This window comes from Aquarana catesbeiana, linkage group LG12 (assembly GCF_042186555.1).
Source record: "Aquarana catesbeiana isolate 2022-GZ linkage group LG12, ASM4218655v1, whole genome shotgun sequence".
NCBI lineage: Eukaryota > Metazoa > Chordata > Amphibia > Anura > Ranidae > Aquarana > Aquarana catesbeiana.
Genome location: NC_133335.1, coordinates 186,539,949 through 186,684,127, shown reverse-complemented (window position 1 = coordinate 186,684,127; position 144,179 = coordinate 186,539,949). Strand labels below are relative to the sequence as shown.

Genomic DNA, 144,179 nt, shown 5'->3' with positions numbered 1-144,179 from the left:
TTTCTGGGATTTTTTTTTAGAGATTATTAAGTTATTTGGGAGATAACATGCTTTGTAAATGTTAGGCACATTCGCACTGTAAAAATGTCTATTATAATAAAAGTATAGTTTTCTTGAGCCATTCCGTTTTGATGTCGTCATTGGCATACAGATGTCATCAGTGCTGGATTACCAAATGGGCAGAGTAGGCACTGACCAACCCATAGGCCCTATGCCATTTAACCGCTTCAGTACCCGCCCATAGTCAAATGACGGTGGGATCTCCCATCCTGGGTGGCTGTCATATGACGTCCTGGGCTTCCCGGCCGTCTAGGGGGCGAGCGTGCGCCGCCGCGTTGCTCGGGATCCGGTGCCTGTGCCCGGCGGCCGCGATGTCCGGCGGGCACCCGCGATTGCCCGTTAACCAAGCAGGACCGTGGATCTGTGTGTGTAAACACACACAGATCCACGTCCTGTCAGGTGAGAGGAGACTGATCTGTGTTCCCAGTACAGAGGAACACCGATCAGTCTCCTCCCCTTGTGAATCTCCTCCCCCTACAGTTAGAATCACTCCCCTAGGAAACACATTTATCCCCTCGTCTCCCCCTAGTGGTTAACCCCTTCCCTGCCTGTCACATTTATACAGTAATCAATGCAATTTTATAGCATTGATCGCTGTATAAATGTGAATGGTCCTAAAAATGTGTCAAAAGTGTCCGATGTGTCCACCATAATGTCGCAGTCACGAAAAAAAAAAAATCACAGATCGCCGCTATTACTAGTAAAATAAATAAATAAAACAATTTTAATGCCATAAATCTATCCCGTATTTTGTAGACGCTATAACTTTTGCGCAAACCAATCAATATACGCTTATTGCGATTTTTTTTTTTTTTTTTTTTTTTTAAATTGGGATATTTATTATAGCAAAAAGTAAAAAATATTGTGTTTTTTTTTCAAAATTGTCGCTCTTCTTTTGTTTATAGCGCAAAAAATAAAAACCGCAGAGGTGATCAAATACCACCAAAAGAAAGCTCTATTTGTGGGGAAGAAAGGACCTCAATTTTGTTTGGGTACAATGTTGCATGACGGCGCAATTGTCGCTTAAAGTGCAACAGCGCTGAAAACTAAAAATTGGTCTGGGAAGGAAGGGGGTGAAAATGCCCTGTATTGAACCGGTTAATCACTTCCCGCCCGGCCTATAGCAGAATGACGGCCGGGTGGTGGTTCAGTTATCCTGACGGGGCGTCATTTGACGCCCTGCAGGATAACAACCACCGCGCTCCCGTGGGGGCGCACATCACGGCGATTGGTGGCGCGGTGTGTCAGTCTGACACACCGATATACCGATCTCGGGAAAGAGCCTCCGGCGGAGGCTCTTTACCACATGATCAGCCGTGTCCAATTACAGCTGATCACGATGTAAACAGCAAAAGCCATTGAATGGCTTTTCCTCACTCGTGTCTGACAGACGCGAGTAGAGGAGAACCGATCGGCTGCTCTCCTGACAGAGGGGGTCTGCGCTGATTGTTTATCAGCACAGCCCTCACCCTCAGATGCCCACACTAGACCACCAGGGAAGCCCCCAGGACCACCGGGGAAGCCCCAAGCATGTGGATGGCCAGGTACATCCCCCATGGCCATCCACATGTGAAAAAATATGCCCAAAATATGCCAATCAGTGCCCACAAATGGGACTGGCACTGACTGGCACCTCTGTGGCACATTACAAAACAAGGATGCCCAGCAATGCCTCCCATCAGTATCTTCAGTGCCAACCATCAGTGCCCATCCAAGCCCATCAGTGCCCACCTATCAGTACCCATCAGTGCCGCCTATGAGTGCCCATCAGTGCCGCCTTATCAATGCCCGTCAGTACAGCCATATCAGTGCCCTTCAGTGAAGAAGAAAACGTACTTATTTACAAAAAAATAACAGAAACAAAGAAAAACTTGTTTTTTTTTCCCAAATTTTCGGTCTTTTTTTTATTTGTTGCGCAAAAAATAAAAATTGCAGGGGTAATTAAATACCACCAAAAGAAAGTTCTATTTGTGGAAACAAAATGATAAAAAATTTGTTTGGGTACAGTGTAGCATGACCGTGCAATTGTCATTCAAATTGCGACAGCGCTGAAAGCTGAAAATTGGCCTGGGCAGGAAGGTGTCTAAATGCCTGGTAAAGAAGTGGTTAAGGGCCCTGTGACAATAGATCAAAATAATATTGATTTGATTTTAAAAGAAAACTACAATTTCTTAAATTGTTTGCAAAAGATAGAATAAATCAACTCAAAGAAACTAAAACTTTACATCCTGAATTAATGTAGTGTACCCAATAACAACTTAAAGTACATAAGCCAAAGGCATCACGTTCACATTACAGTTTGTCTCTTAAAAGCTCATCTTTTTTCAGCTGTCAGTTTGTAAAAACGTTTGGTGCAACCTACAGTACATAAGTGTAGTGATGGTCATACTCATCTATTGGCTGTTGTGTATATGACTGGTGTATAGCTGATTTTCGTGTGCTCCCCTTAACCAAAACCCATTCCACTACTTGCCTTACCTTACTTATTAAAATGATCACCACATACCTTCTGGATTAAATGTACATCCGGCCCCTTTACTAACAAATAACAATTTTTATAAAAATAAACTCAATTTAAAGAGGGAGTCCACCTAAATCCACCTAAAAAAAAAAAAAAATATATTAAAAGCCAGCAGCTACAAATACTGCAGCTGCTGACTTTTAATAAATGGCCACTTACCTGTCCCAGGGTCCAGCGATGTTGGCAGCCGACGCCGATAACCCGCTCGATTCTCGGCAGCTGCCGCCGCCATCCTGGGTGAGGGAATCAGGAAGTGAAGCGTTGCGGCTTCACTTCCTGGTTCCCTACTGCGCATGCGTGAGTCACGCTGCGCATCGTAACTGGTCCCCCGCTATCTCCTGGGACCTGTGTGTTTCCCAGGAGACAGCGCGGAGGGACAGGAAGAGGCATAGACTCCCGTGGGAGTCTATGCCGGAAGTGGATGCAAATACCTGTCTTAGACAGGTATCTGCACCCCCCTCCCCCCTGATAGGTGCCAAATGTGACACCGGAGGGGGGGAGGGTTCCGAAAAGCGGAAGTTCCATTTTTGTGTGGAACTCCGCTTTAAGTATATATAACCATAATATATTATATATATATATATATATATATAAACACTTATAATAAACCCCAACTTTTTTAAACTCCTGCTCTGTCTGAGGTTCGTAAAGGAAGGTATATCTACCGCATCGGCTGCAACACCACCACCACAGTATCCTTGGCCCCTAGCCGTGATCCCACTAGCACAGGGACGAATCATTGCCAACTTCATACCACTGCAGCCCGATGACCGGTAGCCCATTATTTCCAGCTAGGGAAGGTACCATACAGAGATAGGTCCAACCCTCCCCACACCATATCCTGTTTACCTTCCACCATTCCAACCTACACGAACCAGAGACCCATGCCACAGACTCCCACTGGTGACCACCTTACCCGTGGGAGGCCCGCTGCAGCCCATCCTGGAGCCCCAGGAACCACATGTCAATCCTGACGGCTGACAAATGTACCCCATCGGCCCTTAAGTACAGATAGATAGATATACTTTATTGTCATTGTATACATACAACAACATTTTTTCGGATACTCTTTACAGCAGCAATAAAACATTTCTCAAGAAAACCACACATACATACTCCTAGCACATGCCCACATATCTATTAAAATATATCAAGATCTAAAATGTTATTTAAAAATAAATAAATAAAAGAATGTTAAAATTCTACATAAGATTCCTAAAACACTGTACCTGATGGGATTATGGACAATACGGCCCTAGGAAAAAACTATGCTTTAAGCGATTAGTGTGCGTTTTAAGTGTTCTATATCTTTTTCCTGATGGCAATGGGACAAACACACTGTAACCTGGGTGGGTTGGATCAAAACTAATAGCTTTTGCCCGCTTTTTTAATCGGCTGGCATATGCTGTGTCCAAATTTGGTAGATCTGTTCCTATGATCCGCTGTGCTGTTTTCACCACACGAGACAGGCACTTCTTATCCTCCGCCCTGCAGCTGGCATACCACACTACAGGGCAGTGGAGAAGAATACTCTCAATGGTACAGTGATAGAAATTGACCAGAAGCCTTAAAGGCAATCCAGCCTGCTTCAGTCTCCGAAGGAAAAACAGTCTCTGCTGTGCTTTTTTCACTAGAAAAAAAGTATTTTGAGACCATGACAACTCCCTTGTAATATGTACTACCAAAAATTTAATAGTGTCCACTAGGGATGAGCTTCGAGTTCGAGTCGAACTCATGTTCGACTTGAACATTGGCTGTTCGCAAGTTCACCGAACAGCGAACAATTTGGGGTGTTCGCGGCAAATTCGAATGCCGCGGAACACCCTTTAAAAGTCTATGGGAGAAATCAAAAGTGCTAATTTTAAAGGCTAATATGCAAGTTATTGTCATAAAAAGTGTTTGGGGACCTGGGTCCTGCCCCAGGGGACATGGATCAATGCAAAAAAAAGTTTTAAAAACGGCCGTTTTTTCAGGAGCAGTGATTTTAATAATGCTTAAAGTCAATCAATAAAAGTGTAATATCCCTTTAAATTTCGTACCTGGGGGGTGTCTATAGTGTGCCTGTAAAGGGGCGCATGTTTCCTGTGTTTAGAACAGTCTGACAGCAAAATGACATTTTGAAGGAAAAAACTCATTTAAAACTACTCGCGGCTATTGCATTGCCGACAATACACATAGAAGTTCATTGATAAAAACGGCATGGGAATTCCCCAAAGGGGAACCCCGAACCAAAATTAAAAAAAAAAAGACGTGGGAGTCCCCCTAAATTCCATACCAGGCCCTTCAGGTCTGGTATGGATATTAAGGGGAACCCCGGCCAAAATTTAAAAAAAAAATGACGTGGGGTTCCCCCTAAATTCCATACCAGACCCTTCAGGTCTGGTATGGATTTTAAGGGGAACCCCGCGCCAAAAAAAAAAAAAAAACGGCGTGGGGTCCCCCCAAAAATCCATACCAGACCCTTATCCGAGCACGCAACCTGGCAGGCCGCAGGAAAAGAGGGGGGGACAAGAGTGCGGCCCCCCTCCCTCCTGAACCGTACCAGGCCACATGCCCTCAACATTGGGAGGGTGCTTTGGGGTAGCCCCCCAAAACACCTTGTCCCCATGTTGATGAGGACAAGGGCCTCATCCCCACAACCCTGGCCGGTGGTTGTGGGGGTCTGCGGGCGGAGGGCTTATCGGAATCTGGAAGCCCCCTTTAACAAGGTGACCCCCAGATCCCGGCCCCCCCCCTGTGTGAAATGGTAAGGGGGTACATAAGTACCCCTACCATTTCACGAAAAAAGTGTCAAAAATGTTAAAAATGACAAGAGACAGTTTTTGACAATTCCTTTATTTAAATGCTTCTTCTTTCTTCTATCTTCCTTCATCTTCTGGTTCTTCTGGTTCTTCTGGCTCTTCTGGTTCTTCCTCCGGCGTTCTCGTCCAGCATCTCCTCCGCGGCGTCTTCTATCTTCTTCTCCTCGGCCGCTCCGCACCCATGGCATGGGGGGGAGGCTCCCGCTCTTCTCTTCTTCTTTTCTTCTCTTCTTCTCTTCTTCTTTTCTTCTTTTCTTCTCCGGGCCGCTCCGCAATCCATGCTGGCATGGAGGGAGGCTCCCGCTGTGTGACGGCGCTCCTCGTCTGACAGTTCTTAAATAACGGGGGGCGGGGCCACCCGGTGACCCCGCCCCCCTCTGACGCACGGTGACTTGACGGGACTTCCCTGTGACGTCACGGGGAATGCCACAGGGAAGTCCCGTCAAGTCACCGTGCGTCAGAGGGGGGCGGGGTCACCGGGTGGCCCCCCCCCCCGTTATTTAAGAACTGTCAGACGAGGAGCGCCGTCACACAGCGGGAGCCTCCCTCCATGCCAGCATGGATTGCGGAGCGGCCCGGAGAAGAAAATGAAGAAGAGAAGAAAAGAAGAAGAGAAGAGCGGGAGCCTCCCCCCATGCCATGGGTGCGGAGCGGCCCGAGGAGAAGAAGACAGAAGACGCCGCGGAGGAGATGCTGGACGAGAACGCCGGAGGAAGAACCAGAAGAGCCAGAAGAACCAGAAGATGAAGGAAGATCGAAGAAAGAAGAAGCATTTAAATAAAGGAATTGTCAAAAACTGTCTCTTGTCATTTTTAACATTTTTGACACTTTCTTCGTGAAATGGTAGGGGTACTTATGTACCCCCTTACCATTTCACACAGGGGGGGGGCCGGGATCTGGGGGTCACCTTGTTAAAGGGGGCTTCCAGATTCCGATAAGCCCTCCGCCCGCAGACCCCCACAACCACCGGCCAGGGTTGTGGGGATGAGGCCCTTGTCCTCATCAACATGGGGACAAGGTGCTTTGGGGGGCTACCCCAAAGCACCCTCCCAATGTTGAGGGCATGTGGCCTGGTACGGTTCAGGAGGGAGGGGGGGCCGCACTCTCGTCCCCCCCTCTTTTCCTGCGGCCTGCCAGGTTGCGTGCTCGGATAAGGGTATGGTATGGATTTTTGGGGGGACCCCACGCCGTTTTTTTTTTTGGCCGGGGTTCCCCTTAATATCCATACCAGACCTGAAGGGCCTGGTATGGAATTTAGGAGGACTCCCACGTCTTTTTTTTTTTTAATTTTGGTTCGGGGTTCCCCTTTGGGGAATTCCCATGCCGTTTTTATCAATGAACTTCTATGTGTATTGTCGGCAATGCAATAGCCGCGAGTAGTTTTAAATGAGTTTTTTCCTTCAAAATGTCATTTTGCTGTCAGACTGTTCTAAACACAGGAAACATGCGCCCCTTTACAGGCATACTATAGACACCCCCCAGGTACGAAATTTAAAGGGATATTACACTTTTATTGTTTGACTTTAAGCATTATTAAAATCACTGCCCCTTAAAAAACGGCCGTTTTTAAAACTTTTTTTTGCATTGATCCATGTCCCCTGGGGCAGGACCCAGGTCCCCAAACACTTTTTATGACAATAACTTTCATATAAGCCTTTAAAATTAGCACTTTTGATTATTCATGTTCGTGTCCCATAGACTTTAACGGTGTTCGCATGTTCGAACGAACCTTTTTCCTGTTCGCATGTTCTGGTGCGAACCGAACAGGGGGGTGTTCGGCTCATCCCTAGTGTCCACCCTTTCCACCTCCTCACCACCTATATGAACCGGGCAATGATTGATCTTTCTTGATCTCCTATAATCCACTATTATTTCTTTAGTTTTTGCCGTATTGAGTATTAAAATAATTTTCTCTACACTACTCAACCAAATGTTGAATTTCCTGCCTATAAGCATCATTATCTTGTATGAGTCCCACTAAAGTGGTGTCATCCGCAAACTTCACTATAGTGTAAGACGCATGAATGGGAGTACAGTCATGCGTGAACAATGTAAACAAGGCCGGACTTAACACACATCCCTGTGGTACCCCTGTATTCAAAATAATAGTGTTAGACATCTGATCTCCTATTCTCACCATTTGTGGCCTGTTTGTTAGAAAATCCATAATCCATGAGCGCAGCAATGGACATAGGCCCAAAGCTTTTAACTTTTTCACTAATTTGTCAGGGACTACTGTGTTAAATGCAGAGCTAAAATCAATGAATACCATCCTAACATATGTGTTTGGGTGCTCAAGATGTGTCAAGGCAGCATGCAATGCAATAGCAATTGCATCATCTGTGCATCTATTTGCACGATAGGCAAACTGATACTTATCCAGATCAACAGGAATGCTTGCCTTAAGATGTGACAATACGAGCCTCTCAAAACATTTCATGATGATAGGAGTTAGGGCAACTGGGCGATAATCATTTAAGCATGATACCGCTGATTTTTTAGGTATTGGGACAATAGTAGTAGATTTAAAACAAGAAGGTACTGCAGCCTGCTTTAATGACAAATTAAAAATATCAGTAAAAACACCTGCTAACTGGTCTGCACATCCCCTCAGTATATGGCCTGACAGTGACACCCCGTCTGGTCCTGCTGCCTTTCTGATGTCAATCTTCCTCAAATTTGACCTGACCCCATGTATTTTTAATACCAATAAATGGTCATCCTCAACTAGTTCTTTACTATAGGTTTCACATCTCATATTTTGGCCCTCAAAGCGAGCAAAAAATTGGTTTAAGGTGTCAGGGAACACTTTACAAACCTGTGTATTGCTAGATTTAAAATCTACCATTGTTTTAATCCCCTACCACATGCTGCAAGAATTTTGATTTTCAAAATAAGATTCAATGCACTGTTTATATGTACGCTTAGCCTCCTTAATGCCTTTCTTTAATTCATTCCGAGCTTTCCTATAAGCCATAGGGTCGCCCGATCTAAAGGCCACATCCCTTGCTCTAAGCTGCGCCCTTACTTTACCATCCAACCAAGGCTTTTGATTTGGGAACACCTTAATAGTTTTTGTAACTAGGAACATCTCCATACAAAAGCGGATATAAGCTAGAACAGATGAAGCATATTCCTCTAATAGGGCGTACACACGGTCGGTCTTTGTTCGGACATTCCGACAACAAAATCCTAGGATTTTTTCCGACGGATGTTGGCTCAAACTTGTTTTGTCTACACACAGTCGCACAAAGTTGTCGGAAAATCCGATTGTTCTAAACGCGGTGACGTAAAACACGTACGTCGGGACTATAAACGGGGCAGTGGCCAATAGCTTTCATCTCTTTATTTATTCTGAGCATGCGTGGCATTTTGTCCGTCGGATTTGTGTACACACGATCGGAATTTCCGACAACGGATTTTGTTGTCGTAAAAATTATATCTCTTGCTCTCCAACTTTGTGTGTCGGAAAATCCGATGGAAAATGTCCGATAGAGCCCACACACGGTCGGAATTTCCGACAACACGCTCCGATCTGACATTTTCCATCGGAAAATCCGACCGTGTGTACGGGGCATAAGTCTGCATCAAGTGCAAATACATTCCAATCAGTTAATTCAAAGCACTCTTGCAGGAGTGAATTTGACTCCTCACTCCAAATCTGTATGATTTTAATATCTGGTTTTGTTCTGCAAACAAGAGGCTTATAACATGGGATCATCATTAAAGAGGTATGATCTGATAGACCAAGATGTGGCAACAAAGTAGCTTACTATGCACTGGAAACATTTGTATATACCTGATCTAAAATATTGTTCTCCCTTGTTGGAAAGTGCACATTCTTATAAAATTTAGGAAGAACCATTTCTAGCTCCACATGGTTAAAATTGCCAGCCACAATCACAACCCCCTCTGGATGTGCATTCAGTTGAATGTTGATAGCAGAGGCGTCACCAGGGGGTGGCTATTGGGGCTACAGCCCCGAGCCTGGGGCTAATAGCCCCGAGTCTCTTGTCCCGGTCCTAGAATGCAGGGGACAGGGGCGGACTGAGCCGTGGTAGCGCTGGCTCTGGCTCCAGCTCCGCCCCCCCTCTACTCTTGGTCACTGGTTACTATAGCCGCCTAGCGGCTAGCAACCAGTGACGTCACTGCCCACTGTGCCCACACTGCCCGGCATTCAAAGCGGAGGAGGATTGCACTTCCTCCTCCTCCTCCGCGCTAGTGCTCATGCCATTTCTGGACTGGAGCCGCCCAGTCCTATCCCAGCGCGCTGTGACAGGAAGAGGAAGAAGGCGGCAAGCACAATTTGGCCGCTGTGCGACATCGGTGCTCGGGCGGGCGGCTCTCCTCTGGCTGCCTCACGCACCAGCACGACGGCTGAGCTGCTGCTGCAGGACCTGGACACAGGTAGGTCAGTCAGTGTGTGTATGGCAGGGACCAGGTCAGTGTATGTAGGTCAGTGTGTGTGGGTCAGGTAGGTCAGTGTATGTAGGTCAGTGTGGGTCAGGTAGGTCAGTGTATGTAGGTCAGGTAGGTCAGTGTACGTCAGGTATTTCAGTGTGTGTGGGTCAGTGTATGTCAGGTAGGTCATTGTAGGTAGGTCAGTGTGGGTGGGTCAGGTAGGTCAGTGCACGTAGGTCAGTGTGGGTCAGGTAGGTCAGTGTAGGTCAGTGTATGTAGGTCAGTATATGTCACGTAGGTAGGTCAGTGTGTGTGGGTCAGGTAGATCGGTGTATGTCAGGTAGGTCAATGTATGTAGGTCAGTGTATGTAGGTCAGTGTGGGTGGGTCAGTGTGGGTCAGGTAGGTCATTGTATGTAGGTCTGTGTATGTCAGTGTGGGTGGGTCAGTGTATGTCAGGTAGGTCAGTGTATGTAGGTCAGTGTGGGTCAGGTAGGTCAGTGTGGGTGGGTCAGTGTATGTAGGTCAGTGTGGGTCAGTGTGGGTGGGTCAGGTAGGTCAGTGTATGTCAGGTAGGTAGGTCAGTGTGTGTAGGTCAGTGTGGGTCAGTGTGGGTGGGTCAGTGTATGTAGGTCAGTGTGGGTGGGTCAGGTAGGTCAGTGTATGTCAGGTAGGTCAGTGTATGTTAGGTAGGTCAGTGTGTGTGTCAGGTAGGTCAGTGTATGTAGGTCAGTGTGTGTAGGTCAGTGTGTGAGTCAGGTAGGTCAGTGTATGTCAGGTAGGTCATTGTATGTAGGTCAGTGTATGTAGGTCAGTGTGGGTCAGGTAGGTCGGTGTATGTCAGGTAGGTCAGTGTGTGTATGTCAGGTAGGTCAGTGTATGTGAGGTAGGTCAGTGTATGTAGGTCAGTGTGGGTCAGGTAGGTCAGTGTGTGTATGGCAGGTAGGTCAGTGTATGTGAGGTAGGTCAGTGTATGTAGGTCAGTGTGTGTGGGTCAGGTAGGTCAGTGTGTGTGGTTCAGGTAGGTCAGTGTGTGTAGGTCAGTGTGGGTCAGGTAGGTCAGTGTGTGTGGGTCAGGTAGGTCAGTGTATGTCAGGTAGGTCAGTGTGGGTCAGTGTATGTAGGTCAGGTAGGTCAGTGTATGTAGGTCAGTGTATGTCAGGTAGGTAGGTCAGTGTGTGTATGTCAGGTACGTCAGTGTGTGTGTGAGTTAGGTCAGTGTATGTAAGTCAGTGTATGTCAGGTATAGGGATGAGCCGAACACCCCCCGGTTCGGTTCGCACCAGAACCCGCGAACGGACCGAAAGTTCGCACGAACGTTAGAACCCCATTGACGTCTATGGGACTCGAACGTTCGAAATCAAAAGTGCTCATTTTAAAGGCTAATTTGCATGGTATTGTCCTAAAAAGGGTTTGGGGACCCGGGTCCTACCCCAGGGGACATGTATCAATGCAAAAAAAACTTTTAAAAATGGCCGTTTTTTCGGGAGCAGTGATTTTAATGATGCTTAAAGTAAAAAAAAAAAAAGTGAAATATTCCTTTAAATATCGTACCTGGGGGGTGTCTATAGTATGCCTGTAAAGTGACGCATGTTTCCCATGTTTAGAACAGTCCCTGCACCAAATGTCATTTTTAAAGGAAAAAATCTCATTTAAAACTGCTTGCGGGTTTAATGTCATGTCGGGTCATGGCAATATGGATGAAAATCAGTGAGACAAACGGCATGGGTACCCCCCAGTCCATTACCAGGCCCTTTGGGTCTTGTATGGATATTAAGGGGAACCCCGCACCCAAATTAAAATAAGGAAAGGTGTGGGGCCACCAGGCCCTATATACTCTGAACAGCAGTATACAGGCGGTGCAAACAAGACCGGGACTGTAGGTTTGTTGTTAAGTAGAATCTGTTTGTAATTTTGAACTTTTTTAACGTGTTTAGCTCCAGCCAAAAAATCTTTTCTAAGCTTTTTGGAAAACATAGGGAAGGGTTATCACCCCTGTGACATTTGTTTTGCTGTCTTTCCTCCTCTTCAGAAGATTTCACCTCACTTTTTTGTCCCAATGAAAAATGTTTTTTGAAAATTTGGGTTTTTTTGTGGAACAAGGATTGGAAAGCATCAGTGGAAAGGAGAAATTGTTTTCCCATATTAACTCTTACAGGAGAGAATTTCCCTTCCTAGGGGTAGATTTCATCTCACTTCCTGTTGTCTCCTTCCGTTTGCAAGTAGGAGTCGTTTGTAAGTTAGATGTTTGAAAGTAGGGTCCTGCCCTATATACTCAGCAGAAATTTGGGCCTTAGGTGTTGCTGTGGCCACAACACTGTAAGCCCTCACAGGGCCCTGCTGTGAAATATTAGATCAAGAATTGTAATTACATGCCCCTGTTGAACAGGAGCTGAAAAATTAGGCCTTAGGCACTGGTGCTGGTGCCACAACACTGCAACCCCTCACAGACACTCTAGTTGGAACGCAGGAACGAGCCCTGCTGCAAAGTATTGCATCAAAAATTGTAATTACACGCCCCTGTTAGACAGGGGCAGAAAAATTGGGCCTTAGGCACTGGTGCTGGTGCCACAACACTGCAACCCCTCACAGACACTCTAGTTGGAACGCAGGAACGAGCCCTGCTGCAAAGTATTGCATCAAAAATTGTAATTACACGCCCCTGTTAGACAGGGGCAGAAAAATTGGGCCTTAGGCACTGGTGCTGGTGCCACAACACTGCAACCCCTCACAGACACTCTAGTTGGAATGCAGGAACGAGCCCTGCTGCAAAGTATTACATCAAAAATTGTAATTACACGCCCCTGTTAAACAGGGGCTGAAAAATTGTGCCTTAGGCACTGGTGGTGGCGCCCAGAACCAAAAATGTTCTTACAAGCTATCAGCGTGATGATTGAGGAGGAAGAAGATAATTACTCAGGGATAGTCACTCAGCATCAGCATAGGCAGTCTTTGAAGGGATCTGAGATTTCAAAAAAAATTATTCGGTTACATCAGCATCAGGTGCTTGGTAGCTGGTGGTGATCCAAGACTCATTCATTTTTATGAAGGTCAGCCGATCGACCGAGTCGGTGGACAGACGCACCCTGTGATCGGTTACCACGCCTCCAGCAGCACTGAATGTGCGTTCCGAAAGAACGCTGGATGCAGGACAGGCCAGTAGCTCAATTGCATACTGTGCAAGCTCTGGCCAGTGATCCATCCTCAAGACCCAGTAACCCAGAGGATTTTCGGTGGGAAAGGTGTCCAAGTCTGATCTTGCCCCTAGGTATTCCTGCACCATGTAAAACAGACGCTGGCGATGGTTGCTGGAACCGATCATACCTTGGGGCTGCGGACCAAAAAATTGTCTGAACGCATCGGTCAGACGGCCACCTTCTCCACCGCTCCTTCTTTGACTGACCGAAGCCTCAGCAACACGTTGTCCAGAAACAGGAGTTTGTAACCTCCCAGTCTCTGGGAACGCGTTGCACAGACCTTTCTGCAAGGCCTCCCGAAGATGTTTCATCCTCTGCTCCCTCTGCGATGGCAAGATAAGGTCCGCAACCTTACCCTTGTAACGTGGATCAAGGAGGGTTGCCAGCCAGTATTGTTCCTTCTCCTTGATACCACGAATACGAGGATCCTTACGCAGGCTTTGCAGGATCAGGGAGGCCATGCAGCGTAGGTTTGCTGAGGCATTCGGTCCGGAGTCCTCTGGGTCACTAAGAACGACATGGTCCGCAGCCACCTCCTCCCAGCCACGTACAAGTCCATGTGTTTCTTGGGACTGATCCCTTAAAGACTGCTGCTGATGCTGAGTGCCAGGCTCCACCTCCATACTGACACAATCTTCCTCCTCCTCCTCCTCCTCTTCCTCCTCGTCCTCTTCCTGTGTGATCGGAGGGCACGCAGGAACACTGTCTGGATAAAGGGGGCCTTGAGAGCTAAGGAAGTCCTCCTCTTCCTGCCTCTGTTCTGCCTCAAGTGCCCTGTCCATTATTCCACGCAGCGTGTGCTCCAACAGGTGGACAAGGGGGACAGTGTCACTGATGCATGCACTGTCACTGCTCACCATCCTCGTGGCCTCCTCGAATGGTGACAGGACAGTGCATGCATCCCTGATCATGGCCCACTGGCGTGGGGAAAAAAAACCAAGCTCCCCTGACCCTGTCCTGGTGCCATAGTCGCACAGGTACTCATTGATGGCCCTCTGCTGCGTGTGCAGCCGCTGCAGCATGGCCAACGTTGAGTTCCACCTGGTGGGCATGTCACAGATTAGGCGGTTCTTGGGCAGGTTAAACTCCTTTTGGAGGTCCGTCAGCCGAGCACTGGCATTATATGACCGGCGGAAATGCACACAGACTTTCCTGGCCTGCCTCAGGACATCCTGTAAGCCCGGGTACCTGCCCAAGAACCGCTGCACCACCAAGTTAAGGACGTGAGCCAAACAGGGCACATGGGTCATTTGTCCCTGTCGGAGGGCAGAGAGGAGGTTGGTGCCATTGTCGCAAACCACCATTCCTGCCTTAAGTTGGCGTGGCGTCAACCACCTCTGAACCTGCCCCTGCAGAGCTGACAGAACCTCTGCCCCAGTGTGGCTCCTGTCCCCCAAGCACACCAGCTCAAGCACCACATGGCATCTTTTGGCCTGCGTACTTGCGTAGCCCCTTGAACGCCTACGGAGCACCGCTGGTTCCGAGGAAGAGGCCATGGAGGAAGAAGAAGAGGAGGGGGTGGAGGAGAGAGGTGTGTCACAATCAGCATTTTGGAGGCGTGGTGGCGGAACAACCTCCAACACTACTGCACCTTGTCCTGCATCCTTCCCAGCTGCCAGCAGAGTCACCCAATGTGCCGTGAAACTTAGGTAACGTCCCTGTCCATGCCTGCTGGACCATGAGTCAGCGGTAATATGCACCTTACCGCTGACCGCCCTGTCCAGCGAGGCATGGACATTGCCTTCCACATGCCGGTAGAGAGCCGGAATCGCCTTCCGTGAGAAAAAGTGGCGTTTGGGTACCTGCCACTGAGGAACCGCACATTCCACAAACTCACGGAAGGGGGCAGAGTCTACCAACTGAAAAGGCAGCAGTTGAAGTGCTAGCAATTTTGCCAAGCTAGCATTCAACCGCTGGGCATGTGGGTGGCTGGGAGCAAACTTCTTTCGGCGGTGCAGCAGCTGGGGCAGGGAAATTTGCCTGGTACAATCTGACGTCGGTGTACCAAAAGCAGATTGCCCACAAGTACTTGGCTGTGACACACCTAATTCTACACCTTCATTCCTCTCACTGCAGGTCTCAGAGAGGACTGAAGGTCTAGTGGGGTTGGAAATCTCAGCTGATGAGGAGCAAGGAGAGATCCTCTTTGTTCTTTGGTGTGGGTCTTTTAGATACGCTTGCCAACGAACTGCATGGCAGGTCAACATATGTCTGGTCAAGCATGTGGTACCCAAGCGGGAGATGTTTTGGCCACGCGAGATACGCTTGAGACATATGTTGCAAATAGCAGCGGTGCGATCTGATGCACTCGTCTCAAAAAAGGCCCACACCAAAGAACTTTTTGAATAACGCGCAGAGACTGCAGCGCCCTGCAAATGTGGAGCTTTGGGGTGTGATGCAGTCAATGTGCTGCCCTTAGGCTGGCCCCTGGAGGGCATCCTGCCTCGTTGGTGATGTGCCGCCGCCGCCTCCTCCTCCTCCTCCTCCTCCTCCTCCTCCTCTCTCCTATCAGGCACCCACGTTGAGTCAGTGACCTCATCATCCCCTCCCTCCTCATCACTGGAGCAAACCTGGCAGTATGCTGCAGCAGGGGGAGCATGACTGCCAGATTGCTGTCCTTCTTGGGCACCCCCTCTGTCCGTGCTCATGTTACTGCCTTCATCGAGCTCAGTATCGTCATCAGAGCCTTCCAAACGCTGGGCATCCTCCTGGAGCATGTACCCAACACTGTGGTCAAACAGTTCGAGGGAATCCTCATGAGGACATGGTGGAGCTAGGGAAGGAGTCACTGATGACATTGAGCTGAGGGAAGAGGCCGCTGCTTTGCCAGACAAAGCACCCTGGGCATGGGTGAGAGAGGATGAGGAGGATGAGGACGGCTTGGTCATCCACTCGACCAAGTCTTCCGCATGTTGCGGCTCAACACGGCCAGCTGCCGAAAAAAAGGCCAAGCGTGTCCCATGGCCACGTGCTGATGAGGATGCACCGTCTCCACGACCAGCACTAGACACAGAGCCTGCTTGCCCTCTCTTATTGGCTTGTGACTGTCTGCCTCTCCTTCTTGGCCTTCCAGACATACTAATGGCCTGTAGCTGCACTAAGCTGGGATAGAACACCTGTAATTTTCTTCAGGTAGCTTTATATACTGTAACCAGACAAGCCTGCCTGTCAGTAGGAAGATAACAGGAACGGATCTAGCTGAACACTGTGAGCAGGACGCACTGTACTAAATGTAAATAGTCTAGCTGCCTGACCGTGGTACTAATAGGATCAAATAGAACACCTGTAATTTTCTTCAGGTAGCTTTATATACTGTAACCAGACAAGCCTGCCTGTCAGTAGGAAGATAACAGGAACGGATCTAGCTGTACACTGTGAGCAGGACGCACTGTACTAAATGTAAATAGTCTAGCTGCCTGACCGTGGTACTAATAGGATCAAATAGAACACCTGTAATTTTCTTCAGGTAGCTTTATATACTGTAACCAGACAAGCCTGCCTGTCAGTAGGAAGATAACAGGAACGGATCTAGCTGAACACTGTGAGCAGGACGCACTGTACTAAATGTAAATAGTCTAGCTGCCTGACCGTGGTACTAATAGGATCAAATAGAACACCTGTAATTTTCTTCAGGTAGCTTTATATACTGTAACCAGACAAGCCTGCCTGTCAGTAGGAAGATAACAGGAACGGATCTAGCTGAACACTGTGAGCAGGACGCACTGCACTAAATGTAAATAGTCTAGAAGATAACAGGAACGGATCTAGCTGAACACTGTGAGCAGGACGCACTGCACTAAATGTAAATAGTCTAGAAGATAACAGGAACGGATCTAGCTGAACACTGTGAGCAGGACGCACTGCAATAAATGTAAATAGTCTAGAAGATAACAGGAACGGATCTAGCTGAACACTGTGAGCAGGACGCACTGCACTAAATGTAAATAGTCTAGAAGATAACAGGAACGGATCTAGCTGAACACTGTGAGCAGGACGCACTGCACTAAATGTAAATAGCAGGAACGGATCTAGCTGAACACTGTGAGCAGGACGCACTGCACTAAATGTAAATAGTCTAGAAGATAACAGGAACGGATCTAGCTGAACACTGTGAGCAGGACGCACTGCACTAAATGTAAATAGTCTAGAAGATAACAGGAACGGATCTAGCTGAACACTGTGAGCAGGACGCACTGCACTAAATGTAAATAGCAGGAACGGATCTAGCTGAACACTGTGAGCAGGACGCACTGCACTAAATGTAAATAGCAGGAACGGATCTAGCTGAACACTGTGAGCAGGACGCACTGCACTAAATGTAAATAGCAGGAACGGATCTAGCTGAACACTGTGAGCAGGACGCACTGCACTAAATGTAAATAACAGGAACGGATCTAGCTGAACACTGTGAGCAGGACGCACTGCACTAAATGTAAATAGCAGGAACGGATCTAGCTGAACACTGTGAGCAGGACGCACTGCACTAAATGTAAATAGCAGGAACGGATCTAGCTGAACACTGGGAGCAGGACGCACTGCACTAAATGTAAATTGCAGGAACGGATCTAGCTGAACACTGTGAGCAGGACGCACTGCACTAAATGTAAATAGTCTAGAAGATAACAGGAACGGATCTAGCTGAACACTGTGAGCAGGACGCACTGCACTAAATGTAAATAGCAGGAACGGATCTAGCTGAACACTGTGAGCAGGACGCACTGCATTAAATGTAAATAGTCTAGATAGAAGATAACAGGAACGGATCTAGCTAAACTGAATACAGTGTATATATATATATGCAACACCTGGGATGCATATATATACACAATACACTGTAAGTGCAGCTAACTGACTGACTGTTCTGCCTAATCTATCTAACTCAAATCAAATGACACTGTCTCTCTCTCTCTCTCTATCTCTCAGCACACCGGAACACACACTACACAGGGCCGCCATGCAGGCGGCCTTATATAGTGTGGGGTGTGTACTAAATCCCCTGAGCCATAATTGGCCAAAGCCACCCTGGCTTTGGCCAATTACAGCTCTCTCTACTGACGGCGCTGTGATTGGCCAAGCATGCGGGTCATAGTGCATGCTTGGCCAATCATCAGCCAGCAATGCACTGCGATGCCGCAGTGAATTATGGGCCGTGACGCGCCACACGAATTTAGCGCGAACGGCCCATATCGTTCGCAATTCGGCGAACGGGCGAACAGCCGATGTTCGAGTCGAACATGGGTTCGACTCGAACACGAAGCTCATCCCTAGTCAGGTAGGTAGGTCAGTGTGTGTATGTCAGGTAGGTCAGTGTGGGTGGGTCAGTGTATGTAGGTCAGTGTAGGTCAGGTAGGTCAGTTTATGTCAGGTAGGTAGGTCAGTGTATGTAGGTGTGTGTGTGTGTGTCAGGTAGGTCAGTGTGTGTATGGCAGGTACCAGGTCAGTGTGTGTGGGTCATGTAGGTCAGTGTGGGTCAGGTAGGTCAGTGTATGTCGGGTAGGTCAGTGTATGTAGGTCAGTGTGGGTCAGGTAGGTCAGTGTGGGTGGGTCAGTGTATGTAGGTCAGTGTATGTCAGGTAGGTCATTGTATGTAGGTCAGTGCATGTAGGTCAGTATGGGTGGGTCAGTGTATGTAGGTCAGTGTATGTCAGTGTATGTAGGTCAGTGTGTGTATGTCAGGTAGGTCAGTGTATGTCAGGTAGGTAGGTCAGTGTGTGTGGGTCAGGTAGGTCAGTGTATGTCAGGTAGGTCAATGTATGTAGGTCAGTGTGGGTGGGTCAGTGTATGTCGGTCAGAGTGGGTCAGTGTATGTAGGTCAGGTAGGTCAGTGTGGGTGGGTCAGGTAGGTCAGTGTATGTAGGTCAGTGTATGTCAGGTAGGTAGGTCAGTGTATGTAGGTCAGTGTGTGTGTAGGTCAGTGTGGGTCAGGTAGGTCAGTGTATGTAGGTCAGGTAGGTCAGTGTGGGTCAGGTAGGTGAGTGTATGTTAGGTAGGTCAGTGTGTATCAGGTAGGTCGGTGTATGTCAGGTAGGTCAGTGTATGTCAGGTAGGTCAGTGTGGGTCAGGTAGGTCAGTGTAGGTCAGGTGGGTCAGGTAGGTCAGTGTGTGTATGTCAGGTAGGTCAGTGTGTTTGTCAGGTAGGTCAGAGTATGTAGGTCAGTGTGGGTCAGGTAGGTCAGTGTTTGTATGGCAGGTACCAGGTCAGTGTGTGGGTCAGGTAGGTCAGTGTATGTAGGTCAGTGTGTGTGGGTCAGGTAGGTCAGTGTATGTAGGTCAGTGTACGTCAGGTATTTCAGTGTGTGTGGGTCAGGTAGGTCAGTGTGTGTGGGTCAGGTAGGTCAGTGTGTGTGGGTCAGGTAGGTCAGTGTATGTAGGTCAGGTAGGTCAGTGTATGTCAGGTAGGTCAGTGTGTATCAGATAGGTCGGTGTATGTCAGTGTAGGTCAGGTAGGTCAGTGTTTGTATGGCAGGTACCAGGTCAGTGTGTGTGTGGGTCAGGTAGGTCAGTGTATGTAGGTCAGTGTGTGTGGGTCAGGTAGGTCAGTGTGTGTGGGTCAGGTAGGTCAGTGTGTGTGGGTCAGGTAGGTCAGTGTGGGTCAGGTAGGTCAGTGTATGTAGGTCAGTGTACTTCAGGTATTTCAGTGTGTGTGGGTCAGGTAGGTCAGTGTGGGTCAGTGTATGTAGGTCAGGTAGGTCAGTGTGGGTGGGTCAGGTAGGTCAGTGTGGGTCAGTGTGGGTCAGTGTATGTAGGTCAGGTAGGTCAGTGTGGGTGGGTCAGGTAGGTCAGTGTATGTCAGGTAGGTCAGTGTATGTAGGTCAGTGTATGTAGATCAGGTAGGTCAGTGTGGGTGGGTCAGGTAGGTCAGTGTATGTAGGTCAGTGTATGTCAGGTAGGTAGGTCAGTGTGTGTATGTCAGGTAGGTCAGTGTGTGTGTCAGGTAGGTCAGTGTATGTAGGTCAGTGTGTGTAGGTCAGTGTGGGTCAGGTAGGTCAGTGTATGTAGGTCAGGTAGGTCAGTGTATGTAGGTAAGTGTGGGTCAGGTAGGTGAGTGTGTATCAGGTAGGTCAGTGTGTATCAGGTAGGTCGGTGTATGTCAGGTAGGTCAGTGTGGGTCGGGTAGGTCAGTGTAGGTCAGGTGGGTCAGGTAGGTCAGTGTGTTTGTCAGGTAGGTCAGAGTATGTAGGTCAGTGTGGGTCAGGTAGGTCAGTGTTTGTATGGCAGGTACCAGGTCAGTGTGTGTGTGGGTCAGGTAGGTCAGTGCGTGTGGGTCAGTGTATGTAGGTCAGGTAGGTCAGTGTATGTAGGTCAGTGTATGTCAGGTAGGTAGGTCAGTGTGTGTGTGAGTTAGGTCAGTGTATGTAGGTCAGTGTATGTCAGGTAGGTAGGACAGTGTGTGTATGTCAGGTACGTCAGTGTGTGTGTCAGGTAGGTCAGTGTGGGTGGGTCAGTGTATGTAGGTCAGGTAGGTCAGTTTATGTCAGGTAGGTAGGTCAGTGTATGTAGGTGTGTGTGTGTCAGGTAGGTCAGTGTATGTGAGGTAGGTCAGTGTATGTAGGTCAGTGTGGGTCAGGTAGGTCAGTGTGTGTATGGCAGGTACCAGGTCAGTGTGTGTGGGTCATGTAGGTCAGTGTGGGTCAGGTAGGTCAGTGTATGTCAGGTAGGTCAGTGTATGTAGGTCAGTGTGGGTCAGGTAGGTCAGTGTGGGTGGGTCAGTGTATGTAGGTCAGTGTATGTCAGGTAGGTCATTGTATGTAGGTCAGTGTATGTAGGTCAGTATGGGTGGGTCAGTGTGGGTCAGGTAGGTCAGTGTATGTCAGTGTATGTAGGTCAGTGTGTGTATGTCAGGTAGGTCAGTGTGTGTGGGTCAGGTAGGTCAGTGTATGTCAGGTAGGTCAATGTATGTAGGTCAGTGTGGGTGGGTCAGTGTATGTCAGGTAGGTCAGTGTATGTAGGTCAGAGTGGGTCAGTGTATGTAGGTCAGTGTATGTAGGTCAGGTAGGTCAGTGTGGGTGGGTCAGGTAGGTCAGTGTATGTAGGTCAGTGTATGTCAGGTAGGTAGGTCAGTGTGTGTATGTCAGGTAGGTCAGTGTGTGTAGGTCAGTGTGGGTCAGGTAGGTCAGTGTATGTAGGTCAGGTAGGTCAGTGTGGGTCAGGTAGGTCAGTGTGTATCAGGTAGGTCAGTGTGTATCAGGTAGGTCGGTGTATGTCAGGTAGGTCAGTGTATGTCAGGTAGGTCAGTGTGGGTCAGGTAGGTCAGTGTAGGTCAGGTGGGTCAGGTAGGTCAGTGTGTGTATGTCAGGTAGGTCAGTGTGTTTGTCAGGTAGGTCAGAGTATGTAGGTCAGTGTGGGTCAGGAAGGTCAGTGTTTGTATGGCAGGTACCAGGTCAGTGTGTGGGTCAGGTAGGTCAGTGTATGTAGATCAGTGTGTGTGGGTCAGGTAGGTCAGTGTATGTAGGTCAGTGTACGTCAGGTATTTCAATGTGTGTGGGTCAGTGTATGTAGGTCAGGTAGGTCAGTGTATGTCAGGTAGGTCAGTGTGTATCAGATAGGTCGGTGTATGTCAGGTAGGTCAGTGTAGGTCAGGTAGGTCAGTGTGTGTATGTCAGGTAGGTCAGTGTTTGTATGGCAGGTACCAGGTCAGTGTGTGTGTGGGTCAGGTAGGTCAGTGTATGTAGGTCAGTGTGTGTGGGTCAGGTAGGTCAGTGTGTGTGGGTCAGGTAGGTCAGTGTGGGTCAGGTAGGTCAGTGTATGTAGGTCAGTGTACTTCAGGTATTTCAGTGTGTGTGGGTCAGGTAGGTCAGTGTGGGTCAGTGTATGTAGGTCAGGTAGGTCAGTGTGGGTGGGTCAGGTAGGTCAGTGTGGGTCAGGTAGGTCAGTGTATGTAGGTCAGTGTATGTCAGGTATTTCGGTGTGTGTGGGTCAGTGTATGTAGGTCAGGTAGGTCAGTGTGGGTGGGTCAGGTAGGTCAGTGTATGTAGGTCAGTGTATGTAGGTCAGGTAGGTCAGTGTGGGTGGGTCAGGTAGGTCAGTGTATGTAGGTCAGTGTATGTCAGGTAGGTAGGTCAGTGTGTGTATGTCAGGTAGGTCAGTGTGTGTATGTCAGGTAGGTCAGTGTATGTAGGTCAGTGTGTGTAGGTCAGTGTGGGTCAGGTAGGTCAGTGTATGTAGGTCAGGTAGGTCAGTGTATGTAGGTAAGTGTGGGTCAGGTAGGTGAGTGTGTATCAGGTAGGTGAGTGTGTATCAGGTAGGTCGGTGTATGTCAGGTAGGTCAGTGTGGGTCGGGTAGGTCAGTGTAGGTCAGGTGGGTCAGGTAGGTCAGTGTGTTTGTCAGGTAGGTCAGAGTATGTAGGTCAGTGTGGGTCAGGTAGGTCAGTGTTTGTATGGCAGGTACCAGGTCAGTGTGTGTGTGGGTCAGGTAGGTCAGTGCGTGTGGGTCAGTGTATGTAGGTCAGGTAGGTCAGTGTATGTAGGTCAGTGTATGTCAGGTAGGTAGGTCAGTGTGTGTATGTCAGGTACGTCAGTGTGTGTGTGAGTTAGGTCAGTGTATGTAGGTCAGTGTATGTCAGGTAGGTAGGTCAGTGTATGTATGTCAGGTACGTCAGTGTGTGTGTCAGGTAGGTCAGTGTGGGTGGGTCAGTGTATGTAGGTCAGGTAGGTCAGTTTATGTCAGGTAGGTAGGTCAGTGTATGTAGGTGTGTGTGTGTGTCAGGTAGGTCAGTGTATGTGAGGTAGGTCAGTGTATGTAGGTCAGTGTGGGTCAGGTAGGTCAGTGTGTGTATGGCAGGTACCAGGTCAGTGTGTGTGGGTCATGTAGGTCAGTGTGGGTCAGGTAGGTCAGTGTATGTCAGGTAGGTCAGTGTATGTAGGTCAGTGTGGGTCAGGTAGGTCAGTGTGGGTGGGTCAGTGTATGTAGGTCAGTGTATGTCAGGTAGGTCATTGTATGTAGGTCAGTGTATGTAGGTCAGTATGGGTGGGTCAGTGTGGGTCAGGTAGGTCAGTGTATGTCAGTGTATGTAGGTCAGTGTGTGTATGTCAGGTAGGTCAGTGTATGTCAGGTAGGTAGGTCAGTGTGTGTGGGTCAGGTAGGTCAGTGTATGTCAGGTAGGTCAATGTATGTAGGTCAGTGTGGGTGGGTCAGTGTATGTCAGGTAGGTCAGTGTATGTAGGTCAGAGTGGGTCAGTGTATGTAGGTCAGTGTATGTAGGTCAGGTAGGTCAGTGTGGGTGGGTCAGGTAGGTCAGTGTATGTAGGTCAGTGTATGTCAGGTAGGTAGGTCAGTGTGTGTATGTCAGGTAGGTCAGTGTATGTAGGTCAGTGTGTGTAGGTCAGTGTGGGTCAGGTAGGTCAGTGTATGTAGGTCAGGTAGGTCAGTGTGGGTCAGGTAGGTCAGTGTGTATCAGGTAGGTCGGTGTATGTCAGGTAGGTCGGTGTATGTCAGGTAGGTCAGTGTGGGTCAGGTAGGTCAGTGTAGGTCAGGTGGGTCAGGTAGGTCAGTGTGTGTATGTCAGGTAGGTCAGTGTGTTTGTCAGGTAGGTCAGAGTATGTAGGTCAGTGTGGGTCAGGTAGGTCAGTGTTTGTATGGCAGGTACCAGGTCAGTGTGTGGGTCAGGTAGGTCAGTGTATGTAGATCAGTGTGTGTGGGTCAGGTAGGTCAGTGTATGTAGGTCAGTGTACGTCAGGTATTTCAATGTGTGTGGGTCAGTGTATGTAGGTCAGGTAGGTCAGTGTATGTCAGGTAGGTCAGTGTGGGTCAGGTAGGTGAGTGTATGTCAGGTAGGTCAGTGTGTATCAGATAGGTCAGTGTAGGTCAGGTAGGTCAGTGTGTGTATGTCAGGTAGGTCAGTGTTTGTATGGCAGGTACCAGGTCAGTGTGTGTGTGGGTCAGGTAGGTCAGTGTATGTAGGTCAGTGTGTGTGGGTCAGGTAGGTCAGTGTGTGTGGGTCAGGTAGGTCAGTGTGGGTCAGGTAGGTCAGTGTGGGTCAGGTAGGTCAGTGTATGTAGGTCAGTGTACTTCAGGTATTTCAGTGTGTGTGGGTCAGGTAGGTCAGTGTGGGTCAGTGTATGTAGGTCAGGTAGGTCAGTGTGGGTGGGTCAGGTAGGTCAGTGTGGGTCAGGTAGGTCAGTGTATGTAGGTCAGTGTATGTCAGGTATTTCGGTGTGTGTGGGTCAGTGTGGGTCAGTGTATGTAGGTCAGGTAGGTCAGTGTGGGTGGGTCAGGTAGGTCAGTGTATGTAGGTCAGTGTATGTAGGTCAGGTAGGTCAGTGTGGGTGGGTCAGGTAGGTCAGTGTATGTAGGTCAGTGTATGTCAGGTAGGTAGGTCAGTGTGTGTATGTCAGGTAGGTCAGTGTGTGTGTCAGGTAGGTCAGTGTATGTAGGTCAGTGTGTGTAGGTCAGTGTGGGTCAGGTAGGTCAGTGTATGTAGGTCAGGTAGGTCAGTGTATGTAGGTAAGTGTGGGTCAGGTAGGTGAGTGTGTATCAGGTAGGTCAGTGTGTATCAGGTAGGTCGGTGTATGTCAGGTAGGTCAGTGTGGGTCGGGTAGGTCAGTGTAGGTCAGGTGGGTCAGGTAGGTCAGTGTGTGTATGTCAGGTAGGTCAGTGTGTTTGTCAGGTAGGTCAGAGTATGTAGGTCAGTGTGGGTCAGGTAGGTCAGTGTTTGTATGGCAGGTACCAGGTCAGTGTGTGTGTGGGTCAGGTAGGTCAGTGCGTGTGGGTCAGTGTATGTAGGTCAGTGTGTGTGGGTCAGGTAGGTCAGTGTGGGTCAGGTAGGTCAGTGTATGTAGGTCAGTGTACGTCAGGTATTTCAGTGTGTGTGGGTCAGGTAGGTCAGTGTATGTAGGTCAGGTAGGTCAGTGTATGTCAGGTAGGTCAGTGTATGTAGGTCAGTGTGGGTCAGGTAGGTGAGTGTATGTCAGGTAGGTCAGTGTGTATCAGGTAGGTCGGTGTATGTCAGGTCAGTGTATGTCAGGTAGGTCAGTGTAGATCAGGTAGGTCAGGTAGGTCAGTGTGTGTATGTCAGGTAGGTCAGTGTATGTAGGTCAGTGTGTGTGGGTCAGGTAGGTCAGTGTGTGTGGGTCAGGTAGGTCAGTGTGGGTCAGGTAGGTCAGTGTATGAAGGTCAATGTACGTCAGGTATTTCAGTGTGTGTGGGTCAGGTAGGTCAGTGTAGGTCAGTGTGGGTCAGTGTATGTAGATCAGGTAGGTCAGGGTGGGTCAGGTAGGTCAGTGTATGTAGGTCAGTGTATGTCAGGTATTTCGGTGTGTGTGGGTCAGTGTGGGTCAGTGTATGTAGGTCAGGTAGGTCAGTGTGGGTGGGTCAGGTAGGTCAGTGTATGTCAGGTAGGTCAGTGTATGTAGGTCAGTGTATGTCAGGTAGGTAGGTCAGTGTGTGTGGGTCAGGTAGGTCAGTGTAGGTCAGTGTGTGTGGGTCAGTGTATGTAGGTCAGTGTGGGTCAGGTAGGTCAGTGTATGTAGGTCAGTGTACGTCAGGTATTTCAGTGTGTGGGTCAGGTAGGTCAGTGTATGTCAGGTAGGTCAGTGTATGTCAGGTAGGTGAGTGTATGTAGGTCAGTGTGGGTCAGTGTATGTCAGTGTGGGTCAGTGTATGTCAGGTAGGTCAGTGTATGTAGGTCAGTGTGGGTCAGGTAGGTGAGTGCATGTCAGGTAGGTCAGTGTGTATCAGGTAGGTCGGTGTATGTCAGGTAGGTCAGTGTATGTAGGTCAGTGTATGTCAGGTAGGTAGGTCAGTGTGTGTATGTCAGGTAGGTCAGTGTGGGTCAGGTAGGTCAAGTGGGTCAGGTAGGTCAGTGTGTGTATGTCAGGTAGGTCAGTGTGTTTGTCAGGTAGGTCAGAGTATGTAGGTCAGTGTTTGTATGGCAGGTACCAGGTCAGTGTGTGTGGGTCAGGTAGGTCAGTGTGTGTGGGTCAGTGTATGTAGGTCAGTGTGTGTGGGTCAGGTAGGTCAGTGTAGGTCAGTGTGTGTGGGTCAGGTAGGTCAGTGTGGGTCAGGTAGGTCAGTGTACGTCAGGTATTTCAGTGTGTGTGGGTCAGGTAGGTCAGTGTGGGTCAGTGTATGTAGGTCAGGTAGGTCAGTGTGGGTGGGTCAGGTAGGTCAGTGTATGTAGGTCAGGTAGGTCAGTGGGGGTGGGTCAGGTAGGTCAGTGTGGGTCAGGTAGGTCAGTGTATGTAGGTCAGTGTACGTCAGGTATTTCAGTGTGTGTGGGTCAGGTAGGTCAGTGTGTGTGGGTCAGGTGGGTCAGGTAGGTCAGTTTGGGTCAGTGTATGTAGGTCAGGTAGGTCAGTGTGGGTGGGTCAGGTAGGTCAGTGTATGTAGGTCAGTGTATGTCAGGTAGGTAGGTCAGTGTAGGTCAGTGTGTGTGGGTCAGTGTATGTGGGTCAGGTAGGTCAGTGTATGTAGGTCAGTGTACGTCAGGTATTTCAGTGTGTGTGGGTCAGGTAGGTCAGTGTGTGTGGGTCAGTGTATGTCAGGTAGGTCAGTGTATGTAGGTCAGTGTATGTCAGGTAGGTCAGTGTATGTAGGTCAGTGTATGTCAGGTAGGTAGGTCAGTGTATGTGGGTCAGGTAGGTCAGTGTATGTCAGTGTGGGTGGGTCAGTGTATGTAGCTCAGGTAGGTCAGTGTAGGTCAGTGTGGGTCAGGTAGGTCAGTGTTTGTAGGTCAGTGTGGGTGGGTCAGGTAGGTCAGTGTGGGTGGGTCAGGTAGGTCAGTGTATGTCAGGTAGGTCAGTGTAGGTAGGTCAGTGTGTGTCAGGTAGGTCAGTGTATGTCAGGTAGGTCATTTTATGTAGGTCAGTGTGGGACAGTGTATGTAGGTCAGGTAGGTCAGTGTATGTCAGGTAGGTTAGTGTTTGTAGGTCAGTGTGGGTCAGGTAGGTCAGTGTGGGTGGGTCAGGTAGGTCAGTGTGGGTGGGTCAGGTAGGTCAGTGTATGTAGGTTAGTGTGGGTGGGTCAGGTAGGTCAGTGTATGTCAGGTAGGTCAGTGTATGTAGGTCAGTGTATGTCAGGTAGGTCAGTGTGTGTGGGTCAGTGTATGTAGGTCAGTGTGGGTCAGGTAGGTCAGTGTAATTCAGGTACGTCAGTGTGTGTGGGTCAGGTAGGTCAGTGTGGGTCAGGTAGGTCAGTGTGTATAGGTCAGTGTATGTCAGGTAGGTAGGTCAGTGTGGGTGGGTCAGTGTATGTCAGTGTATGTCAGTGTGGGTCAGGTAGGTCATTGTATGTAGGTCAGTGTGTGTCAGGTAGGTCATTGTATGTAGGTCAGTGTATGTGGGTCAGGTAGGTCAGTGTATGTCAGGTAGGTCAGTGTGTGTAGGTCAGTGTATGTCAGGTAGGTAGGTCAGTGTAGGTCAGTGTATGTAGGTTGGGTGGGTCATGTGGGTCAGGTAGGTCATTGTATGTAGGCCAGTGTATGTAGGTCAGTGTGTGTATGTCAGGTAGGTCAGTGTGTGTAGGTCAGTGTATGTAGGTCAGGTAGGTCAGTGTATGTCAGGTAGGTCAGTGTGTGTGGGTCAGGTAGGTCAGTGTATGTAGGTCAGTGTATGTCAGGTAGGTAGGTTAGTGTATGTGGGTCAGGTAGGTCAATGTATGTCAGTGTGGGTGGGTCAGTGTATGTAGCTCAGGTAGGTCAGTGTGGGTCAGTGTGGGTGGGTCAGGTAGGTCAGTGTGGGTGGGTCAGGTAGGTCAGTGTATGTCAGGTAGGTCAGTGTATGTAGGTTAGTGTGGGTGGGTCAGGTAGGTCAGTGTGTGTCAGGTAGGTCAGTGTATGTCAGGTAGGTCAGTGTATGTCAGGTAGGTCATTGTATGTAGGTCAGTGTGGGACAGTGTATGTAGGTCAGGTAGGTCAGTGTGGGTCAGTGTATGTCAGGTAGGTCAGTGTTTGTAGGTCAGTGTGGGTGGGTCAGGTAGGTCAGTGTATGTAGGTTAGTGTGGGTGGGTCAGGTAGGTCAGTGTATGTCAGGTAGGTCAGTGTATGTCAGGTAGGTCAGTGTGTCTATGGCAGGTACCAGGTCAGTGTGTGTGGGTCAGTGTATGTAGGTCAGTGTGGGTCAGGTAGGTCAGTGTAATTCAGGTACGTCAGTGTGTGTGGGTCAGTGTGTGTGGGTCAGGTAGGTGAGTGTGGGTCAGGTAGGTCAGTGTGTATAGGTCACTGTATGTCAGGTAGGTAGGTCAGTGTGGGTGGGTCAGTGTATGTCAGTGTGGGTCAGGTAGGTCATTGTATGTAGGTCAGGTAGGTCAGTGTGTGTCAGGTAGGTCATTGTATGTAGGTCAGTGTATGTGGGTCAGGTAGGTCAGTGTATGTCAGGTAGGTCAGTGTGTGTAGGTCAGTGTATGTCAGGTAGGTAGGTCAGTGTAGGTCAGTGTATGTAGGTTGGGTGGGTCATGTGGGTCAGGTAGGTCATTGTATGTAGGTCAGTGTATGTCAGGTAGGCCAGTGTATGTAGGTCAGTGTGTGTATGTCAGGTAGGTAGGTCAGTGTGGGTCAGGTAGGTCAGTGTATGTAGGTCAGTGTGTGTCAGGTAGGTAGGTCAGTTTAGTGGTCAGCATTGATGGGCACTGGTAAGCCAGGCAGCAACCAGCAAGTCAGCCTACCCCCGCCACACAACCCCTCCGCCCAACCAAAAAAACCCAGCGCCACTAGAGCCCCCCCCCCCCGTGCCGGCCTTGGACTTTGAGCTGAAGCCCCTGGTCTTTTTGCCACCTAGCAACGCCCCTGGTTGATAGCATCATATAATTCCTCCAGAGCCAGCTTAGAATTAACCTGTGGAGGTATGTACACAGCCACAATTATAACATTAGTAAATTCTCTTGGTATTAAAAAAGGTCTACATTTTAGCATAAGATATTCCAAATCAGGTGAACAGTATGTCCCGACATTATTGATAGTTGTACTCCAGTTATTGTTGACATATACACACAGACCACCTCCTTTAGTCTTTCCAGAGTCCGCAGTCCTATCCGCTCGATAGACAGAGCAGCCTGCCAGCTCAATGACCTCATCAGGTATAGAACCATCCAGCCAGGTCTCTGTGAGGACAGTCACACAGCTATTTCATTTGTGTGTAATAAACCACAGCCTGAGTTCATCCATCTTGTTTAAAAGAGATCGGCAATTACTAAGAAAAAGACTTGGCAACACAGGTCTATATGGGCGAGCTTCCAGTCTTAATCTTATACCTGCTCTCTTACCCCGTTTCTGTTTCCTGTACCTCCGTTTCCTCCTGTGTCTCCCAAGTAGGGATGAGCCGAACACCCCCCTGTTCGGTTCGCACCAGAACATGCGAACAGGAAAAAAGTTTCTTCGAACACGCGAACACCGTTAAAGTCTATGGGACACGAACATGAATAATCAAAAGTGCTAATTTTAAAGGCTAATATGCAAGTTATTGTCATAAAAAGTGTTTGGGGACCTGGGTCCTGCCCCAGGGGACATGGATCAATGCAAAAAAAAGTTTTAAAAACGGCCGTTTTTTCAGGAGCAGTGATTTTAATAATGCTTAAAGTCAAACAATAAAAGTGTAATATCCCTTTAAATTTCGTACCTGGGGGGTGTCTATAGTATGCCTGTAAAGGGGCGCATGTTTCCTGTGTTTAGAACAGTCTGACAGCAAAATGACATTTTGAAGGAAAAAAACTCATTTAAAACTACCCGCGGCTATTGCATTGCCGACAATACACATAGAAGTTCATTGATAAAAACGGCATGGGAATTCCCCAAAGGGGAACCCCGAACCAAAATTTAAAAAAAAATGACGTGGGAGTTCCCCTAAATTCCATACCAGGCCCTTCAGGTCTGGTATGGATATTAAGGGGAACCCCGGCCAAAATTAAAAAAAAAAATGACGTGGGAGTTCCCCTAAATTCCATACCAGGCCCTTCAGGTCTGGTATGGATATTAAGGGGAACCCCGGCCAAAATTAAAAAAAAAAAATGACGTGGGGTTCCCCCTAAATTCCATACCAGACCCTTCAGGTCTGGTATGGATTTTAAGGGGAACCCCGCGCCAAAAAATAAAAAATAAAAAACGGCGTGGGGTCCCCCCAAAAATCCATACCAGACCCTTATCCGAGCACGCAACCTGGCAGGCCGCAGGAAAAGAGGGGGGGACGAGAGTGCGGCCCCCCCCCTCCTGAACCGTACCAGGCCACATGCCCTCAACATTGGGAGGGTGCTTTGGGGTAGCCCCCCAAAACACCTTGTCCCCATGTTGATGAGGACAAGGGCCTCATCCCCACAACCCTGGCCGGTGGTTGTGGGGGTCTGCGGGTGGGGGGGCTTATCGGAATCTGGAAGCCCCCTTTAACAAGGGGACCCCCAGATCCCGGCCCCCCCCCTGTGTGAAATGGTAAGGGGGTACAAAAGTACCCCTACCATTTCACTAAAAAACTGTCAAAAATGTTAAAAATGACAAGAGACAGTTTTTGACAATTCCTTTATTTAAATACTTCTTCTTTCTTCTATCTTCCTTCATCTTCTGGTTCTTCTGGTTCTTCTGGCTCTTCTGGCTCTTCTGGCTCTTCTGGTTCTTCCTCCGGCGTTCTCGTCCAGCATCTCCTCCGCGGCGTCTTCTATCTTCTCCTCGGGCCGCTCCGCACCCATGGCATGGGGGGAGGCTCCCGCTCTTCTCTTCTTCTTCATCTTCTTCTCTTTTTCTCTTCTTCATTTTCTTCTCCGGGCCGCTCCGCATCCATGCTGGCATGAAGGGAGGCTCCCGCTGTGTGACGGCGCTCCTCGTCTGACAGTTCTTAAATAATGGGGGGCGGGGCCACCCGGTGACCCCGCCCCCCTCTGACGCACGGGACATGACGGGACTTCCCTGTGGCATTCCCCGTGACGTCACAGGGAAGTCCCGTCAAGTCACCGTGCGTCAGAGGGGGGCGGGGTCACCGGGTGGCCCCGCCCCCCGTTATTTAAGAACTGTCAGACGAGGAGCGCCGTCACACAGCGGGAGCCTCCCTTCATGCCAGCATGGATGCGGAGCGGCCCGGAGAAGAAAATGAAGAAGAGAAGAAGAGAAAAAGAGAAGAAGATGAAGAAGAAGAGAAGAGCGGGAGCCTCCCCCCATGCCATGGGTGCGGAGCGGCCGAGGAGAAGAAGATAGAAGACGCCGCGGAGGAGATGCTGGACGAGAACGCCGGAGGAAGAACCAGAAGAGCCAGAAGAACCAGAAGATGAAGGAAGATAGAAGAAAGAAGAAGTATTTAAATAAAGGAATTGTCAAAAACTGTCTCTTGTCATTTTTAACATTTTTGACAGTTTTTTAGTGAAATGGTAGGGGTACTTTTGTACCCCCTTACCATTTCACACAGGGGGGGGGCCGGGATCTGGGGGTCCCCTTGTTAAAGGGGGCTTCCAGATTCCGATAAGCCCCCCGCCCGCAGACCCCCACAACCACCGGCCAGGGTTGTGGGGATGAGGCCCTTGTCCTCATCAACATGGGGACAAGGTGTTTTGGGGGCTACCCCAAAGCACCCTCCCAATGTTGAGGGCATGTGGCCTGGTACGGTTCAGGAGGAGGGGGGGGCCCCACTCTCGTCCCCCCCTCTTTTCCTGCGGCCTGCCAGGTTGCGTGCTCGGATAAGGGTCTGGTATGGATTTTTGGGGGGAACCCACGCCGTTTTTTTTTTTTTTTGGCGCGGGGTTCCCCTTAAAATCCATACCAGACCTGAAGGGTCTGGTATGGAATTTAGGGGGAACCCCACGTCATTTTTTTTTTTTTTAATTTTGGCCGGGGTTCCCCTTAATATCCATACCAGACCTGAAGGGCCTGGTATGGAATTTAGGGGGACTCCCACGTCATTTTTTTTTTTTAATTGTGTTTCGGGGTTCCCTTTTGGGGAATTCCCATGCCGTTTTTATCAATGAACTTCTATGTGTATTGTCGGCAATGCAATAGCCGCGGGTAGTTTTAAATGAGTTTTTTCCTTCAAAATGTCATTTTGCTGTCAGACTGTTCTAAACACAGGAAACATGCGCCCCTTTACAGGCATACTATAGACACCCCCCAGGTACGAAATTTAAAGGGATATTACACTTTTATTGTTTGACTTTAAGCATTATTAAAATCACTGCTCCTGAAAAAACGGCCGTTTTTAAAACTTTTTTTGCATTGATCCATGTCCCCTGCGGCAGGACCTGGGTCCCCAAACACTTTTTATGACAATAACTTGCATATTAGCCTTTAAAATTAGCACTTTTGATTTCTCCCATAGACTTTTAAAGGGTGTTCCGCGGCATTCGAATTTGCCGCGAACACCCCAAATTGTTCGCTGTTCGGCGAACTTGCGAACAGCCAATGTTCGAGTCGAACATGAGTTCGACTCGAACTCGAAGCTCATCCCTACTCCCAAGAAAAACATCAGCACCTCCAACAGTTCCTTTGGATGCTTTAACGGCAGCCTCAGCACACTCAGCTAAGCATGAGCTCTCCAGGGGAAGTTTTAGTGTGTTTCACCTCCACTGCTTAGCTTGCTTGCTTTTCCTCCAGTGCTTTTCTTGTTTTCCTGTCAGCTCTGCAGCAGCTGCCATGGCATCGATTGCAGTCTCAGCACACTTCCCAAAGTGCTGAATCTCTGGCAAAGCTCCTAGCAGGGCATATAGTGGGGCAGGACATGAAACCCAAGGCACTAAAGCGTAGTCCTGGCCTTCTATAGTACACACAGCATTTTCCTGCCTACAGCAAATAGCCAGCAGCTCCTCTCGCTCATAGCAAACAGTCATCCTCTCACACTGCTGTACAGAGCACCCAGCCGCTGCATCTGCATGCGCCGCCGTGTCAGACCGATGTCCTGTTCCAACTCGAAATGGTGGACCACCAATCCACCATTGCGAACCACAAATGTGGCCACAGCCTTGTTAACCTATCTGTTAACCTGTTTATCCTGGTCTTGTTGATTCGCTCAACAGACCGGGCACCCCTCCAATTTGCTCTGCCAATCATATCTGACCACACCACCACTGTCTCCGGAAATGCTAACCTTAAACGTAAGAAATCCCATTTGACATCCCGAATAAGATCCCTCAAGGCCCTGATACTCAAATCATTACCCCCTATGTGCAACAACAGCACATCCAGGGGCCTATCCAGCCTCGCGTACCGCTGCACTTCAGGAAGTAAGCGGGCCCACAGCATGCCCGGAATCCCAATCCACCGCACCGAAGCTTCCTCCCTTGGGAAACCCAACTGCCTTCCTTCCCGTCTGACCAAGGCCCTTCTTGCTCCACAATAGACGTATGAGAGCCCCATCATCCATATCAGGCACACCGGGCCTGAAAGACAGAAAGACACAAAGGGAAACAGATACACACACACCAATCTTCATTCATACCACCCCATTATTAACATACCACACCACATAAAGACATTACAAAACAACACCAGACAGGACCCATCTACCCGGGCTTCACCCCCAGACCCTTCCCCATAACCCTTCAAAGTAAATGAGGGCGAACATAGAGTCGGAATCGTTGAGATTCCCAGCGACCAATCCGTTGCAAGATCTGGTCACTGACACCCCACTTTGCCGCCTCCGTAGCCGCCCCAATCCTAAATGAATGAGATGAGTAGCTGCAAGGGGAGAAACCCCCTGCCACTAAACACTTCCTGAACACAGACACAAATTTAATATCGCGACAACTGCGATCCATTGTCATGTACCAGAAGAGAAACCCCACCGGAAGGCCGTATTCCTAACCACTCCCGGATAACCCTTACCGGGCATAACTCCAGCCCAGTCACCGCACCCAACACCACCTTAGCCCCTTTACCCAACTGATCGGTTTTTGATCTAGGGATGATCAACGTAATCGAATTGTCCGCTACTGATACATCCGACAGTGCCAGACCTCCAACCACCGACTTCGAGGGGCTCACCAATTCACCCACCCTCAAGGCCCCAAAAAAGGCCAACACGAAAGCTGTCCTTAACAGCTGTGCTTCAAATGAAGAAAAACAAACCTGGGGCAGATTAGTCACCAAGTTAGTTAACAACCCCAATGACACTGGCCTCCTGGAAATCGGCTTACTTCGCCCCCGTCTGTAACCCCTCAAAGCCTTCCGCACTATAAATGCCTTCCTGACATCCTCCACCCCATTCAGCTGGAACATAAACGCAAGGCCCGACATCTTCCTATTAACCACAGCAACCGACACCCCTTCTTCGCAATTCTTACCCAGCAAATACAAAAGTACCTGAAGCCTTTCCTCTTTGTTGCAACAACCGCCGACATCACTCACAACTCTAGCCATTCCTGCCATACCCACTCATACCCTCGCCACGTAGCGTCTGCTACTGAGCGCCGCACCAAAGCCATCACGGTATCAAGACGAGTTCCCACATGTACCTGGGGCACGGGACTCCCAGCAGCTCCGCTCCCAGCGCCAATTGACGGAACCCCTCCCACTGTAAACGAGAAAGCGCATGAGCCACCTCATTCTCCACCGCATGGATGTGTACAGCAGACACACAAATATTCAATCGTAAACATATTAACACCAGATGTCGCAGCAGGCGCACCACTGGCAAAGAAGAAGCCGACAGGGAATTGATGGCCTGTACCACACCTAAGTCATCGCAATGAAAATGAAACCTCCGGTTGGTGAATTCCATGCCCCACAGTTCCAACGCAAGCACTATTGGAAACAACTCCAACAGCATGAGGTTACGCACTAGCGCCGACCCCGCCAACTCCACCGGCTACCGGTCCGCTCACCATTTCCCATTGAAATAAGCAGCATATCCTACCGACCCCGCCGCATCCGTGAACAACACCAGCCCAGCCACCTGAACCACAGGCCCCAACCAAAAAGACCTACCATTACACTGCTCTAAGAAGGAATCCCAAACCTGCAGATCCGCCCGATGCTCCTGACTTAACCGAATGAAATGATGTGGCGCCTTGACTCCCTCAGTCGCGGCTGCCATGCAAAGTTCAGTTTTCCCAGTAAGGACTGCAGCTCCTTCAGCTGAACCTTATACCGCCTAGCCTCCGCAGCCACAGTCGATTGAAGATCCTCCAGCTTATCACTAGGTAACCTGCACTCCATCAGTGTAGTATTAATTATGATACCCAAAAACTTCAGGACTGTGGTTGAGCCCTCCGTTTTTTCTCCAGCCAGGGGAACCCCAAAAACCTGAAAGACATGTTGCAACATGGCCAACAAAATGGAACAAGCCCGCTCTCTCGGCGGACCTATCACCAAGAAATCGTGCAGATAGTGCAAGACTGAACTAGGGTCAGACAAGTCCTTGATGACCCATTCCAGGAAGGTACTGAACAACTCAAAGTACGAGCAAGAGATAGCGCAACCCATAGGAAGGCACCTGTCCACGAAAAACTGACTGTCAGGAAAAGCCCTCTTGCAAATATCTCAGCAAACTGAAGTTTAAAGGAATGCCTGTGCACAGAAGCGCCATCTGGCACTCGCACGCAATAGCGCGAACGGGCGTACGCGCATGCGCAATAGCGGCGTACAGGCGCGCGTGGGCGCACGCCCCCTGTGACAGCACTTGGCGCCAAAGAGGCCATTTAAAGAGGACTGTTCCACTGCTGCCTTGCTGTCCGGTCTACAGCGTTCCTGAAGACCCCTTGTGCCCTGTTACTTGCATTTGCTACCTGATACCTGTTGGACTGTTCCTGACTACTCTGTTTGCTGCCTGCCCTGATCCTGGCTTTTGGACTTTGACTACTCTGTTTTCTGCCTGCCCTGATCTCAGCTTTTGGACTTTGACTATTCTCCCGGATTTATCTTCTGTACCTGATCTGCCCACCTGTGTTTGACCCGGCTTGCCTGTACCCTGCTGTCTACATCCTGCTGCTGGACTACAAGACACCTCCCTGCTGTCTACATCCTGCTGGACTACAAGACACCTCCCAGCTGTCTATATCCTGCTGCTGGACTACAAGACACCTCCCTGCTGTATACATCCTGCTGCTGGACTACAGGACACCTCCCAGCTGACTACCCGATTCAGCTCTCTGCTCCAGCCTTCCAGTCAGGCACTTGTGCCCCTTCGCACTCTCGAGCCCCTGTCATCACTACCAGGGGTTCCCGAGTCGGAGGTATACGAGAGGCCGTTCCCTGCATTCTGGGCTCCACCTACCAGGTACGTGACACTGACCCTCCCAGCAACAACTCAACAAAACGCACACTATCCGGATGAACCGGCAATAGGAAGAGGGGCACTCATGGCCAAGACCAACTCAATGTCGGTCTTGGCCATGAGTGCCCCTCTTCTGAATTTCTGTACCCACTGCTTTGTCAAACGAAGTGTAAGACACCATACAGCGCGCCGGATCAATCGCATCTTTTATTTTGGATGAGACAAATGATGAATCAGGCGGAATTGATTCGGCACCACGCCCAACGGGGAAACCACTAAGTCCTCCACCGGCGCCCCCTCAAACGGGTCCACCATCCTCCCCAACTCAACCTCCTTATGCAACTTACCTCCCATCACCTCCGGATGTTCGTACACTGATCTAAGATTAGGAGAAACACGGGGGACCCTATCCAACGTGCTCGGAGTGGTGAAACCATCCCTAAAACCCACCCACAACGTCCAGGCAGCCCCCCTGTTAGGGTACCTATTTGGATACGGCGCCATTTTTTCCACCCTCACCAGAGTCCTCCATTTTTCTAGCGTCGGCCGCTTTCTTACTTTTCTGGAAGCACTTAGACCACGGGTGGGCACCTCCACATCCCGAACACTCATGTCAGAAGCAGCAGGCTCCCCCGAACTTGCAGGTTCGCTCATTGAACTGCCAACAGAACCCCTTGCGCTCAACAGCCAATGGTGACAAGGTGTTGGCACCCCCCGGCCCCGCTATGAAAGGGCGGCGGCACCACCCTGGCTTGCGTCATGAGCTTCATCCACAGCCCAATATCTTTTTGATCCCACCGCAACGACGGCAGAAAAGCCTTCCGCCGCCGGAACTGCTCGTAGTACCTAAGCCAAGCCACCCCCCCATAAACCCTTTGCCTCACTGATGAAATCCAGGTAACAGAACAGCCCTGAAACAATTGTCCGGAGCCTTCTCCCCAATGACGCTCACTAAAATGTGAAACGCCTGCGACCAATTCGCAAACGTTCTAGGGATCAGCCGATAACGCAGTTTCTCCTCTTCTTCCTTTTTGCTCACGTCCGGCTTAATCTTGTAAGTTTAAACTTTTCCAGCAGAAGGAGCGAGAAGATCTCTATGTACTCCCCTTTCTAGATCCTCTCCCTAACCTCTGTTTTTAGATGGGAACCAAGGGGGCCCTCATAGCAAACGTAAACCTCACACCGTTCTGCATCCGCCAGCCACACTCCGTCTACCATCGACACCCCTGGCGTCCCTGTACTCCTACCCACCCGCGAAGACAACGACACCGTCGCAGGAACCCGATCCTTTGATGACTCCACTGTTAATGGCGACGCCCCTGTCACCACCGCAGTATGCGACGGAACCGCCACCACCGCCTGCGGAGGCGTGGGCAACACCACTTCCGGCGATGGCGAAACCGCCATCCCCGACAATGGTGGTGGAGGTGACCCCACCACTGGGAGGACACCAGACAGTGCCGTAGCGCCCCCCCGGCCCACCCCCCGCTGTCCATGCTGCAACCGGGAGAGCAGAACCCCAGGCATGGCTGTTCCAGGACCCCTAAACGCTAAGAGCGCAGCCAGCAAATGCTGTACAAGCATGTCACCGGCACCCATACCCTGGAAGCCCCCTTGCGGCACTCCCATAGTCCCCACAGGCCCAGCCCCTGCAGCCAAAACAGGCGCCGGACCACCCCCCACCAACATCCCAGCGGGGGAGCTAACCAGACCCCCCACCAATAACCCAGAAGGGTAACTAACAAGGGGAGGGTGGGACACAGACATAACAGGCACATTGACAGGAACAGACAGATACCAACAAAGCCTGGGGAATGCCCAGGAAAAAATCCAAGCCTACTTACCACCAGCTTACAGACAACCAAATTAACCTGTCTAACAGTATGCGTTAAAAACAGGGGTTTAGTCCGCACGTCATTGATGAATCAATGGCTTGACTTAATTTTCTGTAAAGGGAAGTTGTGGGGCGCTGGCTCTCTTAAGTGTTTTCAGCAGGTCTAATGCAGTATAGAGGAAGTGATGATCTCTTACACCATTACGTTTTTTTTTAGTCAAGTCTTAAGCAATATAGAGGAAATAATTATCCTTAAGCACCTCTCCTAGGAGTGGTGGCTTGAAGGAAGGACTCTTCGCTTGAATAGGATCTTGCTGTGCAAGGAGGAACGCACTAGAGCAGATCTTACAAGGTCCAGATTTTTAAATATTATTCTGACTCTTGCAGCATGAAAAGCCAGTGTTCTTGGGACATTCAAAGGGCCCCCCATCATCAGGGATTTGTATTGTTGCATGAAGTGTGTGCTGGATGCCTGTAGTCATCCTGAGGGATAATTAGTATGCTCCCTTCACATGCCCATTACTTACCATACTAATACTCTCTCAGGATCCTTCCAACTGTATCAGTCCATTACACACTTCATTTAAAAGTACCAAGTCTGATTGTAATATTTGCTAAAAATTGATATAAATCCAACATGGACATGAACTAAATGTGGCTTCTCCAGAGACCAATTAGGACTGTATATTGAACAACATCAAAGAGGTATAGATGAATACACAAGGACATTCTTATTTGACCAGTAGGACTCCTAAGACTATTTTTTGCCCTCACACTGGGAGAGTATGGTTCCTGAAGGTGGAAGGAGTGGATGCTCATCCTGAAAACCAGGACCCCTGCAGGGGTTTACTGCCCAAACCTGGCCAGCATGACAGCATACCTCCTGGAGGGGGAGGGATGAGGACATCTTGTGTGGTCATCTGCTCAAAAGAAACTCAGCTCTGAGCCTGGGATAAGAATGAACTTTATGATCCTTTGGGTCAAGATGTCTTCCACAAAGGATCAAGGACTTGATTTGCTGGGACCCTTCACAGGGTGGGTCTCAGGCTAGACAAGGGCCTTGGGGTGTGTTAGAGATTTGGTGAGGATGGATGACTGTTAGGCGACGAAAGGGGTCTTGTCTTGTCTATCACCTCATTCCCTTTTCCCCAACTCCTTATTTGTAACTGTAATGTATTTACACCCCTATTTGTAAATAAACCAAAAACTTATTTTAAGACCTAGTCATCCTTCATTAGAATCGAGACACCCCCAAACAAACAGAGCATTTTTTACACTGATAAAGGGGACCCTCTGAACCCCTGAAACACAGAGGCTTTTATAATACAAGCATCTGGATAAAATTAAACTTGGACTTTATACGTTCTGCTTTTTGTGTTTTGCACATTACACACCCTTACCTCAATATATATGACTTGATGACAGAAGTGAATTCGTTATCCAAGCTGCTGGCATCTATGTAGCTAGAGAAATGCCATACTGAAAAGGAAATTTAACAAACTCCTTGCAGGTATAACCCACTATCAATCTGCAGCAGATGTAGTCAATCTTCACACATGTGTCCAGTCCTCAGTCTGCCATCCTCAGCTGAATATAAATGGACTTAAAGCGTAACTCCACTTTTGTTGAGAAAAAAACATTCCCCTCTGGGTGATCTATGTACATTGTAAGGATTATAACAAACTTTGTTGCTGATTCCTACCTTTTGTTATTCTGCAGAAATCACTGTTTGTTCCTCTGTGCCCCTGTGCTAAGTGAGTCTAATGGGAGTGGTTTCATAATTAGCAACCACCTGCTGCTGCTTTAGGGCTCTAATGAGAAAAACTGCATCCCTTTTGACGTGTTCCTATTGGGAGTATCTCACTAAAAATGAGATTTTTGTTGCAGGGGATGCCGGAAATCTGACTTGTATCTTAGTGCAGACTTCTGGGAAAATCAGTGAGCCCATCACACAAGCAGGAAATGCTTTTTCTAGGGGGTGTTCTGTACACATTATATTAAATAAAGTGATCTCGCGCATACAACATAATCACTAAAAAAACACTGCGATGGGATGTATACACTAAAAATGAAAAAGTGTCTCCTAAAGGAGTATATAAGTGAAAAAACAGCAAAAAGAGTGATGCAATAAAGTGACAGTGTGCAGAAATTACAATCAAGTGTCCAAAATGCATAAATAACTGAAAAAATGAGGAATAAATGTGCAAAATAGCTAAAAGTGTCAGAGTAGTTCCTCCAAAAACGTGAAATAATGATACATCATATATCCACAAATCATAGAAATGTGAGTAAATCCCCCCCCAAAAAAATATAAATAAATTATGTTGATAGATAATGCTACATAGTCCTCTGAGTAAGTGAGTGAAAAAATAGCTTATGCCGTCTTCACAGCCTGCAGGTATCAATAAACGTATTAAAAAGGAGAAGTGTCCATATATATTTCTGGATGTTTTATGAATGGCTTCTTTATGTTAAAGTCTCCCAGAACTCTCACCTTAATAAAAGAAATAAATAGCATTCAAATAGGACCAGAGATCTCCACTATCATCCATAAGTAGGTGGATCCTCCGGTATTCCTCCAATGGGTAAAATAATCAGTTCGATTATCCCAGTGGATTCAAAGGAATTGCCTCAGTGAGATATGGGGGATCGTTTCTCTCCAGATTTAACAGCAGTTCCTCCTCTTTTGATCTTAGTAACAGTCTTATGCCCCGTACACACGGTCGGATTTTTCGACGGAAAATGTGTGATAGGACCTTGTTGTCGGAAATTCCGACCGTGTGTAGGCTCCATCACACATTTTCCATCGGATTTTCCGACACACAGGCTATAAAATTTTCCAACAACAAAATCGTGTGTACACAAATCCAACGCACAAAGTGCCACGCATGCTCAGAATAAATAAAGAGATGAAAGCTATTGGCTACTGCCCCGTTTATAGTCCCGACGTACGTGTTTTACGTCACCGCGTTCAGAATGATCGGATTTTCAGACAACTTTGTGTGACCGTGTGTATGCAAGACAAGTTTAAGCCAACATCTGTCGGAAAAAATCCTAGGATTTTGTTGTCGGAATGTCCGATCAATGTCCGACCGTGTGTACGGGGCATTAGTCTTGATGGATGACCCTTTGGAAAGATGGTGACTATTGCTTTCCACTGTTCTCCACTCAAAAGATAAGGGACTATTATCTCATAATGTCCACAGTGTTCCCTTTCTGTCTGTTTCCAAGTCAATCGCAATTTACAGTCCACATTCTTTCCTCTGTGGAAACGCTACCTCAAACATTGCCGAATCTTGCTCGCTAGTGACAGGACAGCTGAGGAGTAACATTTTATGATTCCATAGAGGTTGGCAGGAAGTCTCTGAGTGATCCCGGTGATTTGTTACTAACCTTTTATTCGCTATTTTTTTCGCCATGAAAGTGGAGTTACCCTTTGAGGGCATGAGAGGGAGACATTGGATTTTCCGATCTTTTTTTTGAGGTTTATGTCAGGACATAAACTGACTTGGGTGTGCGTTAACATTTGTTAACTCCTAGACAGTCAGGATCCGTCTGATAGACGGACAGGTGGATTTAGACTGAACGCCCATATGAAAGGGCCCTTATTCATACAAAACAGCCATTTCAGAGTCTACATATGCTGCTCAGTTAGTTTTCAATATATAGTTCACTCACATGCAGTTTAGTTCCTAAAACCACTAGACATGCTTTTAACTAAAACATTATAAGCTATAGAACATATTAGACGAAAAGGAACAAGTTTTGTAGAACATTGCACTGAAGTTTGTATAGGGAGAATATTGCCAGAGTCTTACCTCTCAAAAACTTCTCTTGCGCACTGAGATCGACTAAACCAAACTCAGAGCATAAAGAGGTAGGTTTGTAAAGGCTGTTTTATCACTTTTATTACTGTCTTACAAAACATTCCTAAACAAAATGGCGGCTGGCTGTGAGACTAGTCCTGAAGCCTCCTGGGATATGAGTCGAGATCCCAGGTGATTGTGGACGTGGTGGAGAAAGGGGGGCTGGCCAGGATGACATCCTCAAAAAAAGGTAATCGCTTCATGAAAAAAAAAAAAAAACTGCAATTTCTGACCAGGCTGGGGGGAGGATGGGAAGGATGAAACTCAAATTTTTGGGTGAAGGTCCACCTTAACAGCTTTTTTACAGCACTTACTTTGCATTGAAGCAGATACACAGAACTGCAGTTCTTTTACTTAGCATGACTTTTGAAGTTAGTTCATTTTTCTGGATAGCCTCCACCCAGGAGAACCACATAATATTCTGGGAAATACAGCTAACTTAACTGTGATCCCTCAAGATGATAAAAGATTGACTCACGCTCACATGGTGGGTGTATTTCACTTTCATTACTGTTCACTAAAAGATCTTACTCAAGAACTAGCGACTATTTTTATAAAGTCACTACCCCTCTTTCTGATCAGATATGATTTTCTATTGACTAGAGAATTAGGAGAAAAGACAGGCCGTTGCTATATGGCAAGGGAAAACAAATCCATTTACTCTAACGCCGGCCATACATGGATCCAAATTCGGACAGTTTGGTAGGGACGGCTGGCATTTTGATCCATGTATGAGTAGGCTGATTGTACCCAAGTCAATCCATCGACTGCTTTTTGGATTTCGTACACTTGATTACTGCCGGAGGCTATAGCCGCTAGCAATATTCATTGTGTTTTGCCGGTCGGCAAAACACAATAGCGCTACAGGAGGGATTCCCCCATCAACATTGACTGTATTGATAAGGGAATTGGGCTGTTTACTTTCCTTCCACCCATGGGGGAAGAAAAGATAATCAAATCATCTATGGGCTGCTTAACTCTTCCCATAGGGCCTGTGTCAATGGTCTTCTGTTCTCTTTATTGGATTCAAAACCTGCTTGAAGCAGGTCAAGTGCAAGTCAGGAAGAGGACATCTGCTGGTCAGAAGAAGGACAACTGTAGGTCAAATATACCTGTCAGTGTATTCTCAATAATCTCAGCAGGATCTGGAACTGATGAAAAATTGATGCTATCAACTGAAGCCCAAAGCCTGTTGACACAATTCCTTATATACAATTATTGTATTTCCAATCAAAGATTATTTGTAGCTGATATCAAGGTATGGTTTGTATTGTATTCCGGCTTTGACCAATGTACGTATGCATATTTCATACCTGTGGGATCACTGCGGAGGCTGGAAATCACTGTAGACTTTGCTGCTACTATATTGATGATTACCACAGTTTTCCAAGTCCTGTGCCAAGTGGCTGCCCTACCATAGTAACCACGGGTGGGTGCCCTTTCAGCAAGGGCCTCATTCAGAGTATGCGTCTCATTTTTCTCAATGAATGCAAAACGCTCTGTGATTCGAGGAGAAAGAGAGGTGGGGCAGTAATGTAATGATGGCCATGTTATTATTTCTCTTAGCACAAGTTTCCTTTAGGAAATGGTATCCAGCCAAGTAATATAAAATCCTCCAATTTGTAATTAAATATAAAATGTGATCAAGCTGTATGTATATATAATTTCCCTACAGAAGCTATAGGTACTGTACATTTGTATATGTATGAGTAGCTCTGACTGGAATGTCCCCAGACAACCTGCTGTTGTGACTATGAGACTTCAGTAATTATGGTACTTATCCAGCATTAGGCAACCCCAATATGTGTGTACAGCAGTAAAAAAAAAGGAGGAAAAAACCTCACCCAGATGTTTTGCATACTGAAGACAATATAAGAACACACAACAACAATGTTGGATACAAGTATACCAAAGACTGACTGATACACGGAGATACAACGAGCACGATGTCAAGTAAGTGTGTATATATATGGGTGTGTGTATCTGGTGGCAGCCTACTGAATGTTGTAGGAATGAATAAGTGACTGGCAGAGCAATATAAATAATTATACTATTTAAAAAAAAAAAAAAAAAAATCTAATAAATTATATAGCTAAATATTATGAAGCTGTAAATACTGAAAATGCTAACAATATTACAATCCTCTGTTAAAGTGGAGGGCCACCCTGAAAAAAAAAAATTTCACCAAAAATCCTAAAAAAATGTAAAAAAAAAATTTGAAAAAAAAAAATTTAAACTTACCTGAACCCTTGTTGCTAGGCAGTCTTCCTAATCTGCCTCTTCCTATTCCGCGGCGTGTCCTGTTCCTCGGTGAGCGGCCCCGTGGTCTTCTGGGAACTGTGTTCCCAGAAAACCACGGGGCCATTCAGAGCGCCGCGCAGCTTGCGCATGCGCAGTAGGAAACTGGCAGTGAAGCCGCAAGGCTCCACTGCCTGTTTCCCTTAGTTAGGATGGCGGTGCCGGGACCCGAGAGCCGAGGGACGGGTCGGCCTCGGGCAGCCGACATCGCGGGCACCCAGGACAGGTCAGTGTTTGTAGCTGCTGACTTAAAAAAAAAGTTTCGCTGGCCGGAATCCTGCTTTAAATTTTGCAAAACATCATCGATTGAACTATCAAAAAGACATTTATGCTGAGTCTTAGCCCAGGGGTATGTATTGATGGCAAGATGTAATTGTTACCATAAAAGTTTGCTGGATGAGAATAAGTTAATGGCACCCTGTCTATAGGGTACAGGGGAGTATCAACATATCAAAGTTCATGTTCTAGATATCCTTAATGTATTTATGAATCTCTGATCACTTGATAAGCAGATCTGATACATGGTCTAAGCTAAGGCATGGTATGTGGATCCTTGGGTACCCCAAATCCCTACAGACATCACTTATACAAAAAAAGACTATTAAATGATTTTGATTTTTTTCAGACAATAGCCTGTTGCAGTGTAAAAAAGTAATGCTGATGATGTCATGTGTCCTTTGTACCTAGACTAGTGCAGTGTTAAGGTGGATCTTCTCCCTCAATTTGATGTAGCCTCCTCTCCATCCCTCTTTCCCTCCATTGTGCAAATAGGGCTTCTTTACTTTCTTTTATTAAAAAAAACCTCTAGCCTGCCCCTATGCATATCACTTGCCTAGGCAAATTTTGCCCGCAGTGCCTCCTGGGATAAGTACATCACATATCCCAGGAGGCATAGTCCTTCACTGAGAAAGGAGGAGGAAGGCGTACCTAGGGGATTGTCTTCGGAAGAGCCGCCAGCTGAACCTGGAAGAGTCTGCAGTTTCCCGATTATGTAACGCAAGAAGATGGCGGAGCGAGACCGAGTGGGGGGCAGAAGAAAATAGGATATTAGCAGGACAATGCTAAATCCGCTGGGTGGGTGAGTATCCTAACTGTGTAGGACCAGCAACCAGGGGTTAAAAAATATGTGGAGGTGGGTAAAGTTCCGCTTTAAAGTGATATTAAATCTAAACCCAAAAATGAAATATATTGCAGCTTGCCAATCATGAGATGTGGTGGTTTGCTTTTTTTTTAGGAATTTTTGTTTCTGTTTTCACCTGGTGATCTGGCCAGTAATACACCTCCTGTAATTAGAGCACCCCCCACTCTGGATGAAGGAGCACAGGAGGTACATTTGGACAGCAGCATTGTCAGTCTGGGGGGAGGGGAGTGTTAGATGGACTAGAAGATTCAAATGCAACAAATTGAAGCCAAACACCAGCTAACACTTTATAAGCAGTTACAGCAAATAGTTTATTTTTCTGTTTGGGATAAATAGAAGCTGACCATTGTAAGCACCCCTGCCACTGGCAAATGGTTTGTCTCATCCTTGTAACTGATACATCTGCAAGAGAGCTTGTTCTTTTGAAAAACAACAGACTAATGCCGCGTACACACGGACTTTTCTGCTACAAAAGTCCGACAGCCCGTCCGACAGACTTTCGACGGACTTTTGGCGGACTTGCGGCAGACTTTCTAACGAACGGATTTGCCTACATATGATCACACAAAAGTCCGACGGATTCGTACGTGATAACGTACACGGGACTAAAATAAGGAAGTTCATAGTCAGTAGCCAATAGCTGTCCTAGCGTGGATTTTTCTCCGTCGGACTAGCACACAGACGAGCGGATTTCTGGGTCCGGCGGAGTTACGACGTAAAGATTTGAAGCAAGTTTCAAATCTAAAGTCCGTCAGATTTGCGGCTGGAAAAGTCCGCTGAAAGTCCGGGGAAGCCCACACACGATCGGATTGTCAGCCGGCTTTAGTCCGTCGATGTCCGTCAGACTTTTGTAGACGAAAAGTCCGACCGTGTGTACGCGACATTACTGGCTGGGTCACCAGATGAAAACAGAGGAAAGAAAGCCTAAAAAAGAAAACAAATACAGTCATCACATCTATTCCGCTTAAAGATTACAGGCTTATCTGTTTATGTGCTCTTATTTATGGATGAAAGAAAAATTGTTGTGCGGTCATCACACAGATAAGGTCTTTTGAGCATTGGATACTCATATAGTATATTGTTAAAAATTCAGAGTGGAGAGTACCTTGGATCACCTACACATTCCACTCATCTTAGCACAGAGGAAACCTGTACTGAGGGAAGATGTACAGTAGGTGCCACTGCTGACCTTTCTTCCTGAGTAGGGATGAGCTGAACACCCCCCCCGGTTCGGTTCGCACCAGAACCTGCGAACAGACAAAAAATGTGTGCGAACACCATTAAAGTCTATGGGACACGAACATGAAAAATCAAAAGTGTTAGTTTGAAAGGCTTATATGCAAAGTTATTTCCATAAAAAGTGTATGGGGACCAGGGTACTACCCCAGGGGACATGTATCAATGCAAAAAAAAGGAATTTACTGGCCCCTTTTCTTTCTTTTAAACCTATTCCAAATTAACATTTTAGTTGTTTTTTTTTTCTGTATAAATCCTCAGAGGAACATTTAACCTTCAATAAGTGGTCATTCAGACAATAGGCGAGATTAAATTTCCAAATAAAAAGACTTGCAGCAAAAAAGCACTTTTTATTACAGGGGATGATGGTTAGAGCTTCTGTCATATGTTGCCATGCTGTATACTTTCCAAAAAGGGATATTCTCCTCACCTCCTTTGTGGTCAGTTGCAGGACGTGATAAAAAAATCTCCTACGTGGGGACAAAGGTTTTACCATTTATCCATTCTGTACAATTTTAAGCTCTGCCTAATATGGCACTTTCATACAAAGTTAATTTACATATACAAAAATTCTCACGAGTCTGCTGTAAATATAATGTACTGCTCTGATTGCACTGTGAAAACTAGGCCATAGAATTTATAAAGGCCACCACACCTTGCTTGCTTGAAGGTGCCAAATACAGTAAACTTTTGCCCAACCTACTCTAATGAATCTGACTATGCAAATTAGGAGTTGTTCAGTTTTCTATAATAATAATGCAATGACAGCGAAACCTATGCATTTCAAAACAGTGCATGCATTTTCATAAATGTGTTTTTATTTGGTTGTAACATAAAATAATCTTTGTTTCAGATCTATTGGTGACCAATACTGACTTCAGCAAAGTCAGAAATGCCACAGCTCACAAAACCCTGGACTACGACACCAGAGATATGGTGCTCAGAAGGGGACAACCATTTACAATGGCTCTTACATTCAACAGACAAATAACTTCTAGAGATAAGCTGAAAATAATTGTGGAAACAGGTAATATGATTTTCTAAAGTGACCATTCTGTTAATTCCCAAGAAGCAGATGCAGAATACACATAGGCAATGATTTGAGCAGAATAAACTGGGGGTATAATATCATCATTATTATTAGTAGTAGTATTATACAGGATTTATATAGCGCCAACAGTTTACGCAGCGCTTTACAATATAAAAGGGAGACAATACAGTTATAATACAATAAAATAGAAGAGGATCAAGAGGGCCCTGCTCAGAAGAGCTTACAATCTAATAATTATGAAAGAGGTTGTGGAGGTAGGTGAGTGGTGCCGTGTATTAACAGAAAATCGTGGTGTTGCTAGGAGAAAAATAAACATTTTATTAATGTATGATATAGAATACAGCCTATGCATTTCAGGAGACTTGGGGCCTTTGGTAGGGTATATGGAGCCTGCAAAGACTACTGCGGATGCAACAGACAAGCATTGTTTGACGATTTTAACCGTTTATGGCTGGCTTCATAGTTTCATGTAACTATTCCTACCACATCAAATGTCAAAAAACTTACATGCAGACAGGTGCAGGTCAAAGCAAATAGGCTGCCAATAGCAAGCATAGTGATGCTTCCCTATCCACCCCTGTGTTTGGTCAAGAGATTTGTAATGTCACATGACGGAATGCAGTGGGAGCATTCAAACATGTGAATGGGACCGTCATCAGCAGATCTCTATTTTGTAGGGGAGGTAATCAGCGTTGCCAACCCCCCCAAGTGAAATTTACTGGCAAGATGCCTAAAAATTACAAACGACACCAATTTTTTACTGGCACTTCAAAAAAGTACCTAAAATGGCTGTTTTCAGTGCTAAACTGTGCAACTTTTAGTATTTAAACTATAAACATGTAGCTAGAGCTATTAGCAATGTGTTTAAGTTAAACAAAAGTCAAAAAAATAATTTCTCTATTTACATAAAGGTAACAGTGCAAGGGAGAACTATGCGGACCCTGATGTAAAGGACGATGTCACAGATCATGATCTAAGGGGGAACTCTGATGTAAGGGGAGCTCTGCGCTCCCATTTACATCAGAGTTCCCACTTATATCAGGGTCTGCAGCATTGTCCTTTACATCAGGGTCCTCAGAGTTCTCCCTTGCACTAAAGAGGAAATCCTGCAGACTCTGATGTAAAGGGGAACATTGGGAACTCTAATGAGAGGGGGGGGGGACTCTGGTGACCAGAGATTACCTTCCGCAGAGTGAATACATTAAGGTAAGGGGGGGGGGGGGGCTGTTACTGATATAAGGGTTAACCTTTATTTCAGTGCCCCCCCCCCCTCCTTACATCAGTGACCCCTCTTTAGACTGACCTCCTCTCAGGTGCACCGTGCAGGGCAACAGGGCTCAGTCAGGCAACTCCAGCTTGGCGGCTCTGGTTTTATCTGATAGTCTCCGCTACACAGTCCACACATGTCTGACTTCTCTTGTGATCCCCAATCTGGCGGCGCTCCCACTCTTGACTCCTCTCCAGACTCCCCCTCAGAGACTGCAGACATGATAAAAGATGAAATGGTCAGAGATTGTAGACATGATACAGGAGATGGTCAGAGACTGCAGACAGGATACAGGAGATGGTCATGCAGACAGGATACAGGATGGTCATATATACTGTACTGCATTTTGTATTTTTTTTATTTAGGGTTGGTTTACACTAGCTCTTGCCATTCCACAGTGGATCGCTTTTCAGAGGATGTTTGAAAGGCAGTAGAGAGGTGACATGTTTATTGCTCACTGCCTGTTTGAACCCTGTAAATCCTGCGCCACCATGCCGCGTGGCCCCATTCACTGAACTGGGTGACGTTTGGCAGCGGTACTGCCAGCTGAATGTGATGTGGGGTATAATGTTTGCTGCGGCATGTATACAACCCTGTCTAGCCTCTGTTGCAGTTTTACCGCCGCCCCTGTGAACAAGACAATTCCTTACAGAGTTCAGTGCGTTTGTTAAGAAAAAAAAGGCAGCATGCTGAACTTTTCTTTTTTTTTTACTGCAAGGGTGTGAACAAGGCTTATTGAAATGCATTGTTTTTTCTCACACATGGGATCATATTGCAGACTCCTGAGGGTTTATGGACATGAATGGTTTGCGGTGCAAATATGCTGCAGCATAAAATCACAGTTTACAGGAGTACAGCCGCATACGCATACAGCTATTCATTTCTATAGCCGGCTGTCTGTGCATGCTGTCTGTGACTTCCCAGGCTCAGGAAATTCCAGGACTTTTACACCATGTACCCCTTTCACATAGAAAATTTAAGGCACAAATCTGCTGTAGCAAAAAAAAAAAAAAATCACTAAATTTCCAACTTTCCAGGAATATTTAATATGCCAGTGCAAAAAAGCATCTGCTGTTCCCCGAGTACAGCTGCTTACTGCTAGGTAGGTACACTCACCAGGCAGACACACCGGGCAGCAGGGCAGGCAGGCTGAGTCATCACCAGTCAGGGCAGGGTCCGTCACTCGCTCCGGTGGGTGAGGTCACGGTGTGTGTGGTACAGTATGTCCACTCAACAGTCCGTCGCTGCGTCTCCCTAGTCCCGATTGGTCAGGCTCAGGTCACTGCTCCTTCCACTCCACATGATGCTCCTCCGTATACCCACTCAGCTCCTGCCTGTTTATAGGCTGGCGGGAAAATAGGCTGACATCATTGGCTGCGCTGCGTCAGGTGGGCTGAGCAGAGGCTGCAGGAGTCAGACTCGGCGGCTCAGAATCGGATCTTCTCGGGGATTTCCGGAACTGCGCATGCGCAGTTCTGACCTGATCCGATCGCCGCCATTTTTACTGGCACTTTTCCCTTACTACGGGCAATTACGGGCACGAGAAAAGTGCCTTGTTTTTACGGGCTGCCCGTAAATCTACGGGCGGTTGGCAACACTGGAGGTAATCAGCATATACAGTATACACTTGGTTATCTGTGAAAGTCCCTTTTTCACTCTATGCAAAACTACAAGTACCATAAATGGCTTTAGATGCACTTTAATTACTATACTGTGTTATTTGACTCTGGTATTCATTTTCAGGTGTTTACCAACTGTCACATAGACTTCTGGGGCACTTGCCACTTCTGACTTTGAGGAGTCAGGTTTAAGCAAAGTCAGTAGACTTAACAAAGGACAAAGGACAAATTGCTTCAAAAGTATGACTGCAGAGCATGACTATTCAGTTTTTATTAAGCCCTGTTTTTAACAATTCTCTGTAAAAGTATATCCATGGTTAAAAATTACAATAACTTACTACTAACACTATCCTTATGTAACTTGAAGGACTGGTGTCTGAAAATTACATTTTCTAACGGATTCAAAACTATTTTTTTCAGAATTGTCTAATTTCCTGTCTTGTCTAGCCTAAGATTTGTCAAATTTCATAATCCATGAACATTAAAGAAGACAATTAGGTCAGATGCATCTTTTTGGAGCTATTTACCAACAACCATCAATCAAACTGAAATTTGAATGTGACCTGGGGGGTGGGAGTATCTCCAGTTTTTCAGAAAAAGACATTGACACATCAGGCATACCTGATGAGTTTGTTTTGTGAGAAATGAACAGCTAGTAATGGTCATGTAGTTATATGCATGTCACTAGATGTGGACCTCCCACTGAAGCAATTTTGCTTGATATATTTTGCACAAAAGAAAGTTATTTAACATTTGATAGTAAAGATAAAGATAGAGCATAGTCATCAGCTAAATATGCCAAATGCCAAAGAAGAAGTAATATTCAGTGGAAACTATGGGGGTTATTTACGAAAGGCAAATCCACTTTGCACTGAAAGTGCACTTGGAAATGCAGTCGCTCTAAATCTAAGGGGTAGATCTGAAATGAGGGGAAGCTCTGCTGATTTTATCATGCAATCATGTGCAAGCTAAAATGCTGTTTTTTTTATTTTTTTTTTTTTATTTACATTGCATGTCCCCCTCAGATCTACAACGACTTTACTTCCAAGTACACTTTCAGTGCACAGTGGATTTTCCTTTAGTAAATAACCCCCATGTGTTAAAGTTCTTAATACAAGCAACACCGAGTTGATCAGATCATTGAACAGAATAATACAGAAGTGCATGCTTGTGCAGTGGCAAAGAGTAGGGTAGTGCACTTTGGTGTAGTGGTGAAGAGTGAGGTTATGTGCAATAGTGCAGTGGTGCCAAGTGTAGAAGTGTTCAGTGTTAGTGGTGAGCAATCAAGTAGTGAACGTTGGCATAGTAGAGGCAAGAGCAGAAGTGCACATTGGTGAAATGATGGCAAGTGGGATACAGAGCATTGGTGCATTGACATGTGTTTGCAGTAGTGGAGAGTGGTGTAGTGTGTTTTTTTGTGCAGTGACAGCAAGTGGAATAGTGTGCATAGGTAAAGTGGCAGCAAGTGGAGCGGTGCACATGAATGCTGTGGCAGTAAATGAAGATGCATTGATGCAATGGCAACAACTGGAGCAGTACACATCAATGCAGTGGCAGAGAGAATAGAACTGCAGATTACTGCAGTGGCAGTGGGTAAGGGCCTGCACGTTCATGCAGTGGCAGTAAATCCTAAAGTGCACATCAGTGCATTGGCCTGAATGGGGTCAAGTACGTTGATGAAGTTGCATCAAGTGCAGAAATATGCATCAATGCAGTGGCAGCCGGTACGGTAGCTCAATTTGGTGCAGTGGCAATGAATGTGAAAGAGTACATTGGTGCTCCAGCTGCTTCATGGTTCCCATATTGATGCCCACACACACTACATTAGCACCTACCTTCCTCTCACTTCCAGTCTGTGGCTGCCAAGCTGCTTTCTTGTTGGCATAGTGATGCTCGCAGCACAAAACAGCAGTATTTCCTACTGTGTGTGTAGGTGACAATATGGCAAGCAGGAATCTGTTGGGAACTAGTGGAATGTACACAGTAGAGGTCATGAGAGCCACAGTAATGCCCCGTACACACGGTCGGATTTTCCGACGGAAAATGTGTGATAGGATCTCGTTGTCGGAAATTCCGGCCGTGTGTGGGCTCCATCACACATTTTCCATCGGATTTTCCGACACACAAAGTTTGAGAGCAGGCTATAAAATTTTCCAACAACAAAATCTGTTGTCAGAATTTCCGATCGTGTGTACACAAATCCGACGCACAAAGTGCCACGCATGCTCAGAATAAATAAAGAGACAAAAGCTATTGGCTACTGCCTCGTTTATAGTCCCGACATACGTGTTTTACGTCACCGCGTTCAGAATGATCGGATTTTACGACAACTTTGTGTGACCGTGTGTATGCAAGACAAGTTTGAGCCAACATCCGTCGGAAAAAATCCATGGATTTTGTTGTCGGAATGTCCGATCAATGTCCGACCGTGTGTACTGGGCATAAGAGGAGTGTAAGTACCAGGAGAGGATAGCGTGTATAGGCATTGTTATGTCAACCAGGAAGCAGCTGGTGACCTTTCGCACTTGTGGCTCTCAACTGCTCTTGAGCCATGTACATTAACAGTTTGAAGTTCAGCTTTAGAAAATGTATGTATTCGATCACCAATGCCATGCCAGTATTCATTGTATGAAATTTTGTGTAGAACGGCAGCTTAATGCGTTTTTTAGTCCCACAGCCAGTATTAAAGCTAAGAAACAAAAACCCCTAGTGGTGGACTTTTTAGGCACAGAAAAAGAGTACAATAGTATTTTAATACAAATATAGTTTATTAAATGAGAAAAGAAAAAGAAGTCTCCGCACAAAGGAAATAACTGCTGCTTAGGTAGGAAATAATTAATGGAACTGCTGCCTCTACCGATTACTACCACTAGGTGGGGTAAATGAATTAAAAAAGAAAACCAAGTAGATATGGAGCTGTTCGGTTGTTAAAATTGGTTTGGAATTGAAATGTATACGCTGCTCTTTTTAATAGAAGAGGGTATAATATGTAATATTAGGTGTCTCCGGTGAGTGATAATTAGATGAATCTAACTCAAATGTATGTGCACAGTTGGTTAAAAAGTTTAATAAAAAACTGTGTGTGTTCACTGATAAGTGTCTACAGTGTGAATAAACCCTTGAATTTGAATGTGGGTAAGCTGGTGGTCCGTGAACCTAACCCAATATTAAATGCAACGTGTCATAACCAACAAAATTTTAATGCTATAATGTGCAAACAATAAATAGTGCCTCTAACGTGCTAAGAATACCAAATTAATAACCATAGTATAAAACAAAAATATAATGTTCATATAAAAGTCCTGGTGTATACAAACAATTACTGTATAACAAAATAAAGTTCTAAAGTGCTCTTGTGCCAGTGGAGGACTCCTTTAGATACTCTGGTGTGCTTTTCGGTGAAACAACACTCTGTGCGTGCCTTATTCATGCTCTTATTATGATTGCACTCACCAGATCCTTCACCCCCTCCTGGGGTTATACACTTCCACAGTATATGCCACTGTGTAGCAATGTGGGGAAAAACACCGTCCTTAATGTTGACTATGAGGAGATTCCATTATCAAAGAGAGAGAGGGAGCCCCAATAGCGTAATACTGTATAAAAAGGTTTATTGTGCAAACACATAGAAAGGTACTCAAATGAAATAGGGATAATAAAAGCATATGTTGCTGACACAAGCTTCTGAGACAGGAAATGATGCAAGGACGTATGCTGACTCCTCCCTACGTGTTTCGTCGCTCTGACGTGATTTGGAGCGTGCATAGTGCTTGCTACAGTTCCTATTTATAGTGCTTGGCGTTTTGCATAACATATTAGTAATTATGGCTGCCATTTTGCGTGTGACTTTGCAGACGGAGGTTCCGTCAGCCATTTTGGATATGATTTGCAGACCGAAGCCCAACCTGTACATGCCCACACTCTTATATTTATATATATATATATATATATATATATATATATATATGATCTTAATAAATGTATAGTATAAAAACATATTAATCATGTAACATCCGGGATGCATATATGGCATTTAGCATCAATATACATACAATAGTGTAAAATACTCTTGCATCCAACGCGTTTCGGAGTGTGCGTATCTCCTTCCTCAGGGGTGAGTATGAGCAAGAGAAAATTCTATTGTATTTGTAATGAGTTGTTGAATTAGCATTCCGTATTATTTTAATTGAAAACAACAGAGAGGTAAGTCTGCCAGATAGATTCTCGACTCCAAAAAGCTCTTAGTGTAATTATTTTGAAGGACTTTTTATATCCATGCCCGATCAAAACCGAAGATATTCAAAGAACATGTAAAAATGATGTGAGGTTTCGCTGCATTGTGCTGTTGGATGCCGGTCTGAGCTGTCAGAATTTCAGTAACTCTTTTGTGTAAAGCTACGATCAGCCACCTATATATTATTATTATACAGGATTTATATAGCGCCGACAGTTTATGCAGTGCTTTACAACATTAGGGCAGAAGTACAATACAATTCAACACAGGAGGAATCAGAGGGCCCTGCTCGTTAGAGCTTACAATCTAGGAGGGAGTGTCAAGTTATACAAAAGGGTAATAACTGTGGGGGATGAGCTAATGGAGAAAATAGTGCAGTTGCTAGATGGAGTCAGGATAAGCTTCTCTGAAGAGGAAAGTTTTCAGGAATCGCCTAAAGGTGGATAAATTTGGAGACAGTCTGACAGATTGGGGTAGCGAATACCAGAGGATGGGCGAGGCTCGGGAGAAGTCCTGGAGGCGGATATGGGAGGAGGTGATGAGGGAGCTAGAGAGCAGAAGGTCTTGGGAGGAACGGAGGTGGCGATTAGGTTGGTATTTTGAGACTAGGCTAGTGATGTAGCTGGGGGCAGAGTTGTGGATGGCTTTGTAACTTATTGTTAGTATTTTGAATTTAATTCATTGGGTGAGTTGTAGCCAGTGGAGGGATTGGCAGAGAGGGGTAGCAGACACTGAGCGGTTTGTAAGGTGGATGAGTCTGGCAGCAGCATTCATGATGGACTGAAGGGGGGATAGTCTATTTAAAGGTAAGCCAATGAGGAGGGAGTTGCAGTAGTCGAGGCGAGAGATAACCAGGGAGTGAATCAGGAGCTTTGTGGTTTCATTGGTTAGAAAGGGACGTAGTTTAGAGATGTTGCGGAGGTTGAGGCAGCAAGCTTTGGAAAGTGATTGGATGTGGGGCCGAAAGGAGAGTTCAGACTCCAGGATTACACCTAGCACCCTGACATGTGGGGACGGGTGGATGGTTTTGCCATTGCTCTTGACAGAGAAGTCAGGGGAAGAGGCACATGGGGGAGGAAATATTATAAGCTTGGTTTTGGACAAGTTGAGTTTGAGAAGTGGTGTGACATCCATACAGATATGTCAGTTAGTAAGTTAGTGATGCGTGAGGAGACTGATGGAGTGAGTTGAGGGGTGGAGAGATAGATTTGTGTGTCATCGGCATAGAAATGATATTGAAAGCCATGAGAGGCTATCAGCTGACCCAGGGAAGAGGTGTAGATTGAAAATAAAAGAGGTCAGAGAACAGAACCTTGGGGGACCCCAACAGAGAAGGGAAGAGGAGTGGAGGAAGTAGAATTGTAAGTGACACTGAATGTGCGTTGGGATAGGTAGGATGAGAGCCACTGAAGAGCACAGTCACGGAGACCGAGGGAGTAACGTTTTTTGAGGAGGAGGGGATGGTCAACCGTGTCAAAGGCAGCTGAAAGATCCAGAAGTAGGAGTACAGAATAGTGTCCGTTGGTTTTTGCAGTTAGTAGGTCATTTGTGAGTTTTAAAAGAGCAGTTTCTGTGGAGTGTTGAGGGCGAAATCCAGATTGAAGGGGATCAAGAAGGTTGGTTTTAATGAGGTGGTCACTCAGTTGGTTGTAAACTAGGCGCTCAAGTAGTTTAGAAGAAAAGGGGAGCAAGGAGATAGGGCATAGGTTGTTAAGATTGGTAGGGTCCAAGGACGGCTTTTTAAGTATGGGAGTGACCAGTGCATGTTTTAGAGCATTGGGGAAGATGCCAGAGGTGAGGGAGCGATTGAAGACGTGGGTTAGAGAGTGTAGGATGGGATCAGAGGGTGACCGTAGCATTTGAGAGGGAATAGGGTCCAGGGGACAGGTGGTTAGGTGGGCGATAGAAAGGAGTTTAGCAACTTCGTCTGTAGTAGCAGATTTGAATAGGGGGAGTGTCAGTTGTACCTGTTGACATGGGGTCTTAGCTAGGGGAGATACCTGTGGAATGGAGATTTCATCACGGATTGTATCAATCTTGTTTTTGAAGTGATTAGCGATCTCCTGGGCAGTGAGTAAGTCAGTGGGTGGAGGCGGTGGAGGACAAAGTAGAGAGTTGAAGGTAGAGAAGAGTTTACGGGGACTGGATGAAAAGGTGTTAATAAGAGTTGTAAAATAGGTTTGATTGGCAGTGTGGAGGAAAGAATAGTATTTTTGGAGGGCAGATTTGTATTGGTTGAAGTCTTTGAGAGACTTAGTCTTGTGCCACAGACGCTCAAGAGCGCGACTATGTTTTTTGAGAATTTTAGTGTCATCTGTTTGCCAGGGTTGTAGGGGTCGAGGCCTGATTCTGCTTGTAGTGAGGGGAGCGAGCTTGTCCAGGGGGGAGGACAGGGATTTGTTGTAGATGGACATGGCTTGGTTGGGGCAGGACAGGGGAGAGATTTTGTCATAGAGGTGGTCAGTAGCAGAATAGAGGAGAGAGGAGTTGCAGTTGCGAAAGTTTCTACGGGTGATGGTTAGGCGATTGGGGGGAAAGGTGGTGGAAGACAGGGGTAGAGAGAAACTAATAAGGTGATGGTCGGAGAGAGGAAAAAGATTGTTTGAGAAGTTGCATGGAGTGCATAGGTAGGAGAATACAAGGTCAAGGGTGTTGCCATCAGAGTGAGTAGAAGCCTGTACCCATTGCTTCAGGCCAAATGAAGAGGTTAGACTAAGAAGTTTAGAAGTAGCAGGAGTGTTTGTATTAGCAGGGATGTTGAAATCATGGAGAAGGATTGTGGGAATTTCTGAAGAGAGAAAGTAGGGTAGCCAGGCAGAGAACTCATCAAGGAAAGTCGATAATGGTCCAGGGGGCTGGTAGATCACAGCAATTCTTAGGGAAGTAGGAGAGAATAGACGTATACAGTGGGCTTCGAATGAAGAGAGGGAAAAAGAGGGAGGAGAGTGAATAACCTGGAAGGTGCTCTGGGGGGATAGGAGGAATCCCACTCCACCTCCTTTGCGTCCATTAGGCCTAGGGGAGTGAGTCCAGTGAAGGCCACCCTGGGAGAGGGAAGCAGGAGAAGGGTGTCATGCTCGTGGAGCCAGGTTTCGGTGAGAGCAAGAAGATTAAAGGAATTAGTGACAAAGAGGTCATGAACAGCAGTGAGTTTGTTGCAGACAGAGCGGGCGTTCCAGAGGGCGCAGGAGAGAGGGAGACTGGTGTTGGGAAGAAGAGGAATGGAGACTAAATTGCGTAGATTGCGACTACTGTCAGATGGTGTAGGGTGATGGTGATGGGTGTATTGGGTAACGTTAAATAAGGGAGGCCCAGCGTTTGGGGAAATATCTCCAGCGATTAGGAGAAGCAGAAGAGTAAGGGAGGTAGTATGAGAATGTGATTTGTATGGGGGGACATGCTTCAGTGTCCTGGGGGGGTTGTTAGCAAGTGGGCTTAGAGTTAGAAAGAGGTGATGAGTGCAGTAATAGGGGGAGGGGAGAAGTGAGGGTGATATGTACAGATTGTGGGGTGGAGCAGAGGGGTGAAGAAAAGAAAGTTTGAGGAGAGAGGCAGCAATTGTGAAAAGAAGGATAGGTAAAGAGTGCATGTTTCAGAGAGGAAGGAGAGATAAATTGAAACTGGGGTCACCTGCAATCTTTTGTAATTTGCTTTGTGCAATTCGCTGAAGTGCAAGAGCAGAAGTGCCACTTATTTAAGAACCCCACTTCTTTGGAAGAACCCCTGTATGTGCAGCCCCCTGTATGTGTTCCCCCTTAAAGAAGGCCTTGTTTTTATACTGTGTGTTGGGTGTGGATAGAATCTGGCAATTAATCAATTAAGAGGGCATATTAGGAACACAGCTAGCAGAGCATAACTTTCACACCACAATCAAACTGCAAGGGGACTAAAAGGCCAAAATTGTAAAGATAAGGGAGCCCATAATTTAGGTAAGACTTAATAGCTAAATAAACATTGAAATAATGTGAACATGGCTACAGATGGAGTTGAAACAGCGGTGACAAACAGATTTACCAAGTATATATGTAAGCAGTCAGTCAATTTTCAGTTTGCAGGACATGGGGTATAAACGCAGATTACCAAGTATATATGTAAGCAGTCAGTCAATTTTCAGTTTGCAGGACATGGGGTATAAACGCAGATTACCTGTGAAGAGAGAAGAAAATGTTCAAATGGATGGTGCAAGAGCAGAAGTGCCACTTATTTAAAGAATCCCACTTCTTTGGAAGAACCCCTGTATGTGCAGCCCCCTGTATGTGATTATATATTATAATCACCACTCGCTGGTTCTTCAGCTGCGATTTTCAGGACCTGCCAATTGGCCTCAGTGAATGCTCAGAATACACCCTGCCTCTTTTTTTTGGGGGGGGGTCAAGAGAATCTTTTTGTCTCTCTCTCTCTCCCATCATTTTTACATGTTTTTTGAATATCTTCGGTTTTGATCGGGCATGGATATAAAAAGTCCTTCAAAATAATTACACTAAGAGCTTTTTGGAGTCGAGACTCTATCTGTCAGACTTACCTCTCTGTTGTTGTTGTTAATTAAAATAATACGTAATGCTAAGTAAGCAACTCATTACAAATACAATAGAATTTTCTCTTGCTCATACTCACCCCTGAGGAAGGAGATACGCACACTCCGAAACGCGTTGGGTGCAAGAGTATTTTACACTATTATATGTATATTGATGCTAAATGCCATATATGCATCCCGGATGTTACATGTTACATGATTAATATGTTTTTATAGTATACATTTAATAAACTATATTTGTATTAAAATACTATTTTACTCTTTATGTGCCTAAAATGTCCACCACTAGGGGTTTTGTTTCTTAATATTCATTTTATGCTCATAAAATTGCATGTTCCACTTACAACAGAAATGGGAAGCTATTTTTATTAAAGCGGAACTAAACCCTATCGTTTTTAGAAGAAGGTGCCATCTTGGCCTTTGATCTTCAACTGCTATGATGCTGCCCATGTGATCGTTTATGATACTAGCCATTTAAATTGTTTGATAGTGTGGTTGAGAGCACAACAGGTGTGACAGTTACTGTACATTCCCAGGAAGTGCTAGTAATGTAACTTTTTGGAAACTGTTAAATCGATGGGTTTAGTTCCGCTTTAAACATAAAAAAAGAAAAAAGGCAATTCCATAATAACTAATCAGATGTTTACATCAGTTAGGTGTTGATTGGTTGCCAAAAGCATTAAAAAGCCACCCTAGTCATACCAAAACAGTTTGACTTATTAGATTGCAATGGCTAATGTGTAACTGGTTTCATTGCATGTATCTAAGAAAATGGTATATAAAAAGTATGGAATTTCCATTTTAACAAATAATTACTTTTATTGTCAGGCCCCTCTCCATCAACGCAGACAAATACAAAGGCAGAAATGCCAGTGTCCAGCTCTAGTAGTGGGACATCCTGGAGTGCGGTACGTGGATCAAGCAGTAACAACGTCATGAACATTACAACAAATATTCCAGTCAATGCAGTTATTGGCCGCTATAACATGAGCCTACAGAGCACCAGTGGAGGAAGGCCAAGTGTCTCCAGAGTGGGAACCTTCATTGTGCTGTTTAACCCATGGGCAAAAGGTAGGTGATCTAAATTGATTTGACAGCATGTTTTACTTGTTTACTTGATGGTATGATTAGCATGTTCAGCACCAACTGAAGAAACACTCACTAGTCATCAACATCACATACACCCACACACAAATCCTGAGTTATGCCCTGTACACACGATCGGACATTGATCGGACATTCCGACAACAAAATCCATCAGATTTTTTCCGACGGATGTTGGCTCAAACTTGTCTTGCATACACACGGTTGCACAAAGTTGTAGGAAAATCTGAACGTTCTGAACGCGGTGACGTAAAACATGTATATTGGGACTGTAAACGGGGCAGTAGCCAATAGGTTTTGTCTCTTAATTTATTCTGAGCATGCCTGGCACTTTGTGCGTCGGATTTGTGTACACACGATCGGAATTTAAACATTCTGATTTTGTTGTCGGAAAAGTTTATATCCTGCTCTCAAACTTTGACGGAAGTCAAAAAGTCCGATGGAGCCCACACAAGATCGGAATTTCCGACAACACAATCCGATTGCACTTTTTCCGTCTGAAAATGCGACCGTGTGTACAGGGCATTAGAGGGTAAATCTCTGCAGCATCATCACAGATGGCAGTTAAATCCTATATACAAATCCAATATAGGAGTGCCTGACTACCTGTGATATGGTGTGTCATCTTCATAAAGGGGCCCTGCATGGCCCCAAAATGTCAACGGAGGAACATGTTTTTGACACCGTCTTTGTTACCTGTTTTGATGAGCCCTCAAAAAACAGCTGAGGTTCACTATAGGGTGTTGGCTTTTTCTATTTTATGAGTAGTTAAAATCTTACAGGAGTCCTAATTAATCCACACTACCTAGAACTGAAGGAGAAGCTTTTGTTTTAAATATACTGTATTTTAAATACGAACGCTGGCTGGGAAAAAAAAACAATTACTATTAGTTAGCGATACACTCCTTTATTGGCATTTTATAGGTTTTATTTAAAAATAAAGGTTCTAAGACCTACATATACTTATTTTAACCTGTGGTCCATGACAGCCAGTCCCTATGTCCTCTGATCTTTCAGCACTGCAGTGCATTCCTCTGTCCATGTCCTTTGCTAATGCCTGCAAGCAATCACTCAAATAGTCTTGCACTAAGGGTTTGTTCACATATGTGTCAATACCATGTGTAGGATTAGTTTACTTCTTAGAAAATAATAAATGCACATTTTTTTGCTGTTAAAAATATGTGCATTTATTATAAATTTTTTGAAACCTGTAAAGCATTTCACCAGTGATCAGCAGATTGCTGATGCCATGCAGGTCTCTCATAGATCTATAAGTGTATCTGTGCGCTCGTACATCCCGTATGGGCAATCAGATACAGGAAGAATCAATGAACTAGTTCATTGAGAACTACAAGCCGACAGCCGCTAAGGATTGTAGTTCATTCACACACAGAGCTCTTTGTATGGATGACATTGCCATGTGGGTGGAGCTGATTTAAAAAATGACAGTACCTGTCACAGGGAGGTGGGTGGTTATCAAGCAGCGGCTGCAGCATTGGAAATATGTTACATGTTCAACCCTAAAAACGGGTGGAGCATATAATCCTAAAAGTGAACCCAACCTTTAAGCTGTATTTATTCCGCATTTTTAAAGCCTCATAACCACCCTTCAATGCCCACCATGAATATTACAATGGCACCATACGGTGCTGTTCACATAGGAGCTGTGCAATTGTTTTGTGCTCAAAATTAAGCATCAAATTGCTTTAGTGAGGCATCGACGTTTGACAGCAGTCTCCATTGATTTCAATGGTAATGCGCTGCAACTGAACCTTAACTGTACCCATAGCATTTATGGTGTGTTACTGAAGCATTTATAAAGTGTTAGCTGGGTGCTGGGGGGGGGCATACAATAGAGGTTCCTGTATCCCAGAATGCACTGGGAAATAATAGAGAAGTAGGACAGAGCAGCTCCAGCCACTTCCTGTTTGTACAGAGCAGCCATGTGGTAACAAAATTTACTTCTGTGTGCAGGCAGAAGCATCAAGCCAGCCAGCAATACTGACAGTGCCAGCCAGGCAGGAGCAGAGAAATTGAGCAGTATTGCCAGTGGCAAAGCTTTTTGTGTCCCCAAAGTTCAGTTTGACCAAGCCAAGTGTCAAAGAGATCAAAGTATACAAATCCATTTTTCAGAGAATTCACAAAAATGTCAGCTATCACACCACAGCCTAACCACACCTCAAAGTAGATCTTTTCCTCTACATCACTTCCTCTTTAAGCACTTAAAATGGTCTCCAAACTGTGGCCCGAGGGCCGGATGTGGCCCTTTGCTAGACTTCATCCAGTCCTTGGGGGACTATTCCTCCCACGGGCACCAACATTGGGGCATAATATCTGTCACTTACACTAAAGATGGGTCTCTATCCCTCCCACTTGTATCAATGATGGGGCACAATTCCTCCCACCGACACTAACAATGGGTAACTATTTCTTCCACTGATACTAGTGATGATGGGACACTATTCCTCCTCCTCCTACTGACCACCAAGTCTGAGGCCATGTTTATTCTCACTGATTCTGGGCCCAACAAAATTTTCTACCTTCATTGGCCCCCCTGTACTAAAAAAACAACACTTCGTGGGCATTTATCAAGCATTCTTGAAGCTTTTTCAACGCTTCAAAAACACAACAAAAACACATCATAAATGTGTTCTTCATAATCAACACACATCTAAACGAGCCCTAACAATGCTGCTATGATGAAATCTACATGACCAGTTGCCATAACGAGAGCTATAATTGTTAAAGATCATGGGACCACAGATTAAGGTTAGTATAAAGTATACGGGTCTTAGAAACTATTTTTTTTTTTTTTAAATAGAAGTTATAAAATGCCTGGTAGCAAGCGGAGGGTATCAAATTGAGTTTTATCCCTGGCCAGAGTTCAGCTTTAAGGGCAGTCTAACATTTTCAGAAGTTGAGGTTTCATGTTTGAAATGGGTGGATGGGACAATTGTTTTTTTTACATGCTATACTCGCCATGTCCTACTCTACCTTTTCCTGCCTAATGAATACATAATTGAAGGTTCCTCTTTCTCTTCAGATGATGAAGTATACATGAGTAATGAAGCAGAGAAAACAGAGTATGTTCTGAATGAGATTGGACTCTACTGGTTTGGAAATGTAACCAGTTATGGATCTAGAAGATGGGATTATGCACAGGTGATTACCATTTCTAAATATTGTGCTTATAATTAGTATGAGTAAGCGGTTTCCATGCACTACACTAATGATGGCCAACAAGCCTGAAGCATTTTTATTTATGTTTGGGTAGCTGTTGGAGAGTTTTAGGCCCCTTTCACATGGGCTTTCCGATCAGGTCCGCCTGTCAGTTTTTCAGGCGGACCTGATCGGACGCTCCATTCATCCCTATGGGGTTTGGATGTCAGCGGTGACATACCCACTGCTATCCGATCCTGTCTGTGAAATCCAGACGGATGGAAACCCTATTTTCCATCCGTCTGGTGGATCGGATGAAAACGGACATGCGATCTCCCCATTGAGGAGATCAGAGATCATCTGATTATCCGATCTCCCCATAGAGGAGAGTGGGGCTCTGACAGGTTCGTCTCTCCACAGTGGCCGGAGACGGATCTGTCATTCGCCTGCTCAGCGGGGATTGGCGGATCAATCCCCCGCTGAGCAATGCTGAGTCCGTCACTTCCTACCTAGTAAAAAGTTGTCTGCAGAATAAGAGAAGACAAGGTAAATTTTGACATCTAACCCCCCTTCACTCTGTCCAAAAAATAAGAAAGATTTTTTGGTTGCACCTACACTTTAATCTTCAAATAAAGCATTTAATAGGTAATGTGACTAGGATCTCCTATTCCATAGTATTTCCTTCAGTGTAAATGTAGGTGCCATGTGTGGAAACAATTTGGTGTTCTGTGTCTGATAATGTCATCTATTCACCCTAAAACATAACATTTTAAAGATTTTATATTTCATAGGGTTCAGAAGGATGGCCGTTGTATATTTGCTTTTCCCCGGGCTTTTTTTTTCTCAGAGATTAGGTGCAGGAGCCTATCCCCCTCATCCCACGGAGGAGAGTAGTGATGTGGTGCTTTGTGCATGCTGCATCATAGGGTGGATGTTGACAACAGAATGCAGGGCTCAGGAGTGCATTATGCACAAAATGCAGGGTGCAAGAGTGTACTACATACAGAGTCTAGGGTTCTGTATTGTGTTACACACACAATGCAGTGTTCAGGAGTGTCCTACTAAGGAGTGCAGGGTTCGGGAGTGTGGTGTACACAGAATGCAGGTTTTAGGAGTGCGTTATGCACAGAATGCAGGGTTTAGGAGTACATTACACACAGAGTGCAGGGTTCAAGAGTGCATTACACACAGAATGCAGGATTCAGAAGTGCATAACAAACAGAGTGCAGGGTTTGAAAGTGTGCTATGCACAGAATGCAGGGTTTAGGAGTACACGACACACAGAGTGCACGGTTCGAGAGTGCATTACACACAGAATGGAGGATTCATAAGTGCATTACATACAGAGTGCAGGGTTTGAGAGTGTGCTATGCACAGAATGCAGGGTTTAGGAGTGTATTATGCACAAAATGCAGAATTCAGGAGTGCGTTATGCACAGAATGCAGGGTTCAGAAGTGCACTGCAGCGAGTGCACCTCTACACCTACATCCAAACCTCTGCAACCTTCTTCCACAGCTTATCTCTGCAACTCCCCAACCCTTCCTCCTCAGCAGTTAAGCTCTGCAGGCATTGTCTTCAGGTCTGACCTCTGGCGGTCAGTTAGTGTAGTATGGTGGTCAGAGTAGTATGGCAGTATGGCGGTCAGTTAGTGTAGTATGGCGGTCAGTTAGTGTAGTATGGCGGTCAGCTAGTGTAAAATAGTGGTCAGTTAGTGTAATATGGCGGTCAGTTAGTGTAGTATGGTGGTTCAGTTAGTGTAGTATGGCGGTCAGTTAGTGTAATATGGTGGTTCAGTTAGTGTAGTATGGTTGTTCAGTTAGTGTAGTATGGTGGTCAGTGTAGTATAGTGGACAGTATAGCGGTCAATGTAGTGTAGTATGGTGGTCAGTATAGTGTAGTGGACAGTATAGTATGGTGGTCGGTATAGTGGTCAGTGTAGTGGACAGTGTAGGGGTCAGTGTAGGGGTCAGTGTAGTGGACACTATAGTATAGTGGTCAGTGTAGTGTAGTGGACACTATAGTATAGTGGTCAGTGTAGTGTAGTTGACAGTATAGTATAGTGGTCAGTGTAGTGTAGTGGACAGTATAGTGGTCAGTGTAGTGTAGTGGACAGTATAGTATAGTGGTCAGTGTAGTGTAGTGGAAAGTATAGTATAGTGGTCAGTGTAGTGTGGTGGTCAGTGTAGTGTAGTGGTCAGTGTAGTGTAGTGGTCAGTGTAGTATAGTGGTCAGTGTAGTGTGGTGGTCAGTATAGTGTGGTGGGCAGTGTAGTGTAGTGGTCAGTGTAGTATAGTGGTCAATGTAGTATGGTGGTCAGTGTAGTGTGGTGGTCAGTATAGTGTGGTGGTCAGTGTAGTGGACAGTGTAGTGTAGTGGTCAGTGTAGTTCTCAGTGTAGTGGTCAGTGTAGTGTAGTGGTCAGTGTTGTGGACAGTATAGTGTAGTGGACAGTATAGTGTAGTGGTCAGTGTAGTTCTCAGTGTAGTGGACAGTATAGTATAGTTGTCAGTGTAGTGTGTAATGGTCAGTAAAGGAATCAGGTTGGTCAGTGTTGAAATCAAGTAGGTTAGTGTAGTGGTCAATATAGGAATCAGGTAGGTCTGTACTATTGTATTTGAAGGGACTTGGGGAGTGCTAAAAGTCCGCAGGTTAGGGGGCGCAAATTATATGCCTTGCCCCGGGTGCTGGCAACCCACGCTACGCCACTGCTGGTCACACTGTTTAATTAACTCCAAATATTTGAAATTTAAAGTGGCTGTAAACCCAGGCTCTAAAATCTCATACTGTATAAGCTTTAACAAGGTAATATCATTTCAAAAGTTGTTTAGCCTCTGTAAATCTAAAGCTCTCATTAAAGTATTACCTGGTGATCCTGCCATGCTTCTCTGGTGGTGACTACAAGCAGCTGTGCTGACACACGTAGTGCAGGCCTGATCCACCGTTGTCATGTCAGGAAGCTGTTTCCAAGCAATGATGTGCAGCCAATGCTGCAAGTGTATATAGGCAAGAAGAGGCTGAAAGAGATGCAAAAGAGGATTTAAAAAATGTAAAGACAATATTTTGTAAAATAAAAAATGGCAATTGTTTATGATACATGTACTGTAATTTATAAAACTATTTTCTGTCCATTTAAGAGTTGAGATCTAATTTAAAATGTACATATCAAAAATGTAGTGAAGCATGGTGGAGTCCTCCTCACTAAAGCTTTGTCCTAAGATTAGCCCTAAATAGCTTTCTTGCCTAGATATTTGTGAGTGTATACTTATACTATATGCCTTTATTTATGACATCACTGTTTCAGTTGTGACTTGGATTGAGATATATATATATATTTTTTTTTTTTTTTCTTGTTTGTTTTTTGTTTTAATTACCATCACACAGTTTGAAAAAGACATATTGAACATCACCCTCACCATGCTTGACAAGAGTCTAGACTACAGGAAGAACCCAGCTACAGATGTGTCACGCAGAAATGATCCCATTTACGTGGGAAGAGTACTAAGTGCTATGGTGGGTGAAATAAATGTAACTTGTCATAATTTAAAAAGATTTAACTCTAAAAAACTTGACAAAGTAATCTGAATATGTTCTATAGGTGAACAGCAATAATGAAAATGGAATCATTATTGGGAACTGGAGCGGAGACTATGGTGGTGGAGTGAGCCCAACAACATGGAACGGAAGTGCTGCCATTCTCCGCCAATGGATGCAGAAAGGACCGGTCAAATTTGGGCAGTGCTGGGTGTATGCAGGAGTACTTTGTACAGGTGCAGCTTTTCATAATTACTACGAATAACAGTATAATCCTTTTCAATAGAACATTGGTGGGGAAGGTTGAGGTATGAGGCACCAATTTTCTGTGATGAGAAAGTATTTAGCACAAAGGGCACACTGCACTATGCCCCTATGTAAACCTAATACGTAAATGATTAGTTAAACCCTCCAGTGCTTTTTCACCACTTTTTTCTATAGTGGCTTTTCAAAATAACAAATGCAATTATTTGAAGGTCAGATAAAAAGTTAAGTACAGCACAACGTTTTTGATAGTTAAACCTACAATTTATAGAAGCACATCAGACTAAAAGTGGAAATCTCCCTCACCAGCTATGGGACATGGAAAACACTAAAGCACTGAGAAACTTTCAAAAACTGTCTCAGACTTCTAAAATATGTGTTTCCTCTTCTTTATCACAACCATCAAATACACATGAATTGAAAAAGATTTATCATTATAATATTTTGCTTTGCAAAGTACTTTCTCCACCTGCCCCCCTCCGCTTCTGCCATGGCTGATCTGACAACAGCTTTGAAGGAGAGAGCTGATTCATAACTGCAGCTTGTCTTGACTGTGAGCACTTTCCAAAGACAAGTAACAGCAAGAGGAATGCAGGGGAAGGGGGATGTGTAAGTCTCTGCATTCCTCTTGCCACTGCTTTTTTATGGAAAGTGCTTACAGCTGAGATAAACTACATTTATGAATCAGCCATCTCCTTCAAAGCTGTTGTTGGATCAGCCACAGCAGTGGGGACAGGTTGGATCCTAAAACTTCAGTTAGAGAGCACTTAGCAACATGGGATAAAGTACTACAAGTACTTTGACCAATAGGATAATATTATGATAGATCTTCTTTAACCACTTCAGCCCCGGAAGAATTTACCCCCTTTCTGACCAGATGTCAGAAACCATGAAATCAGGCTGAGACAGATGTACAGTTAAATCACACTTGTTTAATAATAAAAGAAAAAACACCAAAGTAGTAAAAACATAGCCAAAATTCAGTAACCGGAATGGATAGTCAGCCAAGCCAGAAGTCAGGGATCAATGTAGTGGAACAGCAAGCAGGATCTGAAGCCAGAAGGGATGTCAGCAAAGCCAGTCTTTAACCAGGAACACAGGCGATAGTTTCTTGTGATGTGACCAAGGTGAAGGCAGAGCTCCTCTGGACTGGACGGCTTAAGTAGTCAGGACTTATGAGTAGGATCATCAACAGCTGAGTAACTGTGGAGAGAGATGGGAGCTGGCACTTAGGCGACAGCTGAGTGGCCAGCTCAGAGAAGGAAGAGCTGAGCCCAGCCCTGACACCAGAGCACTTTTTGAGATACGGCACTGCGTCGATTTAACTGACGATTTTTCTTCCCACACATAGAGCTTTCTTTTGGTGGTATTTGATCACCTCTGTGGTTTTTATTTGCTGCCCTATAAACAAAAAAAGAGTGACAATTTTGAAAAAAAAGCAATACTCTTTACTTTTTGCTATAATAACTATCCCCAAAAAATATATAAATTTTTTTCCTCAGTTTAGGCCGATATGTATTCTTCTACATATTTTTGGTAAAAAAAAAAAAAAAATTGCAATAAGCGTATATTGATTGGTTTGTGCAAAAGTTATAGCGTCTACAAAATAGGGGATAGATTTATAGCATTTTTAATATTAACTTTTTTTATTAGTAATGGCGGCGATCTGTGGATTTTTATTGTGACTGCGACATTATGGCGGACACATTTTGACACTATTTTGAGACCATTGTCATTTATACAGCAATCAGTGCTATAAAAATGCACTGATTACTGTATAAATGACACTGGCAGGGAAGGGGTTAAACACTAGGGGGCGATCAAGGGGTTAAGTGTGTCCTAGGGAGTGATTCTAACTGTGGTGGGGGGGGGGGGGCTACCTAGGACATGACAGCGATCACTGCTCCCGATGACAGGGAGCAATAAATCTCTGTCTTGTCACTAGGCAGAACTGTGGAAATGCCTTGTTTACATCTCCCCATTCTGCCGCTCTGTAACATGATTGAGGGACACCGGCGAACATCGAGTCCGCGGACCCCGCGGGCACAGTAACGGAGCCCGCGGCTAGCGCGTGCCCACAATGCTGTTTTTTTAGAGGGGACAAACCTGTACGCCCATTTGCACAGCCGTGCCATTGTGCCGACGTATATTGTCGTGCACTGGTCGGCAAGCGGTTAAGATTTTCCTTTATTCTTGAGTCATCTGACATTCATCAAATAAAGAGTAAGGGGAAATCCCACAAATGAGGGTCAACAGAGGTTTTAACCCTTCTACAAAATGAGAAACCCAACTCCAATTAAATAAAAAGGTCCAGCAAATCGGGAAAAGAGAGATAGTGTTATATGCAGAAAGATTGGGTAAGATTTGACCTTGTCTCCAAAAGTCTGATTTCTTATCTGAGTGATCCCTACATCACTAAGGGCTTGTTTACACTTGTGGTTAGGAGGCCATAAACCACACGTTTTTTTCCTTCCCCCAAACGCTCCCCTTTTAGATGCAAAACTTTGCCGCTGCCACAGGAATTATAACCCCTATCACGCTTGGCAGGCCATACTGCCCACTCAACATGACCCATTCAAGAAATTGGGGCTGCACTGCAACTTTTTCTATGCATCTGTATCTATTTACGAGGTTAAAACCACTTGTCAAATGCTTCTGAAAAGCAATCTACACTCAGATCACTTTTCAGAGGCATGTAACAGGTGGTTTTAACCCCGTAAATACACACAGATGCGTGGAAAAAGTGGCAGACCTTACCACTAGTGTAAACATGCCCTTAAGGACTCTTATGCGTACACACGAGCAGACTTTTCGTCGGACTGAACTTCGAAGGACTTTGACGGAGTTCCGACGAAACGGACTTGCCTACACACGATCACACCAAAGTCCGACTGATTTGAATATGATGACGTACGACCGGACTAGAAAAGGAAGTTCAATAGCCAGTAGCCAATAGCTGCCCTTGCGTCGTTTTCGGTCCGTCGACTAGCATACAGACGAACTGATTTTTCTATAAGACTCGAGTCCGTCGGAAAGATTTGAAATGTGTTCTATTTCTAAGGTCCGTCAGATTTTTCGACAGAGAAGGTCCGATGAAGCCCACATGCAATTGAATCGTCCGACGGATTCCTTCCGTCGGACCTTTGCTGTCGAACAGTCCGGTCGTGTGTACACGGCATTAGTGACCTAATGTTAAGAGAAGGCAATCACAGCATATGGCAGGGGACACAGGCATCCGCCAACTCCCAGATGACAAAGAGAGTGTCTCAGGCTGCAGAGTTTGATTTGGAAAAAAGTAGGAGATATAGGCCACTGGAGAGATGAGTATATTGCCTCTTTTCCTAAAGGACCTGACAGGGTGGTTTTCAACCCAAAACTGCAAAAAATTTTGATTTACAATTTATTTTGGCTGACCAGCCATAATCAATATAGGCATAAAACATATAATATCAGTGTTATATAAATATACTTCCATACAGAAAGTTTGTAGTTTATGAAAAATTATATAATGGACATCTACATGACATGAATATAAAATAGTTGTACAATAATATATTTTTTCTTTTGTTGCCCAGCACTCAGATGTTTGGGAATACCAGCCCGTGTAATTATAAATTTCCAGTCTGCTCATGACACTGATGGAAATCTCTTTGTTGATGAGGTCTATGATGAAAATGGTGTAAAGGATGAAAATGAGACTCGGGACAGCATTTGGTAAGTGTGTCAGGTGCACCTAATGAAAGAAAAAAATAAATTATTGTTGGACTATTAGGGCCCTTTCACACGGGCTTTCCAATCAGGATTGCCTGTCCGTTTTTCAGGCGGACCTGATCGGACACTCCATTCACTCCTATGGGGCAGCGGATGTCAGCGGTGACAAGTCTGCTGACACCCGCTGCTATCCAAATGGATCCTGTCCGCCAAATCCAGACGAATGGTGACCCTATTTACCATCCGTCTGGCGGATCGGATGGGATTAGATGAAAACGGACAGGCGGTCTGACTTCATCCGATCTCCCCATAAAGGAGAGCGGGGCTCTGACAGGTCTCTGCACAGTGAGTGGAGACGGACCTGTCATCCAAACGGTCCAGTCTATCAAACGGACAAGCCTGTGTGAAAGGCCCCTTAGACTGGGTTCACACTGGTGCAAATTGGATGCGGGTTTCCCCGCATCAAATTCGCATGACAGGAGCGTGTGACTGACTTTCAATGGAGCCGGTTCACACACCTCTGGAGCGGCCGCGGTCTGAATTACAGAAGGGTCCTGTGCGTCTTCTGGTTTGTTTCAGGTGCAAATTCAGCCCAAAATTCGGACCTGTTTTGTACCTGAAACGGTGAACAGACAATCACTGGACCCCCTGCTGTGAGCTGTGCAGCTAGTGTCAACCCAGCCTTAGACTTAAAATAAAACTTTATATCCTATGTCAGGTTTTTATCATTGTATGTTATCTCATTGGGGAGATTTAGGTTGACCATACAATATACAATTTTCTAATTCAATTTCTTTTAGATTTACCTTGAACTATGTAGTACAAGGGCCTGTCTGATTGCATACAAATTGAAAGTGTTTAGGTCTTGTCTCATATTGTATGGTTTTGGTACATCTGAAGGAAAATTGTACAAGAAAAATTGTATAATGTATGGCCAGCCTCTCCCTCTCTTCTTGTCCCAGAAATATAACAGGAAGTGAGTAAAAATTTTCCCAAATGAGGGAAATTCCATCCTTCACAGCTGTCGCCATTGTAAGATCTCCCTTTACTGATCCAGTGACTACTACAAAAACTTCAGTTTTCTATAATGTTTTGTCCTAATAACAATATACTGTAAATATTGGTGACCAAAACAGCAATGGAGATTCTTAGTCCGTATATTGCGTTGGCCCACCCTTTGCAGCTATACCAGCTTCAGCTTCTTTTGGGAAGGCTGTCCACAAGGTTTAGGAGTATGTCTACGGGAATGTTTAACCATTCTTCCAGAAGCACATTTGTGAGGTTAGGCATTGATGTCAGACTAGAAGGCCTGGCTCGCAGTCTCCGCTCTAATTCACCCCAAAGGTGTTCTATTGGGTTGAGGTCAGGACTCTGTGCAGGCCAGTCAAGTTCCAAACATTCCCATAGACACACTCCTAAACCTTGTGGACAGCCTTCCCAGAAGAGCTGAAGCGGTTATATCTGCAAAGAGCGGGCCAACTCAATATTGAACACTACGAACTAAGACTGGGATGCCATTAAAGTTCATGTGTGTGTAAAGGCGGGCGGTCCAATACTTTTGACAATATAGTGTGTACAGTATCTCACAAAAGTGAGTACATCCCTCACATTTTTGTAAATATTTGATTATATCTTTTTATGTGACAACATTGAAGAAATGACACTTTTCTACCATGTAAAGTAGTGAGTGTGCAGCTTGTATAACAGTGTAAATTTGTTGTCTCCTCAAAATAACTCAACACACAGCCATTAATGTCTAAACCGCTGGCAACAAAAGTGAGTACACCCCTAAGTGAAAATGTCCAAATTGGGCCCAATTAGCCATTTTTCCTCCCCGGTGTCATGTGACTCGTTAGTGTTACAAGGTCTCAGGTGTGAATGGGGTGCAGGTGTGTTAAATTTGGTGCTCTCACTCTCTCATACTGGTCACTGGAAGTTCAACATGGCACCTCATGGCAAAGAACTCTCTGAGGATCTGAAAAAATGAATTGTTGCACCAACATAAAGATGGCCTAGGCCAGTGATGGCGAACCTTGGCACCCCAGATGTTTTGGAACTACATTTCCTATGATGCTCATGCACTCTGCATTGTAGTTGAGCATCATGAGAAATGTAGTCCCAAAACATCTGGGGTGCCAAGGTTCGCCATCACTGGCCTAGGCTATAATAAGATTGTCAAGACCCTGAAACTGAGCTGCAGCACGGTGGCCAAGAGCATACAGCAGTTTAACAGGACAGGTTCCTCTCAGAACAGGCCTAGTCATGGTCGACCAAAGGAGTTTAGTGCACGTGCTCAGCGTCATATCCAGAGGTTGTCTTTGTGAAATAGACGTATGAGTGCTGGTAGCATTGCTGCAGAGGTTTAAGTGGTGGGGTCAGCTTGTCAGTGCTCAGACCATAAATGGTGTGCTGACACAGTGAACAAAAAGTGCTTAGTGCAAGAAAATATTATTCATTAGTAAAGTGCATGCATCAAAAATTCATATGTGTTTAAAATATTTGCAGTCCAGTTTGCAATCCCAGTAAAAATCCAAGATTATTATTATCACTTTCTTGGATTTTTCCTGGGATTTCGAAATGGACTTCAAATATTTTGAACACATATAAATTTTTGATGCAGGCACTTTACTAATGAATAATATTTTCTTGCACTAAGCACTTTTTGTTCACTGTTTCAGCACACAGTTTTTTCTATTGCACTTATTTTTAACAGCATTTGCACTTGGTTTTTTTTTTCATAGAAACAAATAATTTTTGTATGATAGGTGAATTATTTTATACAATGACACAGAGTTTAGAATTATACATGATTGTTGGATTGAATGCATTTCACACGTGTGTAGTAAGGGATTAGGTTAATAGCAGTAGGTTCACTGTCACCAGATTGTGGGATTATAGATTTGTGCTGCTTGCTTCTTTTTTCTTGCCAATTAACCGGTGATCATAGGCATGGGCAGGGGGTGTGCCAGGAGGGAGATGGGAAATATCTCCCTCTGACCAGTTCTGCCATTTATGAAGTGCTACCGTACTTCTCTTTCACTGTACCGGATCTACCACAAGAGTGTGTGTGTCTGTATGTATAATATATATAGGGCACGACCCCCGTAGGAGCTGCAGTTTGTTGTTCTATCCGTAAATCACATTCACCACATAGCACATCGCAGCCCATAGAAATAGAAACAGTCCATATTGTACCTTTTCTCTTGCTTTTATTTGCATAACAGAACTGGGATATGAGAAGGGTTTTCTGAGATGCTCTTTTGTTGCTTCATAATCTTTCCTTTGCCTTCTTGTGCAAAGAATTAGAACAACGTGGATAACGAAAAGTCACTCTGAATAACTTTCCTTTGGGAAGATGGGAGTAGTCTAGTCTTTGAGAACAATGAAAGTGAATAGCAAAGAACCACTCTGAATAACTCTTTGCATTTAGACTTGGGTAGATTTACTAGAGACTACATAGGCTGTTGTAGTAAAGAGTCACTCTGAATAACTTCTTCACCCGTAGACCATTTTAGAACAATCTGTATCTCTATTTATGCTCGGAGCTCTACCTCCGCCTTTTGACCACTACTTCCCGTCTGTACAGTGCTTCCAAGTTGAGCTAAAGAAGAGATTATTCTGAATAATTCCTCCCGCCTGACTAATTGGAAACCCTGGGCATGTTGAACCTTGAAGTCACAGACCATTAGCGCCTGCATCACTGACTTGCGTACCAACATCCCTCAGCCTCTGGTAGTACTGCTCCCCTGGGCTTTCACTCACTTGATCAACATTCTATGTGCCACTCACAAACAGTCGATCGCCCAGTCTTCTTCCGCTTAGTTACTACTTCTTCCGAATGGCTCCTCCATCCCTCCTCTCCGGTCTGGCACGCTCCCCTCCTGCCAAACAAATTAATGATTGGCCAGAACTCCACACATGAGCTGCCTGCCACTCAGATCCCAAGTCCAACCTTCCTTCCAGAACCATTTCCACCGAAAGTACAAGGAGGTATCTCTGGGTCCAAGCACAGGCGGCCACACCCTGCACTACACTGACACTCCCAGTTCCCAAAATAAACAAACAGGCCTGAGATAAGAATACAGGCCTGCCTAAATTTACCTGAAACTGTACCCTATTAGTTAACCACTTCAGCCCCGGAAGGATTTACCCCCTTCCTGACCAGAGCACTTTTTACAATTTGGCACTGCGTCGCTTTAACTGCTAATTGCGCGGTCATGCAATGCTGTAACCAAACGAAATTTGCGTCCTTTTCTTCCCACAAATAGAGCTTTCTTTTGATGGTATTTGATCACCTCTGCCGTTTTTATTTTTTGCGCTATACACGGAAAAAGACCGAAAATTTTGAAAAAAAATGATATTTTCTACTTTTTGTTCTAAAAAAAATCCAATAAACTCAATTTTAGTCATACATTTAGGCCAAAATGTATTTGGCCACATGTCTTTGGTAAAAAAAATGTCAATAAGTGTATATTTATTGGTTTGCGCAAAAGTTATAGCGCCTACAATCTAGGGTAAATTTTCTGGAATTTACACAGCCTTTAATTTATGACTGCCTATGTCGTTTCTTGAGGTGCTAAAATGGCAGGGCAGTACAAAACCCCCACAAATGACCCCATTTTGGAAAGTAGACACCCCAAGGAAATTGCTGAGAGGCATGTTGAGCCCATTGAATATTCATTTTTTTTGTCCCAAGTGATTGAATAATGACAAAAAAAAAAATTACAAAAAGTTGTCACTAAATGATATATTGCTCACACAGGCCATGGGCATATGTGGAATTGCACCCCAAAATACATTTAGCTGCTTCTCCTGAGTATGGGGATACCACATGTGTGGGACTTTTTGGGAGCCTAGCCGCATACGGGGCCCCGAAAACCAATCACTGCCTTCAGGATTTCTAAGGGCGTACATTTTTGATTTTACTCCTCACTACCTATCACAGTTTTGAAGGCCATAAAATGCCCAGATGGCACAAACCCCCCCCCAAATGACCCCATTTTGGAAAGTAGACACCCCAAGCTATTTGCTGAGAGGCATGTTGAGTCCATGGAATATTTTATATTTTGACACAAGTTGCGGGAAAGTGACAATTTATTATTTTTTTTATTTTTTTTTTGCACAAAGTTGTCACTAAATGATATATTGCTCACACAGGTCATGGGCATATGTGGAATTGCACCCCAAAATACATTCTGCTGCTTCTCTTGAGTACGGGGATACCACATGTGTGGGACTTTTTAGGAGCCTAGCCGCGTACGGGACCCCGAAAACCAATCACCGCCTTCAGGATTTCTAAGGGTGTACATTTTTGATTTCACTCTTCACTGCCTATCACAGTTTCGGAGGTCATGGAATGCCCAGGTGGCACAAACCCCCCCCAAATGACCCCATTTTGGAAAGTAGACACCCCAAGCTATTTGCTGAGAGGCATGGTGAGTATTTTGCAGCTCTCATTTGTTTTTGAAAATGAAGAAAGACAAAAAAAAAAATTTTTTTTTTCTTTTTTTAATTTTCAAAACTTTGTGACAAAAAGTGAGGTCTGCAAAATACTCACTATACCGCTCAGCAAATAGCTTTGGGTGTCTACTTTCCAAAATGGGGTCATTTGGGGGGGGTTTGTGCCACCTGGGCATTCCATGGCTTCCGAGACTGTGATAGGCAGTGAAGAGTGAAATCAAAAATTTACGCCCTTAGAAAGCCTGAAGGCGGTGCTTGGTTTTCGGGGTCCCATACGCGGCTAGGCTCCCAAAAAGTCTCACACATGTGGTATCCCCATACTCAGGAGAAGCAACAGAATGTATTTTGGGGTGTAATTTCACATATTCCCATGGCATGTTTGAGCAATATATAATTTAGTGACAACTTTGTGCAAAAAAAAAAAAAAAAAAAAAAAATTTGTCTCTTTGCCGCAGCTTGTGTCACAATATAAAATATTCCATGGACTCGACATGCCTCTCAGCAAATAGCTTGGGGTGTCTACTTTCCAAAATGGGGTCATTTGGGGGGGGTTTGAACTGTCCTGGCATTTTATGCACAACATTTAGAAGCTTATTTCACACATCACCCACTCTTCTAACCACTTGAAGACAAAGCCCTTTCTGACACTTTTTGATTACATGAAAAAATTATTTTTTTTGCAAGAAAATTACTTTGAACCCCCAAACATTATATATTTTTTTAAAGCAAATGCCCTACAGATTAAAATGGTGGGTGTTTATTTTTTTTTTTTCACACAGTATTTGCGCAGCGATTTTTCAAACGCATTTTTTGGGGAAAAAACACACTTTTTTACATTTTAATGCACTAAAACACACTATATTGCCCAAATGTTTGATGAAATAAAAAAGATGATCTTAGGCTGAGTACATGGATACCAAACATGACATGCTTTACAATTGCGCACAAACGTGCAGTGGCAACAAAATAAATACATTTTTAAAAGCCTTTAAAAGCCTTTACAGGTTACCACTTTAGATTTACAGAGGAGGTCTACTGCTAAAATTACTGCCCTCGATCTGACCGTCGCGGTGATACCTCACATGCATGGTGCAATTGCTGTTTACATTTGACGCCAGACCGACGCTTGCGTTCGCCTTAGCGCGAGAGCAGGGGGGACAGGGGTGCTTTTTTTTTTTTTTTTTTTTCTTTATTATTTTTTTGCTTTTTTATCTTATTTTAAAACTGTTCCTTTCATTTTTTTTTTTTTAATCATTTTTACTGTTATCTCAGGGAATGTAAATATCCCCTATGATAGCAATAGGTAGTGACAGGTACTCTTTTTTGAAAAAATTGGGGTCTATTAGACCCTAGATTTCTCCTCTGCCCTCAAAGCATCTGACCACACCAAGATCGGTGTGATAAAATGCTTCCCCAATTTCCCAATGGCGCTATTTACATCCGGCGAAATCTAAGTCATAAAATGCTCGTAGCTTCTGGTTTCTTAGGCCATAGAGATGTTTGGAGCCACTCTGGTCTCTGATCAGCTCTATGGTCAGCTGGCTGAATCACCGGCTGCATTCTCAGGTTCCCTGTTGAGACAGGAGAGCCAGAGAAAAACACGGAAGACGATGGGGGGGGGGGGCATTCTCTCCCACTGCTTGTAAAAGCAGTCTAGAGGCTAATTAGCCGCTAGGATTGCTTTTACATGAAAGCCGACCGCTGGCTGAAAAGAATGATACCAAGATGATACCTAAACCTGCAAGCATCATTCTGGTATAACCACTCAAAGTCGTGAATGCTGTACCTGAAGACAAAAAAATGGTTAACAATAAAGCACAGTAAACGGTAAAGTATAAAAAATTGCATACCTGAAAAGCAAACATGATAAAACATAATAACAATAAAACATTGCAGAATAGAATACAGTAAAAAAGAGCAGAACAATAGAGAGAATAGAGAGAGAGAGAATAGAGAGAGAACAATAAAACGACAACTATTATTTTTTATTTTATATTTTTGTTTGTGTTTTTTTTTTTTTTTTTTTTTACACTTTTTTTGTAACTGTAACTTTTATAACTGTAACCGGTTCCAGGTTCGGGTCTCTCAAAATGCGATGGCATCTTGGGAGACCCTGTGAAAGTGTGTCCTAGTCTGTGCAATGCTGTACCCTACGCTAATACTCAGCTAGTGAATGGTAGCGTTCAAAACATTCACCAATGCAAAGACCAGGATTGTCAGGACAGGAGGGACAATAATAGCGGGTGTCACGCCTATATCCGCGCTTGCTGCAGACACAACATCTTTTTTGGGGGGGGTTCGTTGGGTAGGGGTACTCGGGAGGACATAAAGAAAATGCCTCTCATGCAGCCGACTGCATTTGGTTGGGGATGTGAATGGGGGAAGTACGGGTGCTGCAGAAGTGGTGGGTTCCCAATTAGGATTGGCGAATGAAGCAGGAAGGGCACTATGGACACGACGGACCTGTGTTTGTCTTCTTGGTGGCAGCGGGACACTATTTGTGCTTGACACCTCACCAGCTTGAACTGCACTTATGGGACTCGCCACGTCACCAAGTGTTACTGCAGTGCTGGTTTGACTATGACCAGGGTGTACTAGGCCGCTGGCGCTTGCCAGTTCACCAAAACGCTACCAAAAAAACTGTTAACGATCGCAGGGATCAGGCCTGACTCTGCGAACGCTGCAGTTATGCGTTTAGTGTTTTGTAAGTGACGTGATCGATCGATACTGCACTTGGGTGGGCTGGGCCGGGCGGAGGGGCAAAACGCAGGTGCTAGCAGGTATCTGGGCTGATCCCACTAACACTGCGTTTTTGGGAACCCTAAACTGCTGGGGACGCCAGTATAGATCTGATCGGATCAGATCAGATATTGATCAGTTCAGATACTATACCACTAAGGGAGGTGTACGGTGCGTGGGTGTTAGCGCTACTGGCACTAACCTGACGCTGCCTGGGGCTGGTGCTTGCCAGTTCACCAAAACGCTACCAAAAAAACTGTTAGCGATCGCAGGGATCAGGCCTGACTCTGCGAACGCTGCAGTTATGCGTTTAGTGTTTTGTAAGTGACAGTGATCGATCGATACTGCACTTGGGTGGGCTGGGCTGGGCCGGGCGGAGGGGCAAAACGCAGGTGCTAGCAGGTATCTGGGCTGATCCCGCTAACACTGCGTTTTTGGGAATCCTAAACTGCTGGGGACGCTAGTATAGATCTGATCGGATCAGATATTGATGCGTTCAGATACTATACCACTAAGGGAGGTGTACGGTGCGTGCGTGGGTGTTAGCGCTACTGGCACTAACCTGACGCTGCCTGGGGCTGGTGCTTGCCATTTCACCAAAACGCTACCAAAAAAACTGTTAGCGATCGCAGGGATCAGGCCTGACTCTGCGAACGCTGCAGTTATGCGTTTAGTGTTTTGTAAGTGACAGTGATCGATCGATACTGCACTTGGGTGGGCTGGGCCGAGCCGGGCGGAGGGGCAAAACGCAGGTGCTAGCAGGTATCTGGGCTGATCCCGCTAACACTGTGTTTTTGGGAACCCTAAACTGCTGGGGACGCTAGTATAGATCTGATCGGATCAGATATTGATCCGTACAGATACTATACCACTAAGGGAGGCGTATGCTGCGTGCGTGGGTGTTAGCAGTACTGGCGCTAATCTGACGCTGCCTGGGGCGACGCATATCACCGCCGGGCGATCAGGGGGCTAAATCTTTATTCGGTAATAAACGGCGGGTGCCCTGACACTATAAAAAATAAACGAACTAACCAGCGTCACCCGTAACGGTTATACAGTGATCAGTGGTGAAAGGGTTAACTAGGGGGCAATCAAGGGGTTAAAACATTTATTAGGTAGTATATGGGGGTCCCTGTCGCTATAAAACGCTGACGGCGAACCTAAATATTTACCTCACTAACTAGCGTCACCAGCGACACTAATACAGCGATCAGAAAAATGATCGCTTAGCGACACTGGTGACGGGGGGTGATCAAGGGGTTAAAACTTTATTAGGGGGGTATCCTAGACCTAAAGGGGGCCTAACACTCACTGCCCTAACACTGTAACTGTCACAAACTGACACCAATACAGTAATCAGAAAAAAAAAAAAAAAAAAAAAAAAAAAACCTGCTTGGTGTCAGTTTGTGACAGGGGGGGGGGGGTGATTGGGGGGGGGATCGGGGGCGATCGGGGGGGGGGATCGGGGTGTTTTGTGTGCCTGGCATGTTCTACTGTGTGTGTGTGTTGTGCACTCACATTGCAGTCTTCTCTCCTCGGCCCGGAACGGAAAATACCGAGCCGAGGAGAGATGACATCATTTCCTCTGCCTCTGTGTACAATACAGAGGCAGGGAAATGATCCCATTGGCTGGGAGCGATCGCGAGGGGGGGGCCACGAATGGATGGCCTCCCCCTCACCACCGATCGCCGGGGGAGATTTGCCGACCGCCGCAGGCACCGGGGGGGGGTCCAATCGGACCCCCCACCCGCGGGCAGGCAAGGACGTACCTGTAAGTCCTTTTGCTTGCCCGTGCCGCTCTGTCGACGTATATAGTCGTGCGGCGGTCGGCAAGTGGTTAAACACAAAAAGCTCACCTACTTGAAAGTAGGTGACCGCTACATATATATATATCACTCACCCCCTAAGGAGTTGCTGATAATTGTTTGGGTCTGCACTCTGCCTCTCAACCCCAGAAATGAACTCAACCCCCTTGGCACAGCTGTATAGTAATGTTAGTGTAAGACCGAACAGTAAAGAGAAACACAGCAGTGACACACTATATTGTATATTTACCATCACCCTGGTACTCGTCACTCCTCCAGCTGTAGTGGTAGATAGAGTCTCACACAAATTGTAAGTTAACCATTTAAGCAGTTTACTGAAAGACTTGTTTAACACAATAGACACAGTGACAACTCAAATATAAAGAATGAAAGTGAACAACAATCAATGTGTATATGAAACCAAAAACTCAATGGTCACCTGAGGAGTATATGCAGACAGGGAAAGAGTGGGACTAATGTCCAATATGTTAAAGCACTGATATTTGGGCACCTTCCCACTCCAACCTCAGAGCACACACCAAATCTGCAGCAAAGTATTAAGTACAATGCAGAAGTGCAATACAATACATATATCTATATCATGTACTCAAGGGCTCCCCCTATATTACAATACATTGTTCACTCTGCAAACCGAGGTTGTGACGCTTTATAAAATATGACAAAAGTCTTTTGTCTTCTTCCTCTTCGGCTAGTTTATTATATTAGATTTTTTCCTTAATTTTTTCCTTAATTTTCCTTTCCTGGATCCTCCCCATGTCAGCCTACTATGGGTCAGCTCCGCCCCTTCTGACCCCTCCAGGACCACCTCTTTTCTAGCCCATAAAAGGGCGGCTGTCTGCCCACACCAGTGTTCAAAAAAACCCTGTCTCGCGACGGATAAACTGGGTGGGAATCCAGGAAAGGAAAATTACGGTAAGTATGGAGAACAATTTTCCCTATTCCTGGACCTCCCCATGTAAGCCTACTATGGGATGTACCAAGCAATATTAAGAAGGGAGGGAAGACAAAAAATAAAAAATAAGCCAAACCCTCAATGCAACTCAAAATTTTTAATGGGCCATAATACTGTAGAGCCAAATGTTTCCTCAGGCGGACAAGCCATATTAAGCTTGTAATGCCTAATAAAAAGGTGTTGGGCACGCTCCAGCTTGCTGCTCTGCAAACTACCTCAGGGGCGACCTTCACGTATGCCCAGGATGCTGCCATACCCCTCGTCGAATGTGCTTTGATCTCTGAACAAGGAGGAAGGCCCAGCGTTTTGTATGCAATATGCATGGTCTTGACAAACCAGGAAGACACAACTCTGGATGTTGCTGGCATACCCTTTTTAGGCCCCATTGGGAAAACCTACAGCTGATCTTGTTTGCCAAAGCTTTTAGTCCATTTCAGGTAGGTTGAAACCGCAGAGACCAGGTCTAACCTACTCCACTCATCAGCTGTATCCGTCGGAAAGGCTGGGAGAATGACCTCCCCCAGTTCATACGAAATTATGTGGCCACCTTAGGTAGAAAACTCGGTATCGGCCTAAGGACTATCTTGTCTAGGAGCACCAAACAATATGGTTCTTTAGATGAGAAGGCGCACAACTCAGAGTCTCTTCTGGCCGAGTCCACGGCTAGTAAAAAACAAAACTCTTAAAAGAAATAATGAACAAGAGAAAACTGAGGAACCAGCAATGTTCCCAAGACTAGTGTTAAGTCCTCTTTTGGAAAAAACGAGTTTCAATGGAGGTCTGATTTCTATGGCTGCCCCTAAAAAATCAGATCACCAACGGATGTAGAGCATATCTTGTACACGATATAGCCGACAAGGCAGGGATTTGACCCTTCAGGGAATTATAAGCTAACCCTTGGAGACTACTCTGCAGAAACTCTAAAATGTTAGATACTGAAGGAGATCCAAGGTCCCAACCCCTTTCCGTAGTATTCCAGATCCGGTGATAGGTTACATTCATTCTGACGATCCTGTAATAATGTCATTAACTTTATCCTCCTGCAGTTCGGGTGTCAGGCCCCATTCTGCAGAAGGAGATTTTGACAAGGAGGCAGAGGGATTGGTGAGCCCAACTTTATCCTCCAAGCCAGAGAGAACCACAGCTCCCTGAGCCAGTAAGGTAGGACTACTATTGCTGTGACCCTTTCTCGCTGAATCTTCAGCAGGATTTTGAGAGCCAATGGAAGCGGCGGGAACACATACACCAAGGGGAAGTTCCAAGACCTGGACAGAGCACCCTGACCCAATGCCTGTGGATGCTAGGTCCGGGAGAAGAAGCAAGGCAGTTGACAATTCTCCAATGCCATATGATCTATCGAAGGCGTCTCCCAGACCCTGAATTCTTGCGTTGGTACTTGGGGCTGAGGCCCCATTTGTTGTGATGCCCAAAGCCTCGACTCAAGCGATCTGCTAAAACATTGCCAGGCCCTGGGAGTCAAGATGCTGTAAGAGAGCCAAGATTCTTCTCTGTGCAGAGGAAGATTGACATGCCACCTGAAGGAGAGGGTGACTTCTTGTGCCCCCTTGATGAGACACATAAGCCACCGTAGTTTTGTTGTCCAAAAGAATCTTGACAGCTCGACCTCGCAACATAGGTTGGAACACTAAAAGCGCGTCTGACAACATCCAATCCCTGAAAATGTGAACTCCTCGCCCCACAAAGGTACCATTGGCCTTGAACCTGCTGTCCCAGGCAGTGTGCCCTACAGCCTGCCAGACTGGCATTGGTCGACACCACTATTGGTTCTGAGGCCTTCAATGGAACTCCGCGGGAAAGATTGCGAGCTACTGACCACCAACCAGATTATCGGAATTGGCAGATAATCCCACTGAAGAAGAAAGTTGCATTGAAACCTCCTTCTGCGCCACCTGACCCATGGGACTACTGGACCTGTGGCTGATAAAACCCCCAGATACTGCATGGATTCCTTCAGCATCATAGAAGGCCTGGCCATCGCTTTGTCTGAGACTGGATCCCCTGGACCTTCCTCTGAGGAAGAGAAACACGACCCTGATCCGTGTTGAATTGTACTCCTAAATACTCCAACATTTGCGTCAGATGCATCTGGCTCTTCCGAAAGTTGATCAACCAACCAAAATGTGTTAGTGTTTTGCAGGTAAATTCACATGAACTAGAAGGAGGTCATTTGACGGACCCAGAAGTAGCATGTCATCTAGATAATTAAATTTTTGCACCAAGAATCGCAACGACAGCAGACAGTAGCTTTAAAAAAACATTCTCGGAGTCATGCAGAGACCGAATGGGAGAGATTAAAAATGAAAATAAGAGCCTTCCATGGAAGGCCTGAGAAAGTGATGGTGAGATGCGTCTATGGAGACATGAAGATACGCATCCGCCAGATCGAGGGAAACCATCCAGTCTCCTGACTCCGCAACCAAAATGATCGTTTCCAATGACTCCATTTTGAATGGTGGAACCTTCATGTAAGAATTCAGGACTTTGAGGTCAAAAACGGGTCCGAAACCCCCTGAAGCCTCTGGGACCAAAAACAGAGGGGGAATTTGACCCAATTTGTGCCTTGGAACCGGAAGGATGGCCCTTGCTACCAACAGCTCCCCTATATATCCTTGCAAACATTGCCTCCTTTCCAAATCCGTAGGAAGTCCGGTTTCTATTTCTCCTACTTGAGAGGGTTAAGCGGAGACAGCTTCAGAAGGACTTATTTGAAGCCTTAGGCTCTGTCTCCACTACTGCGAGTTGTTGTGCGACCTGACACATGCAAAGTCGCATGACAAGTCAAAACCCATGTATTTCAATGGTCCCCGTTCTAATTGGTGCAACTTAAGTCGCAGCAACTCCAAAAAAGGTTTTTGCACTACTTTGTTCCGACATCTGTGCGTTTTGTTCTCACATTGTTTTCACAGGTCAAATGACATTGCATCACAAATCGCATAGCAAAGTCGCAGTGTAAATTGCGCGACTCTGGGGACGCAGCAGTGGAAACACAGCCCCAGGAGCTTTGTTGGCCCTGGGCTTGGAAGGTTTCTGAAAGGTTGAACCAGCTCCCCTCCACTGTCTGAAAAACTGTCTGTAAGCCCTGGCCTCTCTGAATCCTTCTTTGGATCTCTTGTTAAACCGAAAGGGCTGCTGTGTCTTAAAGAGTCATTATCTTTGCTGTCATCTTGACCTGGTCGACAGCCACAACTCTACAGCAGTCTGCAAAGGAGAAGAACTGCTACTTCCCAGACTTTCATCCAAACATCCATCTACCAGCTCCGCTACCCACACTCTAAGGCTGGATTCACACCCATGCACTCCCAGCGCATTCCGCAGAACCGCACCACAGAACGTGTTCCATAGGAGACCATGATAAACGGATGGTAGTGCAAATCCGCAAAACGCAAAAAGCACCAAAAAACGCACAGGTGCGAACCCAGCCCAAGTGCTGCTGCCACAGGAGTGAGTGCTACCGCCGGTCTGCAGGCTGCTGTCCAAACTATACAACCTTTTTAGGTCTGCGTTTATTTTGCAATCCATAGGATCCCTAAAAGAGACAGAAAAAGCGTAATGTGGCGGGCGAATATAAGCAATGAAGCATCCACCTTAGGTGTAGTGTCCCAAGGGGTACAGCTTCGATACTCCATTATGCACATTGAGCTTCTTCTCAGCCCCCCCCCCCCCCCCCACTCATCGTCAATTACTTTTACTTTTAGTTTTTTAATTTCAGAAATGAAATGGGAAGGAGGGTAACGATTTCTGTAAATATGGGTAGTATCTTTGCTGTTTCTTTGGAGGCAACAATTCTTTCCTTAACAGCCTCCACCAAGGGGGGAACCAGTGCAAAAATCAAACGTATGCGATTCTGAGACCATCTCAGCCTCAGATGGATCCGAATCGCTATCGACTTCAGAGTTAAAACACACTGAAAACACATGATCTGAATCTGCAGATGGTGAAGATACAGCAGGATGAGCAGGATTCCTTGAAACACTCTTTAACCCTTCCTTGACTGCGTGCTTAATGTAGGATTTAACCTGGCGTGCTTTCGCAGCAGTGTCATGAGCCATCTGATGCCTTGACCTCTCTTGGCTTGGGTCCGAGCGACTAAAGTGAGGTAAGAGCGAGGGAGATCTGGAGTGCTGTGACAACAGGTGCCTATCCAGCTGCATGCGACACTGCGATTTGTCATGTCTAGTCCCTTCTTTACTCTTTTGAGGCTGGAATGCTGATTTGGAACCTCTTTGCGGGAGTTTATCTCGCAGTGGGACCTTCTCTCTGTAAAACACAGAGGATGTGCTCTCTTTAAAAAAAAAAAATAAATAACTACAATTAAAATAAACTTTTCCATCCAAATCTTCAGTGCTTAAGGCAGCTAGGCAGGCAGGCAAAATTCCCCAGTCCTAGAAGGTACATTCACAGTAAGAAAATTCCCCAGTCCTAGAAGGGTCATTCACAGTAAGACAGTCCAAGATCAGTGTGACCAGGGGTCAGTTGAGTCTTCGCACAGGAGACGAGTAAAGGCAGAGTCTGTAAGCCAGGCCAGGATCAGATGCAGGGAGCAAGCAGGAACAAGACAGAATACAAGCCAAGGGGTCAAGTCGGGAGATCAAGAGGAGCAAGTCAAGGCAAGCCGGGTTGGTACACAGGAAATCAGATCAGCAGGATATACAAGGCACAGAAACACAAAGGGAAGCTGACGATAAACTAGCAGTGCACTATTGTCAGCAGCGGGTCTAAATAGGCAGTGGCGCCACTATCACGCTGTGCTTGTGGCACTGCACATGCACATTTGCCTGTTCATGGCGCTGCGCGTCCTTGTGCGTTGATTCACGCCAGTGTGCCTTTGCCTACGCCGGTTCGCAATCCTTGCACTATTGTACCTGAGGATGCGCCTATTTCCCTAATAGTGCACCACCAAGGGGCAGCCTCTGGATGCCTAGTTGTGACCATTTTTTGGGATGACTGTGCAGAACCTCTGTAAAAGTCTAGGAGCGTGTACATTGCTTGCAGGCTCCCATGAGTTCCCCTCTGCGGAGTATCCCTTCCATTTAATTAAGAACTGAATTGTCCTACCTCTTCGTCGACAATCAAGAATGGACTCCACTTCAAATTCTGTTTTGTCTCCTACCAGGATCAGAGGTGGGGTCACTTCTTCTCTCCCTGGAAAAGGACTAGAAACAGCAGGTTTAAGCAGAGAGACATGAAATACAGGATGAATTTTATAATACTCTGGCAGGGCAAGTTCAAAAGCTACTGGATTCATTTCACGTCTTATTTCAAATGGACCAACAAACTTTGGTACCAGTTTTCGGGACGGACATGGCAGTTTGGGGTTTGCTGAAGAAAGCCACACTTTGTCCCCAATCTTAAAAGTAGGGTTTCCTCTTTTCTTCCTATCATATTGTTTCTTGTACACTTCTTGAGCTTTCTGCATTGTGTCCTGAAGTGTTTGGTAATTTGTTTGAATGAAATTTATTCTGTCTTGGACTGCCGGAACTGAGAACTCAGCAATGATATTGGGTAAAAATGAGGGGTGGAACCTGTAATTCGCCCAGAAGAGTGACTGTTTGGTAGCAGCGTGCACAGAGTTGTTATATGCGAATTCCGCGCATGGCAATAGTTAAATCCAGTCGTCCTGAGAAAAAGAACAAAAATACCCTAGATATTGCTCTAGCGTTTGGTTGGTCCTTTCAGTTTGATTGTTATTCTGTGGGTGGTAGGCCGTGGACAAACATATCTCGATTGATAGTAATTTGCAGAGATTTCTCCAGAATCTAGAGGTAAATTGCACACCTCTATCTCACACAATGTTGTATGGTATGCCATGCAATCTATCTCTTTTCTAAAGATTTTTGCTTGCTGTGTCCATGGCGGAAGGTGTGCCCATCATTGGCAAGAAATGTGTCATCTTGGACAGTCGGTCCACTACTACCAGGATGGTTGTAAATTCTTCTGAGCGGGGTAAGTCTACTATAAAGTTCATGGATATCTTTTTCCAAGGTTGTTCCGGGACTGGCAGTGGTCTTAACAGGCCCCATGATTTAGCGTTGGACCTCTTGTTATGCTGGCATGTTGTACAGGAGTTGACATATTTCCAGCAGTCAGATCACAGGGTGGGCCACCATAAGGACCGTTGGACAAGTTTGATTGTTTTTCAGACCCCGCATGGGCCAGCAAGCTGATGGTCATGAAAAGATTTCAGAACTTGAAGCCTGGCTTGTGGGACAAAAATTCTGTCTTGATGCCAAAGGAGCCCCTCCTGACTTCTTAGGGAGGAGATTTCTGCCTCTGTGCACTGAGTGGATGCCTGCTCAATTGAAGTCCTTAAATCAGGTTGGACCAAAAGAAAATTTTGGAGGAGACAAAATCGTACTGGGTGTAATCTATTCAGGGGTATCGGGGAACATTCGGGACAGGGCATCAGCTTTTCCATTCTTAGACCCTGGGCGGTAGGTGATATGGAAATAAAACCTAGAAAAGAATAGAGCCCATCAAGCCTGTCTGAGTCTCAACTGCTTGGCAGTGCGAAGATACTCTAGGTTCTTGTGGTCTGTGAATATTAAGATAGGGTGGATGGCACCTTCCGGGAGGTATCTCCATTCCTCCAAAGCAGTTTTAATTGCTAAGTGCTCCTGATCCCCTACATCATAGTTTTTCTCTGGCTGGCTCATCTTCCGAGATGAGAAGGCCACGGGATGAACTAATGCTTTGGGGCCCTGGTGTTGGGATAGTGCTGCCCCTGTGGCTACTTCTGAAGCATCGACTTCCAGGACGTAGGGCAAGGCAGGATCAAGATGCTGTCAGATCTGTGCAGAAGTAAAGAAGGATTTTAGTTTGTCAAAGGCTGTTTGCGCTGCTACAGACTAGAATTTGATATGTTGGCAGGCTATCTGGGTAATAGGTGCTACGATGGTAGAGAAATTCTTTACGAATCTCCTGTAGAAATTTGTGATACCTATAAACCTCTGAACGCCCTTCTTATCGGATGGAGCCGGACACTCAACGATAGCCTTCACCTTTTGATGATCCATAGCTATTCCATCAGTAGTGATGATGAGCCCTAGGAACTGGATTGACATTTTTTTTAAATCACATTTCTCGATCTTAACGCACAAACCGCAAAGAATTCTAAGGATGCACAGTACCCTTTTTACGTGCGTTCTGTGAAGCTTCAGGGTGGCTGAGAATATGAGAATATCGTTGAGATAGACGATGGCAAAATGGTCTAAGTACTACCAAAAAATGTCATTTATAAAGTGTTGGAACGTGGCTGGAGCGTTGCACAATCCGAATGGCATTACTAGGTATTCAAAATGTCCGAAACTTGTTCTGAACGCTGTTTTCCACTCGTCCCCCTCCCGGGTGCGGACAAGATTGTAGGCTCCGCGTAGGTCTAGTTTGGTGAATATATGAGCCGTACGGAACCTCTGGAAGAGTTCAGGGACCAGGGGAGTGGATAGCGATTCTTAAAGGGTGATTTTATTTAGTTCCCTGTAGTCCACACATGGTCTTAATGCCTTATACTTTTATTCAACAAAGAAAATGCCGACACCGGCAGGAGAAGAGGAAGGGGGATAAATCCTTTTTCTAAGTTTTCATCAATATATTGCCTCAAAGTCTCAAGTTCAGTTTCGGAAAGAGGAAATATGCGGCCGAAGGGTATCTCAGCCCCCAGTAGTAGCTCAATGGGGCAGTCGTAGGGACGGTGTGGAGGAAGGATATCTGCCTTCTTCTTGTCTAAGACATCTAGGAATTCCCTGTAGGCTGCCGGTATATTGTGGTCCACACTGGGTGTTGGTAGTACTGTCAGGCAGCTAGTAAAGTCTTTGGATTCAGGAACAAGGCAATGCTGCCGACAGTAGGAAGAAGTGAAAAGTACTTCCTTTTTGGACCAATCAATTTGAGGGTTGTGCGCCTGTAGCCATAGGATTCCTAGGATGACAGGGAATATAGGGGAGCTCAGGACGTCAAAATGTATACATTTCTGGTGACCTGAGTCGGTGGAGGTAAGGATAGGTGTAATTTCTTGGGTGACGGGCCCGGAACTAGTCATTGAGCCATCAGCCAGATGGACTGTCAGTCTTTGCTTTTTGTGATGGAGAGGAATAGCGAGTCTCTTTGTCAAGGTCAGATCCAAGAAACAGCTACATGCCCCAGAGTCAAGTATTGCTTGAAGCTGAACTTCTTCTCCTGCCACCTGTAAGGTGACAGGAAGAACAATATGAGTTGGAGAAGACCTGGAAACCTGTAAGTAGACCGGAGTGCGGGGGGTTGACTTCCTAGGTCTCATGAGGCAACTGCTTATGAAATGTCCCATTCCCCCGCAATACAGGCAAAGGTTCGCCTGTCGGCGACAAAGTCTCTCATCTGGAGTCAATGCTAGACCGACCATGCCAAGCTGCATGGGATCGCATTTAGGTACAGGTGTGACAAGAGGCATGGGGGCATTAACCCTGCTGTAGGGTATGCAGAGTAGCCTCAGCAGTGGCCTAGGGACATATGTGGCCCATTGCTTGCCTTTATCCAGCCCTTGGCCATTATTACTCCAACAATCGGGCACCATTTCTGCCACTGACACCAATATTGGGTCACTATTCCTCCCAATGATACCAGCGAAGGGGTATGATTCCTCCCACTAATACCAAATGTGGCAATGTTTACTCCAGCCTTTTTTCAACCAGGGTTCCCAGGCACCCTGGGGTGGCTTGAGGTTTCTTCAGGGGTGCCTTAGCAAATTGTCTAAAAATGTGTCAAAAAGTGTATACAAGTAAGCAGGTGGATCATGCCTGCCTTTTAGTTACACAAAGCCACGGGTTTTCATTATGCACCATTACGACTTTCCAGAAACTGGCATCCTAACAACCAATGATGTCATCAGTTGATAAGGAGGATGTCTGTTGCCTCTACAGCATCCTTGTTTGACCCTCCTCTGCCCCTGTCCCTAAGCACTGGGGCCACATTAGCTGACTGATGGAGAGACATGGAGGGAGAAGAGAAACATTGGAATATTAGTACCAGTGTGCAAAAGTGTATTTGCTTTGGAAACATAAATCGCCTCTAATGTTGGGTGTCCTACATGTGGATGTTGCTGCATTATGTAAAGCTATTAGGCTGGGTTCACACTAGTGCTAATTGGATGTGGGTTGCCTCGCATCCAATTTGCACAGCAGGAGATTGTGACCAGCTCTCTATGGAGCCGGTTCATATATCTCCGCAGTGGCTCAGGTGCAATTTTCACAGAAGCCCTGTGCGTCTTTTGGTCTGTTTCAGGCCTGAATTCAGCCAAAAATTGAAATCGGACCTGAAACGGTGAACGAGGACGCACTGGACTCCTGCTGTGAGCCGCTGCATGCTCATATGTGAACCCAGCCTCAGAATAGTTTTTTTACATTTTAGAATGGGGTGCCTCAAGACCAGGGCTTTTTTTTTGCCGGAACGCTGTTCTGGCACCTGTGGCAGCCCTCTCTGCTCTGACATGTCATATAACACAATAGAGGAAGTTTTCTGCACAACTTACTCTCAGCCCAGCTCTCAGATCGTCACTTTACTGTGACGAGTTTGAAAGAAAAGAGCCACATAACATACAGCAATGGCGGCTTTCCAGAGGAGGAGGTAAGGGGGCTGTGAAAGGGGGGAGGGGAAGAGCTTTTGGGAGAGTGAACATGGACAGAGAGAACATGGGAAAGGTGGAGATTTGTGCAGAGAGGAGAGCTGGGAAAGGGGGAGATTTGTGCAGAGAGGAGAGCTGGGAAAGAGGGAGATTTGTGCAGAGAGGAGAGCTGGGAAAGGGGGAGATTTGTGCAGAGAGGAGAACTGGGAAAGGGGTAGATTTGTGCAGAGAGGAGAGCTGGGAAAGGGGGAGATTTGAGCAGAGAAGAGAGTTAGGAAAGGGGGAGATTTGTGCAGAAAGGAGAGCTGGGAAAGGGGGAGATTTGTGCAGAGAGGATAGCTGGGAAAGGGGGGAGATTTGTGCAGAGAGGATAGCTCGGAAAAGGGGGAGATTTGTGCAGAGAGGATAGCTGGGAAAGGGGGGATTTGTGCAGAGAGGAGAGCTGGGAAAGGGGGAGATTTGTGCAGAGAAGAGATCTGGGAAAGGGGGAGATTTGTGCTGAAAGGAGAGCTGGGAAAGGGGGAGATTTGTGCAGAGAGAGCTGGGAAAGGGGGGATTTGTACAGAGAGGAGAGCCAGAAAAGGCAGAACGGATGTGAGCAATTTTTAATTTGAAAAAATCCATAAATGTATTACACTGCTCTTCTGTAAGGGCAGTAAGTGGAGGTGAATTTGGTTTAAGAAGATGATTTATAGTGGAGAAAAGCTGCTTAGAATTTCCTGGGCTATTTCTAATGGCATCCGAGTAAAACTGTGACCTTGCCTCTTTGAGGGACTTTGCATATATATGTTGTTGCTCCCGGTAAATTTGTTTGTGGACAGTGAGGCCAGTAGCTTTGAAGCGCCGCTCAAGGACCCGCCCTGCTGCCTTCATCTTACGAAGCTCATCTGTAAACCAAGGAGCTGAGCGAGTGAAGGTGACTGTTCTTGTTTTAACAGGGGCATGGAGGTCAAAGAGGCTGCTAAGTTGGCTGTTCTAATAATCTACGGCTTCGTCGGCTGATGAAAAGTGTGTAGAGAGATGCTGAAAATCTGTTGCCAAGCATTCTGGGTTTATGTTTTTTAGGTTTCTAAAACAGATGTTCCGCTTAGGCTTGTAGAGGCGGGATGAAGATGGCAAATCCATCTTGGCCTTGTATCAGACACACCTAGGTCATACACCTGCAAGTTGGTAAGAGGAGCAGAGTTTGTAATGACCAGTGTGTGTGGGGACATCAACAAGTTGTTTTAAATGAAAACAATCCAGCAGTTGAAGAAATTCAGCTGCAAAATGACAGGAGGGGGTATCAACGTGGTTGTTCATATCGCCCAAAATTATAACATTAACAGAGGATATACAGAAAGTTGTGAGAAGGTTTGGCATCTCAGTAATAAATAATGGGTTTGGTTTTGGTGGTCGATAAATGAGGAGAAACAGCACAGGGGAATGGGGCTTACATTTAAATGCAAGGCATTCAAATGAAGACAGTTCAGGTAATGATTGCTGAGATAACTCCAAATTGCTGCGATAAATGACCGACAGGCCTCCACCACACCCTGTGCTGCAAGCTTTTTGGAGGTAGCTATATTATTATTATTATTATTATTATTATTATATTATTATACGAGATTTATATAGCGCCAACAGTTTATGCAGCGCTTTACAATGTATAAGGGGGACAACACAATTACAGTACAGTTCAATACAAAAGGTACAGGAGGGCTCTGCTCGTAGAGCTTACATTCTAAAGGGAGGGGGTGGTGGTACAAAAGGTAATAGCTGCAAAGAATGATTTGAGGGGGGTGGCTCAGGGACAGTTATGTGGGTGTGGGATAGGCTTCCCTGAATAAATGAGTTTTCAGGGATCTCCTAAAGGTGGACAGGGTAGGGGCTGATCGGACATACTGGGGCAGGGAATTCCAGAGGATGGTAGAGGCTCTGGAGAAGTCCTGAAGGTGAGCATGGGAGGAGGTAACAAGGGAGCTAGAGAGCAGGAGGTCCTGGGAGGAGCGGAGGGGGCGATTTGGGCGATATCTGCAGATGAGGTTGGTGATGTAGATGGGGGCGATGTTGTGAATGGCCTTGTATGTTATGGTTAGCATTTTGAATTTTACACGGTGGGGTAGGGGAAGCCAGTGAAGGGATTGGCAGAGAGGAGCAGCAGTCACGGATCGATTAGTGAGGTGTATTAGTCTAGCAGCAGCATTCATAATAGACTGAAGGGGGGATAGCCTGCTTAAGGGTAGGCCATTAAGGAGAGAGTTGCAGTAGTCGAGGAGTGAATAAGTTGCTTTGTGTTGTCATTAGTCAGGAAGGGTCGAATTCTGGAGATGTTGCGGAGGTTAAGGCGGCAGGATTTAGCCAGTGATTGGATATGGGGGCTGAAGGAGAGGTCAGAGTCAAGGATTATACCCAGGACCCTGGCATTGTGGAGGGACCAATGGTTGTGTTGTTGATATTAATGGTGAAGTCACAGGAGGGGGACCGTGAAGGAGGAAATATAACAAGCTCAGTTTTAGAAAGATTAAGTTTGAGGAAGTGGTGTGACATCCATACCGATATGTCATTCAGCAAGTTTGAGATCCGTGAGGAGATAGTGGGGGAGAGTTAAGGAGTGGAGAGATAGATCTGTGTGTCATTGGAATAGAGGTGGTATTGGAAGCCATAAAAGGTTATCAACTGGCCCAGGGAAGAGGTATAGAGTGAGAAAAGGAGAGGCCCAAGGATGGAGCCTTGGGGTACCCCAACAGAAAGAGGAAGGGGAGCGGAGGAGATGGAGTTGTAAGTGACACTAAAAGTGCGTTGAGATAGGTAGGAGGAGAACCAGGATAATGCAGAATCACGGAGGCCAAGGGAGTGTAATTTGCTGAGGAGCAGCAGGTGGTCAACTGTATCAAAGGCAGCAGAGAGGTCTAAAAGTATGAGTATGGAGTAGTGGCCATTGGTTTTGGCAGTTATTAGGTCATTGGTGAGTTTTAGTAGGGCAGCTATATCCTTGAGGACAGATCTCATTTAAAGAGGAAAAGGTGTTTGGTTGGTGCCAAGTCTCTGTAATGCACATATAGTCCAGACATTTATCAAGGATATGATCGTGAATAAGGCAGGATTTGTTTGTAATAGACTGCGCATTTAAGAGTTCAATTTTGCTACTTGACAATGCAACAAGTCTTTGCACCGGCCGTAGCAGACTAAAGTCCACTCCACGTTTCCCATTCAGCTCACTAAAAGATGTTGCCATAGAGACGTCCAAACCACACCTTCGACAGAAGACAGCACTCTGATGACGCATGGGTGGAGCAACAGTTCGCCTTGCTGACCAAAGATGGTATGGTTGTCTGTGAGCAGACAAACTTTCGATGGGATCTTCTATGGATATAGTACGGTCGGCAAAGAAGTCCCAGCTGGTTAATCACTGCAATACACGGTGGAGCGAAAAAACAGCTGAAACTTAACAGCTGCTTGACAAAGTAACTCAAGCATAGTGGTGGTGCCGACAGCCGCATGGTAGAAGTGCAGGTTGTTTTTAGCTGTGTAGCCAGAATACTAGCTACAAGGACATTTACCTCTGTGGCAGCGGTGATGTGTGGTTACAGACTTCCCAAAAGCACTTCACAATAGCATAAACAAACTGAATCAAGCCAATTCCAGGGAGTCTCCAGGCAGGAGTTTTCCTAGCGGCCACAGATAAGCCACCACTAGACTCAAAAAATACCAAATAGCTATCCCGAAAGGCCCATAGTTCGACTGTGCATATATAAAATGATTATTTAAAAAGATCCTCTGGTCGATGGCACAAATAATAAAAGGTTATTTAAGAAAGTATTAAAAAGTTTAGCTTAAAAGAGATAAACTAGTCATTATTTTTTTGGCTTGACTGGAAAAGCGACTGGAGAGGCAGCGAACAAACAGCGCCAGCATCCTCTCCAGACGCCATGCATTAGTGTCCTGCAATTTAGGTAAGGTAAAGGTTTTCTCTGGAATTTTAGACTGATATAATATAAGGCAGGCGTTGACAGCACTGAGCCTAGGGGCTATCAGTCTATATACTCCTAGTTATTATATGGCATAATATAGTGACGTCCCAAAAAGACCAGAGATGACTGTACCAGGAGAGAGAAAATAAAATGTCTGTAAAGCAATTTCTTTTAACAGTCAGTAATCAATAGCCTATGCCCAAGGTGGCAGCAGCACAGTGCAAGTGTTTTTTTGTAGTTCGTATAAAGCATAGAGTTCAGAGCAATCTTCGCAAGCACTGTCACAGGTCAAGCATAATTTATTCAGAGGTGTCACTCACAGCCTGGGTCCGCTCTCAATCTCCCCCAATTTCTTGTTACAGATGACAAAATCCAGCACTACTGGGCTCCAACACAATGGACCATCTCCCCCACCTCCTCCATACCCTCCGGGGTACTCAAAAATGCTGCAGACAAAGAACGCTGGGCTATAGACAAGGTGCACCGAACACTTTCTTCCCGGGCTCCTCCGTTCAGATTTCCCGGGTTCCTTCGCAAGATTTCTCTGTCATGTGTCATGTGTCATGTGATCTGCTGTGATTGGCCACAGTGGTCACATGCTACTGGCATTGGGCCGGTACAGTGATCTGTCATTGACCATGTCCGGCAGACACAGTGGGTGACAGATCGCACCGGAGCGTGGCCCGTGGGGCGCATGAGGTTTGATCCTGGGAGGACATCATATGATGTCTACCCAGAACAGTGCTCCTGCCTGGTTATCATTTTACAATAGGCCAGGCAGGAAGGGGTTAAAGTATAACTATAGAAAACATTTTTTTTAGTTTTGGATAGAGTGGAGAGGGATTACAAGGGATTTGTAGGGATTTTTTTGCTGTCTGTGATCAATTAGGGAGATTTACCCTCTCTATTTGTGATGTTTAGCATTATCATATAATGTGAAAGTATAAGAAAATCCAAAATTTTGGGTTGTCCCAGAAAAGTAGTATAGGGGAATCCAGTGGGGACACTAGTTCTGGTGACCTGGGGGGGTTTGGAGGCTCAATGGATTTCCTTATTTTGCAGGGATTTCTTCTCACTTCCTGTTTGGCTATGAGACAGGAAGTGAAGATAAATCTCCACAATGGGAAAGGGATGGCGAAAAAAAAAATCTGACAGGAGTTACAACTCTACCTTGTACTCGGAGTCAATCTGTGGATAGTGTAGGAAAGGAACAAAGAGCAACAGAGAACATAGACCTGAAGTATGCCGGGGTCACGTGGTCAGTATGCCTAAAAGGGGGCATACCCAAGTATGAAATGAAATGAAATGAAAAAGAAAAAAAAAAAGGGAATGGGTGGGTGGGACACGAGATCCTACGACCACAAGGAAGGAGGCAAAGGAGGGCAGGCTTTATGCAGCCTGACTCCTCCTACAAATACAGGCTGACCTGCGGTCAGCCTTACACTTGTACTCCTAGTCAATCTGTGGATAGTGTTATAAAGGAACAAAGAGCAACAGACCCTGATTGGCCAAAAAAAGTGGCGGCAATGAGGTATGCTTGAGCTATGGAGAGGGGAGTGCTAGGAAAAGGCAACAGAGGACCATCCCTGGGTTTATCAGATGTAGCACTGCCGAGCTGGTTTAAACCAACACTGGGCACCACGCCTTGCCAGGTTCCAAGAACCTGACAACAGTGCCGCCTCCTGATTGCTGCATCTTGCGAGCATGCCGATGTAACAAAAGGCCAGGGTGCAAAACCAGTTGATTGGCCAAAAGTAAGTGAGACCCTGGGCCAGAAGAGCAACTCCCCTGGCCTCAGGACCCTCAAGAGGCCAGCTATAGCCCTGCCTTGAGCACCAACTTGATAACCAACGCAAAGGAGACCTTGAGAGCATGATAGATACGTCACGAAAAATATGACCCACGATGGGAAGTCTGCTGAGCACAGCAGGAGGGCTACTCTTCAGGATCCTTGAGGATGGCTTAAATAGAGTGCGCAGAGAATAAAGAAAGGCCTGTCGGGGTCTTCCAACAACATGGAATGCTAAGTCCCAGCCAGATACCACATGATAGTGCTGTAGGCCGATATGATTTGGAAGAGGCAAAAAACAGAAAACAAATAGGAACTGGATGTTACTGTCAGGACTAGGAATCCTTGACCGGAAATCTTGGAAAACATCCCAGGCAGTGTCATGAGCCTTCCTGGTATACAAGATAAAGACTTAACGATCAAGGCTGCTGCATCAGCCAAATAGAAACCCAATCCATCACAAAATGCTGGAAACCGAAACGAAGGCGTGGCGCCAGCATCTGCGTCCGAGACCTGGGCCTACTGATACTGGCCTAGGCACTGAGAAGGTCCCGGAATCCACTAAAGCCCCTGAGCCAACAGAACCTGCTGGAGCTGCCATGGCTGACTTACCAATAGTACCTAACTATTGCCACTCCTGGCCGGACGTAGCTAGGAAATTAAAGGTAGAGTGCATTTGGGAGAAGGAAGAAACCGCAGTCCGCTGGGTAACCTGCTCCGCACTCGCGCTTGACGAGCAAGGGAACAGTAACTTAAAAAGCTGAGCTTTCCGTGCCGAAGCCTGGAAAGCAATCCACTGCGTTGAAATACTGTCATCGGGTCAAGAGTTGAAGCTAGCTAAGTGTGAAAAATGAAGCCTTGGGACGGACCAGGTTCTGAGAGAGGGTGAGCTACTGTGCTCCGACCCAACCAGCCGGAGAAGGAGGGATAGAAGCGAAGTCCCCAATATCCGCTGCTTGCGGCATGTCCTGCATAACTGGAACTTGCAACCTGGAAACGTGACCGGGTGCTGAAGTAAAAGATGTAAATTTATGAAACAGAACCAAGATATAAGAATGTAACCTGCATGAGAAGAATTGCAGCTGCCCCCGCCAATTAAAACAGACCAACTGAACTGTGAAGACAAAACATATGAACGGTACCCCGCAAAATGATGAAAATAGCAACCATGAACTGAGTGGAAATGACACACCACTGGATCAGCAACATAACCTGCAAGAGAAACGTGAGCAGACTGAGAAACCTGTGACAGGAACGTAAGCTGCGTGAAGGAAACGAAACACATGCATGGTGCGAGCTGATGAAAACGAGAGCAGCATGAGAGCCGAGGCTGCAAGAAAAACGCAAACTGCATAAGAATACGCCGGATGCACGAGAACGTGAAATTGATGAACAACGTGAGAAACATGAGAAACGAGAGTAGTCATTGGGAAAACATGAGAAACCTGGGAAAACGAGAGAAACATGAAAATGTGAGTTGGCATAGAAACAACAAGTTGCATGAGAAACGTAAATTGCATGAGAAACGTAAATTGCATGAGAAACGTAAATTGCATGAGAAACGTGAGTTTGAATGAAATATGTAAACAACGTAAGAACAGATGAGGAGACTTGCCACCGAACAAGCCAATTAAAAACGATCACCTCAATCTGATAAACCCATAGATGTGATGGGTAACCTGCAGTGGAAGAACATGGACAACCCAGCTGTGTAAAAGTGACCAGAGAACATTACAGACAACCAGCCCATGATATAAGAACACCCCTACTACCTGACAAGTATGAGGATGTGGGTGCAGAAATGACAAGACCAACAGTGCATGAATGTGAACCTAATGACAACACCACCCTACTGTATGCAGTAAGCAAGCCCGAGCAACCTGCAGCGCCAAGACAGGACATTAAAAATGAACACTCAAGGCTAAGGTCCCCACAGACTGTGGTGGGTAGTAGTAAAAGGTGTAATGGTGAAGTGGACATATGACGTATGGACTACAGGCGAGAAGATTGTGGGACGACAATCAATTAAAACGTAACCTCGGCCTGTATGGATCTGCAGACGTGAGAGATCCTGGATGTAAGCACTAACTAACGGAAATGCAGTGAACGTAAGACAATGAGATGAAATGTAAGAAACATGGGAAACGTAAGGCGCACGGGAACCGTGAGAAACATGAGAAACATGGGGACGTAAGAATCATGGGAAACGTGAGAAACGCGAAAAACATGGGAACCGTGAGAAACATGAGAACCGTGAGAAACATGAGAACCGTAAGAAACATGTGAAACGTAAGAAACATGGGAAACGTAAGGCGCACAGGAACCGTGAGAAACATGAGAAACATGGGGACGTAAGAAACATGGGAAACGTGAGAAACATGGGAAACGTGAGAAACATGGGAAACGTGAAAAACGTGAGAAACATGGGAAACGTGGCCCCCCCTCGCGATCGCCGCCGGCCAATGAAATCATTCCTATGCTGCTGTATGGTAAACAGCAGCAAAGGAAATGATGTCATCTCTCCTCGGCTCGGCAGTTTCCGTTCCGGCGCCGAGGAGAGAAGACTGTAATGTGAGTGAAAACACACACACACACACACAGTAGAACATGCCAAGCACACAAAACACCCCCGATCCCCCCCCCCGATCACCCCCCAATCACCCCCCCCCCCCCGTCACACTGACACCAAGCAGTTTTTTTTTTCTGATTACTGCATTGGTGTCAGTTTGTGACAGTTAGTGTGGTAGGGCAGTTAGTGTTAGCCCCCTTTAGGTCTAGGGTACCCCACTAACCCCCCCTAATAAAGTTTTAACCCCTTGATCACCCCCTGTCGCCAGTGTCACTAAGCGATCGTTTTTCTGATCACTGTATTAGTGTCGCTAGTGACGGGAGGTAAATATTTAGGTTCACCGTCAGCGTTTTATAGCGTCAGGGACCCCCATATACTACCTAATAAATGTTTTAACCCCTTGATTGCCCCCAGTTAACCCTTTCACCACTGATCACCGTATAACTGTTACGGGTGACGCTTGTTAGTTCGTTTATTTTTTATAGTGTCAGGGCACCCGCCGTTTATTACCAAATAAAAGTTTAGCCCCCTGATCGCCCGGCGGTGATATGCATGGCCCCAGGCAGCGTCAGATTAGCGCCAGTACCGCTAACACCCACGCACACAGCATAAGCCTTCCTTAGTGGTATAGTATCTGAACTGATCAATATCTGATCCGATCAGATCTATACTAGCGTCCCCAGCAGTTTAGGGTTCCCAAAAACGCAGTGTTAGCAGGATCAGCCCAGATACCTGCTAGCACCTGCGTTTTGCCCCTCCGCCCGGCCCAGCCCACCCAAGTGCAGTATCGATCGATCACTGTCACTTACAAAACACTAAAAGCATAACTGCAGCGTTCGCAGAGTCAGGCCTGATCCCTGCGATCGCGAACAGTTTTTTTGGTAGCGTTTTGGTGAACTGGCAAGCACCAGCCCCAGGCAGCGTCAGGTTAGCGCCAGTACCGCTAACACCCACGCATGCACCGTACACCTCCCTTAGTGGTATAGTATCTGATCGGATCAATATCTGATCAGATCTATACTAGCGTCCCCAGCAATTTAGGGTTCCCAAAAATGCAGTGTTAGCGGAATCAGCCCAGATACCTGCTAGCACCTGCGTTTTGCCCCTCCGCCCGGCCCAGCCCACCCAAGTGCAGTATAGATCGATCACTGACACTTACAAAACACTAAACGCATAACTGCAGCGTTCGCAGAGTCAGGCCTGATCCCTGCGATCGCTAACAGTTTTTTTGGTAGCGTTTTGGTGAGCTGGCAAGCACCAGCGGCCTAGTACACCCTGGTCATAGTCAAACCAGCACTGCAGTAACACTTGGTGACGTGGCGAGTCCCATAAGTGCAGTTCAAGCTGGTGAGGTGGCAAGCACAAGTAGTGTCCCGCTGCCACCAAGAAGAAGACAAACAGGCCCGTCGTGCCCATAATGCCCTTCCTGCTGCATTCGCCAATCCTAATTAGGAACCACCACTTCTGCAGCGCCCATAATTGCCCCATTTACATCCCCAACCAAATGCAGTCGGCTGCATGAGAGGCATTTTCTTTATGTCCTCCCGAGTACCCCTACCCAACGAACCCCCCCAAAAAAGATGTTGTGTCTGCAGCAAGCGCAGATATAGGCGTGACACCCGCTATTATTGTCCCTCCTGTCCTGATAATCCTGGTCTTTGCATTGGTGAATGTTTTGAACGCTACCATGCACTAGTTGAGTATTAGCGTAGGGTACAGCATTGCACAGACTAGGCGCACTTTCACAGGGTCTCCCAAGATGCCATCACATTTTGAGAGACCCGAACCTGGAACCGGTTACAGTTATAAAAGTTAGTTACAAAAAAAAGTGTAAAATATATATATATATAAAATTTATAAAATTTAAAAAAATAGTTGTCGTTTTATTGTTCTCTCTCTATTGTTCTGCTCTTTTTTACTGTATTCTATTCTGCAATGTTTTATTGTTATTATGTTTTATCATGTTTGCTTTTCAGGTATGCAATTTTTTATACTTTACCGTTTACTGTGTTTTTCTGTTAATCATTTTTTTGTCTTCAGGTACGCCATTCACGACTTTGAGTGGTTATACCAGAATGATGCCTGCAGGTTTGGGTATCATCTTGGTATCATTCTTTTCAGCCAGCGGTCAGCTTTCATGTAAAAGCAATCCTAGCAGCTAATTAGCCTCTAGACTGCTTTTACAAGCAGTGGGAGGGAATGCCCCCCCACTGTCTTCCGTGTTTTTCTCTGGCTCTCCTGTCTCAACAGGAAACCTGAGAATGCAGCCGGTGATTCAGCACGCTGACCATAGAGCTGATCAGAGACCAGAGTGGCTCCAAACATCTCTATGGCCTAAGAAACCGGAAGCTACGAGCATTTCATGACTTAGATTTCGCCGGATGTAAACAGCGCCATTGGGAAATTGGGAAAGCATTTTATCACACCGATCTTGGTGTCGTCAGATGCTTTGAGGGCAGAGGAGAGATCTAGGGTCTAATAGACCCCAATTTTTTCAAAAAAGAGTACCTGTCACTAGGGGATATTTACATTCCCTGAGATAACAATAAAAATGATAAAAAAAAATGAAAGGAACAGTTTAAAAATAAGATAAAAAAGCAACAAAATAATAAAGAAAAAAAAAAAAAAAGCACCCCTGTCGCCCCCTGCTCTCGCGCTAAGGCGAACGCAAGCGTCGGTCTGGCGTCAAATGTAAACAGCAATTGCACCATGCATGTGAGGTATCACCGCGAAGGTCAGATCGAGGGCAGTAATTTTAGCAGTAGACCTCCTCTGTAAATCTAAAGTGGTAACCTGTAAAGGCTTTTAAAGGCTTTTAAAAATGTATTTATTTTGTTGCCACTGCACGTTTGTGCGCAATTGTAAAGTATGTCATGTTTGGTATCCATGTACTCGGCCTAAGATCATCTTTTTTATTTCATCAAACATTTGGGCAATATAGTGTGTTTTAAGGCATTAAAAATTAAAAAAGTGTGTTTTTTCCCCAAAAAATGCGTTTGAAAAATCGCTGCACAAATACTGTGTGAAAAAAAAAATAAAACACCCACCATTTTAATCTGTAGGGCATTTGCTTTAAAAAAATATATAATGTTTGGGGGTTCAAAGTAATTTTCTTGCAAAAAAAAAAAATGTTTTTCATATAAACAAAAAGTGTCAGAAAGGGCTTTGTCTTCAAGTAGTTAGAAGAGTGGGTGATGTGTGACATACGCTTCTAAATGTTGTGCATAAAATGCCAGGACAGTTCAAACCCCCCCCCAAATGACCCCATTTTGGAAAGTAGACACCCCAAGCTATTTGCTGAGAGGCATGTCGAGTCCATGGAATATTTTATATTGTGACACAAGTTGCGGGAAAGAGGCAAATTTTTTTTTTTTTTTTTTTTTTGCACAAAGTTGTCACTAAATGATATTTTGCTCAAACATGCCATGGGAATATGTGAAACTACACCCCAAAATACATTCTGTTGCTTCTCCTGAGTACGGGGATACCACATGTGTGAGACTTTTTGGGAGCCTAGCCGTGTACGGGACCCCGAAAACCAAGCACTGCCTTCAGGCTTTCTAAGGGCGTAAATTTTTGATTTCACTCTTCACTGCTTATCACAGTTTCGGAGGCCATGGAATGCCCAGGTGGCACAAACCCCCCCAAATGACCCCATTTTGGAAAGTAGACACCCCAAGCTATTTGCTGAGAGGTATAGTGAGTATTTTGCAGACCTCACTTTTTGTCACAAAGTTTTGAAAATTGAAAAAAGAAAAAAAAAATGTTTTTTCTTGTCTTTCTTCATTTTCAAAAACAAATGAGAGCTGCAAAATACTCACCATGCCTCTCAGCAAATATCTTGGGGTGTCTACTTTCCAAAATGGGGTCATTTGGGGGGGGGGGGGGTTGTGCCACCTGGGCATTCCATGGCCTCAGAAACTGTGATAAGCAGTGAAGAGTGAAATCAAAAATTTACACCCTTAGAAATCCTGAAGGCGGTGATTGGTTTTCGGGGGCCCTGTACGCGGCTAGGCTCCCAAAAAGTCCCACACATGTGGTATCCCCATACTCAGGAGAAGCAGCTAAATGTATTTTGGGGTGTAATTCCACATATGCCCATGGCCTGTGTGAGCAATATATCATTTAGTGACAACTTTGTGCAAAAAAAAAAAAATTTGTCACTTTCCCGCAACTTGTGTCAAAATATAAAATATTCCATGGACTCAACATGCCTCTCAGCAAATAGCTTGGGGTGTCTACTTTCCAAAATGGGGTCATTTGGGGGGGTTTGTGCCATCTGGGCATTTTATGGCCTTCAAAACTGTGATAGGTAGTGAGGAGTGAAATCAAAAATTTACGCCCTTAGAAATCCTGAAGGCGATGATTGGTTTTCGGGGCCCCGTAGGCGGGTAGGCTCCCAAAAAGTCCCACGCATGTGGTATCCCCATACTCAGGAGAAGCAGATGAATGTATTTTGGGGTGCAATTCCACATATGCCCATGGCCTGTGTGAGCAATATATCATTTAGTGACAACTTTGTGTAATTTTTTTTTTGTTGTCATTATTCAATCACTTGGGACAAAAAAAATTAATATTCAATGGGCTCAACATGCCTCTCAGCAATTTCCTTGGGGTGTCTACTTTCCAAAATGGGGTCATTTGGGGGGGGTTGTACTGCCCTGCCATTTTAGCACCTCAAGAAATGACATAGGCAGTCATAAACTAAAAGCTGTGTAAATTCCAGAAAATGTACCCTAGTTTCTAGACGCTATAACTTTTGCGCAAACCAATAAATATACGCTTATTGACATTTTTTTTACCAAAGACATGTGCCCGAATACATTTTGGCCTAAATGTATGACTAAAATTGAGATTATTGGATTTTTTTTATAACAAAAAGTAGAAAATATCATTTTTTTTCAAAATTTTCGATCTTTTTCCGTTTATAGCTCAAAAAATAAAAAACACAGAGGTGATCAAATACCATCAAAAGAAAGCTCTATTTGTGGGAAGAAAAGGACGCAAATTTCGTTTGGGTACAGCATTGCATGACCGCGCAATTAGCAGTTAAAGCGACGCAGTGCCAAATTGTAAAAAGTGCTCTGGTCAGGAAGGGGGTAAATCCTTCCGGGGCTGAAGTGGTTAAGGATTTAGTTAAAACACATTATCTCAACATATCTCCTGGATAAAATACATCACTGTAGAGGTAGTAAATGATGGTCATCTCCAACACATCCTATTTAGGGGATGGGAAGCCATACTGCAAGGTACAACTCTTGTATAGGCACATCACATTACAAAAGATGGTTACAGTGTGAGCATATTTATATATATATCAAATATATATATATATCAAATTTTTCAGCCCATTTTTTGGGCTGAAAAAAGCCACCTCGACTTATACTCGAGTCGGTTAATAAAAATGCCCGAAATGGAAGAGAAAAGGGAACGGGGCCGTGCCGCTGGGTGGCGCTCGTGAATGGCCTGGCGCCCCTGCGAGGTTCCCCTCCCCTAATGCTGTGTCAGATGTCCCACCTTGTGTTACCCCTCCCTCCCATGCCATTTTACATCGCCAGCCACATAGCGATGTCCCACCTCCTCTTGTGACAGACAGCACAGTGTTCCAATGCTAGGTATCACTGTGCCGTATGTCATAGGAGGCGGGACATCGCTACCGTGGCGGTTGCATCTGACACAGCGCGATCTCACATGAGTGAAATAACAGTACTCCACTCCAGTACCATATATAGTACCAGTACCATATATGTTATGTTATATATATATATATATTTATACCAGATCTGGGACCAGATTATTGATAGTGTATTGGGACCAGGTTGTGTGTATTGGGACCAGATTATTGATAGTGTATTGGGACCATGTTGTGTGACATTTACAATGGCTACTGTATATATAATGGGCACTGGCAGGCTACATACTGGTATAATGGGCACTGGCAGGCTATATACCGGTATAATGGACACTGGCAGGCTGTATATAATGGGCACTGGCAGGCTGTATATAATGGGCACTGGCAGGCTGTATATAATGGGCACTGGCAGGCTGTATATAATGGGCACTGGCAGGCTGTATATAATAGACACTGGAAGGCTGTATATAATGGGCACTGGCAGGCTGTATATAATGGGCACTGGCAGGCTGTATATAATGGGCACTGGCAGGCTGTATATAATGGGCACTGGCAGGCTGTATATAATGGACACTGGCAGGCTGTATATAATGGACACTGGCAGGCTATATACCAGTATAATGAACACTGGAAGGCCGTATATAATGGACACTGGAAAGCTGTATATAATGGACACTGGAAGGCCGTATATAATGGACACTTACAGGCTGTATATAATGGACACTGGTAGAATGTATATTATGAGCCCTAACACAGGCTGCTCTATGCAAACAGTCATGTCATCACATTCTGTAATATCATCAGCCTGCATTAGGCCTCAAACTATACAAGTCTTCTTCTTCTTCTTTTTTTTTATCCTGTTAGAAATGGATCCCAATACCTCTACCGGTATTCCTGGACCAAAACAAAAACGCAGGTCATATGAAGCTGGTTTCAAACTTAAGGTTGTGTCAAGAGCAGAAGAAAGCAATAACAGTATTACAAGTAGGAAATTTTGTGTTGGTGAAAAACAAGTGAGGGACTGGCGGAAAATGAAAGCTGACTTGGAAAAGATTCCAAAGGATAAAAAAGCTTGACGTGGTTTAACAACTTCATATGGGGCTCTAGAGACTGAATCGCATAAATCAGTTATGGAGTGTCATCAAAATGGTTACTGCGTAACACACACAATTTTGCTTATGTGCCCTTCAAATGGCTAAAGATGACAAATTAAAAGCACCAGGCATTGAAAATTTTGTTGCGTCAGCAGGATGGTGTACCCGCTTTATGAATAGGTTTGGCCTATGTTTGCGGCAAAGAACAAAGATTTCACAGAAGTTGCCAAAAGACCTTGATGAAAAAGTGATGTCATTCTATTCATTCATCATAAAACAAAGAAGGATCCATAACTATGACCTGGGAGATATTGGAAATATGGATGAAACACCTATGACCTTTGATCTTCCAAGCAACAGAACTGTGGCAAGTTTTGGAGCCAAAACTATTTTTCTCAGAACCACAGGAAATGAAAAAAACATTTCACAATCGTTCTGTCATGTTTGGCTAATGGAACCAAGCTGCGGCTTATCAATATTTTTAAAAGAAAGGCCTTGCCTAAAAAGGTCAAATTCCCAGCACGAATTACAGTGCGCGCACATATTAAAGGCTGGATGGTTGAAAACGGAACAAAAAAATGGCTGGAAGAAATTTGGAACGGACGACCAGGAGCAGCCTTAAAGAAAAAAACATCATTGCTAGTTTGGGATATGTTCAGAGCCCACACATCTGATGACAAAAAAAAATTGGCAAAATCTTCTCAAGTTACTTTGGCCGTTATTCCAGGTGGGCTTACATCTGTATTGCAGCTGCTAGATGTGTGTTTAAATAAACCTTTCAAAGACCGTGTGCAAAAGATGTGGCATGAATGAATGTCATCTGGTCAAGCCCGACTGACAAAAGGTGGAAATCTGATGAAGCCCGACATGGAATTGATAGCAACGTGGGTTCGTGATACATGGGAAGAGATTCCAGGGGACATGGTGCAACGCGCCTTCAAGAAATGTGGCATTAGTAATGCTATGGATGGCAGTGAAGACAGCGCTTTGTTTGAGAATGACAGCAGTGACTGTGATGACTGCGAACTCAGTGATGATGACAATGTCTATGCTGATAACCTCACACCAGCTAATGCTGAAGCTCTGTTTGAACATACAGATGATGAGGAGGAATCCAGTTTTGAAAGATTTTAACTCTTGTGTTTTAGCTTCGTTGCTGATTGAGATAAGGTTTTTGTACTTTTAAAGTTATTGTTGATACCATATAGTTTTTATTGACCCTCTTTTCCACTTACAGAGCTAGTTTATTGTTTTTCTTTGAAATAAATATTCAAAAACATTATTGGTATGGTATTTATTTTTATTTTTGAAATTTACCGGTAGCTGCTGCATTTCCCACCCTAGTCTTATACTTGAGTCAATAAGTTTTTCCAGTTTTTTTTTTTTTTTTTATGAGAAATGATTGTAAGATATATACAGTATATCTATGTACAGTATTTACATTGATGTTTGTGGTCTGCATAATAGATCTTTTGGAAAGAAGTACATCTTCCTGACACAGCTTATCACAAAATGCACTGAGGAACTACAGACCATCTGTACTGAATATTCATAGTTTCAATAATGAATATTTGTAACACTCTATTGCAGTGATGGCGAACCTTGGCACCCCAGATGTATTGGAACTACATTTCCCATGATGCTCATGCAGTTCCGAAACATCTGGGGTGCCAAGGTTCGCCATCACTACTTTATTGTAATGCGATGTGTCTATACAATAGTTGTATGTTGTGGTATGGCATCCCTTAAATTAGATGTGCCTATGATGACCATCATTTACTCTCTCTCTACAGTGGTATTTTTAGCTAAAGCCTTGTTTTTATACTTGGGACTTTAATAGTCCCATCCTGGTATGGAAATCTTATTCTATTATATGTCAACAAGGAGAATGTGACCCTCTTGTAATTATTACAGTAGGTGTTCAAAAATCGGTTGCAGATGTGACACCAATGGAGTCCCTGAGTAACATATAAAAGAAATATAAGAGGTATAGGAAATCGTCAATTTGTTTTACTCTCCAGCATCCACCAAAATTGTAATACATATTTTTTGATGGACCCTTTGAATAACCCTTTAATAAGATGAATATTTGAGGGTCCATTCAAAATACTGTGTTGCAGTAATTCAGCAGGGTTCATTTTTCTTTTAGTAATGATGTATACGTTTTTCTATTCCTAGGAACTTCCATGCATGGAATGAAGCCTATTTTGCAAGAAAGGATCTTGGACCCTCTTATGGTGGATGGCAAATACTTGATGCTACTCCACAGGAACCCAGCGAGGGTGTGTGACTGACTGAAGTTAAAAAAGATGTGCCCTGTATAAATACACATAAAGTATATTTCTATTCATTACATATACTGGATGGACAGATACGATAGATAGATAGATAGATAGATAGATAGATAGATAGATAGATAGATAGATAGATAGATAGATAGATAGATAGATAGATAGATAGATAGATAGATAGACAGATACATTTGGTGGACAATAGCATCTACTTATGTATTCTTTTTGATCCTTTTGAAGCTAGGCAAGAACAGATCAGCAGATCTGAATCCTGGCATGTTAGATTTACAACTTCAAAGGCTAAAGCATACATTGTATTGTTTTGCAAAATACCCTTATTACATCAGGGCTACAGAAAAAAGTTAGAAAATATACCTACCTTTCATTGTGAATTCCAACGAACGAGCTCTGGGAAAAGTGAGTATCCAAAATCTTTTGGAAAGATACTCCTATGCTGTGTGAGGTGATTTGGGAACCTTAGCTGTCCCAGGAACTCACCCGAAGGAATGTTATGTCATACAGAAGCCAAATATAAAGCAGTGGTTTAAAAAAAAAAAGACCCAGTTCCCCCATTCACACATTCTATGTGGATTGGAGAATCTTTCCTCCTGATCTATTGTATTCTAAAAGCAGGGAACCTTCTCCGCCATCAGAATACACTGATCAGTGCTGCCTATGTGGCACTTCTCCGTGGCACTGATTGTTCAGAAAAACCTGACAGGCTGGGGAAAACCCAACAGTCTGGTTGTACAGACATTGATCAGAAACTTGTGCTAGTGGAAAAAATAAATCTTGAGTAAAATAAAGCTTTTTCTTCTAGCAGAGGAGAGATGTTCATTCTCCTAGGACAATAGCATAAAACCAAGGCATGCTAGGATTGGGAAAGGTTATCTTGGGCTGTCTTTACAACTTTGTTTTGTCTGATCTCCTGAAGCTATTTTACCTTAATTCTGTGTCTTGTGTATGTAATGTAAGATTAAGGAGAATAACTTTCTTATGAAGTAGTACATTCCATAATTTTTAACACGTATCTAATCACAGATCTGATCATGTTATACTAACAAACAATGCATGACTGTTTTTTCATACAGGCATATACCGATTAGGACCAACCTCATTGTATGCTGTGAAGAACGGAGATGTAGACAAACTTCACGATACGCTATTTGTGTTTGCTGAAGTGAATGCAGACACAGTAACCTGGATAAAAAGTAGAGATGGAACCAAGAGAAAGGTTTACACTGATACTGTAGCCGTGGGGAAGCTCACCAGCACCAAAGCCGTTGGTACCTTTGACCGCAAGGATGTAACCAATAACTACAAACACCCTGAAGGTATCTTTTAATTTGATATGCCTCATTTAATGACAGCATAATGTGTTTAAATCTTGCTTTAAGCTTATGAGTTATATACTATTTATATGATTAAGAATTAAGCAGCACAAGGGATGAATATAATGGGACAGGGGATAAAACTCCAAAAACAAGAAAGCTTTGAGCTGACTATTATTTATACTGTATATGTGCATGTAAAGTTGTAAGAAAGAACTTGCTCTGAGAGGGAGAGACACAGTGGCTGCCTTGGACCCACTTCTCAAAGTGCTAGCTATCTGGCTCTCATGCTGACCCTCTGACCATAGCTCCCAACTGTCCCTGATTTCGAGGTACTGTGCCTGATTTGGAACAATGTCCCTCTGTCCCTCATAGCTCCTCATTTGTCCCTCATTCTGGTCTGATCTATATAGTTGTATATAAAAAAAATGCACTATGTATCTTTCAAAAAGTGTTTCCCAGAGCTAAAACTTTCAACCAATTTCTAAATTGCTACATTTGTAAATTCCACAAGCCAAAATAATAGGAATAGTAGTGGTAAAAAAGCACTTGTGGGTTTAACCAATCAATTTATTTTGTACAATTCTCCTTTAAGAGGGCATGACAGGGGGTGTGTCCTATGCCTACATACTTTTGCTAATAGGTGTCCCTCATTCCCATCTCAGAACAAGTGAGAAAATCAGGAGTTCTCAGTTTTTTCTGATATCATTGACTAGGGATGAGCTTTATGTTCGGGTCGAACATGAGTTCGACTCGAACATTGGCTGTTCGCCCGTTCGCCAAAAAGCGAACAATTTGGGGTGTTCGCCAAAAAGTGAACAATTTGGGGTGTTCGCGGCAAATTCGAAAGCCGCAGAACACCCTTTAAAGTCTATGGGAGAAATCAAAAGTGCTAATTTTAAAGGTTAATATGCAAGTTATTGTCATAAAAAGTGTTTGGGGACCTGGGTTCTGCCCCAGGTGACATGTATCAATGCAAAAAAAAGTTTTAAAAACTGATGTTTTTTTGGGAGCAGTGATTTTAATAATGCTTAAAGTGAAACAATAAAAGTGAAATATTCCTTTCAATTTCGTACCTGGGGGTGTGTATAGTATGCCTGTAAAGTGGCGCAAGTTTCCCATGTTTAGAACAGTCCGAGAGCAAAATTACATTTCTAAAGGAAAAAAAGTCATTTAAAAGTACTTGTGGCTATAATGAATTGTCGGGTCTCTGCAATACACATAAAAGTCATTGAAAAAAACGGCATGGGATTCCCCCACAGTCCATTACCAGGTCCTTTGGGTCTGGTATAAATATTAAGAGGAACCCAGAACCAAAATTAAAAAAAAAATGCGTGGGGGTCCCCCCAAATTCCATACCAGACCTTTCAGGTCTGGTATGGATTTTAAGGGGAACCCATGCCAAAATAAAAAAAAAATGGCATGGGGGTTCTCCTAAAAATCCATACCAGACCCTTATCCAAGCACGCAACCTGGCAGGCCGCAGGAAAAGAGGGGGGAAGAGAGAGTGCCCCCCCTCCTGAACCGTACCAGGCCACATGCCCTCAACATGGGGAGGATGTCACCATGTTGATGGGGACAAGGGCCTCATCCCCACAACCCTTGCCCGGAGGTTGTGGGGGTATGAGGGTGGGGGTCTTATCGGAATCTGCAAGCCCCCTTTAACAAGGGGACCCCCAGATCCCGCCCCCCCATGTGAATTGGTAATGGGGTACAAATGTACCCCTACCATTTTACAAAAAAAGTGTCAAAAATGTTAAAAAAGACAATAGCCAGTTTTTGACAATTCTTTTATTAATGTCTTCTTCTTTCTCCGCTTCTTCTTCTGGTCTTCCTTCGGTTTTCTCATTCTTTCTCCATCTTGTCCTTCCCCCGCTTCTTCCTCTGCTTCTTCCTCCGGTCCTCTGCTTCTTCCTCCGGTCTTCTCCTCCGGCATCTTCCCCCAGCTTCTTTTTCCTCTTCATCCTCCAGACGATCTGCCTCAATGGGAGGTTCCCGCTGTGTGACTCTTCTGTTCTGTGGCAGCTCTTATATAACTGAGGGCGAGGCCACCCGGTGACCCCGCCCCCTCTAAAGCACAGAGACTTCTCTATAGCTTTCCCCGTGGTGTCAGAGGGGGGCGGAGTCACCCGTTTACGTAAATGGGTGACCCCGCCCCCTCTGACACCATGGGGAAAGCCATAGGGAAGTCCCTGTGTGTCAGAAGGGGGCGGGGTCACCAGGTGGCCCCATCCTCAGTTATATAAGAGCTGTCACCGAACAGAAGCATCACACAGCAGGAACCTCCCATTGAGGCGGATCGTCCGGAGGAGGAAGCAGGGAAGAAGAAGCCGGAGGAAGATGCAGAGGACCAGAGGAAAACGCAGAGAAAGAAGCGGGGGAAGAACAAGATGGAAGAAGAAAACCTAAGGAAGACCAGAAGAAGATGGAAGAAGAAGCGGGGAAAGAAGAAGACATTAATAAAGGAATTGTCAAAAACCGGCTATTGTCTTGACACTTTTTTTGTGAAATGGTAGGGGTACCCCATTACCAATTCACATGGGGGGGTGGGATCTGGGGGTCCCCTTGTTAAAGGGGGCTTCCAGATTCCGATAAGCCCCCAGCCCGCTTAACCCCACAACCACCGGGCAAGGGTTGTGGGCATGAGGCCCTTGTCCCCATCAACATGGGGACATCCTCCCCATGTTAAGGGCATGTGGCCTGGTTTGGTTCAGGAGGGGGGGCGCTCTCTCGTCCCCCCCTCTTTTCCTGCGGCCTGCCAGGTTGCATGCTTGGATAAGGGTCTGGTATGGATTTTTAGGGGGACCCCCACACCATTTTTTTAATTTTGGAGCAGGGTTCCCCTTAAAATCCATACCAGACCTGAAGGGCCTGGTATGGAATTTGGGGGGACCCCCACGCATTTTTTTTTTAAATTTTGGTTCGGGGTTCCCTTTAATATTCATACCAGACCCAAAGGACCTGGTAATGGACTGTGGGGGAATCCCATGCCGTTTTTTTCAATGACTTTTATGTGTATTGCAGAGATCTGACAATTCATTATAGCCGCTAGTACTTTTAAATGACTTTTTTTCCTTTAGAAATGTCATTTTGCTTTCGGACTTTTCTAAATACGGGAAACATGCGCCACTTTAAAGGCATACTATAGACACCCCATCCTCCCGAAAAAACATCCATTTTTAAAACTTTGTTTTGCATTGATACATGTCCCCTGGGGCAGGACCCAAGTCCCCAAACACGTTTTATGACAATAACTTGCATATTAGTCTTTAAAATTACCACTTTTGATTATTCATGTTCGTGTCCCATAGACTTTAACGGTGTTCGTGTGTTCGAACAAATTTTTTGCATGTTCTGCTGCGAACCGAACCAGGGGGTGCTCGGCTCATCCCTATCGCTGACCTGTACTCTTGTTACAGCTCAGAGACACAGCAAATAGTAAGTCCCTAGGTAGGCCTGACAGCCTGGCAAATGGCATTTTCAGTAGTAAGCAAAAGGTTGCCTTGCATTTTTATTAATAGGTTTACGTTGACACTTGCAAGTGCGTGTTAGAGGTGCAAGGCCTATCTGTTTCAAAATAGATGTCATTGGATTTTTGAAATAACAATTATGATGTACAGTTGCACAGTACACAAGTACACCAAATGAAGGATGATGTAAAAAAAAAAAATTACCCAACATCAGTACCGAAATACAAACACCGGAGCAATTTAAAACACATCTCTAAAGGATTGGCAGTTATGCATATTAGTTGGAAACTGTAAAGATATAAATCCTATGGGGATTCCTCCATTGCAAAGCTGTAAAGTGCCCCTGTAGGGACTGGAAGGAATGAATTAATTTACTCATGGGTCAGACACTAACACTAGAAAAGAGGAAGAATAAATAGAAACAGTGAGGTAGAAAAGGAGAAGGTAAGAAGAAAAGAACTCGCACAGAAGAAAAAATTGGACATTGGAAAGGAAGACGAGAAAAAGGGGGGACAAAGGTACAAAGATTTTCTCGAGGCCCGACCAGGCGGCAGCACCCATAATTAATGTGTCCGATCACACTGAAAGTAAAGAGCGTTCCACGTTGAAGTGATCATTATAGGTCATCCTCAGATCCCAAACCTTGAGAAATGTAGTGTGTCATTTAGTTTGGAAGTGAGCTTCTCATGTGTCATAGTCCCCATAAGCCTCTGTTTAAAGTATTTTTAATGGCTCAAGGTTTTTACCTTAATGCATTCTATCAATGAAGGTAAAACGCCTTCTATGTGCAGCAGCCCACCCAGTCCCCCCAATACTTACCTGAGCCCCATCTTGATCCAGAGATGTGCACGAGAGCCTTGGCTCTCCGGGGACTCTCCCTCCTCATTGGCTAATCAATCACAGCTAATGAGCCAAAGAGGAGAGAGAGGGGGGTGGGGCTGAGCCTCGGCTCTGTGTGTGAATGGACATGCAGAGCAGTGGCGTGGGAGCGAGCCCAATTGGGTGCCTCCATAACAAGCTGCTTCTTGCTCTGGGGGCACTCGGCAGAAGAGGGGCCAGGAGGGCCAGTGGGGGACCCAAAAATAGGAGAATTGAGGGCTCCACTCCACAGAGCAGGTAAGTATGACATGTTTGTTATTGTTTTTTAGAAAAAAAATTGCATTTTATATCACTTGAACTTCAGCTAACATCTCCCCAGAGCTTAGTAAATGAGGAAAAGCTTCACTTTGCAAAAAATACCCAATCACATGCAAGGAAAATAAAAAAACAGCATTTTTGCTTGCACATGATTGGTTGATGAAAGTCAGCAGAGCTTCTGCTCATTTACTAAACTCTAGAGCAACTGCTCTTGCCATGTGCAATTGCACTTTCCAAAGTGCACAGTCTTTTTGCCTTTAGTAAATCAACCCCATAGTGTCTACAAAATTGGGGATAGATTTATGGCACTTTTATTATTTATTTAGTTTTTTACTAGTAATGGTGGTGATCAGTGATTTTTAGCGGGACTGCGACATTGCGGTCGGACAGATCCGACACCTTTGACACTTTTTTGGGACCATTGACATTTATACAGCCATCAGAGCTAAAAATAGCCACTGATTACTGTATAACTGTTACTGGCAGGGAAGAGGTTAACACTAGGGGGCGATCAAGGGGTTAAATGTGCTTCCTCATGTGTGTTCTAACTGTGGGGGGGATGGGACTGCCTGAAGGAGGAGATCAATCGCTGTTCCTAATCTTTAGTAGCAGCAGATCTGTCTCTCCTCCCCTGACAGAACAGAGATCTGTCTGTTTACATTGACAGATCTCTGTTCTGTCTCTGTCAGGAGCGATCGAGGATGGCTGGTGGGCATCGTGACCGCCGGCAAAGTGAATTTGTGCCGCGCCACGGGCACGCGCTCGCACCCCCTACAGCTCTTAAAGCGGCCGACTTACCATGACGGTGATTTGCCCAGGGAAGCCAACCTGCCACAATATAACTGCGGCGGCTGGTCCTTAAGTGGTTAAAGATCGCGCCTAAAGCTGCATATTGCGTACGCATTTAGGCCCGTCTAGCGTTTGAGCATTATTGCATTCTGTTGGCCAGAATATTATCTTTCCTAACCATTGGAATGCATTAACAGTCAAACGCTAGATGTGTCTAATGTTTGTGCGTGTTTAGACGTGTTCGGGCACATTCCAGGTTTTTCTGCTCTTCAGCTCAAAAAAAAAAAAAAGGTTTTAAAAAATTTCAAGGTCTACATTTACTCACTGTTGTATCAATATTGTTTGCAGGTTCTGATAAGGAAAGAGAGACTTTTGAAAAAGCAAGACGTATAATCGAGCCACCCATGTTTGCAATGTCTATGCGCGAATCTGCTGTTGCTGCTCCTGTAAAACCTTTATTTTCTGGCAGTTTTAAAAAGGCAGCTGAAACACAAGTTGGTGAAGACCTGAAACTCACCTTGATACTCAAAAACACTGTAACTGACCCCCAGAAGATAGAGATCAAAATGACAGCCACCGCCATAATATACAATAGTAAACCAGTTAAAGATTTTCTTACTGACTCCCATTCAGTTTCACTAGGACCTAACGAAGGTAGGTACAATGTACAGTATGTATGCCTATGTATATATAAATGCATAAACTGTAAATATTGCACACATGGAATACATAAAGCCACTCTTCTACAAATGGTAAATAAAAAAAAACAAGATTCCCCTTGAAGGTGAACATTGGTTAGTATGTTATAAATATGGCATCCCTTTACCGCCTGGGGGGCAGAAAGACCCGACTGATTACGTGACCACTGTGATTGGCTATAACCAATATTGGTAATTCCCTGTGCTTTGTCACTGACCTTATGCCCAGTTTACCCCGTTTTGTCGCCGACCCTACGCCCGGTTGGTGCTTCTCGCATGTATTCACTATGCAGCATTTACCTGTGAGTGATCAGCCTTGGATGCAGACTGCACTTGCAGGTAATCGCCCCGGAACCCAGAGGGCGGAGAGCTGAAATTACACACTGCAGAACTCAGTAAGGAATTCTCTGAGAGCTAATTGGATGGAATTACACACTGCAGAACTCAGTAAGGAATTCTCTGAGAGCTAATTGGAAGGAAGGGACACATCCCCCTTCCCGTAGCACACAGGAGGAGAGCTGAGGCTGTCAATCACAGGCTGTGTACTGGAGCTCTCTCCTCTGTCACCTTTTTTCTCTTGGTGTCAGAAAAACTTGTCAGAAGTGACTCATGCAGATAGCAGAGGAACAGTGTAGCAGAGAGAAATTATACTTAGTGCTCTGGATTGAGACAAGCACACACTCTAGAGGCATATACTTTGTTCATATTTCATGCCTGAGGTTTACAACCACTTTAACTATCCTTAACATTTTTATCGGAAACCTTTACTCTATGCACTATTTTTTTTTTTTTTAGGGAAGGGAAACTTTTTTCCCCCAAAGTTGGGTAGACCAAGCCAATCCTGTATTCTCTTTTAAACCTAAATTCCTTGCATCTTTAAAATTCAACCTACACTCACACAGAATGAAAAAAATTGTTTTGTTTCGTTTCGATTTGTTATTTACATAAATTTGTTTAGTTAAATTTGTTTAATCCATTTAATTCGTTTTCGGAATTCGTTTTATTTTTTAGTATACGAATCGATTCGAATTTTCTTATTCAAATTCAGATCGATTCGAGAAGTTTTTGAATCAATTTCAAATAGTTTTAGAATTCAAATCATTTTCGAAGTCGAAAAGTTTTGAATCGTTTTCCAATTTCCAAAGAGAATAAAATAGAATAGAAAATAAAGGAATAGAATAGAAACAAACAGGATAGAATAGAAAAGAATATAACAGAAAATAAAATAATAGAATATAATAGAGTAAAACAGAACAAAATAGGATAGAAAATAAAAGAACAGAATATAATGGAATAGAATAGAAAGGAATATAATAGAATAAAAAAAATAGAATTAAATAGAAAGATTTTCCAAAATTCAAATAGAATCAAATTAAATTTGAATAGAATAGAATAGAATAGAAAATAACACAATAGTATAGAAAAAAATATTAGAATAGAATTAATATATCCATCCTATTCTAGTCTATTTCTTTCTATTCAAATTAAAATTGATTCTATTTGAATTTAGGGAAATGGTTATATTCTTTCTATTGTATTGTATTATTTTTTTTACTGTATTTTTTTATGTTTGTTTATTCTTTTCTATTCTATTTTATTCAAATGTATTCTATTTGAATCTCAGAAGATGGTTATATTCTTTCTACTCTATTGTTTTTTTTTTTCTATACTATACTGTTTTTTTCTATTCTAATATATTCTTTTCAATTCTTTTTAAATTCAAATTGATTCTATTTGAATTTTGGGAAATGGTTATATTCTTTCTATTCTATATTTTTTTATTCTTTTCTATTCTATTCTATTCTTTTTTTTCTATTCCATTCTTTTATGTATTTGAATTCAAATGTATTCTATTTTAAATTTCAGAAGATGGTTATATTCTATGTTATTCTATTCTATTATATTTGATTCTATTATATTCTAGTCTATTCTATTCTTTTATTTTCTGTTATATTCTTTTCGATTCTATTAATATTTTTTTTTAAACTATATTATTCTCTTTGGATATTTGAAAACGAGTCAAATTCAAAAAGGAGTCGAATTCAAAAACTAGTCGAATTAGAAAACTATTCATATTCAAAAACTATTCGAATTTGAAAACTATTAGTATTGGAAAACTTTTTGAATTCGAATTTAAAAACGATTTGAATTAAAGTATTCAAAAAGTATTCCAAAGAGATTTGAATTCAAATTTTATCCGAATTTTTTTTCGTTATTTAGGATTCGTTTAAATTCGGTACTATTGTAATACGAAAATTCATTTGAATTTCAATTCGTAACGAAACAAACCGCACATGTCTACAGTAGATGACAGGTGTGATATGGGACATGTCCTCCAGCTTTCAGCCCATACCTCCATACAGGCTTTCTGTTTGAGGATGTCAGTGGACTATGAGAGCGCTCATTAGCACCCCTGCAGGTCACTGAAATTACAAATCCATCTGCCACAGTGGAAGACTGTATTGGTAGTTTACTTATTCTTAGGAATCTGTGAAAAAATGAAAACATGTTCCAAAGGTGAACTTAGTTTTTAACACTTGCAGTGTTGGTGGAAGACGTTCTCAAAGTGTATTTTTTCAGATGACCGAGTTCTGAAAGTTCTGCTTTAAAAAAAAAAAGTCTGGATGTGCTTTTAAATGTAACTCATCATTAATGTTTATAAGTACTAATTGCAGGGGTGTCAAACTCAATTTCATTGTAGGCCGCATCAGAATTATGGTTGCCCTTAAAAGGTCCGGTTGTATCTGTAGGACTTTTTAAATTTATCCAGTTTTTTTTCCACAGAGAATAGGTGCAGGAACTCAACCATGTGTGTGGCCAACAGTGGGAGGATCTTAAAGTGGCAATAAATACCAGGAGTGTGTTATATGTGGAGTTCAGGGATGAGCTATGTTTAGAGTGCAGTTTCAGGGGTACCTCACCTATCCAGCCCAGCTCTAGTACCTCCTGGAAATGGAGTCGGCTCCACCTCTCTCTCTCTCACTTGCAGGGAGATCTTTGGTTGGGCACAGATGGGGATCACATTGTAGCTTACCATGTGATACCCCATTTCACACTCCTTCTACATCTGCATCTCCCTTGTCCCCACTGTGGGTGCATGGCAGGCAGGGATCTGTGAGAACTGCTGAAAATAAATCTGTCCTTGTAAACACAGAAGGCTTCTTTGTTTACAAGTGACAGTGGTGATTGGGGAGTGCAGGGTGAGATCCGGTAGGGGAGGAACACAGTTCTGCCACCTTCCAGTCTAAATAAAGGCCTGGGTGTGAGGACCACATGAAATGGTCTGGCGGGCTGGATTCGGCCCATTGGCCTTGTGTTTGACACATGTGCTGTAGTATGTTGATTCAGTAATCTGTGGTCATAGGTTGAGCGCGTTTACTAGAGAAACATGTATGACGTTTTTCCCTTGTTGGAGCAAACTAGACCATGCTTTAGATGGGTCTTTAGCCTTACTCTGTGGGCTTCTTCTATTTATTGAACTTGATGAACCTGTACTTTCCTGACGGCTCCATGTCAGCACAGCTGGGTATAGGCTCCGCCCCCCATGCCTCCAGGACTATACTTATATAAATTTGAGCCAACCTGCAGCCTCGGCGGTCTTCTTTTTTCCTCCTATGCGCAGGACCTAGGTGTGCTCCTCTACCTGGTTGGCCGTCACGTCCATGCATGCGTGTGGATTATTAGGCTGGATGCAGTCCTTGGTGTCTCAGCTAAATTACCCATAATCCAGGGAGCCCTGCTGCTGGTCCTCAGGGTGGCTTTTATCAGAGCTAACATCCTTGTCTGGGTCCGCTGTGTCCATGTAAAGTGGGCAGAGGTGTTGGCAGTGTCCCCCAGCGTACCCACACTGTGCAGCTGTTTATGGTCGGATGACGGAGGATGGGTGAGCTAAATTAGAAAAATGCTTTGTATCCAAATGAATGCTGCATTGCTGGGCATTGTTGTGCCTTGCTCCCTGCAGCCAGTATGCATAGCCTGAGCTCCTCCACAGGGAGTACTCTGCATAACAGGTACACAAAGTAACACTTTGTCTGTTCACACATGGCAATAACCTGTTGGTGGCTTCTCATGTTTGCTTTACTGTTGTGCCATTATGCCAACCCCCTCAAAAGACCAGCATTTCCAGAGGTGGTAGAGGAGTCACCTGGCCTGTTGAGGTATGGGATATCCTTTTATATTTCTATGTGCTCTCCAGTTTTTCATCAAAAAAAAGGGGGAGAAGCATGTTTATGAGGACTACAATTCCTTTGGTTTGTGTACATTGCAGAATATTAGTGTAATTCTGTTGCAAATTCCTACCTTTTTGTTGCTGTTCTGAACAAATTTTTTCATTATGTCCTGATTCCTGGCAGGGCAATATTTAGATCATTAACCACCTGGTGAATCAGGGCTGTAGATGGAGGCTTCAGCCTCCATCTAGCAGTGGTTAACTCCTTAAGGTTTGTTACTAAGCAAACTATTTGACTGCATTTATTTATTTTTATGGGCTGGTTTGTTAATTGGCATGCAAAACCCTGTGGAAAGGTTATCTATTGGTCATTACCAGTCTCAGAACAAATAGCCCTCTTCAGGCTCTTCAATAAAGAAGACGTGAATGAACATGACTGTGTGAATCTTCCTTTGATTAAGCAACCAGAGATGAGGATGATGATACCTAACAGGTTGTCTTATTTATTAAACAAGTGGCCAATACACTTAAAGGAGTTATTCCTACTTACCATGTGAAGGGGTTAAATTATTTGTCAAGGAACAGTCTCATAGCTTTCCCAAGCAAACATCCCTCTTCAGACTCTAGAAGAGGAATACATGGATGGGCATGACAGTATGTATCCCACTGGCTCAAGCAGCCAGGGATAAGGATAACATCTAATAGGATGTCACATTCAATAAACACACTGGCAACACACTCTAAAGGAGTGGTTTCTTATCACCCTTTGAAAGGGTTATCTGCTTTGGCAATGAGAAGCTGCCTAGCCATACCAGGTAAAACAGACCATTTTCCAAATTTCCGGATGGACATGACAATATGTATCCCACTGGCTCAAGCAGCCAGGGATAAGGATGACACCTAATAGGATGTCACATTCAATAAACACATTGTCAATACACTCTAAAGGAGTGGTTTCTTCTCACCCTTTGAAAGGGTTATCTGCTCTGGCAATGAGAAGCTGCCTAGCCTGTGGTCAATACACTCTAAGCCTGGTTTCACACATGTGCGGTGCGAATTGAAGCTCAGGTTTCACTGGGGAGATAAAAATCTCCTGTTCAACGGATTCAATGCATCTGCGAATCAGATGCGTTCCCATAGGAGATAATAGGCTTGTAGTTCGCACCGCAATGCCCAAAAAACGCACACGTTTTTTGTGCAATGCGCAGTGCGAATGCAACGCACATATGTGAACCAGATACATTCATATGAATGTATTTTAAAATGTCCTGCGAATTAGATGCGGTGTAAGCCGCATCTAATTCGCATAGGTGTGAACCCGGGCTTAAGGAGTGTTTTCACTCACCCTGTGAAAGAGTTACCGTGCAGTCTCCAAGCCTTCCCAGGCAAACAATCTGCTTCAGATTCTTCCAAAGAGAAGACAGAAGAACATGACTGCAAGAATGTTACCTTGTTCAAGCAACCTAGGATAAAGATGACAAGAACACCTAACCGGTTGTCACATTCATTAAGCATGTGGTCAATACACTCTAAAGGAGTATTTTCTACTCACTCTGTGAAGGGATCATATATGGTGCCAATGAGTAGTCTCAGAACCTCCTCAGGCAAATTAACCCTTGTCAGCTTCTTCCCAAGTAGAGGTCAATAAGCATGTGATTCCTACTTTGTTCAGGCAGGCTGTGATTAAGATGATGGTGACCAAGTTGTCACAATTAAGCATATGGTCAAGACACTGTAAAGGAATTGCTGAATTCATCTTCTGAAAGGGCCAGCTTTTTTTGGCAACGTCAAGTCTTCTATTTAGGGCCTTCTCAAGCCAATCAATCCTCTTCAGTCTCTTCTGAACAGGAAGATGAGGATGACCTTTGTCCAGATTGGTAAGGTTGGTGAAATGCCTTTGAGTAGAAGTGAAGCTTTGGAAATATTTGAAGTACCTCCAGAGGACAGCTTGACAATGTCCTTATGTTGGATGGATCAAGTGCTTGTTCTAAAAGATTGGAGTATGTAGTCACAGCAGGATGTCAAAGTTATGCCCTTTTGAACTGAAAGATGTCCAGGGGTTGGGATCACCCCTCTGGTCAGTGTGTGTCCCTTGTGGGATTGGCCACATACATGACTTTACCATTAGAAGATGTTGTGGCCTTCAAGGACAAACGCTATCACTGCATTTTTTTTTGATCGTAGAAGGTCAAGCCTAAATTTAATATTGGTCACTTTGGCTTCCTGCTTCAAGATGAATGTCTGCTAAGTTAAAGGAGACCGAAAAACTCAAGAGTCAGTTTCCATGCTCACTCTCACTCCAGAGAGCTTAGCTTCTGCATTTCTGGCTGGGAGTCCAGGAAAAACTGGGAATCCAACGCATAAACCAAGAAGTCAGTAAAGAGTTCCATGTCAGGATGCTTTCTGTTATTTTGGGATTGTGCCACCCATACATGCCTTATGGGCACTATGTGGCTCCTCTGTGGACATAGGTACAGCTTTGGTGACTGATATGTGGTCCATTAAGGCAAGCATTTTAAGCCATATTTGGAGATCTTTCATCCTTCACATCTCAGATTGAGCCATAGAAATCGCCTCGCTCCAGCAGCTCAGGTAGGGTCAGTTTAACTCTTGCTCCGGGACCAGTGGCCTAAACTTAGGGATGAAGAAACTAAATCATCTGCAATGTTTCAGGGTAAGCCTGTCCTTGTAAAGTTGGACAGCTCAACGACTGTGGCCTACATCTGGAAACAAGGCTCAGTCTCTGCCTTCTGAAGAAGGTTTCTCTAATGTCTGTCCAAGTCAATCTGCAGCTATCTGCGGCCTATGTGCCTGGTCAGAAGAATCTTCAGGCAAACTATTTGTCCAGAACAAGTCTGGACGACAATGAATGGTCCAGACTACTGCGAGTCTTTCGAGAACTAACAGAGCTTGGTATTTTTCTTCCAGAGGTAGACTGCTCACATCCCCAGTCAACACCAAGTTGCTGAAGTTCCATTCCAGGGCCCAGAATCTGCAAGCAATCAGGGTGGAGGTGCTGACAGCAGAGTGGATCTCCAAGACAGCTTATTTTTTTACTGCTGTTCCTTCTGATTCTCAGCTTCCAGCTGAGGCTGTGGCGGGGGAAGGTGACAGTGATGATGATCCCAGATTTGTCGAAGGGGCCTTGGTACCCTTCGCTCATCCTTATAAGTGTCAAGGATTGACTCCCTCTGTATGTAAGATCAAATCTTCTCCAAAGTCCCATTCATCCAGCATCCGGCAGGCTCAGGCTGATGGCCTGGGTCTAGCGAGGCAGAGGCTAATGGATTTGAATGCTCTGTGAAGATTGTAAATACTCTTACGAAAACAAGAAAGGACTGCGCTAACCATGCCTATAGTAGAATATGGCATAAATTCCCAGTATTATTGCTGATCAAGATTTTATGCTGGCCCCTTCATAAGTCTGTTCTGAAATGCCTGCAGGCATGGCTTGATTTAGGTCTATGCATAAGTATGCTATAGGCACACATTTCGGCTATCTCTGCTTTCACCGGCATACAGTGGGCATCCAACACATAATTATACTGTTTTTCAAGATGCAATTTGGTTGAAACCTCGAATTGTTTCCAAAATGGGATCTCCCATTGATGTTGGACTTTATTGCATCACCGCTTTACCGGTGGCAATAACATCAGCCAGAATAGAGTCAGCATTGGTGGCCTTGGAGTTTAAAGAACCCATACTCGCGTACTTCCCAGACAGGGTGGTACTCATGCCAATGCTCAAATTTTGTGCCTGAGCTGACCTTCAGAGTCCATATCACACAAGAGGTTGTCCTCCTACTTTCCTTTTGTGGAGTACTCAAGAAATTAGCCCATTGGATATGGGCCAAGCTTTAAAATGTTTAATCAATGTGATTTCTGCCATCAGGAAGTCGGAGCATCTGTTTGTCATTCCAGGTGGAACACATAATGATTTTATGGCTTACAGCAAGATTATTGACTCTTGGTTGGTAAAGCTCATCTCCTTGGCCTACAAGTTGAAAGGGTTGGCCGTGCCAGGAGAATCACGGCACCCTTCACTAGAAGGGTCTCGACCTTGTGAGTGGCAGCAGGCCGAGTGTCTGAAACCTTCTGCAAGGCAGCTACGTGGGCACCAAAATATTAATATTCATAGCTTAATGACAGTTGAGTTTGGCAGAGGCATCCTGGCTTCTGTTTTTTTAGTCAGAATTGAGGAGTGTGTAGCATTATCCCTCCGCTGTTTTGGCTAGTTAGTTCCCAGCTGTGCTGACATGGAGCCGTCAGAAAAATGGAAAATTGAATTCAAATACTTACCATAATTTTCCTTTCCTGACAAGCTCCATGGCAGCACAGATCTCACTCAGCTTGGTAGGACTAGTTACAGAAGGCCGAGGCTGTAGGTGGGCTCAAATTTATATGAGTTAAGTCCTGGAGGCATGGGGGTGGAGCCTATACCCAGCTGTGCTGCCATGGAGCTCGTCAGGAAAGGAAAATTACGGTAAGTATTTGAATTCAATTTTCCTGTTTTTTCAGCCTGAATGTGAAACCATATTTTGTTGTGCTTTGATGCCTTTTCATAACCTTTCTTTATGTACTTGTTTTCCAGAGAAAAGTCTTGAGATGAAATTACCATATGTTGTTTATAGAGATGCCATAACTGCAGACAACATGATTCAAGTTGTAGCTGTGTGTACCGAGGAAAAGGGAGGCAACTTGCTAGTACAAACAGTGACTACGCTGAGGAATCCAGCACTGCTGATAAGGGTAGGACTCACAATCTTCTTACTGCACTCCAATGTCCAGAGGTACAATAAGGGGTCTAGTTACAAAACAGAGGTATGGCCATACCATGGGTCATACCACTGATTTAACAAAACAAAAAACGTTTGTGCATTTATAAAATAGCGGTGTGCGATACAACATTGCATTGCCTCCTCTGGCTCCTGACTTTTGCAATATTAATGAACAGAAGTAGAAGAAAGAAGAAAGCCAGCAAGAGAGTGCAGTCACATTATTATTATTATATTATTATTATACAGGTTTTATATAGTGCCAACAGTTTGCGCAGCGCTCTACAACATGATGGCAGACATTACAGTTACATTACAATTTGATACAAGAGGAATCAGAGGGCCCTGCTCATTAGAGCTTACAATCTAAAAAGGAAGGTTCAATTGATACAAAAGGTAATAGCTGTGGGGGGATGAGCTGATGTAGGAAGTAAAACAGAGTTACAGTAGTTAGAAGCAGGATAGGCTTCTTTGAAGAGAAGGGTTTTCAGGGATCGCCTAAAGATGGATAGATTAGGAGACAGTCGGACAGATTGGGGTAGGGAGTTCCAAAGGATGGGAGAAGCTCTGGAGAAATCCTGGAGGCAAGCATGGGAGGAGGTGACAAGGGAGCTAGAGAGTAGGAGTTCTTGGGATGACCGAAGAGAGCGGCTTGGTTGGTATTTTGGGACTAGGTTAGTGATGTAGCTGGGGGCAGAGTTATAGATGGCTTTGTAAATTATTGTTAGTACTTTGAATTTTATTCGTTGGGTGAGTGGAAGCCAGTGGAGGGATTGGCAGAGAGGGGTGGAGGAAACTGAATGGTTGGTAAGGTGGATGAGTCTTGCAGCGGCATTCAATATAGACTGAAGGGAGGATAGTCTATGTAAAGGTAATCCAATGAGGAGGGAGTTGCAGTAATCGAGGCGAGAGATGACCAGGGAACGAATTAGAAGCTTGGTGGTGTCATTAGTTAAAAAGGGGCGTATTCTGGAAATGTTGCGGAGGCTAAGGCGGCATGATTTGGACAGGGATTGTATGTGGGCCTGAAAGGACAGTTCAGAGTCTAAGGTTACCCCTAGCACCCTGGCATGTGGGGATGGGCTTATAGATGTGCCATTGATCTTGACAGAGAAGTCCGGGGAGGGGGTACGTGGGGGAGTAAATATTAAGAGCTCAGTTTTAGATTCAGTTTGAGGAAGTGGATTGACATCCGGGTTGATATGATTGTGATTTGATCAGTGATGCATGAGGAGACTGATGGGGTGAGCTGAGGGGCAGAGAGATAGATTTGGGTGTCATCAGCATATAAATGGTAGTGAAAGCCATGGGAGGCTATCAGCTGACCCAGGGAGGACGTGTAGATCGAGAATAGTAGAGGTCCAAGGACAGTACCTTGGGGGAACCCAACGGTAAGAGGAGTTGGAGAAGAGGAGGTGGAGTTGTAAGTGACACTGGAGGTGCAATGAGATAGGTAAGATTGGAACCAACGGAGAGTGCAGCCATGGAGACCAAGCAAATTGAGTTCTTTGAGGAGGAGGGGGTGGTCAACTGTATCAAAGGCAGCAGAAAGGTCCAAGAGTATGAGTATGGAATACACATGACCTCTTACTCATCTGATCAGCTCTTCTCTAATTACAGAGTTTTCTCTGCTGCATAGGATTCCATAGGGTGCATACCGTGACCCAAATTTTATCAATGGGACGCTGTAGTATGCAATCTGCGAAGTATAACGAGGAGCACATAGCCATATCAGTTCACTCTTATAAATGAGCCTCTTCGTTTTCTATACTGAGAGGAAGGAAGGAAGAGGGAGAAAAAGCAGAGAGGAAGGGAAAAAGGCACTATACCCACATAATGTATTTTCCCAAACAGTGAAAACCAATCTCCATTAAGGGATGAGGTCATTAACTCTGTGCAAGCTCCAATACAAACCAACATAGTGCTGAGAGTGGGATTGGATCATGTAGAGCAGCCATTCTCAACTAGGGTTCCTCCTGAGGTTGCTAGGGGTTCCTCGGGCTGCAGCAGTAGACCTCCTATTTCATACTGCCTGCATAGTTCTTAGGCCAACGCCTCTGTGCGACACCATTTACCTTTTTAGGTGTTTGTATAGGTAGAATTTTGATCATCTGTAACAATGGCACATTTTAACCATAACTTAACCCCTTCCCGCCGACCGTACGCAGATATGCGTACTCGGCTTTACCGTTGTTTACAGTGGGCGATCGGCTACCCGTGTATAACAACCGATGCGGCTAAAAGCCGCTCGGCTGTTATACCGGAGGAGCGGGAGGGGACATCCCCCCCCCTCCCGCCGCCTCCCGCCGCTGTTACCGGGCCTCCCGTGCGATCGGGAGGCCCGGTGTCCATTCGGCGGCTGGGGGCGGGCTGGAACGAAGCTGTGAGCGGCTTCGTTCCAGCCTTCTCAATGTAAACGCGGAAGCGACGTCATGACGTCACTTCCCGTTTACTCGGCTGCCAATGGCGTACACAGTATTCAGAATCGCCGTTTTCGGTGATCTGAATACTTTGAAGTGTAAGGGAGGGATGGGGGTCTTTTAGACCCCCCCATCCCTCCATAAAGAGTACCTGTCACCACCTATTACTGTCACAAGGGATGTTTACATTGCTTGTGACAGCAATAAAAGTAAAAAAAAAAAAATTTTTTTTAAACACAATTTATAAGGTACAAAAATAAATAAAATAAATAAAAAAAAAAAGAAAAAATTTTTAAAGTGCCCCTGTCCCCGCGAGCTCGCGCAGCGAAGAAAACGCATACGGAAGTCACGCCCGCATATGTAAACGGTGTTCATACCACACATGTGAGGTATTGCCGCGATCGTCAGAGCGAGAGCAATAATTCTAGCCCTAGACCTCCTCTATAGCTCAAACCTGGTAACCGTAAAAAATTTTTAAAGCGTCGCCTATGGAAATTCATAGGTACCGTAGTTCGTCGCCATTCCACGAGTGCGTGCAATTATAAAGGGTGACATGTTTGGTATCTATTTACTCGGCGTAACATCATCTTTCACATTATACAAAAAAATTGGGGTAACTTTACTGTTTGGATTTTTTAAAATTCATGAAAGTGTCACTTTTCCAAAAATTTGCGTTTAAAACACCGCTGCACAAATACCGTGTGATAAAAAATATTGCAACAATCGCCATTTTATTCTCTAGATTCTCTGCTAAAAAAATATATATAATGTTTGGGGGTTCTAAGTAATTTTCTAGCAAAAAATACGGATTTTAACTTGTAAACACCAAATTTCAAAAATAGGCTTAGTCATGAAAGGGTTAAACCACTTAAGGACCGGTAAACACCAAATTATTTTTGAAATTTGGTGTTTACAAGTTAAAATCCGTATTTTTTGCTAGAAAATTACTTAGAACCCCCAAACATTATATATATTTTTTAGCAGAGAATCTAGAGAATAAAATGGAGATTTGGAGATTGTTGCAATATTTTATATCACACAGTATTTGTGCAGCGGTGTTTTAAACGCAAATATCTGGGAAAAGGGGACACTTTCATGAATTTTTAAAAATTCAAACAGTAAAGTTACCCCAATTTTTTTGTATAATGTGAAAGATGATGTTACGCCGAGTAAATAGATACCAAACATGTCACGTTTTATAATTGCACGCACTCATGGAATGGCGACCAACTACGGTACCTAAGAATTTTCATAGGTGACGCTTTAAATTTTTTTTATGGTTACCAGGTTAGAGTTACAGAGGAAGTCTAGGGCTAGAATTATTGCTCTCGCTCTGACGATCACGGCGATACCTCACATGTGTGATTTGAACACCGTTTACATATGCGGGCGTGACTTCCGTATGCGTTTTCTTTGCTGCGCGAGCTCGCAGGGACGGGGGAGCTTTAAAAATTTTTTTTTTCTTATTTATTTTAATATTTATAAATTGTGTTTAAAAAAAATTTTTTTTTGATGACTTTTATTGCTGTCACAAGGAATGTAAACATCCCTTGTCACAGTATTAGGTGGTGACAGGTACTCTTTATGGAGGGATCGGGGTCTAAAAGACCCCCGATCCCTCCTTTGCAATTCAAAGTATTCAGATCGCCGAAAACGGTGATTCTGAATACTGTGTATTTTTTTAAAACCGGCGCCATTGGCAGCCGAGTAAACGGGAAGTGACGTCATGACGTCGCTTCCGTGTTTACGATTAGGAGGCTGGAACGAAGCCACCCACGGCTTCGTTCCAGCTCACCCCCAGCCGCCGGAGGCAGCCGATTGGTCTCTGATCGAACGGGAGGCCCGGTAAGAGCAGCGGGAGGCGGCGGGAGGTGGGATGTCCCCTCCCGCTCCTCTGGAATAACAGCTGAGCGGCTTTTAGCCTCATCGGTTGTTATACTCGGATAGCCGATCGCCCGCTCTAAACAACGGTACCGGGAAGATGCCTGCAGCTGCGGGCATCATCCCGGTATAACCCCGGAAAGCCGAGTACGCACATGTATGCAGGCATGCGTAGATAAAGCTGCCAACTGTCACTGCTGTCAGTCTGCAATTGTGACCGGGAAGACGACCCTGCAGTAGAACGATCTGAAAGCGAGGCTTTAAGCGCAGCATGGAAGGGATGACGTTACTTATATATCAAGACATTGCTTGTTTATCAAGTCAAAATAATAAAAAAAAAATGCTTGTCTTGCAAAACACTCCCAGACCAAGTTACTCTCAATCCAAGGTTTTACTGTACTTTATATATGGAGTAGCAGCATTGTCACCTTAGCACAGGACTAATAACTTCTGATAACTTCTCCCTCTCCCCATCTCCATTACAGAGAGGGAAAGTGTACTGTAGTCCACAGAGAGAAAGATGGGAACAATGATAACTCATAAGGGCTCGTTCAGACATTCTTTGAAATTTTAGATACCATGGATGCCCATTAATGTGCCTATCATGTTACTATTCATTGGTGATGCATTCTGTATGCATTTTAGATGTTTCCAGGTTCTTCTTTTGTGTTGGTTTTCTTTTGTATAAATTATTTTACAATCATCTTGGCTAGTAAAGCTTTCTAATAGCATCTCAAATGCACCGTAAGCACCATAGGGTAATTTGTGGTGAGTTTGCAGAGCATTTACATTGACGTTAATGGAGGCATTTGGGGAGCAGTAAAGCCAGGCGCATGCTTCTTGTGAGATAAATTTTGGTGCAACACACCACAAATGCAACCATAACAACAACACTGTTTGCTTCAATACATGTAAGTAACACAGAGCATTGACAGGCGTTCGATAAGCTTCAAAAACGCAGATGAAATGTCTGCTTTTGATGCTAGTGTAAACTTAATGTAAGAGTGCAGCACAGGAAGTTATCATTTCACAAGATTCTGGCAGGATCACCTGCCACGGATATAACAAAAAGCTCTGAATAGTAATCTTAACAGGCTGAAAGGAACCAAAGACAAGTTCATTATTAGGGTTAACATACACTTTAATTTATACATATTATTTTGCATATTAAAACTACTACCACTATTATTACTACTAATAATAATAATACTAATAATAATACAGATTGTATATGTATTTTATTTATAGCCTATCGACGATGTCAAATTTAAAAAAACTGCACGTGTGGATTGCATATTTACTAACCCAATCAAAGAGCATGTCCCGGACAGTATTTTGATTGTAGAGGGGAGTGGCCTTTTGCGTGACCAAGTATTTATCAAGTGAGTATAAATATTATTTGAAATATTATATAAAATGTAAGTAATATGCACTATCATAGCTTAAAGCAGTTTTTTTCACTATCTTGACCAATGCCAGGCATGGTAGGCTATTTAGCCTGTACTGAATGGACAGGACAGTTTTCAGATATGGCCTATTATAAAAGTGGTCTACCATATGCCGAACTGTTTTTTCAGTTTAAAGAAGTTAGAATTTTGTTTAGCTAGTTTTGTGCTTAACACGCCTTTGCTATACGTAAGATGGGATCCATCTTTTGGTTCAGCGCTTCTTCTGACTGGACAAATGAATTAGCATTTGGTGGTGCTGGTGACTCCGGAAGCTATAAAAGCAGTCCACAAAAGGTTAGAGGCTGTCTGCCTCCTAAGTAGAGAGATTGCTTATCAATTCTTGTCCCAGAGGACTTGTCCCAGGAAGTAAGAAATCTCCCCAAAATCAGGAAGAGTTGCAAAAAGTGAAAGTTTTCAGCAGAACAGATATTTTCTTGGACGATTTCTTTTTTGTCAATTGTAACATTTTGGGTTTCTCCTCATGTTTTGACCCGGTGACAGTGATCATCAGGACAAGTATGGAGTACTCTGAGAGAAAGAAATACAAACCTGACATTGCTTACTGCTAACCTTTCTCTACTTACACCAAAAACTGAAAGGACTCCATACACATTTAAAGGATAAGTTCACTTTTTTTAAAAAGAGTAATAAATGCAATTTTTTTTTTGCAGATACAAAAAAATGCATTTACAATTTTTTTTCTCGAAGGAGCAAGGAAAGCATTGCACCCACGATCAGCAGGTTGCGGGAGCCATGCAAGACTCAAGGTACAGGCAGGCAGTTTTACAAAGACAGGAAGATCTGCGACCTGCTGTCACAGGGAGTACAGGGATCGGGGAGCAGCTTCAGGATTGGGAACATGTTACATGTTCCACCCTAAAAACGTGTGAAACATGTAACGTGGTGTTCCCAAAGGTGAACTTATCCTTTAAGCCAAGGGTGCAGGAAAAATTCTAGGTCTTGTCACCTCTTTGGTTGCAAGCAAAAAAAAGACAGCTGCACACTCCTTTTAATTCCACATGAAATACTAGCAATAGAGACATTGCATCCGTTCTTCCATATGATATATTTTGCTCCCTACTATAGTTTAATCATAGAGTACAAATTAGATGGAATTCCAATTTAACAACATCAGTTGATTGATTCAGGAGTTCAACTTCAAAAGAGAAGTGTGGGAAACCAAAATACAAACACACTGTCCCCTGCAGACTCTACACTGTCTGGCTGTGGAAGGGGCAGAACCCTCCGACTCAGGCTCTTGGTGTTGCGCTGAGAGGCTGAGCCAGCTGTAATCTGGGCAAATCCTGATATTGTCAGGATCCCTGCAGAGTCTGGACCAGCTCCGTGACGTCTGTGATATTAAAAGACAGCAGAAAACCCACTGTTGGCTAAATCACAGGAGTGCAGAACTAAGTGCACCCCCTTTGACCCACAGGAGAAGTAGGGCCAAAAGAGCTTTAAAGTAAATCTTTTAAAATGATGAGAAAAAAAAACTGTTCAATAAACAAAATGATACACATGAGCCCCAGAGATATCCATGCCAAGATAATATAGTATAAATATGTGCTGTGACAGTTGACTAATAAAGAAAAATTGAACCATCAAGAACAAACAAGTTTTAAATGGCAAAATTATATAGTCATACCCAGGAGGAGCATATTTCATAAGCACATTAAAAGAATATGCTGGCTTTCCCATGGGATATCTGCTCATAATACTGTACCTTCTCTCTATTAGGGAACTAGCAAAATAATTGTGACAGATAAAAAAAAATCCTTTGAATGTTCTAAATAATAGATAATGTTCTAGAAAGTAAATCACATTTGATTTTAGTTTGATGATGGAAACGTGTCTAACTACATAAGAAAATATTATATATTGAAAGGACTATATAGTAAAATGAAAATGTATTTTGTGAATGTATAATTCTGGTCCTACTTCTAAGCTACAAAGTAAACCTGTAAAAAGAAAGAAAGAAAAGGTTATAAAAGTAAATAAAGAACAAACATTTTAAAAGGAAAGTAGCAGAGAAGTTAGCGTTATGCCCTGTACACACGATAGGATTTTCCGACAACAAATGTTGGATGTGAGCTTGTTGTCGAAAAGCCCGACCGTGTGTGTGCTCCATAGAACATTTGTTGTCGGAATTTCCACCAACAAATGTTTGAGAGCAGGTTCTCAAATTTTCCAACAACAAAACTTATTGTCGGAAATTCCGATCGTGTGTAGATAAGTCCGACGCACAAAAGTCCACGCATGCTCAGAATCAAGCAGAAGAGCTGCACTGGCTATTGAACTTCATTTTTCTCGGCTCGTCGTACGTGTTGTAGGCATAGGCGTGCGCAGGGGGTGTGCCAGGTGTGTCTGGGCACACCCTAATCACCAAGGTTGCCAACCATGTAGTGTCTGTAAAAAGCCAGAGGCTACAGTTGCTCCATGTCTCTGCTGCCTCCTTAGCCAATGGTAACGACACTGCACAGCCCCCTTAACCAGCATGCCTTATTTGACTTTAGAACAGAAGGTGCTGGCAGCTAGAGCAGGCAGGAGAGGGAGGGCTAAACACAGCCTACAGTGTGGGACAGACTTCAGCCTACAAGGAGAAGGTAACCACAATGTAGTCAGTACACATACCGACACATGCATGCATGTGTGCTTGAGCTTTGGGGTGCACACCCTAATGCAATAGGCTGCGCACACCTATGGTTGTACGTCACTGCGTTCTTGACGTTCGGAATTTACAACAACATTTGTGTGACCGCGTGTTTGCAAGACAAGTTTGAGCCAACATCCTTCGGAAAAAAATCCACAGTTTTGTTGTCGGATTGTTGTTAGCATTGCTACTCTTGTGTACAGGGCATTGGAGTAGCAATGCTAACCTGTTTTTCAGGTACAGGCTCCTCTCCTCCCTTGTTAACACAAGCATCTTCTTCCCAGGTTCTTCTGGTTGTCAGTTTTTTGCTGTCTTGGCGAGGTGTACTGTTTTTGCAAATAAGGTGATAGGTTGCTGCAGCACAGATACATTGTCGCATAGAGAAGATTTGCTTGCTCTCTGCATGCCCAAAACTTGGGTACCTGAACCACTTTCTGCCCACAATCTGTAGATCAACATTCCAATTCATGATAACCCTGCTGAGGATATGTGACAATATCGAATTATTATTCGCTGTTGTCTTCCTGACTCTTCTCCCAGCCAATCAGGAAGCAGTTCCTGGGACCTGATTGGCCATGGATTCTTCGGGCCCCGAAGTGAGGAGCTATAGCCCGGATCCATCTCTGCCTGATCTGCCTCCTTCCTAAGGTAAGGAGGCCTCTGATTACCGCTGCATTCCCGTCCATCCCCCACGGGGGGGGGGGGGGGGGAACGTGTCATTACCGTCCGTCTCCCGCGGAGGGGGCATTGCTGAATTCCCGTCCATCTCCTGCATGAGGGGGTTGGCATTGGTTTGATGCCCCTCCCCAAAATATTGAGCACCAGCTGCCACTGGTATTTACCAGCACCCTTAGAGTTTATTGAGAACTACAAATGGTCTGCCGCAAGGGCTGACGGTAGTTGTAGTTCACTCAGAACTCTGTGAATGGATGACGCAGCTGTGTGGGCGGAACACAGCCACACTATTTTAGAATTGTGACAGCGCGGGGGCACGGAGAGGATCCCCCGCCGGCTTTCACAATAGGGGGGTCATTCGGATTGGCGGCAGGTAATTTAGTGACATGTTACACCCCAAATATGGGTTACTAAAGGTGAACTCTTCCTTTAAAGTTAACCAGCAGATAGAAACACAACTGAATTTAGCCTGGGCATCTAGGCTACAATGATCTTTGGACATTAAGGAGTTTGCATAATACCAAAGTGTGCTATTACACCTTAGGTACAAATTATACAGCCTAAGTTTTAGTATCTATCTATCTATCTATCTATCTATCTATCTATCTATCTATCTATCTATCTATCTATCTATCTATCTATCTATTTCTATCTACCTACATAGGAATAGAGAAACATGTATGCTAAAGAATTACTGCAATACAATATTTCCACCCATTTGCCTGCCTTTCTGTATATCTACATAAACAGTTACATACTTCCCACAACTTACTAATAAACGTCTTTTTTTCTTCTAGTGTACCAAGTATGAAACCAAATCAGAGGATTACAATTCAGTTCGAGATGACCCCACACAGAGAAGGTGACAGATGTCTCCTAGCGGATTTATCCTCTTTGACGTTTCAAAATGTGAAGGGCTTTCAAACCGTTCCAGTGGCTTCATCATAAAAAGCCATAACTGCCTGAGGGAAGAGAAAATAAACCTAATTTAGAAGCCTCATTTGTTGTTGGTGCATGGAAACATCACCATGCAAAAAGATTTTTAGGCATTTTGTCATTTGCATTTATATCCAAATAAATGAAAGCCTATTTAATTTATTAAAAAAAAAGTTGTATCTTTACTTTAAAAGTAATCTACAGTATGCTAACTCTACAAGTTAAAAAGTGAATGATAACAGACAAGTATTGGAATGTCCCAAGAATAGAACACATAGATATTCTTAAAGAGGAGCTCCAGGCTCCTGCAGAAAAAATTTAAAGTCAGCAGCTACAAATATTGTAGTTGCTGACTTTTAAAATTAGGACACCTACCTGTCCAGGAATCCAGTGGTGTCTTCACCCAAGCCAATTTTTCAGTCGCCGCCATCTCCAAGTGAAACCAGCAGTGAGCAGTGCGCTTTGTGAATGGGATGGCTGCGGGACAAGGAAAAGGGGGGCGGAGATACTCGCTCCCCCCCAAAAGGTGCCATATGTGGCAGCGGTGGGGGGGTGGAGGGGCTGACAAGCAGAGTTTCCCCTTTTGGGTGAAGCTCTGCTTTAAAGGAATGTCACAAAGTCTGAGTATGACATTAAAAAGGTATTTAGCGTATGTAAAGCAAATCCTTTTTTCAGTTTATTCTTTACTGTCTGTGTTTCATTTCATGTATAGAAAGTAGGGAGTAAGATAAAATCTCTACAAAGTGAAGGAAATTCCTGTTTAGGCAATTGTTACCAGAAGAGATATCCGTGTTGGAAGATTTCTAGTCATCTACTGTAACATTTTGGATTTCCTGTTGCATTCTGTACCAGTGCCAATAATCACAAATAAAGAGGGTGAATCTTCCCAGGGGGGACACAGCAATATTGATAGGGTTCTAATCCTTTCCCACTCCATCCAAAATGTAAAAAATTAACTAAAAGATAGAATTTGATTTGTTATATTTCACGATGACTTACAGGTTGACATACTTTGTATTATTTTCTGGGTTTGCTATGTTCTGTCCCTAGTTTTTTTTTCTTTAAACCTTTTCCCTTCTCCTTGCTCCTCCTTCCATTACCTTCTTCCCCTGGTTACATGTTGTTATCTCAGCTCAAAGAAGAAACCATGCTGGAACATCCTGCAGCTGACATTTGGATTTTATTGCTTCCCGAGCAGACCATTTTGTAGATTTCTCATAATTGTTGCTCACCAGCAGACTGTATGCTTTGCCAATGTTCTGCTTTTATTGTATCTTTATCTTGATCTACTATGACCATTATTGTCTTTGCTGAAATGACTTTGTAAACCTGTTACTTTGTTAAATTTTGTAGAATTTAATAAAAATACATATATTAAAAAAATAAGTTTTGGCTGTACTTTAGGTATACCATGCAAATAGAGCACTCACCCTAAAAGAATTATTCTTATCCAGTTAAAATACATAAAATACGATATATACATAGCTCGAGAGCTACTCTACTGGGCTACTGCATTCCCATTGTAATACAAGTCAACATGTTGTATATTTGTCAGAGAGATATTATTAAATGATAGAACGGCTGATCAGTGCCATCTTAAGAGCATTATAGCCCCCCGGGCAATACAGTGCACTGGGGCCCTGTCTACACAATCACACACGAGAATAAAAATCCAAATTATCAATAAGGCTATATTTATTGGTACTTCCAACAAAATCAGTGTTTAAACATTAACACAACGTTTGGACAATAAAACACGAGCTTGAAAAGCAAAAAATTAAAAAACAAGAAATTACAGTGTGAAATGGGACAGTATGGGATGGGATGGGATGATTGATCCTGTGGGGGTGTCAGGGTCTCTCACCTCAGCTTGCTCGGCAGACTCAGTGCTCAGCAGCAGCAGGACAGGTCCTCTCTTCCTCCACGGCTTCCTCCAGTCCTGGGGGGTGGGTGATGATGTTGCTCCTGGCCGGGGGTCACATCTACTCCACAGTATTAAAAAAAGTCAAAATGCAGCGCTAAATTGAAAACAAAGTTAGCAAGTGAATATAATAGTCCATAAAAACTTTTTGAAGCGTAGAAATGACGTGAAGCCTCCACCAAACTTCAGTGTGCACAAAGAAAGCACACCACACCCACCTGCTGCCAATCTGCTTACCAGAAAAATATGAAAAGCATGCGATGTAATCATATGATGCCAAGGCTCAACAGTAACTCTGAATGACACACTAGATCACAGACAGCCAGAAAATGGGAAAAGCCAGGTAGTCACATATCATCAGGACATCAAGGTTCACATGGGAAGATGAATGGATTATGCAGTCACCAGCAGGATAACCCAGTAGGAAGAGAGCAATAATAGTGAAGCCCGTATAGGTAAAACATAGGCATTTATTGTAGTCTACTTATAAGTATAAAATGTACATCATCACAGAAAGAAAATGGTCCGCGGCTCACAGCGTGCTTGCATCGGCCAGCCTGACATGTTTCATCCTATGTGGATATCATCAGAGGCAGTGTTACTATATGTGTCTTGAGAAGCTGATGACACATCATCTGTGGTGATTTATTGTATCCTGTGGCTTGGAGCCTAAAGGCTGGATATTCCCATATCTTTGAGGCTGGATATACATTGTTTGGCGGTGAGAGTTCTGGGAGCACATAGCAATTGTGTGAAGACACTGAATGAATATTATTTATTGCAGATAGTTTAAAGGGGTTGTAAAGGTAAAAATTTTTTCACCTTAATGCATTCTATGCATTAAGGTGAAAAAACTTTTGACAGTACCGCCGCCCCCAGCCCCCCCCGTTTTACTTACCTGACGCCTCGAATCTTCGCTCCTCATCCTCGTCAGCTTCATTGCAGCTCAGCCTGGTCGCTGATTGGCTGCAGTGGATGGATTGAAAGCAGCGCAGCCATTGGCTCGCGCTGCTGTCAATCACATCCGATGACGCGGCGTGCCGGGGGGCGGGGCCGAGTGATACAGCGAGCGGCTATGGCCGCCGGCTGTATCACGGGAGCGCTCCCGCAAGCACTCACCACCGTGAGAGGGAGCTCGCATGAAGGTGGTAAATGCTTGCGGGGAGGAGCTGAAACAGCCGCCGAGGGACCCCAGAAGACCAGGTTCGGGGCCACTCTGTGCAGAACGAGCTGCACAGTGAAGGTAAGTATAACATGTTTGTTATTTTTAAAAAAAAAAAAAAATAACTTTACAACCCCTTTAATCATCAAGACTATTTTTGCACACCATTTGAACTTTATTTTGGTGCATCACTATTGCATATATTTTATTGTATGTGACAATAAACAGTTCATTACTGCGCAAGATCATTACCCGCGGAAGGCTTTCTATAGAGACTAGAGGCTATCCTGTCACCATCGCTCATCAACAGAACATCCAAAAATTCTATTTGTCCTGAGCTAAAATTGTAAATTCAGATTTTTGTCATTCAAGTAGTATAACCAATTGTCTAGATTTCTATCCTGCCCTGACACCACAAAAAGTCGTCTATTTAGCAACCGTAAAACATGGTATCTTTCTAACGGGGACTACCTGGTCCAAAAATGTGGGACCTCTCCCACCATCCCATGTAGAGATTGGCTGGGAATGGGGAAAACTTGGCTCCCATAGAGGCCCCGCACTTTTGGAGGTAGTAGTCCACGCAGGGCCGATCCTGGGGTCACAGGCGCCTGGGTGCAGAAATATTTCTGGCGCCCCCACATGGGCGTGGTCATCTTACTAACTCCTCCCCTTTACTAATGTTTCTATGGCAACAACTCCACCTCTCCATCTGTAAGCCCCACCACTTTGCTTTGACAATAACTTGGTTAACGGCTTTGACAAGTCAAAATAAATGTTTTATTTATTGACAATTCTGTGTCAACTACATGTAAATCAAAAAGTGTACCAGAAAAAAAAACTTGGAATATAAATATGAACTGAACAATATTAAACTTTTGAACAGAAAATGAGGTAGCAGAAAATATATAAATACAGATGTAAAATATGCAAGATAGATTGATTCTGTACTTTTTACATTTTCAATAAATACAATCACTAAAGTGCAAATAACAGATTTGCATAATGCATACAATCACAAAACAGCGCAAATATCAATTAAATAAAGTTAAAGCGGCTGGCTTCCCATCCTCCTTAGCAACCACCCATATACAGTGTGTTTAAAGAGAAAAAAAACTGCAAAATGCATGAAAACTGCATGCAAAAACAAGTGTTTAAAAGTGCAAAATGTGCCTGAAAAATGCATCAAACGCAGCAGCATAGATGTGAACCTAGCCTTGGAGTGCTCTGATTAACCCCAAATAAAGTTCAGCTGTTCTTTCCTGACATTTTCTTAGTCGCATCCTACAGCAAAAGCCATGGTCCTCAGAGGGATCTCGTTGTTAAAAGGTATTAGTCAGGAGAAGGGTACAAATGAATTTCCAAGGCATTAGATATACCATGGAACACAGTGAAGACAGTCATCATCAAGTGTAGAAAAATACGGCACAGCAGTGACATTACCAAGAACTGGACGTCACTCCAAAATTGATGAAAAGACGAGAAGAAAACTGGTCAGGGAGGCTGCCAAGAGGCCTACAGGAACATTAAAGGAGCTGCAGGAATATCTGGCTGTGTGCTACATGTGACAATAATCTCCTGTATTATTCATATGTCTGGGTATTGGGGTAGAGTGGCAAGCTTTTTCTTAATAAAAACATCCAAACCCAGCAAAATTTTGCAAAAACACATCTGCAGTCTCCCAAAATTGTTTGGTACATTACCTTCCAGTTGTGAGACACTAGGGAAGGATGCAGTGTGTACACATTGTTTGATTATTTAATCAAACAAAACTAACTCTTCGAGCCTTGGCAACAGCAAAATTTCTAATCACATCATGTATATCCAAGTCTTCACAGAAGGATTTTTCAATGGATATTATGGATAAGTTGGAAAGTCTTGCCTGGGACATTGTGGAACGGAGATAATTTTTTATCAGCTTTAGTTTTGAAAATGAACGTTCCCCAGCAGCTACACTTACAGGAAGTGTCATCAATATTCTCAGTGAAATAGAAAGGTTAGGGAATGTGTTGGTCATGTAATTCTCCACTAGATACTGCAAGATGTTGGTGACTGTCATCTCCTGAGTTAGAAAAGGTCTAATGGTGTCCAGATCTATTCCACTAATGTCAGAGTAGGATAACTGGCTGTCAGTTAACTTGTTTTGCAGATCCATGCAACACTTCAATATATCATTTCTGTCCATTACAAGTTTTGGGATTTCATTTAAAAACGCAAATGTGTCACAGTGGCTCTCAAGTAGCGTGAATCTCTCATTTATGGACTGGATGGATATGTCCAAAACGGCAAAGAAAAAATTCACTTTAAAATATTGTGCTGGGTCTTCAAGAGACTCATCTTCATGTTCATAGTCAAACATCTTTTTTCTCTGTGGAGGTCTAATTGTAACGGCATCAGGAAATTGCGCTTCACAATCAAGCTTTTCAGCTATTTCTTTGGCATCAGATAGCACATTCTCAAAGCCTTCATCAGATCTGTATTCCACCAAGTGCTTGATCAACTTTTCCAGTTCCTGTACACAGCCCGATAGGTTTAATGTTGTTTGCTGCAGTATTTTGCTGATTACGTTCACCTTTGATAATAATTCATACCAAATGACAATGGAACAAATTAATTTGAATGATTTAATTTTCATTGCCAAGGATTGAGCCTGATGTTTGGTGTTAATATCCCTGTTTTCATCATCTGAGATGTCATACAGTCAGGGGCGGCTCCAGCCCAAATTTTTTGGGGGTGCTGTGCAGGTGCTGGAAGAAAAAGCGAGGGTGCTCAAGTGGCACGCGCCGCAAAATTTGCATGTGTGGGCGTGGCCAAAGGGTGGGTGTGGCTAAAATGTGTGTGGCCAAATATGAGTGATTTTTCCCGATCTATAGCTTGTAGTGTGCCACCTTTCCCTCTTTGTATAGGCTAAAAAGAGCCTGGAGGTACACTGAAGAGATTGTGAAGTAAAAGTTCCATTGAGGCCAACAATTATAGCCCCCAGCATATGTCAGGGCCAGCAATAACCTCAACTCAGTGGGGTAGTTAAGTATAAAAAGTCAACAGCCACAAAGAAGCCAGAGAATCTAAAAACTCAGTCACACATTGAAAACAGGCCATGCAGTCAGGCACATTGTCCCATACTCCAAAAAAAACCCAAAATGTGTTAAAAACGGAAAATTCCTATCAAAATACTTACCGTAATTTTCCTTTCCTGATGGACTCCATGGCAGCCTACGTGTGGGTTTAGTCCCGCCTCTACTACCCTATAGGACACTACTCCCATAAATCTTTGCTCCTCACCAGCAGCCGTGTTCGATAACTAGCCTACTCCAGTCATTTGGGAGGGAACTCCTGCTGCCATGGAGTCCATCAGGAAAGGAAAATTACGGTAAGTATTTTGATAGGAATTTTCCGTTTTCCTGACAGACTCCATGGCAGCCTACGTGTGGGAAATAACTCGCCGTACACACCCGGGTGGGCAAAATGCTGAAGAAAACAAAGATTTATTTAATACCGTCCACCGACAGTACTTTAACACCAAAATCAACTGAGGATAGAGCAGCTGGCTCAACACAATAGTGGGACATGAAGGTATGGATCGATGACCAAGAAGCCGCCCTGCAAATCACTTCAGGCGAGACGTGACGAGAAGCTGCCCACGAGGTCGAAAGACTTCTAGTCGAGTGCGCTGTCACCGCTTCTGGAGGAGCCAGGCCCTTCTCTCTATATGCCCATTGGATCGCTTGTACAATCCATGCAGCAATGGATCTGACTGAGGCTCGGAGCCCCTTGTTCCTCCCGTAGAACGACACAAAAAGATAATCGGATTGACGGAAGGGAGCCGTTACTTCTAGATATTGCTTCAAGGAGACACCAACATCGAGTGGATGTGTTTCCAGACTTCCGGCAGTTCTAAAGGTAGGAAGTGAGATCTCTTGATTCTCGTGAAAGATAGAGGTGACCTTAGGGTTTGACCCTAGCATTGGAATTAGAGTCACTCTGTCTGGAAAGAAGGTTAAGAAAGGTTCTTTTGACCCTAATGCCTGGATCTCGGACACCCTCTTGGCTGAGGTGATGGCAATTAAAAAGGCAGTCTTGATAGTAAGATCTCTAACAGACAGTGGTTTAACGAGTTGAGAAAAGAACTCAAGAACTAGAGGTAGATCCCATTTAGGGAACCTGGGTTTCCTTTGAGGTCTCATTCTAATTGCTCCTTTGAAGAATTGTTGAATAAGGGCATGTCTGGCCCAGGACACCCCAGTAAAGGCTGAGATCGCTGAAACCTGTACTCGCAACGAGCTGACAGATAAGGGCAAATCCAAGCCTGATTGGAGGAAGCTCAAAATGTCCTGGACTGCAGGTGCGCCACATGACTTGGCCCTGGATGACATATGGATCGAGAACCTTGTCCAAATACGCTCATACACCTTGTTAGTGCTTTGTCTTCTTGCATTCAGAAGTGTAGGAATAACCTCCTTAGGGCAACCTAGTGCTTCCAACCTACCCCTCTCAAGAACCAAGCCCTCAACTGTAGGTGAGCTGGGCATGGATGGAGAATCGTGCCTTGGAAGAGTAGATCCGTTCTGGCTGGAAGAGGAACTGGTTCCCGGAAGCTGAGGAGTGATAGGAGAGGAAACCAAGGCCTGTTGGGCCAGTAAGGAATGATGGCTATTATCTCCACCTCCTCCCACCTGAGCCTCCGCAGGAACTGGAAGATGATAGGTGTCGGAGGGAAGGCATAGGCTCTGTGGAACCACCAACGTTCTGTCAGTGCGTCTATCCCGTAGGCCTGTGGATCTCGAAACCTTGCGTAGTACCTCGTTAGTTTTTTGTTGTACGGGGAGGCGAAGAGATCGACCTCTGGCGAGATCCCTAGTGTTAGAATCCATCTGAACACATCCTCGTGGAGAGACCACTCGTTGTTGTCCAGGTGGACTCGTGAGAGAAAATCCGCTTGGACATTGAGAATCCCTGGAACATAGGTTGCCGTTAGGTTGACCAGATTCTTCTGGGCCCAGACCATTATTGGTTCCACTTCTTGAAGCAGAGACAGGCTCTTGGTACCCCCTTGTTTCCTTACATAGGCTACTGCCGTCGTATTGTCTAGTCTGAGTAACACGGAAGTCCCCGCTATCAGATGACGAAATGCCAGCAGTGCCTGGAAGGCTGCCCGCAACTCTAGGATATTTGACACCAATCTCCGCGCTGGGAAGTCCCAGGAACCTTGAGCCACTTCCGCTAGGCAATGAGCACCCCAGCCTCTCTCGCTGGCGTCTGATGTCACAGTGATCCAAGTGATGGGAAGGATAGAGTGACACCTGCGTAGATTCTCTTTCTGAAGCCACCAGAGGAGGGAACCCCTCATGGTCTGAGAGATGTAAACGCGCTGATTCTTGTCGCCCGACCATTGAAGAAGAAACCCCTTCTGGAAAGGACGCATCCTCCACTGAGCCCATTTCACCATTGGTATTGTGGATACCATGGTGCCTATGATTCTCAGACACTGGTGGGCCCGGAGATGAGAAGAGGAGAGAGCCAGGCGAATCCTGTCCCGAACTATTGTGATCTTCTCCTCGGGTAAGGAAATTGTGCCTTTCGCTGTATCGAAGAGGGCCCCGAGGAACACGAGAGACTGAGAAGGCTCTAGTTGGCTCTTCTCCCAGTTCAGGAGCCAACCGAATTCTTGGAGAGTTGAGATGACCGTATCTCTGTGTTTCAGGAGGCAATCTCTGTCTTGCGCCAGTAGGAGGAGATCGTCCAGATAGTGGTGAAGACGGATCCCTCTGGTTCTCAGTAGAGCCACAACGGCCAACAGGACCTTCGAGAAGACTCGTGGAGAGGTGGACAGACCGAAGGGAAGGCATGTGAACTGTAAGTGTAGTTGG

General features: G+C 44.8%; 1 protein-coding gene across 2 annotated transcripts; it reads left to right on the top strand.

Moving 5' to 3' along the window:
- The first annotated feature begins 43,590 nt into the window (after positions 1-43,590).
- LOC141113282 (protein-glutamine gamma-glutamyltransferase E-like) lies at positions 43,591-136,618 on the top strand. Of its 2 annotated transcripts, none has more exons than XM_073606313.1 (13): positions 43,591-43,741; positions 47,317-47,490; positions 59,997-60,239; positions 63,316-63,434; positions 66,813-66,941; positions 67,027-67,198; positions 70,802-70,940; positions 108,743-108,846; positions 109,947-110,189; positions 115,931-116,236; positions 125,039-125,196; positions 130,772-130,905; positions 131,643-131,943. In XM_073606313.1, the coding sequence occupies exons 1-13, from the start codon at positions 43,735-43,737 to the stop codon at positions 131,926-131,928; spliced, it is 2,214 nt and encodes a 737-aa protein (XP_073462414.1). In that variant the 5' UTR covers positions 43,591-43,734; the 3' UTR covers positions 131,929-131,943. The 2 variants fall into 2 exon arrangements, with proteins under 2 accessions (XP_073462414.1, XP_073462415.1); XM_073606314.1 differs by lacking the exon at positions 131,643-131,943 and adding an exon at positions 135,094-136,618 and having other exon boundaries at positions 43,592-43,741.
- Positions 136,619-144,179: the final 7,561 nt, after the last annotated feature.

Bases quoted from the DNA above. Each gene is read 5' to 3' on its own strand.
- LOC141113282 (XM_073606313.1), top strand. The intron at 108,847-109,946 runs GTGTGTGACTGA...TTTTTCATACAG, and splicing joins TCCACAGGAACCCAGCGAGG to GCATATACCGATTAGGACCA. The intron at 116,237-125,038 runs GTAGGTACAATG...CTTGTTTTCCAG, and splicing joins TTCACTAGGACCTAACGAAG to AGAAAAGTCTTGAGATGAAA.